This window comes from Gymnoscopelus microlampas (assembly GCF_963454915.1).
Source record: "Gymnoscopelus microlampas genome assembly, chromosome: 4".
Taxonomy (NCBI): domain Eukaryota; kingdom Metazoa; phylum Chordata; class Actinopteri; order Myctophiformes; family Myctophidae; genus Gymnoscopelus; species Gymnoscopelus microlampas.
This window is the reverse complement of record NC_139941.1, coordinates 33,542,301-33,686,479: the sequence shown is the minus strand read 5'-3', so window position 1 is coordinate 33,686,479 and position 144,179 is coordinate 33,542,301. Positions and strand designations below refer to the sequence as shown.

General features: G+C 40.3%; 9 protein-coding genes across 15 annotated transcripts in view; 4 read left to right on the top strand and 5 right to left on the bottom strand.

The window, feature by feature from the left end:
- The window catches only part of tm2d2 (TM2 domain containing 2), an 11,365-nt gene extending 6,195 nt beyond the window's left edge, over positions 1-5,170 (bottom strand). Inside the window, exons 1-3 of the mRNA XM_084055801.1 lie at positions 4,741-5,170; positions 4,022-4,109; positions 3,680-3,795 (exon numbers count right to left, since the gene is read on the bottom strand). Of these exons, the coding sequence (XP_083911927.1) occupies positions 3,680-3,795; positions 4,022-4,109; positions 4,741-5,057 (521 nt within the window). The 5' untranslated portion in view covers positions 5,058-5,170. The remainder of the gene's footprint in view (positions 1-3,679; positions 3,796-4,021; positions 4,110-4,740) is intronic.
- Positions 5,171-10,702: 5,532 nt separating this feature from the next.
- Positions 10,703-13,197, bottom strand: tbx3b (T-box transcription factor 3b; the record flags this gene model as incomplete). The annotated part of the gene is made up of 5 exons (XM_084054149.1): positions 13,102-13,197; positions 12,562-12,913; positions 11,579-11,846; positions 11,167-11,313; positions 10,703-10,783 (listed from the first exon to the last, which is right to left on the bottom strand). The coding sequence occupies exons 2-5, from the start codon at positions 12,855-12,857 to the stop codon at positions 10,703-10,705; spliced, it is 792 nt and encodes a 263-aa protein (XP_083910275.1). The 5' UTR covers positions 12,858-12,913; positions 13,102-13,197.
- An 11,970-nt stretch (positions 13,198-25,167) lies between these two features.
- Positions 25,168-35,838, top strand: lman2lb (lectin, mannose-binding 2-like b; the record flags this gene model as incomplete). Its single annotated transcript, XM_084054833.1, has 8 exons — positions 25,168-25,378; positions 26,424-26,542; positions 28,110-28,227; positions 28,912-28,994; positions 29,498-29,659; positions 31,579-31,693; positions 32,535-32,651; positions 33,342-35,838. The coding sequence occupies 8 exons, from the start codon at positions 25,168-25,170 to the stop codon at positions 33,482-33,484; spliced, it is 1,068 nt and encodes a 355-aa protein (XP_083910959.1). The 3' UTR covers positions 33,485-35,838.
- Positions 35,839-38,195: 2,357 nt separating this feature from the next.
- On the top strand, positions 38,196-47,963 carry LOC311043715 (leukocyte surface antigen CD53-like). The gene is made up of 8 exons (XM_084055066.1): positions 38,196-38,342; positions 40,252-40,347; positions 41,007-41,195; positions 42,497-42,571; positions 43,042-43,152; positions 44,374-44,484; positions 46,690-46,773; positions 46,873-47,963. Exons 2-8 carry the CDS (start codon positions 40,285-40,287, stop codon positions 46,939-46,941), a joined length of 702 nt encoding a protein of 233 aa, XP_083911192.1. The 5' UTR covers positions 38,196-38,342; positions 40,252-40,284; the 3' UTR covers positions 46,942-47,963.
- Positions 47,964-49,990: 2,027 nt separating this feature from the next.
- LOC311043377 (leukocyte surface antigen CD53-like) lies at positions 49,991-57,195 on the top strand. The gene is made up of 8 exons (XM_084054601.1): positions 49,991-50,125; positions 50,945-51,029; positions 52,052-52,240; positions 52,883-52,957; positions 53,148-53,258; positions 54,968-55,075; positions 55,813-55,896; positions 56,271-57,195. The coding sequence occupies exons 2-8, from the start codon at positions 50,967-50,969 to the stop codon at positions 56,340-56,342; spliced, it is 702 nt and encodes a 233-aa protein (XP_083910727.1). The 5' UTR covers positions 49,991-50,125; positions 50,945-50,966; the 3' UTR covers positions 56,343-57,195.
- Positions 57,196-63,024: 5,829 nt separating this feature from the next.
- araf (A-Raf proto-oncogene, serine/threonine kinase) lies at positions 63,025-82,598 on the bottom strand. Of its 4 annotated transcripts, XR_014600555.1 has the most exons (17): positions 82,560-82,598; positions 80,273-80,486; positions 78,538-78,641; positions 77,087-77,189; positions 75,442-75,605; positions 73,956-74,054; positions 73,548-73,692; positions 73,382-73,409; positions 73,127-73,257; positions 72,698-72,900; positions 71,594-71,770; positions 70,889-70,935; positions 70,452-70,570; positions 69,547-69,678; positions 68,672-68,806; positions 67,806-68,334; positions 63,025-67,757 (listed from the first exon to the last, which is right to left on the bottom strand). XR_014600555.1 is itself a non-coding variant. In XM_084054004.1 (16 exons), exons 2-16 carry the CDS (start codon positions 80,381-80,383, stop codon positions 68,194-68,196), a joined length of 1,839 nt encoding a protein of 612 aa, XP_083910130.1. In that variant the 5' UTR covers positions 80,384-80,486; positions 82,560-82,598; the 3' UTR covers positions 63,025-68,193. The 4 variants fall into 4 exon arrangements, 3 of the variants coding, with proteins under 3 accessions (XP_083910130.1, XP_083910131.1, XP_083910132.1); XM_084054004.1 differs by having other exon boundaries at positions 63,025-68,334; XM_084054005.1 differs by having other exon boundaries at positions 63,025-68,334; positions 73,130-73,257.
- A 660-nt stretch (positions 82,599-83,258) lies between these two features.
- On the bottom strand, positions 83,259-88,662 carry imp4 (IMP U3 small nucleolar ribonucleoprotein 4). The gene is made up of 9 exons (XM_084054869.1): positions 88,607-88,662; positions 86,770-86,878; positions 86,563-86,646; positions 86,257-86,366; positions 85,359-85,491; positions 84,998-85,152; positions 84,806-84,900; positions 84,648-84,721; positions 83,259-83,571 (listed from the first exon to the last, which is right to left on the bottom strand). The coding sequence occupies exons 1-9, from the start codon at positions 88,607-88,609 to the stop codon at positions 83,459-83,461; spliced, it is 876 nt and encodes a 291-aa protein (XP_083910995.1). The 5' UTR covers positions 88,610-88,662; the 3' UTR covers positions 83,259-83,458.
- Positions 88,663-91,040: 2,378 nt separating this feature from the next.
- Positions 91,041-106,219, bottom strand: rabl6b (RAB, member RAS oncogene family-like 6b). 3 transcript variants are annotated; one of them, XM_084053915.1, is made up of 17 exons: positions 106,067-106,219; positions 104,984-105,541; positions 104,565-104,699; positions 104,070-104,117; positions 103,268-103,297; positions 102,816-102,868; positions 102,336-102,424; positions 101,915-102,055; positions 101,151-101,256; positions 100,233-100,336; positions 99,493-99,890; positions 97,944-98,094; positions 96,412-96,624; positions 95,993-96,257; positions 95,189-95,378; positions 94,953-95,011; positions 91,041-94,735 (listed from the first exon to the last, which is right to left on the bottom strand). In XM_084053915.1, exons 2-17 carry the CDS (start codon positions 105,111-105,113, stop codon positions 94,535-94,537), a joined length of 2,313 nt encoding a protein of 770 aa, XP_083910041.1. In that variant the 5' UTR covers positions 105,114-105,541; positions 106,067-106,219; the 3' UTR covers positions 91,041-94,534. The 3 variants fall into 3 exon arrangements, with proteins under 3 accessions (XP_083910041.1, XP_083910042.1, XP_083910043.1); XM_084053916.1 differs by having other exon boundaries at positions 97,944-98,091; XM_084053917.1 differs by lacking the exon at positions 103,268-103,297 and having other exon boundaries at positions 106,067-106,218.
- Positions 106,220-107,027: 808 nt separating this feature from the next.
- traf2a (Tnf receptor-associated factor 2a) lies at positions 107,028-119,160 on the top strand. Of its 2 annotated transcripts, XM_084055788.1 has the most exons (10): positions 107,028-107,497; positions 108,104-108,182; positions 108,576-108,674; positions 109,564-109,725; positions 110,990-111,064; positions 111,214-111,288; positions 111,912-112,451; positions 113,704-113,881; positions 114,714-114,862; positions 115,924-119,160. In XM_084055788.1, exons 1-10 carry the CDS (start codon positions 107,307-107,309, stop codon positions 116,140-116,142), a joined length of 1,767 nt encoding a protein of 588 aa, XP_083911914.1. In that variant the 5' UTR covers positions 107,028-107,306; the 3' UTR covers positions 116,143-119,160. The 2 variants fall into 2 exon arrangements, with proteins under 2 accessions (XP_083911914.1, XP_083911915.1); XM_084055789.1 differs by lacking the exon at positions 111,214-111,288.
- The last annotated feature ends 25,019 nt before the right edge of the window (positions 119,161-144,179 follow it).

The following is a 144,179-nucleotide window of genomic DNA, read 5'->3' as shown; positions in this document are numbered from 1 at the left end:
TTGTTGCGTATAGTGCCTATAACCCTCTCTACATGGATCCTGAGGTGTGCTATCTTGCGTGTTTCTTCCACGTCTTTTTCTGTCATCTGGGCTGTCAGACAAGCACGCCATGCATCGTCTCTTTGTTACGTCGGGAGACCTGGCTGGCTTCCATTGGAATGCGGTGAAAAGTTAGTCCGTTGTCCAAAGTTAGTCCATTGTCCATTTTATCCCCTTTATTCTCAACTCGTCGATGGTGAGAAGCCGTGGAACAGTTTTCATACAACAATTCATTCCCATTTGGCGAAACACTGCTGAAAGAGCACCAACTAGCAGGCTACTACTAGTGAACCTCCGAGTGAAGGGAGATGTCGACCCCACCGACCGGGGGCGGGGCTAGCCGCAGCTGCTGAGTGATGTCAGCCTTGCCTGCCCTAACTGTGCAGTCACAGTTACCAGCAGCAGTTATTCTTTTGATGGCGCTGTGGTTATTATGCACTAAGAGCGTGTTTGGTAAACACCCATAACTTAACTCATTGAGTGCCCAAATTATTATTATCTATTTCTGGCCATTACAATTTTTTTTTTCAAAGTAAAAAAAAAGTGCTTAGGAAGCGAGATACAGCCTTTTTAAGTTATAAGTTAAACAAGGAGTGGATGGAGCTGAAAATCTTCAGATGATGATATCTTGGGGTTTTTTCAATTTTTTTCAAAAACACGTGAAACACGTTAATGGCACTCAACACCATAGCGCTAAAACACATGAAACACGTTAATGGCTCTCAATTAGTTAAGGCAGGCTTCTTGGGGGAGCCTTCCGACCCTTCTAAACCCCCTAAGACGTTCCTTATTGAGAAACGCGGCCATCATCTGTCACCAGAACCAAGGACGTGTATTTTCAATGGGTCTAACATGGTTAATATGGAGTTTAACAGTTTTTTTATTGGTTTTGTTTTAAAGATACAAATCTGTAACAAGACATGTAAAATATATATATACTGTTGAAATAATAATAATAATGTCTCAAAAATGTGTTGAACAAAAGAAAGAAAGAGAAAAGAAAGGAGAGAGGGAAGGGAAGGAGGGAAAGGGGAACCCTGCTGTCTCGCCTAGTGCTCGATCCACTTAGGCCTCCTCGTTAAGAGGTGCCTGTAAGCTCTCGTAATAGTCAAGGAAGGGGGTCCAAATCTTACAGACGCTTTAAGTGTATTTTATTTTCTCTAGTTTCAAGAAATACATCTTGTCTCTTTAATCCATCTGGTAAAGTGGAGAGTGTTGCTTCCATGAAAGTCTCCTGGTGAGCAACGATGTTAAAATGGAGTTTAAAGTTACAATGGGTTTGTATAGGAAGGGGGCGTGTCTGATAAAATGAATATCAAATAGCTAAATACTGAATCAAGCAACTTTAAAACTGTCTGGGGTGCTCACAAAAGCATGTAGGTTAATCGAATAATCGAGAAGCAAGTTTCGCTTTCTTATACTGTATTCAGCGCTACTCAACCCGCGGCCCGCGGGCCGCATGCGGCCCCAACGCAGCGTCTTGGCGGCCCCTCATGGTCAAACCATTTTTTTTTTAAATTTGCACAGGATAAAAATATGCATTTCCGTTCAAATAAACTGCTCAAAAAAAGTTCGGAAACTTAACTTCGGTCAATTATATCTCCACTTTAATAAAACCAATTGGTGTTGTGTTTTATATCATTTTTATTGTTGATTAGTCACCTTTACAAGGAGGTACAGCTTGTAAGGATTGTGCATTCTTGGAATGAGCAACACAGCTAAACGTGTGGGTAACGCCTCCAAAAAATGTGCCAAAATCACCCAATATGCTTCTGTTGGTAATCGCTCTTGTTTTGAGCAACCTGCCAGCACACACCTGCTGAGAGGTGTGTGCCAGTGGTCACAGGTGTGTGACTGCCTCACAGGTGAGTGACTGGCACCTGAACATGGGTTTTGCAACTTTGTTAAGTTGGAGTGTGTATGCTCCAAGCAGAAACACTGCCCCCATGGAAAGATGCCACGTTTGTCCCTTCAGGATGAGGCCTGTGCAATAGGGCAAGTGAATCAGAGTGACAGCATTATTTGGTGTCAGCCCAGGTACCATTTGCAAACTTAGGACCAAGTTCTGTGAGACTGGTGAAGTCAACAAGGAAGACAACAACCCAAGGTGCCAGTCACACCTGTGACTGGCACACACCTGCCTGCAAATGGTACCAGGGCTGACATCAAATAATGCGTAATCTGCGTAACAGAACATCAGCTTCACTTGCCCTATTGCACGGGCCTTATCCTGAAGGGACAAACGTGGCATCTTTCCATGGGGGCAGTGTTGCTGCTTGGAGCATACACACTCCAACTCAACAAAGTTGCAGAACCCATGTTCAGGTGCCAGTCACTCACCTGTGAGGCAGTCACACACCTGTGACTACGGGCACACACCTCTCAGCAGGTGTGTGCTGGCAGGTTGCTCAAAACAAGAGCGATTACCAACAGAAGCATATTGGGTGATTTTGGCACATTTTTTGGAGGCGCTACCCACACGTTTAGCTGTGTTGCTCATTCCACGAATGCCCGATCCTTACAAGCTGTACCTCCTTGTAAAGGTGACTAATCAACGATAAAAATGATATAAAACACAATACCAATTGGTATTATTAAAGGGGAGATATAATTGGCCGAAGTTAAGTTTCCGAACTTTTTTTGAGCAGTTTATATGGGTTGCTACATTTTTTTTCAAAAACAAACAGACAGACATACATACATACAGGTGCGTCAATTGTTACAGGTATAATGCATAGTTTTCTATGCATTTCGTTTTTTTGGGGGGGTTTGACCCCCAATTTTTGCCGCGCGCCCAGGATAGGTGTCCCTTATTTCAATCTCTGGGAGTTGGCAACCCTAACCTTGTCCTACCTTAGCTTTTGCTGAACTGATGCCACTGGACATACACACAAAATAAACAGGTACAGTGAAAAGATGTCAAAATGTACATTTTATTATCAATAACAATGTGTAGTGTGTGTTACAAAATCGAAAAATCCAAAATAGGACCGTCATTTTTTTGCTTGCGGCCCCTTGGACTTTTGGTATTTTGCTGAGTGGCCCCTGAGCCATCTTAAGTTGACTAGCCCTGCTGTATATCAACGAATTGACACAAAATGTCCTTTTTTATTATCGACCAAATTGATTTGTTTAAGTAACCACTTAATCCTGTATTATACATCGTGCTTTATAAAATTTGTAAAAACAGCAGATCTACAAGCGATGAGACGTGTTGTGAGCTTGCAGATCGACTATTTTCAAAAACATTTGTATAACTTTTCATTAAACGTAATATCGAGGCAAAAGTTTGAAAGAATTATGATATTGATATGAAGTAATATCACCCAGCCCTACTTTAACCCATTAAGACCTGGTCACTTTAGATTTCTTTGGGCTATTCAAAAATAGCAGATATACAAGCTCATAGCGCGGCACCGAGTGCCGCGCTATGAACTTGTAGATCTGCTATTTTTGAAAAATCGTGAAAATTATTTTTTTATATTTTTTTCCGAAAAATTGTTTGGATTTAGATTTTTTTTAGACGCTGCCTCAGGTCTTAATGGGTTAATGCTAGACTAGTATTCTCATAACACCCCCATTCAGCATTGCACACCATCATACATGAAGCCCTTTGTGTACCCAGCATGATGTCACTTACTTGATGCAGGGCACATTCCCTCTGAGGAACTCTCTGGGTCCAGCGCACTCAATGTTATCCAGGGCAGTGCAGATAACTGGTGTGTGGTTCACTTCTTTCTGAGTTTGACCTCCCCACTAAACACAGTGACAAGAGGTGACATGTGTAATGAATGACGACTTTCAAGGTGGTTTTGAGTACACTGTTAATTTACAGTAACATTCTATACGATGGAAAATACATTGCACTCTAAAACATGACTCGTTCCCCATAAAATCGTCTCAGACATGGGGAAAATTCATTCTACTATTACTACTATTACTATAACGTTTATAACTTATAAATAATGATTAAATGATTTACCCCAACACAGCCGTGGCCCAGCTCCAGATAGGCGCTGTTGTTGCCTGCATGATCCACGGGGTCTTGGCAGAGAACAAACTCCTCAGGTCTTCAGAAGACACCATCGATTGATCATAGATGAAGAAATTTGAATTACTGAATGTTTTATACATAGTAGTTAGATACATAGCAGCCAGGTAGCAGTGGTTCTCAACCTAGGGGGGGGGGGTCCCCAGATGACAGTGAAGTGACAATTTAAGGACTTTTCAGAAATAAAGAAAGAAAAAGACCATTACTGCATCAAAAAATAATCAACAAACTATACTATGAAAACTGGTAAAACATTGTCCAAAATGTCAAATAATATAACGGGCAAATATTTTGAAAATAGACAATCTACAGCTCACAACACCTCGCAACGCGAGGTGTTGTGACCTTGTAGATCTGCTACTTTAAAAATGTTTATCTATGGAACAGAGTCAAAATAAATGCCTTCTTATGTTTATTAACTCTATGAATGCCTTTAGCTCTGGTCCATAGCGTTAGAGACCCCCTTCCCTAACGCTATGGTCCAAGTTCGTATCACTGGTGATCATCCTGATAACTTATCAGGATGGGGGGGGTCCCCAGATCAAATATGATTATTTGGGGGGGGGGGGGTCGTGGCCTGAAAAGGTTGAGAACCACTGAGGTATAGCAGGGCTAACTGATAATGCTAACACACAAGGTTTAATACTTACAAATAACTGCAGAGGACGACAGGAGACGGGGGTCTGTATTCATACTGCTCGCTGACGTTATCATCGTGTCCTCCATCGTTGTTGTTGTTGTTGCTGCCGTGATACAACGTGATGTTGTCCTGTCCAGGCTGCTCGCTGAACGGGACCACCGTCCCTGTCTGTCCAGAGGCAGCAGGCTGCGGGGGGGCTGGCGGTGGGTCCGATGTTGTGCTTGAGTTCTGAGAGTGGATTCCCTCCAGACATTGTAGAAGCAGCACCGTCAGCAGCAGCAGCAGCTGTCCGCACAGTAGAATGTAGTTGACGGAGATCATCGCCATCCTCGATAGCGCTACATGAACCGTAGAGACCGCATTGGACAGTGATATGATATATCTAGGTCTAGACACGAACGTCTATCAGAGATTTCGCTTTATTTTTCCGTGGGGATATGTTTTTGTCCCATGAATATGACGTCATTGACGATAGTGTTGCCAGGTTTTGTGAGAGGAATAAGGAACCATGTCTAGGAAAACAAGCCCAAAAGAAGCGACTACAGGCCGCCAGGCCACATGAATACTTTTAAACGGCGGCTCTTTGAAAATAGCCGATCTACAAGCTCTTGTAGATCGGCTATTTTCAAAAACTCTTGCAATAAAATGTGGAATATTTGGAATATTTTTTTTAAACATTCTAACAATAAAAATGCTCCCCCCTGGGCACAAAACATTTTCATGAAAATATTTGAGAACCACTGGTTTGAATAATGATTAAAACATTTGGAAGCAAGCCAAATAAGCAACTAAACTTTAGAGAAACAAGCCCCAAAAACCGCAACCCGCAACTACCAATTTGTACAAGCAAGTTTACAGAAAAAGAAGCCCAAAGTCGCTTATAATAAGCCGACACGGCAACACTGATTGACGTTTGTGCAATGACTATGGTGCCATCTAGCGGATAGACTTAGAAATGTATTCATGGCATTTTATATTATCAAAAAGTTGGTCAGGCCCCAGTGGTGAAAGAAGTACTCACATGTTGTACTTAAGTAAAAGTAGCAATACCACAATCTATAAATACAAGTTAAAGTATCAGTATTCAAAATGTACTTGAGTAAAAGTACAAAAGTATTGGCATCTAAATACACTTAACTTAATACTAAAAGTAAAAGTATAGCAGCCTACTCATTATGCACTATGTTTCCAAATAAAATTCTTTGAAAATACCAGATCTACAAGCTAACAAGGCGTAGCAAAGCGTAAAGTAAAATTCTTGAAAACTGGACATACTCCAGTAAAGTAAAAAAAATACCTCACATTTGTACTTAAGTAGCCTACGGGATTACATATACTTAGTTACTTTCCACCACAGTTCAATAACGTAAAAGTAGCCTACAGACTCTAGACCATTCTCTGGTTCTCAAAGTTTTGTGCATGGCATGATGGCAATTTCTCCGGATTTCTTACATAGGCCTAATCAGTTGTTGGGTCTGGCAGCTTGCAGCCCGCACTGAAAATAGCCTACTGTAAAGCTGCACGATTTCCTTTTGATTATGGTTTGAAAATGTTACTACACTAATCATAAAGGTAGCCGAAATAATACGTTAAACTTAACCAGTGGCAGTGACTAAAACTTGGCAACTAAACTCACGCAATGTCTACGTTACCAAGCCTATATCCTATCGTGTGCATTCATTGAAATAAACTTTAGGCCTACATACACAAAATATACACAAAAGAAGAAGAAAGAAAAGAAGATTGCTAAATTAAGTTTTAATAAGAATACAGAACAATTAATTTAACAAAACATAGATTCTCAATTAATGCTGCAGTTTAACTTAATTCAGTAATTCACAATTGTTCATTTCGTTTGAGAAAAATGCATTGTCATGGCAAATAATAAGAATAAAATGTTTATACAAGTAAAATACAGCAGGCTATAATAAAACATGTAAGGCAAAATATTTTTCTTTAAAGGATAGGCTATTTGAAATTGGCACGCAATTATTATTATTATGCCTATTATTTCATTATTATTATTTATTTTGTGTAGGCCTACTGATAATAAATGTACGTAGACTTAAAACATGTGTGCGTTAAATGTTAAATTAAGAAACCGTTAACAGTTTCAGAGAGATCAAAATATACAGTAGGTTACTTCACAGAATTGGGAATAATACAGTGCCATTTCATGATGGCTGCAGTGCATGTGCATCAATGAAGTGGAGCAGGACAGATTAATCTACATGACTTGTATATGAATTGTATTGTATGTATATGGACGTAATAATAGCCAATACACTTGTTTTCTCATGAGACAGTGTTTCTCAACCTTTTCAGGCCGTGACCCCCCAAAATAATCGTGACCCCCCACCCTGATAAGCACTTGGAATTGCAGGAGTTGAGGCATTACATTTAGTTTGACTCGGTTCCACAGATAAATATGATGAAAATAGCCGATCTGCAAGCGCCTCGCCTTGCGCGGTGTGTGAGCTATAATTTGACAATTTGGCCAATGTTTGACCAGTTTTTATAGTAGGCCTATAGTTTTTGGATGACTTTTGAGACAGTAATGGTCTTTGGTCTTTGTCTTTTCTTTCTTTTCTTTTTTTAGGTATATTAAAAAGGTCTAAAAATTGTCACTTTACTGTCACTTTACAATGAGTCTTTCTTGGTTGGGGTCCGTTAACATGTTGCATGACTCCGGGTTTATAGCCTACATCACGGCCTGTTTTTTGGCATTAGCAAATCCACAGGCACCGGTTCATTGACATCTGCATCGGAGCATAATTTCACGAATGGTGAAAAGCCCTGACATGATGATGATGATGTGATCCCATTATTATTATTATTATCATCACCACCATCACTGCAGCTTGTTGTCGTTGGAGTAAAAGATGCCGCCGGCGACGTCAGACGGCTGTCTCTGTCTGGGACCTGGGCTGCATATGGAGTGAAATGTGGACGAGCTCTGACCGGGACATACTGAGGTAGGAGTGGTGAGAAAGAGTATGGATAGAAGAACAATCCTCCGCAATGAGAGACACCAATGAGGTCCTGTAACAGAAAAGGAAGAGACATTTTTATTTATTTGATTTATTAATTAATTAAGAGACTTCCACATTTAAAGCAATTATAGCCTAACGTTCATATTTAAAGCAGTGATGGAAGAAGTAGCCTATATACTCACATGTTTTACTTAAGTAAAGTATCAATACTGCAAAGCACATTTACAAGCTCACAATGCATGGCATGGCATTGTGAGCTTGTAGATCGGCTATGTTTTAAAGGGCTAAAGTGGTTCGTGTATGTTTTGTAATAATAATCAAAATCTACAAAGTAACTAGTAACTAAAGTTTTCATATAATTGTAGTGGAGTAAAAGTAGGCTGCAATATTTTCCTCTGAGATAGTAGAAGTTTTAAAAAAAAAGTATTGAAAATTGTAAATACTGTAGAAAGTAAAAAAGGTGCTTATTAAGTACAATTTTGAGATATTTTTACTTTCTTCATTATTCACAATTTTCAATACTTCTACCCCACTACATATCAGAGGAAAATATAGTAGGCTACTTTTACAGTAGGCTTCTTGAGTACATGTAGGCCTTAGTTACTTTACACCACTGATTTCAAGCCGTCCAATGCTAGAATGCACGCCACTGCATCGGCAATAGACCATATTCACACGGCGGCCATATTGCCATTAAGTCAATGAAATGCCACCCCAGTTGCCACAGTAACGCAATGTTAAATTCCAAAATGGCCGCCGTGTGAATATGGACTATTGCGCTTTTGGGCACTTTTACGCTTCTTCACGCACCTGTACCAGCGCATGGTGCTGATGAAGGCCCACTGGGGGAAAACCTGGCGTTCCTAAACTTCTTGCAAGAGTTGGGATGCCTGCCTCCATGGCGCTCACACCAGCTGGCAATGCCCTGCTGTCTATCATGGCAGCGCTGTAACTATACAACGCCGTTCCGATGTTGACCTGAGCAGGGTGGAAAAGATGGTTGGCGAGGCTGAGGTGGTTGAGATGTCTGGTTAAATCTGGTGGATAAAAATGGCTGTGTGAAAACGCTCTCTCCATGATGTCTCCTTCCTTGGGCTCTGGGTCTGGTGTATGGGGCCGTGCTGAGTCAGTTCTATCGATTACACAGTCTTGTTCAATGTCTCTCTCTTTCTCTCTCTCTGCCCCATGGTGTGTCCAGTCTGGGTCGTAATTAATGGTGACATTTAGTTCAGTTTTAATGTCCACTTGACTGGCAGTTTTACGCATGTCTTGTACAGGGTTGTCCTCCTCCTCGTCGTCGTCTTGATCGCTGTCACTTTCGTGAGCATCTTAAACGAAGAAATAAATTATAATGTTAATATTTGTGTTTGGATAACGTGAAGTGAACCAATCTACCACCGCAAGGCCAATATTCTAAAAACGAAAGTTGTTGCACCTGGTGAGGATTTGGAGTTTTCAGAGTATTCTATTGACGATTCCTTCACTGGTTCCGATGTCATGTCATTCATCCGCATCTCTTTGGACGTTTGTGATGATTGTTGTAGTTTTCTAACACCAAGAATATAAGAAAGAAAGAAAATTAGCTATCCTATATAATTTCACAGTGAGTAGCTTGCTTGATTGGTCGATTGATTGATTGATTGGTCGATTGTGGTGACAAAACATAAAATAAAATAGTAAGGGAAAATAAGAACCTGTAGCCATACTGATAACACAAATATTTGTCATAATTTTGTCAACTAAAGATTAAACCATTTTTTAAAATATATTTTGGATTGATTCTCATAATGAGTATGGGTTTACTATGGTAGGCCTAAACGTCTGGCTTGGCTCTCTCGTGGCTGAAACGATGCAGATCTATACGTCCAGTTTCCCTGGACTGTTTAAGAATAGTGACCAGATTAAAGAGACAGACATGTTCCTTTGCTGTTTGGCAGGTGCATGTGTTGGGGTAACATGATTGTTCAGGTTATCTAATCTTATCCTTTAGAATAGTCAGCAGTCTTATACAACTTCTGGGTGCCAGCATGGATTCTTAAAAGAAACACAGAATTAAGCTTGGATTCATACTGTATTTCTGTTTGGGGAAACCAGGTGTTCGTTGCATGTCAGCTGTGAATGTGATAAGTCACAGGAAATGCTCTGTGTCATTGGTGAAGTCAGAGACGTCACTGGAGTTTTGTTTAGCATGCGGAAAGTGGAAGGACATCAGTCTTGACGCAATATCCAACCCATGTACAAAGTTTACTGTGACCATATCTGACATGATGACGATATAGCCTACATTGTTTGGCTTTCTTCAAATAATCAAACATATTCCATAAGTGGAATATGACAACTAAATATATATCTGGTATTGCACAGACTCGCTAATCATGATGTTGAATTCTCTTTTCTGTCACCACGACAAGTATGTGTTGTTGTCGTGAAGGATTAAGTGAGAGAATTATAGCATGGTAGGCCTAATAGCTCATGGGGAAACTTTTTAAGTTAGCAAATTATTAAGCATATGTGACTATAGCACAAATAAAATAATGGGCTACAAACATAGGATATATAGGCCTAAACTGTATAGCACCCCGACCCCTATAGTGACAATCTAGCCTAGGGCTATAATTATGGTAATTAAAACAAACATTTGAAAGTTCTCTAGTCGATAACCAATTGGAATGTGGAGAGCAGCGTACCTATATTGTGAAAATATCTTGCTAGGCCTTGTGAGCTTGTAGATCTGCTATTTGCCTCTTTCTTATATTATTTGACAATTTGGTGTTTTATAGTATAGGCTATAGTTTGTTGATTACTTTTGATGCAGTAATGATATTTTTCTTTTCTTTTTCGGTATTATAAAGGTCTTAAAAGTCCTTAAATTGTCACTTCACTATCATCTGGGGACCCCCCTGGGGGTCCCGACCCACAGGTTGAGAATCACTGGTCTCAAGGATTGTTCACTTCTGTTTAGTGCAGGATCGGCCAACTTTACCTTTTTTCTCTTCTCCCGTTCCCTGTATCTCGGAACCCCTTGGCAAACGGATTGTTGTCAATTTTCAACTGTGTGATCTGAAATTAATAAAAGAAAGACTTTTCCCACTAATGACGCAACGCAGATGAATTATTCATTAATATTCTCAGTAGGCTGTTTAAGTTCAGAATACTTATATTACAAAAAAACTGAGTGGAATAGAAGAATGCTTGTAGAATAAATACATGAAAAACTATTTAATTGTAAGGAATTATTCAGTGTGCAAGACTATATTTTCTTTGACACTTTATTGTTGTTGACACAGAATAGATTAGGCCAATGGTTAAATTAGGAAATATTCATGCCTGGTTCATAATACGTTTTAGTCTACATGACATGTATATATAATCGGTTGTTAATAATCACAAAATTAGGTCATTGAAAATAAACTGTTAATAAAACACTCAAAGGCTACTCTTACCTTGTCATTCTGGTACGCAGTTACAGCAATGAATGCTGTCTCAGAGAAAACATATGTCCTAAATATACTGTATGGCAGCTTGAGGATGTCATTCGCCTTTACTACATGAAATCTCGGCTGGTATTTGTGCATCGAGTTGAGAATTGTCTGCCAACAAAACGAAAAATGTATTATAATTTATGTTTCATTGTAACACCAGAAGACGAGAGAAATTATGATTCAACCAGAATCTATAATTAAATTAAACACAATGTGGTTAATTCAGTGTGGTCTCAACTCTATACCATCAGAAATAGCCTATTCGAAATAAAGCCAGGGTGTTGCCAAAACCAAAAGCATAGTGAGATAAAACGATAGCCTAAATCTGAATCGACACACATTTAGATAAAATAAACAGAGAGTTGACACTTACAAATCCATGTTTGTCAGATATGTTGTTTGTTAGTTTCAGTTTGTGGAAGTTGACTACTTTGGACATCCACTGCTCGCCCGTGGCGGGGCTGTCTGGGTGGATGTACATTCGTTTGGGCATCTCGGGATCGGCCTTCCCTGCCACCATCCACCGAGAGTTATGGAATTTATATCTGCAGTCATCCGCCGCCACAATGTCAATCAATAAGATATACTTGGATTTCTTGTCTAAGCCAGCACACCTGGCTTTAAACGGCGGAAACATGCGTCTGCAAAAGGAAGAGAGACGATTTCACGTTAGAATAGAAAAAGGCCAGTGGACTGGTGGAAAAAGTACAACTAATTTTTACCTGAGTAAAAGTATCAATACTACAATATAGAAATACTCTGTTAAAAGTAAAAGTCCGGAATTAAAAATTTAGGCCTACTTGACTAAAAGTACAAAAGTATTGGCATCAAAATATAAGTACCAAAAGTAAAACTAGACTACTCATTATGCAGAATGACCCATTACAAGTTTTCAAATGTATAAAAAGCATTGCAATGCATTGTGAGCTTGATCGGCTATTTTCAAATGGCCGAAATGTAGGATATAGGTCTGAAGTGGTTAATGTATGTTTTGTAATAATAATCAAAATCTACAAAGTAACTAGTAACTAAAGTTTTCAAATAATTGTATTTGGAGTAAAAGTCGTCCGCCGTTAGTGAGTGAAGTAAAAGTACAATATTTGCCTCTGAGATGTAGTGGAGTAGAAGTAAAAGTATTAGAAATTGGAAGTAGCCTACTCAAGTAAAGTACGAATACCTCAAAATTGTACTTAAATACAGTACTTGAGTACATGTACTTAGTTACTTTCCACCACTGAAATAGGCTAAAGTTAAGTACATTAAAAATTGATGGTAGGCTATAGGCATTACAAATTGTAAAACGAATTAAATCAAATTATTACTGTGTAAAACGCAAATGTTTGAATTGAGCCATACCTTCCGGATTTTGTAATCACCATTTCGGTGCCCAGTTGATGGAAGTGTCTCCACAGATCCCTTGCTTCCAGATGAACTTTCGGGTCGTCCTCTGACGTCTCATCAGTCTCCAGTGTTTTGGGAGGAGGTCTGCTGGGGTTTGCGCTCTCCGTTGCCACTCGTTGTTGTAGCAGAGACATATGGATAACTGGTTTAGGACTGGAATCCAAACAGGAATTCCGTCGGGAAATAGACAGTGGCAGAGAACGAGATCCACTAACAGCTGATGGGAACAGAGATGGTCCTGCTGAGAGCATTGTTGTCCCACCAAGAAGTGCGACCTCCGCTGGAAAAGGGCTGTGCTATACCTCGCCTGATGATGGGACGCAAGAATCAGAGAAGCTGTGCATCTTCAAATTGTTACCATTTTAAACACACACACGCATATTCTGGACACACATGATGATAGCCTGGCGTGTGTCAGTTTGGAACGTGCATAACAAAAAGTTTCTGCATGTTGTTGGAAAGTTCGCTGCCTGTATTGAAAGTAATGCTCATTACCGGTGCTACTGCGTCTCTGCGGTGGAGTTCCCCGACCCCCTTGTGCTTGCTGCTGAATCTCCGTGTGGTTAAAGGCTCTACTCCAGAACAGACGCGCACAGCGCGCCTGCTTGCCGTTCGTGGTTGTCCGAGGTGATGTGCACATTGACACGTTTGTGTTTTGTATGTGACACCTAGCGGTGGGTGGGGTTTCCCTGGTGTTGCACGTCTGGCAGATCATCAGATGGACCTGATTCAGGCTCTCTCTCTCTCTGGTGCTGAGTTCTCTCATTAAAAGCAGTATAGGCCTATCATAAGAAGACTGAGCAAAATATGATGCTTACAGACCACAGTCATGGCACTTAGTGCCATGACTGTGGTCTGTAGTATCATATTATGTAATAATAATACTTGCACAGTATTATCATTTGTTTTAATAGCAGTAGGAAGAAGAAGACTGAGCAAAAGATGATGCTTACAGACCTGCAACATCTGCAACATCATATTTTGTAATAATAATACTTGCGCAGTATTATTATTTTTGTTTTTTTTTACAGTAGGCTGTCATTATTAGGCTTTGGGCCAGAAGGACTGAGATTAATAATTCAACCTCTTTTTACTTACCTCCCATTATACTGTGACACGCTCCCCACAACTCAGATGTTCATCTGTCAGTTCTCTCCATGGACATTGTAATAAAGACCTTTAACAATGTTGTCAATGAAATATGAGTGATAACACAGCCCCCTAAAGATTGGCACGCACATTCTCTTGAGTCTCAGTGTTCCCACATCATTCCAACACCCCATGGGTGCTGCATGCCCCCGGCACGGTTGCGGCCCTATGACATGAGAACATTGCTGTGGATGGGGTCTGCTGTGGGGATTCTGCTCTGCCTCCGCCAAAAGGTCTGCCAACGATTGTCCGGGCTGGATTAAGGCTGTGGATTTGGTTACAGGCTTTTTATTACTCAATGGTGCATGGCAGCCCAGGAACGTCCTAGTGAAACCTCATGAGTGAGGGCGGCAGGTTCAGGATATGTGGCCACCGCCACCCTTGATGTATGTACACTGTTGTGTTGTGTGGAATATGTTGTATATGAGCTCACTTGATATGTCAATTTAGGGAAGTGGTATTCTAAAGGCTTCATTTAGGTCTTTATTGTTACGTCTCGCAGGTATAGTAAAACATATTGTTGTCTTGCACGAGGCCATTGCTTTACTGACAAGAATTTATCATTTGATTTAATGTCATTATAGGCTTAATACCATAATATACCCTACCTTAATACCTTTAGTATGCTGAAAACAAGGTGGAGTGAAAAACGTCCATTGACGTCTGCATGACTCTCATATGCCTCAGAACATTCTTGCATTCTTTGAATGTTTTGGACAGACTCCAGTGCTACTATATTATGGCAAATACTGTATATCATTCTCATTGAAGAAATTAGGACTTAACCATTTAATCCATACTACGTTGACCGGAGTTCCCCTGGGGTCTACACTTGGTCCCCTATTTTTTTTTACTCAATACCATATGTCTTTGCTGAACATAACCAATCTACAAGCTCACAACGTGAGGCACGTGTTGTGACTAATTGTGAGCTTGCAGACTTGCTATTTTCGAAGAATGTTTGCCTATTATGAGCAGAATATTGAAGCTAGACTTCATGTGGATTATTGGTACACAGACATTTCAAATATCTGTTTTCAATATGATATTCCAAAACGAGATAAAAAAAACTTGGATGGATTGCAATGGCACCGAGGGCCAATAGCTGTGAAATCAGGAAATCCCTTAGTGTCGGCCACCATTTACAGCTCTCCCGCAGGGCCTCTGATCAAACCCCCAAGGATAAACACACTTCTCATCGAGGGGTTACACTTGAATATGCAGTGGGTGTCAGTGCTGCTGATGACCCAATCTTTTTCTGGCAGAGGACTGGGGGAAAACCCTGCAGCCCTGTCAGTCACCCAGACATCAAAGAACCCGGTGGGTAATCTGAAACAGGCCAGAGAATGGATGGCAAACAAGACGCCTGGCTGTTATTTGTGGGGTTTGGCCCGCAAGCTGCGTGTGAAACCTGTCACAGCAGATAAACCCTGCAGATCTTCACTGGGTTACTGCCCATACCATCCCTTTCCTCCTCCTAGGGTGGAAGTGCATGGTGGCTGAAGATGAATCCCCAAATTCAGCCATAATGTATGCCCTTGATGAAGACACTCCAACCCCCCCACTCATATACATAATGTTTCTCTGAATTATAGAACATCAGCTAAGTAGCTAAAATGTTCAAATGTAAATGTCTATACAATCAACACGTCTCTGGATATCATATCACCTTTTGAAACACTGAGTTCATGGGGATGAATGAAACCTCAAGCCATTATTGATTGACATGATATCTAAACTAGTGATTGCTGCTGCCCTGGTGTAGTTATTAAGAGCCTCACTTCCTGAACCACATGTACCCCTGCTGGCCTAAGCCAGCAAGCCTTCTGTCATAGGGTTATCTGACACATTGAAAAATAGTTTTTGTTTAGAATAAGGGCAGTGTGATTCTGAACGCAACTTGCTAAGCCTGATTTTTTTTGCTTCTGTGACAAAGTGTTTTGATGTGTCACTCAACACTTTGTCACTGAAGCATGAATAAAAATAAGCATAAACGAGCATAAATCAGGCTTTAGTAGTGAGTAAAGTGAGGAGGTGTGAAAGGCACATTTCAATGAGTGATCCAATATCATAGTTTATGTCACTATGCAGAGATGCCATATGCGGCGCCGGCGTGGAAGCTGCCAGTAAATAAAAAAATCAAGCAGTAAGACAATCTGACAACACAGATGGCACTTTTTTTTTTGGGGGGGGGGCATTTATTATTATTGTGTATTGTTGAAGTATGTTGAGTAATCCTCTGGTCTGGCATGTTTATCCCTTTGACTAAAGTAAAAAAACTAAAAAAGTATAGTCACATACTCCAGAAAGTGACGATGGCGTTACTATGGCTAAGCCATCTTCATCAGGGTATTGAGCCAATTGATTATGACGACTCACAGTATACTTGACATTACTGACACCATTTCCTAAAGCATAGCAGGGCAGCGGTGACTCAGGAGGTAGCGTGGCAACCTTACAATATTGACTGTACAAAATCGGAATATTATAGAATCAAGATACCATGGCACACAGGCCAGGTCAGTACTTGACCACGAACATTTAATATGCTTCTCCTGTGTGCCTCCCAAGTGTCTCTGACTCCATTTGCCGTAATATCCTGATTGATCCAGAATTCCTTGACAGATGTATACATTCCAAGGAAGTGTAAAGTTGTCAGAAGACTGGAAAAGAGTATACAAATGTAAGACCATTTACCATGTTTTTTCCATTCATTTCAGTACGGTATGGACATTTCTGTTATCTTTTGTGAAAAAGGGCTGTATGTTTTGGAAAATGGTCAGCTTGTAGTGTCAAGTATACTGTGAGTTAGAGTCAATGGGCTAAACATATGATGCCCGACCGCTCATTTGGTCCTTCAAAGAATAAGACCGATGTGATTGTGGGGTACCATGGTGGCTCAGCCAGTTAGTGCACTGATCTGTGATTCACTCCTTGAGTCGCGAGGACCTGAGTTGGAGTCCCAATTCCATTATGTCTTGAATGTCTCCCTTCTTTCTTCCTTAGGTTTCCTGTCTCTCTCTACACTTTCTTATTTAAATAAAGCATTTTGCCGCAAATGCATTTCTTCTACAAGTATTGTACTTCTAGCCAACACCAGATATAGCTAAACTCGAGAATTCATAGATGATTTCTCGATATGAGCTATATAGAAGACAAGTCCAAGAACAAGCTGTCCAAAGCAGCAGTACAGCTCTGTGGCTTATATTTTAATATATCCTGCTTATTAATTGAGTTATATGACTTCCGGATGTTAGCAATATGGTGTTGGCTAGAAGAACCATTTGTATTTTTGTAGGCTATGCTGACAATAAGAAGAAAAAGTTACATTAAACTGGCTTTAAATAACTTATACTGTCACAGTCGGGATCATCTATATTTTCACGGCTGATTTTCAAGTCATTTTCTTTTTTTCTTTCATAGTGCAAAAAAACAAATAAAGCTAGACATGGTTTGACTTGACTCACCAACTTGACTCACTTTCCAGTAGCATCCCAGTGTCACAGACAACAACTGATCATGTTTTTCACATTCAGCCTGTGTTGGTTTCACAGCAGACTGCATGTCTTCAGGGATTGGAATCCTTCGCCGCGGCCAGGGTCACTGGAAACACTCCAAATCACTCTCTGGTCCTGCTGTCTCCCTAACACCTCAGATGTTTGGACAGTTCAATGTTGATGAATGGTCTAATGGTAACAGGGATGTGCGACTGAACATATTTGGGCTTCAGAGGTGGGAGGAATGTAGTTAAACAGCAGAGCTGAGGTGCTAAAAGACACCGTCCCAGGAGCTGATATCAAATACACACAAGCACACATGTGCACTTGTGTGCGCACACACGCACACACACACACACACACACACACACACAGATTTGTCCAAAACTTCAGAGGGAAATCTATAAATCACAACTGAGAAACTAACATAGGCCTACAGTAAAAGCTTATGATATTAGCTAAATGACATCATAAGTAAGTCATACTATCTCACAGGTTTTAACGTGTGTGTCGTGTGATTGTGAAGCAAGGCATTGCTGAAAAAGAGCCTTCATGATCAGCAAACGTTCCCATGATAAACTAGAAAAAGTGCTCCTCGGAGCACAGGTCTTCGCCAGGTCAGGTAGGTTAGTGTGGGCCCGCAATGTTCTGAATGCAGGATGGAATATGAAAAATTGGACGAATCCGTCTTGTTGGTCATGTGACTTTAGAGATCATGTGTACCGATTTGTGTAAAATTTTGATATAATCTGAAGGAGTAATAGAGATCGGTGCAGTTATAGGTAAAAACACGAATCGGTGGCCTAGTGAGAATGTGCGTGCAACATTTCACAGAAATCTCGCACTGTGGTCATGATTTGAGGCATTTTGTTCAAAACGGAGCACTCCTGCAAACTTTGGAAGCCAATCTTAGCCAATCAGGATGGAATATGAGAAATCTGTCATTAATCTATAGTCATTAAAAAATGTAATGACTATAGAGATACTATGTACCGATTTGCGTGATGTTTGGACAAAATCTGTACGAGTAATGTCAAACAATATGTTTTGCAAAAAGTGGCCTCCTGGTGGCGCTATAACGGGCCCATGTGAAAGATCTGGCATCCAGAGTGTGTGCACAGTTTCGTGCCAACGGTGCCAGAGATTAGCTGATCACAGACAGAGGGGGCGACAGACACATGGACGGATCTACTACTTTTGCAGAATGTTAGCCCTAGAAAAGGATGCTACGGTTCAAGTGGTGCTATACTATATGTATACTATATATACTGTATGAAGAGAAGGTCACAGAAGATAACCTTTGGCCTGAAAAGCTCAGTGGGTGCTGTGAGGGACATTATTCACAAGAGGATGCAAAGCATTCCTCACATTTCCCATATCCTCAGGTCCCTCTCTGGAAGACATGGTAAATTCAGACACTGAATTTTTATTTTCACATTCAGAAATAAGTATAGAGAAGTACACGGATGATTGCTGATATTAACATTGAATTTTGTCCATCAGTTACTGGAATGTATTAAAATATTTTTTTTATCTAGTTTAGGGTAATTACAGATGTCCAATGGAGCAGATAAAGGTGACCACTGTAAACTTCAATGTCATGGACAGTGCTTGACAGAGAAGAGATGCCATTTGTTTATACTTCGCAGCTTCTAGTTAGAAAATCTAAATGAATGCTCAACACCTATGACAGCATGATATTTTACCTTCTCCATTGGTCAGAGCATAATTTTGGAAAGTTTTAAGATGAATCACTGGGTCATTTGAACATTATATCATTTTAGTTTACGCACTGAGATTTGGCAGTGAATAGATGTTTGTACCACTGATTGTTTAATCAGCAATTACAAACAGTGCACTGAATTATGGGAAAGGATTGGCAAAGGGAGGATCTCACGATGACTACAATGTAATGGCAGTTTTGACCCATGGCATTTTCAATTCATCAGTTAGTAGTAATAAGGTGGGCAAATGTATGCATATTTTGTATCTATTTTTGCCTTTTAGGGTGCGTGGTGCAAGAAGAATGTCAAAATATTTAATGCCACTTAAGATGACCTGTAAATGTAAGACTATGATAAACAGAGCTATGCTCTTTATTCTGAAGTACGGCAGCCAATCTCCAAGCTCCTTACTGAAATGTGCTATTCAGCAAACACAATGTCCCTGGATTTCAAATTTTACTTATAAAACAAAGGTTTAAGGTTGAGAAAAAAGAATCAATACCGTTTTTCAACACCAACAAGATTATAAATCACATTTAAGCCAGGGTGTATACAGAAAGTGAATGAAAAAAGGGTTGGGGGAAAGAGGAAGCAGCAGGTCTCTAGAAATCAATTTTCACACATTAGAACTATTAGCTTATTGAAAGGCGAAAGACAGATTGAAGGCCTGCCATTAAAAAGAGCAGTAAGTGTAAAAGAGCTTCTCCACTGATGGCTTTTCTCTGGTGCAATGCTTTGTGACTTGCTGTGCCTGGATGTCTCTCTGTTGAAAATCACTTTCGGTGTGATTTTGTCAAGAAAATAATAAAGATATAATCAAAACGTTTTGTGTTTTTTTTAATTTTTTATCTCTCACTTTTTAAAACTCTATATCATCAGTATCACTCAGCCCAATTGCAATAGCCTCAACAGCCACTAGCCACTAACCAGCCAGTAACTTATGAGAGGCATGGATATTTTGATAGACAACTCTGCTGCAAGGATCTGTCTGGCTGGATAGATTTTGAATTTTAGTGCACACACACACACACTCCAGACTTTTTCTCATCCATTGATGAGTAGATATAGGGGATCGGGGCTAAGGGTACACACTGCTGAGTTTGAATGTTTGGTTTTGTGCTTGTTAAATCATTATAGTTCTGTTACTGATTATTTGTATCCTGTTCTTTTTCCCCGCTCCACACTTAATCAAAATAAGTTTCCGCCAGGAATAATAAAGTCAATATCAAGCCTTAAAACGTCTCCTGATATGCAAAGGTACTGCACAGTGGAGAAACAAATTCACCTGCTATAACTCATATAAAATAATCAGTTCATTACGCTCAAGATAATAAGCAGTTATCTACTATAGTGTTATCACATCAAAACTGCTGATGGATAAAACACAAGACTTCATTTGACACCTTTATTTATCTATCTGTCTTTACTGGGAATTCTGGACACTGTTGCAATTTTCATTATACTTTACCAAATCTGGCAGACATTGGCTAATTTACTGGAGTAGCTTTTCACTGCATAAGGATGGCAATATTTTAAGCAGAAGTGTCCTGTACTGTAACAAATTTGCTGAAGCCTCCCAAATAATTTCCCACCCTGTCTTACACAGCAGGTCAGTGGGGGGACGAAATTGTATAACTCTATTGTTTACTAGTCACACATAGTACAATAATGCCAGCGTTAGGCAATTTTAGGGCATCTAATCGAGAATATAGTAGACAGAGACTTGGCATACGCATACTAGGTCCCACGACTCTGACACACACACATCTGTTAACAGAACTCATGTTAAATACACCATGGAAACAATAATACCTTTCAACTGAATATTATTTTTGATATTACAGAACTATATGAAAACAGTGCAAGAATACAATCTTACATGATTACAAATGTATACATTTATACATGATTTGGCATCTTTACCAGTAGCATTTATGAGACCACCACCAGTGGTGAAATATTGACTTTGAAAGTGCCAGTGTAACACATCCTTAATAGAGAATAGTTAGGAAATGAGCTCTTCAATTAAGAAGATGTGCTTTTCTTTTTGTCAGCACAAACAGCAGGGGGAAGGAACAGAACATAAAAGAGAACCAGACACTGTGGGTGGGGAGGGCACCACCATATTTCACCCCGTTGACTGGCCTGACGATATTCTATCGAGGCTGTTGATTTGAATAGTGTGAATATTTATGTCCAGAGGTGTTTGCCTGAGCTTAATGTCTGCTGTCTTAAAGGAGATAAAGAGGACAGTTAGTGTGTCTTATAAGTGGCTGTAGATTAACTGAGGCTTGTGCTGCCAGAGGAAGCATTAGGATCTCTTCATTATGCAATCATTCTCAAAGTAAAACACTGCAGCATCCGTCAGTGGTGTTGTGGTTAAGATGCTCACATCCGGCGCCATACACGCGCACACACCCTTGCAGGCTGAGGGTCACATTCTGCCTGCAGTCTATATCGCAGCTTTGCTGCTATGTCTCAATCAAGGAAGAAATAGAAAGCACTAGTGGACCGCTCTGCCTCCTTTCAAAAAACAAAAGAGGAAGCTAAATGTGCTGATACATTAACATTAACATCATTGGCCTTACACCCGTGTAATCTATGGATTAATATATACCGTAGCAAACTACTACCGCAAGTGCGTATGAATGCAAAATGTCCTACACAGTCGACTTACACGTGTATCAAAGTGTATCATCAAGTGCAACCTGCTTGTAAAGTTTTCACTTATGGCCCTGGTGCATTATGTACAATAATCTTTTTTTTTTTCTTCATAATTTATCACAATATATTGGAACACGGTCATTGTTAGGTGTCCCATGGTGAATATGAAAGCCATTCATGACATGGTGAAGGAATAAGTTAAAGTGGTTTCATACTGGGAACCACTTTGCTATAATAAAAATTGCAAGATGTTTGTATTGTACTTTTGTTAGTTTTTTCACTTAAACCCTATATGTCATTGACTGGAGCCCCCCAGGGGTCTATACTAGGCCCCCTCCTTTTTCCCTCTACCCCAAATATCTTTACAGAAAATAACCAATTTACAAGCTCACGACACATTGCAACGCAATGCATTATGAGCTTGTAGTAGATACGCCATTTCTGCTGAATGTTCACCCCAGAATAGGGACGCTAGGGTTCATGAAGTTAATTCACATTTGATAAGTGTAGCTTTCTCCATTATGAAAACATAGCATATAAAACATGTGTGATGCAGTGAGTAAGGATCACAAAACATATCACTATGCACTAACGCCTAGAGTTTCTGGTCATGTACTGTAAAACCGACGCCCGTCATTCCCATAGGCAACATTCGATCCCAGTTGTTTACACAGGAACAGGTGTAGCCCAGTTCAATAAAGTTGTGATTTTAGAAAGCCGAGTCTGTGACCGGAGTCTGGAGATATCACAATATCTCCTGACCTTGCGAATATGGATTACTGTGCAAGACTAGCACAAGCTGCACAGCAGGAGCAGAAAGCACATAATGTGCTCTGCAATCCTGGACACTCATAAGCAGACCTACGATTTATGACAGGCAGACAGCCACTAAGCTGTATGCATTGGTCTCAAAGGTGGATTAAGGGCAAACACAAATGGTGATATGTGGGTGTCGAGAGATGGGCGACGGCACTGTTTCGAGTTTCAGGTCCAGCTGGAATTTTTGTTGGTCTTTTGGACGTATTTGACAAACATTCCCATGGGAGGCTTAGAGGAAATACTTAAAGTCACTCGAGTCACTGCTGGACCATAAACATACGATCTATGGCAGTCTTAGCACCTTCCAGGTTTGCTCTCTTATTTCCGCTGTCGCTCTCTGCTTCTTGTCTCTGAGGAGCCATAACGTCTCTGAGAAGACTGCATTAGTGTAATTCCTCTCGGGATGTTGACACAATGACACAAGCCTGGCGGCGCCAATTAGTTGTCAATATTTGGCTTTGTCCATTAATCGAACGTCCCAGCATTCTTTATTTATGTGACATGACAAGGATGCGAAAGAGAGCACAGAAGCCAAGTCAAATGTAGTTTAGGTCCGTCACTATACTACATCTAGCCTACTTATGTACTTGCTTGCTTATTTACTTACTCACAAACGTACTTAGGTGTGTCACCTGCATTTAAGGCTTTACTGCGTTTAAATTAATAGGCCTACACAGTTTTAAAATGTATAGGCCTAGCCCAAACCATAACCCTTTCAAAATGTAGGTGTAGTCATTATTATTTGATAGGTCTTTAACAGTAATCAATCCACTCTTCAGTAGGTTATTCTTTCAGCATTCGTATTCTGCGGAAGACTTTTGCAGAAAATAGCAGATCTACAAGCTCACAATGTGTCACATTGCAACATTGTGAACTTGTAGATGGCCTACTTTCAGTAGAGCGAAAACACACTAGTATAAAGCCCTGAGGGGCTCCGGTCAACCATACAGAGTTAAAGTGGTTAACACCGAACAAATATGATATCACATCTGATCTATATAACCTTAAGTTGTAACTACACATTACTGGATGTATGATAGGCCTAACTGCCCCTCAGACACATAAATCACTGTATCAGGAGCATAATAAACTTGGCAAAAACATGATTTTGGCTAGCTTATTCACTAGTATATAGAACTGGGCACTATTTGCGGAGAAACTGGTGCCATTTTTACATTTTCTGAGAAATAAAGGCGTAAAAGGATTTTGACATGGATTTTCACATTTTCTCAGCTTAATATAGGCCTACATATTTGTACGAAGTAAGTCATACTCATTTTCATTTAGTTAGCCTACTCCTTAACCAAACAAATGAATGTGAACCAAAATGTATCATAAATAAAATTATGAAAATAAATCACATAATCACACTAGCTCTCAAACATGTAGGCCTACTCTCCCTTGGACTTAAATATTCTGACAATACTTCACCAAAAAAACAATCGTATGCTATTTTGGCTAATGTGCCCCCAGAATCAGTGGTGGAAAAAGTACTCACACATTTTACTTAAGTAGTGGTATCAATAGCCTACTCCCTACTGCAATGTAGAAATACTCTGTTACAAGTAAAAGTACAAAGTTAAAAGTACAAAAGTATTGGTGCAGAAGTCATTTCACTGTTTTTGTTTATTACCATTATTATCATGATTGTTGTCATTATTTGGCATTATTAGTTGTATTAGTTTTGATAGATTATTGGTTTATTAGATTTTTTTTTGTAATGGCATTTTGTCGTCTCCAAAAATTCCACAAAACCCACTGATACACCTTGAGACTTCAGTTGTGTGCAATTAAAATAACACACAGCTTCATTTTAAGTTTGCATATTTACTTAACTTGTCTTGACCCACAAATGTGCATTACAAACAGCTTCTCAGATCTCATGGCATTGTTTTCTGGCACTGTGGCTCTGGCTCTGTTAAAACCATCTGTCCACCCAGGTGCATGCCCTTCCCCAATCACCTAGGCCCTGGAGAGGCGTGCCCTTTAGTGCCCACAAATAATCTAATAAACCAATAATCTATCAAAACTAATACAACTAATAATGCCAGATAATAACAACAACAATCATGATAAGTGTAATAATAATAATAATAATAATAATAATAATAATGATGATAATAAACAAAAACAGTGAAATGGCTTCTACAATTGGTATCAAAATGTACTTAAAGTACCAAAAGTAGAAAGTGCTCATTATGTCCCATTTCACAAGTTGTCAAATAAATAAAATGTATAATAATGGTGCGACGTGTTGTGAGCTTGTTGTAGAACTGCTATTTTCAATCAGAGCTGAAGTGGTTAATGTATGTTTGTAATAATAATCTAAATATATAAAGTAACTAGTAACTAGTTGTCAAATAATTGCAGTGGAGCAAAGGTATCATATTTGCCTCTGAGATGAAGTGGATTAGAAGGAAAATCTCAGAAAATTGGAAATACTCAGTAAAGTAAAACATATCTCAAAATTGTAGGCCTACAGTAGGCTACTTGAGTAAATGCACTTGGCTACTTTACACCACGTACTGCCCAGATTATGGATGATGCTGCCGTGCTGGGATTCAAGTGGTTAACTCCACAACCAACCACAGAAATCAGGTCGCTGATGATGATTCATATGAGAAACAGGCAAACCAATAGCAACGGGACACAATGACAAGTTCATAACACTGGTGGGCGTGGGGACGCTTCAAAGTGGGAGGGCTAAAATGGCTGCCACCATGATCAAGTCTAAACCGTGTCGGAGGAGAAGAAGTTTGCTGATATCAGATTCAATGTTCCATTTTAGAAGCATTCGTGAATTAACATGTTTGTGTGTCATCGCCTGTGTCACGCTCAGCCAGTCGTCGTTGGCGGACGATGGATACGAGACCGAGGACTTTCTGAAGAGGGAGTATTCGCTGACAAAGCCATACCAAGGTAACTGACGTTAGCCACCGAAGCTAAGGGTAACTGGAAGGCTCGCCCCAAAACATGCTCGCCCCCATTTCTTTTCGTGGTTCTTGTAATCTTGTATTTGTTTTACTGAGGATAAGGTTAGAAATAAGTTTAGGGTTAGGCATAGTTTTACTGAGGATAAAGTCAGGAATAAGGTTAGGGTTTGGCACCGTTTTACTGAGGTTACGTCTAGGAATTAGGTTAGGTTTTAGGCATGGTTTACTGAGGTTACGTTTAGCAATACCAGGTGAATACCGCCGAATTTGCCCCGGGGCGACTGTGTTTTGGGGCGAGCGTTTTGGTATTCTAGCTAAGCGTCATAATGTCATTAAAGTTGACTTAACATTAAGCTGACATGCAGTGTGTTTAAGCAACAAGGTTCATGCTTTTCAGAACGGAGCCATTCATAATAACACTGTGGTCTTGTCTTGTCCTAAATGGTAACTTGGTCAATATTTGATCTGATGAGGCACAGGGCAGGATTTGGTAGACTTTAGGCAGAGATTGCACAATAATGTCTACTTACCGTTAATACCACGGTACTACGGCAGGGTTCATCGCCATGGCTTGTTGCCATGGACATACATATATAGACCAGAAACAGAGCACGGCCTAAATCAGTGGTTCTTAAACTTTTAAATGTCAATGTCTCCCCTAACTCTTGACAGTATACAATAACGGGGCCATTTGGTTCCATTTGTTGCTTGAAGGTGGAGTGTACAAATGTCCATTTGTACACTCTCAGAGTTATTGGGGTCCTTGGAAATGAAAAAGTTTGAGAACCACAGTGTCATAGTAAATCAGTGTCATACATATTCTGAAGAAAACCTGGAGACTGCTGACTGACATTCAGTAATTGCGTCTTATGATAAAAATAAGAACATTATAATGTCATGCATTGTGATTCAGTGACAGAAAGAGCTATCTAACTCAGGAGCTGCTTTTCATGGGATATGACCCTCTATTCTCTAACTGACTATTGATTGCTTTAAGTGTAACAGCACTGTTCTGTTCTGTTTTATTGTAGGAGTGGGCTTCTCCAGTTCTGCTCATTGGGACTTGTTGGGCACTGCCATGATCAGCCCTGAACATGTGAGACTGACCCCAGACCTACAGAGTAGGCAAGGAGCAGTGTGGAGCCGCTTTGTAAGTTTAAACACATACACCATTACAACCTAGTCCATCCAGAATTAGGTTTATTGCTATTAAATAATACATTTGAATGTACAAGGGACTTGACTGGATCACAACCATTCTCCAACCTGGTCTACAGTCTATATAACCAACATCCAGGGCTGCACAGTCAATCATGTGTACTTGGGTTGAGATTTTAGTTTCCACCATCAATAAGCAAGCCAATAAGAATATATTGGCACATTAGCAAAAAGTCATTGGAAACACCTGCTGACTGTTGAAACATGCATACACTCGCATGGAATTTTGTCCCCCAAATCAGCGGTTTAATTACCATCAACACTAAATCAAGCTAAATAACTGACAGTACTATTTTCACAGTAATTATTATGCAACCCTTCTCATACCTGGCTGTCACCCAAGTTCTTACCAGAAAGACCAGCTGGTCTTCTAAGCTCATCCATGAGGTACAGTAGGATAGGCTGTAGGGTAGGTGGTTGGGAACAAAATGCAGTTTATCTTGAACAGTCCTGCTCTGAAGTGATTACTACAGTAGGTCAGACGGTGACCGCTGTGTAAAAGAGATTAGCTAGACTAGCTGTGTTTACTGTTTAGGAAGGATAACCTTTTATCCTTTTAAATTACTCCTTTGTAGTGATGTGCATTACAGTAGCATTACATACAGTAGGTAGATAAAGGGAAGAGTAAAGAATAAGTTGATGACATGAGATATTGACATCTGAGCCACATTAATGCCGGATTATAAGGTATCCAAATTTTAACTCACTATACCAGAGTGCTCCAAGCATTCCTTTTTCATTTTACATTTAATTTATTGTGTTCTTTATTTATTTTCTTAATTTTTGATTTACCCTTTCCTGGTCCCACCTTTTATGGCTGTTAGCAGTGTGCCTCACATGAGATGAACAGGAGTCCCGACCCACTAGTTTCGAAACACAACTCCATTGAACCCTGTTGTTCACAAGAAACACTTACTGATAATTAGAAGATGTTGTTTTTAAAGATATATATATATATATATATATTAGACTTAAAGGTATGGTAAGTGATATTGTCTGATAGTACTCATTGGTATAGAGTATTTGCTCAGTAACAGGGGTCCCCCCACCCCTCCAGCTCTTTATTTAAACAGAAAGGGCATTTTCAGGTCGGGATACACATTTTATCCAATCAGGAGGGAGACGTCACCTTGCACAGTACACAGGATATTAACAAGTGCATTTGGAAGTGATGACTCAAATAAATGAGCAGACAAAATTGGAATGGAACACTATAAAATTGAAGCTGATTTCTCCTGATTGGCTGAAGATTTGCCACCCACCTGTAAAAAAAATCTGTTTATTTAAGAGCTGGAGAGACGCAGAGACCCATGCTACTGAACAAACATTCTATAGCAATGATTGCTATCACAATTTTGTGCTTTAACCTTTTTGTTGTAACCAAAAAAATGTCACTACCTTTTTTAATGTTTTTTAATAGCATTTTGGAAAATGCATGTATAGCAATATCCAGACACTGGAAACTAAATCCATCTTGTCTTCAATCACTGTGTTTCTAGCCTTGTTACATCAGGGACTGGGAGCTGCAGATGCACTTTAAAATCCATGGGCAAGGGAAGAAAAACCTGAATGGAGATGGCATGGCTTTTTGGTTCACCAAAGAGCGCATGAACGTAGGTAGGTCTTTTTTGGAGATTGTTTTGATGCAAGATATTTTTCGTAAGCCTTGCGTTGTTGTGTTGTTGGGTTTTTTTTTTTTGGGGGGGGGGGGGGTAATTTCATGATGGCAAATGGATTCATTGAACAGAAAGGATAACACAGAAATGTAACATGCATTTAAAATAGTTTACTGACGCAGATGTTTCAGCTATTTAGTTTTTTTTTTTTTTTTTAAGATTTTTTTTGTGGCTTTTTATAGCTTTATTGGGAGAGGGATAGTGAAAGTAGGCTGACAGGAAATGGGGAGAGAGATGGGGGAAGACACGCAGCAAAGGCCGTCGGGAACGGGACGCGGCACGCTGTCTGTTAAGGGATTTCAACCAGGGTGCCTGGACCGCGACGCCACGGCCCAGGCCAGCTATTTAGTTTTACAGTTGAATCTTGTTTAGCATTGTGTTTATGAATGTGTTTTAAAAAAAGGGGACACAAACTGAAAGGTATGTGGGAAAACAGTGTTTCCCCCCCAAAAAAACGTATTAATTCAACTATGGACAGTATTTCCAGGAAGCATTGCAGTGGAGAGATATACAAATATGTAGGTTTAAGACAGCCTTCAGTCAAAATAGCTTTGCTTTCTACAGCAAGGCTATTCTGCTAATTCTGATCTTTCTATCAGTTTATATAAGGTTGTGTCTTTTGCAGGTCCTGTGTTTGGCAACATGAACCAGTTTACTGGTCTTGGGATTTTTGTGGACACCTACCAAAACCAAGACAAGGATCATGAGGTGACACTCTCTTCACCTATTACACGCTCACGCACACGTGAAAGTACCTCCCTCCCCAGTTAGCAAATTTGGTCATCTTCATTTTGAGAACTAAGTATCATTGTTTCCTATTTGTGTTTTCTTTGCAAACCTACTGGATATGCAGAAGAGGTACACTGGACCGCAGGTAGCATCAGTGCCATATTAACCCATTTTGAGGAATATTTGCCTCTTCAACCAACGTCATTACATAGAAGTAATTACATTGTCGACTGTTTAATATCAATTAATTAATTAATCAATGTATTAATTAATCAATGTATTAATTAATCAATTTATTAATTAATAATGTAAAAATGAAAAATCCTAAAATAAAGCTTCCAATACTATGGCAATTTTAACATTCCTCCCTAATTTTTATATTTCTCTCACTCCCCCATCCCTCTCCTTTACACTTCATAAATCCTTTTTTCTGCCTCTGTTTTCATTCTCACTCATTCTGCCTGTCTCTCTGTCTCTCACAGAGGGGTTTTCCATATATATCGGTGATGCTGGGGAACGGAACGCTGCTGTATGACCACAACCGGGACGGACGGACCACTGAGCTTGGCGGGTGCACAGCTCTAGTGCGCAACGTCAACCACGACACCTTCCTCCTCCTCCGATACTACAGAAACCGCCTGACGGTGGGATTCTTTTAGCTGTTCAACCACCATGTTGTCGTGTTCATTTAGATTCCATAAGCCATGGCATGATCATCTTAGCAGCTGAGACTGGTAGGCTGGCACCTGATGTACCTGTGTATGGAAAAGATCCACTCCAGCCATTCATGACTGTGATGTCTCTCCATCATACTTAGGGTTGGGTACCGAAATGCGGTTCCAAGCAGGAACCGATAAAGAAATTGTCGGTACCGGGTACCCATAAACAATATGTAATTTCGGTTCTGCATATCGGTTCCCAGACGCGCTAAAAGCCGTTAAAACAAAGGCAGCACAAAATCACAAATCCGGTAAAACACCGCTGTATGGAGAAGTATAGATCAGTTGCGGAGCTGCTGCTTCTCCCTGAGCCACATTCCTCCCCGCACACGCCCCCCCCTCTCCACTCCCCGCTCCCCTCTCCCCCTCAGTGACACCACCATGTCCGTCTCAACTGAAGTAGTGAGGAAGGAATAGGAATTAGCCTGCCCTGCAAACTTTGTAACCAAACCAGCGCTAGTTAAGAGCCTCAGCCTGCGCAGAGCAAAACAATAACACCAGCTGTAAACGCTTCTCCTTGATTGTGTGTGTGTGTGTGTGTGTGTGTGTGTGTCTGTCTGTCTGTCTGTCTGTCTGTCTGTCTGTCTGTCTGTCTGTCTGTCTGTCTGTCTGAAATGAAGCTTAAGTGACTTCTCCAAAAGGAAGGAATGGCCTAATATTATTAATGCATTTTGGCTGTGTGCAATAATGCAACTGCAGACATTACAGTATATTGCCTTTTGTTAGGCTATTCAATGTTTTGAGACATTGTATTTTATTACTACACAATAGTAAATAAATAATTCTACACAATAAATACATATGTTTTAAGTAACTGATCTCAATATGGACCTATTATAGTTATGATATGAGGGTTTTGCCATAATCATGTAGCTCTACAAGAGAGGCATAGCCATGACAGCAATGGTACAACAAAATGTTTTAAAAAATGCATATATATTTTTTTTAAATAATACTTTAAGGCCATTTGGTATTCGGCCGTCGGCCAAGTGTTTCCTATATTCGTTTTTGGGCAAGTATTTTCCATTCGGTGCATCCCAATTAAATAGACATTTGACCTCTTATTTTTTTTACCATTTTGGAACCGAAATATGGAACCGTTAAGAACCGTAACCGATAAGCAGAACCGGAACCGGAACCGGACTCGTAAAAATCCTAACGATACCCATCCCTAATCATACTGTATCTACTATCATTCAGTGCCAATGACGTGTTTGATGTGGGTTTTCCCAAAGGCCCAGAGTGCCACTGACGTCTTTGACGCGTTTTGGTGTTTTCAGTGTTTTTCCACTAGATGGCGCTGTTCGCTAACACATGAGTGACCATTTCATGCTCAGACACACAGATCCAGGAGATCACGTGATCCCAAGATTTCCTCTTCCATTCTTCCATTATTTCTGTCACTCAATGAGTATTAACATAAACAACTTTCTGACACTACCTTTTCTGTGTACCATGTAGGGCTGGGCAATATATATTCATCTTGTATCCATATCATGATATGAGACTAGATATCGTCTGGGATTTTGGATATTAAAATATCGTGAAATTACATAAGGATTATTTTCCTGGTTTTAATCACTTAAGCCTTATTATATATTTTTAAAAATGGTCCAAAACGTAAAAAAATAAATAGCTAAGATAGCTGATCTACATGCTCACAATGCGTCACAAGCTTGTAGATGTGCTATTTTTCTTTTTTTTTTAATGGATTATTGTCACAATATATTGTCACAATATTGATATTGAGGTTCTTGACCCAAAATGTTGTGACATTTGATTTTGTCCAGCCTTAGTTCTACCATGTACATGCGTTTAATGCTGTTCTGTCCTCTGTCCTCCAGTTAATGATGGACATCGATGGCAAGCGGGAATGGAAGGATTGTGTTGATGTCTCAGGCCTGCGCTTGCCTCTTGGTTACCATTTTGGTGCCTCCTCTGTCACAGGAGACCTGACAGGTATAGAAGGAGTCTATTGTTTTTTGTAATTAGAGTTTTCATATCATGATCACCTTTTCAACTGACGTCTCTTGAATAAAGCCATGCTAAAACAAAAGAGGTGGCAGGTGGATCACTGGCTTCAAATGCTATCAATGCATTGAATGGGAGATGATCACGTTTTATCAGACCATTGAATGGGCGAGTTGGCGACATACTGACCTACCCATGATTTATCAGACCATTCATTGGGCGTAATCAGGAGCTACTGACCTACTCGGAGGCAGAGCAGTCCCCACAACATGATTTACCATTCTGTGCCTATCGGTACATAACTCGAATGGCACTGAGTAGGCTCAAGCGAACATCGCAACGTTCGGGAAGGCAACTTGCTCGGTGGTCCCTCACGTGGCTCCAGTTCACTTGAGACTGCGTGCCTCTGTCATGGTCCGAAACCGAAACTGAACTTTTTAAGTCATCTCCATCGGTAGGTCAGTATGTCTTGATAACACCCAATGAATGGTCTGATAAATCGTGGGTAGGTCAGTATGTCGCCTACTTAGCCCATTCAATGGTCTGATAAAACGTGATCATCTCCTATTCAATGCATTGATAGCATCCGAATGGGGTGGGTGGATAGTACAAATACATTACTTATCATATACCCAGTAATCCTCAGGGAATATTATGTTATAGTAATATACTACTATGTACTTTTTCTTAAAAGAAATGGTCAATCCGAGAAGGAGACAGCATATTGGGGTGAAGGGGCTCTACTGGTAACATCATTCAGTGTTACAGTAGGTCAGCAGGGGTGAGCACCATGATCATGTGGCCTGAAGAATGATGTGTTTCCCCATAGATAACCATGACCTCATCTCCATGAAACTATACCAGATGACAGCGGAGAGGACTCCAGAGGAGGAGGAAGAGGAGGATGTCACTATCCCCATGGTTGAAAACATGACACCATTCCAAGGTACAAAGACACATGTTTGTGAGTCAGCAGTGTTGTTTGATATTTCAAGACGCTCAAAAAGGTGTGACTCAAGAGAACACCAATGGTTAATATCAAGTGTTAGGCAAGCGTTGGTGTACTCCTACTTTGTGTTAGTACTGTCAAGTGTCAAGCAAAATGTTGCACAACACTTTTCTGCCAAAGCATTAACTGAGATTAAATGACACACTGGGAGCGTGGCGAATAAACAATGCAAAAATGCGTCGCAAATATTTCACGTCAAACTATTAATTTGGTGATGCCTCATTCATACAGGTTGATTATTTTATTCTCAGTTAAAAATCGACCTCATCTTTTTTTTTGAACAAAGACGTTTATTTGCTTATCTGCAGAGACATTTCAGTGTATACCTTTTTTTTTTCAGCAAATCGGTTGTACAGTGTATCTTGAAAAATCACTGCGCGGCCTTGTTATATTCACATTCTGTGTAGATGACACAACAGAAGTTTGAATTAATGCAAATTAATCGCACAAAATAAACGCTCCCGGTGTGTTAACTGTTGTTATAATTAGACTTTTTTTTTTCTTTTGCAACGTGCTGAAATGTTTGGGACATTTATGTTTGGGAGGATAACTTACTCTTCTTTACGCATTTTAAACGGGCCTGTATTCCAACATAACATTTCTGATTTTATTATTTTTGCCTTGCAGTAGAGGTTGAGGAGGAAGAGACGAATGGAGTGCAGGTCTTCTTCACCTTCTTCTTCTCCATCATTGGCCTGTGTGTCTTGGGAGCCATAGCCCTGGTGGTGTACAACCGCTGGAAGGAGAACAGCCGCAAGCGCTTCTATTGAGCAGAGATAGACCGAACGGTCTACACAACACAGGCGGAGCGAGAGTTCTCAGTGCGTGTTTGTTTTTTTGTTTTTCTCACGGACAGGTTCAATACTAAGCCTACTGTAGCTTTAACCCAGACACATTTCATGGACAGTCAAGTGTATGCAGGTATTCATTTCAACCAAATACCAACAGTTCAACAGCTCAACTTCCCCACTCTTTGATTGGTTGTGTGTTAATTTGTGAAACAAGCTGGTGTAGTGTTTGATTTGAAATGGAAGCCTTTATACAATCGGCTCTCCGCTGCTTTAACTGAACAAAGTTGAGCATCTCGGTCAAAAGAACTGCACATGTGATGCATCTGTGGGGAAATGGTGGACTTATCCACTAGGATTTAATAGGTTTTTTTACTTTTTAAAAAGTAAGGTAGAAAACGGTATGTAGTTGCTGCTGGGCACACGGACAATGATCTGTGAATCTCTGAGCCATTCATGGGCAGATCTCTTGTTGCACTGATACAGTACAAAGCACCCATAAGATGATTTTTATTTTATTATTGAACTATTTTCTTTAAAAGTACATTTGGGAGAACGATGTGCTCCGTTTTGTACTTTTAAAGAGTGTGTGCTTGAGTTGCTAATGCTATCCAAACTAAGTGCCTAGCTAGGACCAATAAAGACTACGCAAGTCTTACTTTATACATGTTCTGTCCTAGTCTTGAGGTTTGGGCTACACTTGCCTTTTGTATTTGACATCTCATTGCTCTCACACATTTTTATATTGAAGTTACTGTTATTGTGAATATTGAGAATCATTTCTAGAATCCATTTTTAACTGTTGCGTGTGAAAAACTGTTTTTGTACTACATCATCTAGAACAAGCTGAACTCAAACTAATTTTTCTCTTTTTGCCACAAAATTTCATTGAACCTGTGAAAAAGAAACATTTATTTAGATGAATTTGATCAACATCGATGCACCGTTTTCACTTAGTCATTACATGACGCATCAGCAGTCACATTTGCCAGTGATCAATTGTTAGTCGTATGAAAGCAAATACAGTACATGTTTTTTACTATGTTATTAAGTCGCATGTATTTTGAGTTTGTGTATGAACAGGGGTTCAACCGTTAAACCTGTGACATAATTTGGTTACCTGGGATGCACAATATTGTCAAAGAAAAAAAAGTAATTGGGACATCTTAAAAGAATATGTGGATGCAGTTCCCATGTGAGCAAAAAAATATAAAAAGTACATCTCTGCATTTGGAAATTGCAGTAGTCAATATTGTGATTGACTTTTCTTTTGCAATTAAATTGTGCAGCCTTAGTTACCAAGACAACATTGCTGGCCTTCTAATGATGTACATGCTGGTGCCTTACTCGCACATCTAAGACCAGAAACTGTATTCAGTAAGGGGCAAGTGTCCTGAACTGACGGTTTAATATTTCATGTGACCTGCATTGAGTAAAGGGGGTTCAGTGTATTGCAGACACAAGGCTGCATTGTGGTACAATATGTCAATTGGATTTCCATTACAGCCACTCTTAAACCACTACTAGGCCATCTACCTTAGCTTCTAAAGATAAAGAAATATGTAATTCTCGAATGTGATCAAATTACATTGTTTGAAAGAGAACCATATTTATAAGCATGTTAAGATCTAACCATAGCCAAGTGGTGCAGTCTTTCAGCAATCTCAGGCAATTCAGTGATGTCAAGATACATTTAAATGCGACTCAACTCAAAATGGCAGTGTTCTGAAGCTGCACGTGTATTTCACCAATATGCAATACACTGCAAATTTGGAGATATACTAATGTCTCTGAACATCGAACATCAGACATGACAAAATTGCTCAGCCATTGTTCTTATAGATATTTGTATAATTATTAAATATATAGATGCATCATTATGAATAAGAACAAATATTGTGAAATAGTAATTATAATAGGGATACTTGTATTGATATCCGAGATTATAGATAAACTTATCTAAAGTTATCTGGTTAACTGAGAAATACAGTTTTTGGTGATAACCCAAAGGGAGGAGGAGGAACATGTTGCTGTCATTCTATTAGTTTACAACAGATCTCTAGTATTCTTCTAAAAGTGATGTGAGTGAATACGTTTTGTAGGTGTATTTGTGGTATGCCAGACATAGCGAAGATGATTTATTCTTGAAGAAACAATAGTTATACAGTAGAGTATTTAATTTAGGCTGTGAAAATGTGAATACTTTAATCAAAGCTCTGAAATTTCTATTTTAAATCGTTTTGCTGTAATCTGTTCATTGTTGATGTAAGTGGATAATATGCACTTTTTGTGCTATATCGTGTCAGATCATTTTCAATAAAAATGTCTTTAGTGTTCTTGAATGTCCTCTATTGCCTCTTTTTTCATGCATTGGATCAAGAAACTGTTTGGCAAACAATGGAAATTATACTGTCAATATTCTCTCTTGACTGTCTAAGCTCCATAATATGGGGTTATGTCATGATGTGCTGTACACCTTGTTTGCCTGATTTAGCTTTGATCATATGCCAAATTATATGCAGCAGTGTGTAATCTCTCATAATGTGCAGCAGTGTACTGTTGCAAATCTTGTGTGAATTTGGTCTGTCATTGATTGAATGTTTGCGATTGGTGTATTAGATATATGTTGTGTTCTGTTGAGTTTCTCAGAACTGTGAAGTTGAAATAGATAGTCCTATATCTTTCCCTTCAGTAGCTAGTGTGAAAAACTGATACTTAATCTGATGCGTCAGATTATTGTACTCACAGTTTTATGCCACTATAGACTGCTTTCAGAGTAGACAAACCTAACGGATTATATTTGTCAAAATGTTTTGGTGCTTATCTCTTAAACTGGCATCATGGAATTAAGATGCATTTACAGGGATTCTGTTTCTGACATATCTTCGAGTCAAGACAGGTGCATTGTGAATGCTGTTTGGATCAGAAACCTGGAAGACCACGCTAACATCATCGAGCTGCAGTCATTCCTGGAAATCTACTGGCCACATGCAATCAACAACACCAACCTGTTGGAATGCACTGAACACGAAACAATAGAAGTAAAGCTGAAAAGGAGAAAGAGGAGATGGAGCGGTCAAACCCTAAAGACAGTGGTTTTGAATGTGGGTCACGGCCCTGCCAAGAGGGACAATTGGAAATGAGAGGAAAATTAAAGAAAATGAATCATTAAAGATTTTTACATGCATAGATAGATAGATCTACAAGCTCACGATGGATTCCAGCCATTTTTTCTCTAATTTCAGGTTATTTTCAAAGCCACTTTGCAATGGGTGGAGGGTGACATCCCTGTCCCACAGTGCTGTGAGCGGGGCCTGATGTGACAAGGCCTGACATCCATGTCCCACAGTGCTGTGAGAGGGGCCTGATGTGACAGGGCCTGACATCCCTGTACCACAGTGCTGTGAGAGGGGCCTGATGTGACAGGGCCTGACATCCCTGTGACAGGGCAGTCACAGGGCCTGTCACAGCCCTGACACAGGGCTGTGACAGGCCCTGTCAGTATCATGGTCAGTATCATGGTCAGTATCATGTATGTAAGTAAGTACATTTTATTTACATGGCACTTCTCACAGAGAGAACTCACAAAGTGCTTTACATACAGTGAGATCATGGTCAGTATCATATCTGTATCATGGTATGTCAGTTTTATGTCAATATCACGGTTATAATGTCACATGATGCTGCTGACATGATACTGATCATGATACTAACATGATACTGACCATGATATGGAGACACAGAACAGTACCGTATAGCAGTGGTTCTCAAACCTTTTTGGCTCAGGTCACCCCTGTAAATAACTTTTTCATCCACGGCACCCCTGAATTACATTGTTACTTACTTACTTATAGCACCCTCCATTTATGTAATATTACGGTACTTAATTTTTTATATATTTCCGCCTAAGATACAGCATGTCATGAGGAAAACTTGAGAGAGTATCAATTTCCATTAGGGCAGGTTGAAAATAATTCTATACTTGACGTTTAACCACTCACACTTTAACGTTCGTCAAAAATAGCAGATCTACAAGCTCACAACGTATCGCGTTGCGATGCGTTGTGAGCTTGTAGATCTGCTATTTTTGACAAAGAGATTTGGTGTAGGTCCAAAAGTGATATGGATCAATTCCAAATATTATCAAAACATTCTGAGGCACCCCTGGCCGGGTGTCACGGCACCCTAGGGTGCCACGGCACCCACTTTGAGAAACCCTGCCTTATAGACACAATGACCAGTACCATGGAAACACAATGACCAGTACCATGGAGAAACTGACTAGTACCATGACATCCCCGTCACACAGTGCTGTGAGAGGAGCCTGATGTGATGGGACCAATCTTCCATCATCCTAATAAAAAACGTGCAACTACACATTAACTCTGCCTCATTTGACTGCAGAGTTAATGAAAACAACTTCTCAAACTTCTAACCCGAACTTCTCTGTGCGCGCCCCCTCGGGGGCTGCACCACCCCCGTTGAGAAACACTACACCAAATCTCTTTGTCAAAAATAGCAGATCTGCAAGCTCTCTAGATCTCTAGGCTTGTAGAGGCTATTATGACATGCCCAGAATAGGGATGCTAGGGTTCATGTTGTTAAGTAATGTGGATGCCCCTCCCACACTCTCCTTATTGTCAGTTGTGTAAATAAACAAATAGAAATGTCTCTACAGACTACAGTATTTTGAGACAGATCCTGTTGTTGCCACTGTCCCTTCCTGTTATGCCTTTTCCTGCTTGTAGCTAACCTGGAGTATTCATAGTGTACTATAGCTACTAGCCACCATATAACTTATCACCTGGGGAGTTAATATTACTGCGGACTTGTTGATAAGGTAAGTCTTATACTGAGATAGTTATCAAGGATAGTTTGTAAAATAAATCAGAATTCTGATATTCAGCTATTATACTGAATTGTTTATATACCTAAAAATCATTAACTATCCATGAAATGAAATAAAAACAAGAGTATTTACATTGTGGTATGGGTAATAGATTGGGTAGTTTTTCCAGAAAGAAAAAAGTTGCTCATGACCTGAAGTTAAACTATGCATCTTTGGGATAAATAGCATAGGATATGCAAAATAATAAATAGCAATATGGTTAGAAGTTACCAAAAGAAAGTTATGAGAAGAAAAAAAACTTTAAAAAATCATATGACTTCAAATATTTACTATAAGCTCTGTCACGTACTATGTGTTTGCTGTGTTGCATCTATTCTGCTTTTTGAAGTCTGGCTGCTACCATGAAACCTAAAGATAAAGTTTCATGAAGACAATAACCTTACATTTGAATACATGCTGAGAAGCTTTATTTTCTTGTGAAAATCCAGCTTCTCAGAAAATATATGTCATTATCTTTAACAAGCTTTAAATGTGAAGCATGATCTTCAATTCTATTCCAATGATAAGGAATAACAGACATGTATAAATGTCAAGGGGCTACAGTACATTATGACAGCAGACGCAGGCTCAGGCAGCGGGTTCAGTGTTGTCACACCAAACAGTGTTGTCGTGTAAACACCATCCCTAACAGGGCTGGATTAAGGAGCAGGCCAATAGGGCCAGTGCCCAGGGGCCCCTGACCTCCAGGGGCCGCAGCTCCAGCCATTCCCAGTGAGTGTGAGGCCTTTGGTCGTCTGGGAAATCTGGTTGTCTGGGCAAACTTGTGATATTTGCCCAGTTCTCAGGAGCCATTGACTAGGTTGGCCGAGGGCGAGACTCCTGGATGCCAGAGGCCCCTGAGCAGCAGGGATTTACAACAAACGAATCGATTGGATTTTTGGGCTAATTATAGTAGTGAAAGGCTGATACTACAGTGGGGTACTCTTTAGATAGGCCTACAGTATGGCGCACATGCATAATATGACCTTTGGGTGAGTCTAACTGTCAATTTCTAGAAAATGTTACAATAAAAAGTTTGGATGTCATGTCAGAACAGTTTTTGATGCCCTGAATATTAGGAATCTGTTGCATTTGTCAATAAACTATTGAAGCAGTGTTTTTTTTAATGGCCAAAATAGATAATTCTGTCAGTGTCAAGAATGAAAATCTCCAAAATGCTACAGCAAAATTCCTTCAGATTTGGTTCAGTCAGAAACACTCACGTCAAAGTAGATTTAACCATTTATTGCAACAAATGAAATACAGTTAAACTTGGCGTTAAAAGCTCCACTCTTGGAGATATTCCCTGAATTTTGTCCAAGCAGCACGCTAAGCAAAATAAGGGAATGTTAAGCAAAAAAAAACATAGGAATACAATATCAAACAATAAGCAATACATTGACAAATTAGCTTGAATTAGCAGATATAATATCACAAGTATTTAAGCCTATGCCAGACTCAGATCAAAAGGTGGAGGCTGGGGTGGAGGAGGCAGCAAGACAAGGGTGAATTACTCCTTTAAAGGAACCTCTTTAAGGCGTGAGCTCTGATTGGAGTATGTGTGACCGAAAGGTCCAGCAGAGCTGTGAATGGGGAATAGGAGGCTAGGCTGATGTCCACATCAGCTGACTGACCGCCAATTACAGCTGAGGCATGCAACACTTCCGTGTCCTGCATGAACTAACACTATGCTTCATTTATAGTTTGAGACATTTCTAAGAAGTATTTGTTGGATTTCTGAATTGGCAGTGAAATGCTACTGCAGTTGTCTTCAGACATAGCTTTTCGCCATCATGTTGTCATCTGCATTCTGAGTGTTTTGTTGAATTGGAAACCATCCCTTCTGATTTCAATTTTATAGGTCTTAACGGAGGAAGATCATCATTAAGGAAGGATGAATCGCTCCTGTGTAAACTGCTGGAAGAGCATGATGGTTCTCCTCAACTTCATTTGCTGGGTGACTAAGCCTTAATTCATGTTGTCGTAAAACCGTGGCTCTAAGAAGAGTGGATGGCTTTCAGAATCTGTAAGGTCCTGTACAACCATGCAGTAGATAGGATCAGTCATGGTCATGGACATAAGGCTGCTTGTTCCAGGGTGAAGGATTTTGGGGGGGGGAATCCATTTAAGACCTGGAACGCATCTGTGTCATTTTTTGATTTGAGCAAAAAAAGCATTATTTTACACTTTGGCTATTCAAAAATAGCAGATATACAAGCTCATAGCGCGGTGCCGAGTGCCGCGCTACGAGCTTGTAGATCTGTTATTTTTTTTAAATCGTGAAAATGTGTGCAAAACTTTGAATATATATTGTTTAAATCAAAAAAATTTAACTCTATTCTTTGCTTCTTGGGGTCCCTGGAACTAAACATTTTGAGATGGGGGTCCGCGGCCAAATACATATCATTTTGGGGGTCCTTGACATGAAAAAGTTTGAGCAGCACTGATATAAAACACTTTTTTTCCCAGAAAACTGTTGGGATTTAGAAGACATTTGTAGAATCGGCTTCAGGTCTTAATGGGTTAAGATTTTAAGGTTTATTTCTTTCCTTCTCCATTGAAATACTTAATTTGCCATGTGATGAATGTTCTCTCTTACCTCCCCTGTGTGTGTAGTTGTGTGGTGCATTCGTAGTGGCGTTTGGAGAGTTCCAGATGATGCACTCTAACTATGGCGCTCTGATCACCTCCTTCTGGCCGATCTACCCCGCCAACACCCTGGTGGTCACAGGGACCATCGTCACCTGTGTCTGTTACCTGGGAGTCCTGGGAGCACTGAAGGAGAACCGCTGCATGCTCATCACCGTAGGTTTATTAACCCAATAAGACCTGAGAAAAAAAAAGTTTTCTAAATCCTAACGCTTTAAAAAATATATATATATTCAAAGATTTGCACAAATTTTCACGATTTTACAAAAATAGCAGATCTACAAGCTCGTAGCGCGGCACTTTGGCCCCAGAGTCTAGAGCAGTGTTTCTCAACCTTTTTTGGGCCAGTGCCCCCTATCCAATATACAGGTCCCTTACCGCCCCCACATCCAATTAAAAAGTAAGCTGTAGTTTGATTGTGTATCATGTCAGTATCATAAGAAAGAAAAACTGGTGCGCTTCCTCTGGATGCCTTCTTAGTTTAGGCAGTGGGTGCTCAGCTATGTATACAATTCAAATCAAAAACCACCTAAGTGGAAAGAGAGGCACTCCAAATAATCTCGCAATAAAGGGAGAAACTGAGCCACTGTCTTGCACCATGTCAGTATCATGTCAGTATCATTGTCAGTATCATGCCAGTATCATGTCAGTATCATGGTCAGTATCATGGTCAGTCTCATGGTCAGTATCATGTCAGTATCATGTCAGTATCATGGTCAGTCTCATGGTCAGTCTCATGGTCAGTATCATGTCAGTATCATGTCAGTATCATGGTCAGTCTCATGGTCAGTCTCATGGTCAGTATCATGTCAGTATCATGTCAGTATCATCGTCTAGAGCACACTAGTCTAGAGCCTAGATTATTCTGGCCTGCACATGCCAGATGGGCAGCATGTGCACCAAATAAATCTCCTGTGATTAACATCTTGTGGAGTTAATCACGGCAAAGCCAATTTAAAACCAAGGGTCCCAGCCGGGGCTTATCCCAACACCACCGCCCTCTCATTTACAGTAACAGGTTTCATATCACACCTTGTCTTTGTGTTGTATTTCCCTATTAAGTAAAAACACCTTGCTATGTACAGTAATGTACAATGTAGACTACAGCATGATATGAACGGTATACAAAAGGTGCTATATAAATTAAGTTTATTAGTAAGGCAAGGCAAGTTTATGCATAGTACATTTCACACAAATATAGTTTGAAAAGGTATACATAAGGTATAACAAGGAATTTAAAAGCATACAAAATGCAGAATTAAATTATTCTGATGTTATACCAAGCTCTCGGAACTCTTCTTCTTCTTCTTCTCTTCCCCTTCTCCTTCTCCTTCTTCTAATATCAACAACAATAACAACATTGATCCAGATTTGTTCATTTACAATAGTCTAATTTTGTAAATAATGCCAGAACATCCAGTCTTGTGCATAAAGTGTATGGTTTTGTGTGATTACAGTTCTTTGCGCTGTTGTTCATTCTGATGCTAGTGGAGTTGGCCATGGGTTGTGTATTCCTGGTGTATGACAGAGAGGTACAGTATATATCATGGATCCATGCATTTTTTTCCTTTCTCTAATTCATCAAAACATATTTAAAACCCCAATGTATCACCAAACAGTGAGTGTACAGTGTACAATGCTAAAACATACATTTGGTAAATATGTTGATTTCAAAGTGCCAGTGAAAAGTATGATAGAAAATATGAGCTACATAGCTATCAACACCCTCTGTAAATAAAACCTTTTATTTTATTAGTGAGCATGTCATGAACATGAAACAGTACATCAGTATGGTGCCCCCTATTGGCCCACTTTAGCTTTCTATACCATGCAATAGTAGACACAAAATTGATATACAGTTTAAAAAGGTCAAAGATGTTCTTATATTTGTACACACTAGATTAAAATAGTCTTGGTGAGTACCCTGTTTTCAGTTCATAATACTGTAGTGGATTTGTAATGGCAGTTGTATTGATGTTGCCTTTGCTCTTATGTGGTACAGATTGACACATTCTTTGAGAAAGACCTGATGCGAAGCCTGCAGACCTACAAGCACTCCACTCCAGATGGCAACATGACCGTCAAAGATGATTTTGATGCTGTTCAATACTTTGTAAGTCTTCAGCAAGACTACCTTTTTGGCTTATCACCAGTGGTGGAAAATTTGTACTTAATTAAAAGTATCAATACTGCTATGTAGAAAGTAAATCATGTTACTCTGTTACAAGTAAAAGTCCAAAAATGTACTTGAGTAAAAGTACAAAAGTATTGCATTGGTATCAAAATATACTTAAAAGTCCAAAAGTAAAAGTACTCATTATGCAGAATGTCCCATTTCACAAGTTTTCAAATGTATACAAATATTTGAAAATAGCAGATCTACAAGCTCACAATATGTCACATTGCGACACATTGTGAGCTTGTAGATCGGCTATTTTCAAATGGCCGAACTGTATATAGGGCTGAAGTGGGTAATGTACTGTATGATTTTTAATAATAATCCAAATCTACAAGGTAACTAGTAAAAGAGGTACAGTACTCTGGTAAATGTACTTAGTTACTTTACACTACTGCTTACAGTATCACCCATAAAGTGCACTCTGGTCTGTTGGTAATAATACTGACCGTATGTTGTGAGATACGGTCTGAGTCAGGGCAGAATGTAGGACCCAAGTGCAGGAGAGACAGAGGCTGAACAGGTCGGTTTAAAGGGTTTAATAACTCAAAAGGTAGGAATACAAACAAGGACCTGAACTCATGATCAAACTACACGCAACATAACACAATGAATAAGTAAGCAACACAGGGGTTAAATAGGCAGGGAACTAATAAGACACAGGTGAACTCAAGAGACAATCAACACTGGGATAGGCTGGGGGACTAAGAGGACACAGGAGGAGGACAACTAGTAATCAACAGGGAGGTGAGACAAGACAGGTAACAGTAACTAAGCAGAACAGGAAACAATACTACAAAATAAAGGAACACAAAAGCAGGGCAAAGGCAACAACAGAGTAACAGAACACAATAGGAACGATACAACATAAGTCCTAATAAGTCCGTGACCTTATAAGGGCAGAAAGGTCCAAATAACAAAGACAAAGTCCAAGGCCCGAGGAGCGGACTGTGGCAACTGTGAATGTTACTGCTACTACTACTTATTTTTCTACTTATAGCTATTCTTTATTTATTTAGCTGACCCTGCATTCCTGTTCAATTTCAATGTGTGGGTTTCCTCACAGTATCTCCTCACAGGGTCTCCTCACAGGGTCTGGAGTTTCTGAATATTGTTGTATACTACAGTTTAGTTGAATCAGCGTTGTCATATTTACAGTTTCAGTGCTGTGGAGTCCATGGTGTGACTGATTGGGACGATGGGAAGGTCCCAATATCCTGCTGTACTGAAGACCCATGTACAATTTTAAACCACACCAACTGGCAAGAGGTACGTTATATTGATATAAGTTATGTTCTTAGGCAAGGAAAGGCAATTTTATTTGTATAGCACAATTCCACAACATGGCTATTCAGTGCTTTTCACAAAACATTAAGACGTTAAGACACAGAGATAAGAATAACACTATAGACATTTTAATACAAAAAATAAGTTATAATAAAATATAGATAAGAGAATAGTAATCTTAAGACATAATGTGTTTATTTCTTTACCGAATGGATTCCCAGATAGAGAGTATAATTACAGTGCATAAAACAAACAAACAAACCAACAGAAACAGTGGGAAACAGAAAGGTAGTTTGCATTGATTTAAAATAACTAAGAGTTTTTGCAGACCTGCAGTTTTATGTGAGTTTGTTCCTGAAATATGGTGCATAAAAACTGAACACTGCATTTAGTTATGATTCTGGGTTCAGAAAGCAGACCTGTCCCAGGTAGTATTCTGAATCAGCTGCAGCTGAGACCTGTAAAGACACCATAACAGTAGTTGAGTCTACTGAAGATGAATGCATGGACAAGATTTTCCAAATGCTGATAAGACACGTGTCCTTTATTCCTTGATATATTCTTAAAGGTGTAGTGAAATGAAAAATATGTTTTTCACACTTTTAGAGCATATCCGTGGTCATCATATGGGCATACCTAACAATAGATGCCAAAAAAAATGAAAAAAAAACATTTTTGTGTATTTTTACATCTAAAGTCCCTAAAAAGCCAATATTAATTACTTCCTGTAAACGAAAACGTGCTGCGTGATGACATAACTCGACCTTCGTGAATATAAATGAATCTTGATTACATGCACCTGTTTGATTCCCATAGCTGCACGTTCTTCAAACACAGCTGATTTTAATTACAGAGATACTCCGTTTTGAATCTCATTGAAGATGAGTGTATTACTCATTTTAAACTTCATCTGCACACTAAAATATGTATCTGAAAACATTATAGGTTAGAAATAAGCCAGGTAGTAGCAAACGCGCTTCACTGGCCGTCTCTCTCTCACTTGTAAACAAACACTAGCCGTGTTGCCCACGGCTGAAGTGATTGAGATCCAACGTCCCATAGCCTGAAGGGATGGGACCTTCTGATTGGATTAGAGTCGTTGAGCTGACGTTTCAGGCTGAACCTTCAAAATAAAATGACGGAAAATGTCACTTCAGTGCGTCTTTAAGGTGGGTGCTTGGGTGGCGCAGGGGTAAAGTTCTGCCTACCCCGGCAGACTCTAGGGGTTCGAATCCACTGCGGTGCACCGTGAATCCAGCTTGTTTGGGTAGAGAAGCCGAGTGGGGAGGGTGTCACTGTATGTACTCCTTTGCCAGGGGCGGCAACTGTCAGTGCAAATGGGGAATGTTGAGCGGGAGGAGTACGGGGGCGAATTCTTCATGCCTTCATGCCTTAAAACCTTATAAAGTCAATGCAAGCTTCCATGGAGCAAAAAAGCGAAAAAGCGTCTTTTAATTATTCGGAACGAGTCCGAATTTTGCGGATATTCGCACAATCGCCGGTGTGTAATGACCTTATGACTCTTCACTGGCAGGTGAGCCAGTAGGGTACAACAGCAGTCACAAGCAGTGAGAGGAATTGATTTGGTATAATGATTAATTAAAAGGGATACAACATTATTCAACTATTATTTTCCTATTACTATACTTAAAGGGGAATTTTGGTCCACGGTTTTCTTACCTTTTCTATGATGTTATGATATCTTAGGATGAATGGTACTATAGAAAAATGTCATAACTCCATCCCGGGGGGGTCCGCCACAGCTTAAAACGTGCGCCAATAGGCCTTGCGTTGGATCACATATTTTAATAGCTTTTTTTTTTTTTTTTTTTTTTTTAGATCTGACGTTCATAGTGACTGTGCAAAAAAAAAAGAAAACGGAAGTCTTGCTAGACGAGATTGAAATCTCGAGATTGAAATCAGCAAGTTTTTTTTTCTTTTCTTTTTTCTCGGTTGCATAGTGTTCTGTCACTATGAACGTCAGATCTCACCAAAAGCTATTAACACGCAAGGCCTATTGGCGCACGTTTTAAGCTGTGGCGGACCCGGGATGGAGTTATGAAATGTTTCTACTGTACCATTCATCCTAAGATATCATAACATCATAGAAAAGGTAAGAAAATCGTGGTCCAAAATTCCCCTTTAAGTATTTACCATTTGAAGAGTTATGATTTTTTTTTGTTTCAGGGATGTCATCTCAAACTTAGGAACTGGTTTGCCAGAAACTTCCTTAGCACCGGTGCAGGTGTTGTCTCACTGTTTGCCTTGCAGGTACATACACCCCTTTCTTTGCATTAAACCTTATTTGCATACATTTGTTATTAGTTCTATGAAATATTTGATAAATGTCCTCTTTGTCTTTATTCACAGTTCATTTGTGTGTGTATCACCGTCCCCGTGTTTTGCCACTTTAGTCGAAATGGACTTGGCTACCAGTGAAAAACACCATGTGGTCTGAAAGAATTCTCTCACATCTCTGAATCTCCTTGAGTCAGCTCTGCTAATCTGTGGTGACTTGACACATTTTGGGGGATATAACTAAACCTTTCCTTTTCTACTCAAAATGATTTTAACTTTGGGTAACTATTTCAGAAAAAGTGAATGAAACCCCACTTCATTTAAAGGTAAAATTTCATTTAACAACTCTAATCTTGGCAAAATGTTTTATGTGCACGCACGCATGCACCCACCCACACACACACACACACACACACACACACACACACACACACACACACACACACACACACACACACACACACACACACACACACACACACACACACACACACACACACACACACACACCATGCTGCTTGAATGCACAACGTAACTGAATGCTGAATGAATACATATGGAGTAATATGTGTGCCCCAGCCCCCATTATATGTCTTGCACTGTCCCTTTGCAATGGATAGAGGTCAGTCCATACTGTAAGCCAGTGGTTCTCGACCCCCCAAAATAATCATATTTAACTGGGGACCCCCAACCCTGATAAGCACTTGGAATGTAGGAGTTGGTGCATTCAATATTGTGAAAATAGCAGATCACAGCTAATTTCACAAATGTAACCTCTTTCTTATATTATTTGACACTTTGGCCAATGTTTCACCTGTTTTATAGTATAGTTTGTTTATTATGTTTGATGCAGAGATGGTATTTTTCTTTACTTTTTCTTTTTTTACGTATTCAAAAGGTCATAAAAGTCCTTAAATTGTCACTTCACTGTCATCTGGGGACCACCCCCCAAAAAAATAATTTGGGGACCCACAGGTTGAGAACCACTGCTCTAAGCTATATCTCATGTATGCTAGTAGTGTGTCTGCAGCAGTACCACTAAGTCAAATATCTGTTCTTTTGCTGTACTGGGGAAATTAAGTGATGAAGAGTCATATTGTAAATTGTTTCTTAAATATTATATCATATTATTTTAATTGTTTTAAATAAACGCATGCAACAGGTTTTCTCTCATTACTCTGTTTTTGCCTGCTTGGCTATCATTTCCTGCAATAGTGTGGTGGTCATCGCTCTACTCATTGTGGCCATCCCACTGTTCACACCCCAGTCAGAAAATCAGAATCTGGTATTTTCTGTTGTGTTCAAAAAGTACCTCCTGTTTAAGGAGATCCCCACCCATGTTTCCTTTTCAACCTACTCTCACTCATAGTTATTTATAACTGCTGTATGTTCTCACCACAAATCTAATTCTTCTGCCTCAAGTATTGCGTTACTCGTATACTTCTCTATTATTTTAACTCTGCGACTACAGAGTAATTTTCTAAAGAGCTGACGTAAGTCGTATTACTGGTTGTTTGTAGTGTGGATGATGTATGAACTGAAGCTTATTCTGTTGTTGCATTTGTTGGAAGTCACTCTGGAATACATGGAATGGGAGAATATAAGATTTCACACTCACCCTCATTTTATATGCTATGCTAAAAGACTGGAGATGATGTTTTCACCCTTCCCTGTGTTTTTGTGTGTTTGTTTGTGAGTCTGCGCCTGCGGTTAATCTCGTAATCTACAACATTGATCAGCATGAAGTGTCTTGTGTATACACTGCCAGTAGGCCAAAGAAGTCAATCCCAGAATATATTTCAAATCAGCGTCATAGTGGCGCTGTAACAGCCCACTTTGTATTTCAGCCTATCTGGAACCTTAGGTCGTAACCCCCTGTGCATTCCTTGGTTTATGATGCAACTCCCCATACAATGCCTTTCTGCCTACAGATTTTTTTATTTTCTGCAAACTTTGCCAATCCTACATATTTTGTCCAAAACTCACCAAAATGATGCACGTGATCTCTGGAGGCATGTTATTAAAACATGATTTATTATATTCTATTTATATTCCATGATTGGCTATAATTGGCGATGGGGCCTATTTTCCAAAAAATGCTAAAACTCATGACTGATTGCCCCAAAATTTGAATCACTTATTGTAGAGCTTAAACAACGCAAGTACAACTCCAAAACCACATTCACTTGACCATAGGCGCTACAAATGTGAATCATTGAACCTCTTCTTCCCACGGATTCCTCGGGTTTCAGTAGCTGCAACCCATGACTTGCGTCAGGGCAACCACACTTTTTGAATTACGTTCAGAGACTGACTCAGCTGGTTGCCATGCTTTTATCACACTGGGGAAGGCTCCAGCCGAAACGTCCACATTGCTGCTGCTGGGTCATGAAATAAATGAGAGAGCCTAAAAGGACTTTAAGAGAGTGCTGGTGTTTTTTGTTTCACTGCCACGCTGTCTGCTTTAACTACAATCGAATACTGTCAATTTGGACAGATGGGGCCACTGCCGTTTACCATTTGTGTTCCTAGTAGCCTATGGCCCTGTTCAAACTTAATTGACACAACATATTAACGATCAGCATCTGTTTTCATCTGTTATCCACCTTGCCCTGTGCCTTTTCATACAGAAACACAATGCCAAAACAATGTCATCATCATGCACCACACATATACAAGGATGGAGGAGGGTGTGCTTCCTGGCAGAGATTTGAGCTCCACTGAGCACACCTTTGTAGTATTTTATTCTATTTTTATTTGACCAATATCCACACTGTTGAGGAAGCCTAAAGTACAAGAATTCCACTGCCTTTAATGCTGATACAGCTGTATATAGTATATATATATATATATATATATATATATATATATATATATATATATATATATATATATATATATATATATGATATTATGTGTATGTATGACAATAAAACACCTCAAACCTTTGTTTTCTCAATGTGGTTGTGTTTTGGTGGTATAGGCTATTGGGTTGTGTGATTCTCACATTTTCCACTGTACTGTGTTTGCACACAGTACATTTACATATTGTCTAAATATAAAAGCAGCTTGTCACACATGACATGATTCTTGTTCTTCTTTTTTTTTGACAGGGGTGTTATTTTTGTTTGTTGCGCAGTACACTTTCGTGGTCATAGATGTTCTGAAATAAGGAAGTGAAAAGGGTGAATAAAGCCCCAGCCTTTTTTTAGGCTATGCAGCACCATGAGGACGTAAAGAACAGACAACACCAAGGTCGACTCTAGAGTACAAGTGGTCTTAATTTCTTGAGAAATAGAGGGTAGCCTATAATTCAACCAACCAGGTGAGACAGCAAACTTTAATATCCAAGTCGTCTTTATTGTAGTGTTTATAAATGGAAATAGTATAAAGACAACTGGCTCTATAGAAAAATAATACAATTGTGATTTAGAAGTATTTTGAAAAGAGGAACTTCATGTTGCTCAGTGCTCACACAAGGGATTGAATTGCCATAGAATGTTGATTGTTGTGTAAATAGTTGTTAACAGTCCTTGTTTTCCCTACTATTGTATCATTGCTGTTGTTATCATTCTGTGTGTGGCTGAAATGAATTTTCCTTAAGGGGGATTAATTCTCCCCAATGTTAAGTCAATCCAACGTAAAAATTCAGACAAAAGCATTAAACACAATGATTATTGTTTTGATATAACATTCAATTTGATAATAAGTTAATAATAGCTAGACTGCTGTATATAAATGGTAAAGTGAGAGGATTTTCACCCCCAAAACGTATTTTTATATTTTCTAGAGCAATTTCGAATATATATCAAGTAATTGTTTGAATTGATATTTGCAATATCCCTTTAATAATTAAAAAAATGATCACAACTGCACTCATTTAAGTAACTCATCTTATCCTGAAATAGTTTAAATGCAGAGGAAACACAACGTACAGTATCACACAGGAAATGAGACACAGCAGCATGCACTTCACTTCCTTGTTGTGAGACAGGGACATTCTGCCTCATGTTTCACAAACAGAACACCGCCCCAGATGGAGGGGAAATCCAAAGTCTGACTCAAATTTTCTGACCAGGACATTTTTGGTGTATCCTTCCATATCTTTAATAACATTGTTTAATGTTTCCCCCCACCCCCCCAGGTTTGATAAGAGGATTTGAACAATGGCTCAGAATTGTCTCAAGTGCCTGAAGTACACCATGTGTGTGGTCAACTTCCTGTGTTTTGTACGTACCACCTTCTGTTATCCAGCTCACATTTCGTGTTCTCTGATCTACATATAGCCTATGGAATGGATGTATGAACGTGACGTAGTCAGTTTTCATGTTATAGCCCAGAAGTTAGAACATGTTTGTAGTCAGCACACACTCTATTTTATGGCTATATGTTGTACGCTTTGATGTTCATAAAGAAGACCTATTCATTAAACTTGTTAAATCCTAAATTGAAGACCCAAATAATTTGTGACACACCCTATAGCAACCTAACCATTTATTTTCTCAAACTATAGATAAATCCCATCATTACAACAAGTTAGTACTAGGCCGATGCTTGTTAGGAACTCATGGCGCTACGGTTATGCCATACCCATTGTACCCATTATCAGGGTACCCATTGTACCTGTTGTCAGTGTGCTTAGTGCAGTCTGGAGGACAGTCTATGACGCCACTACTAAGACGTTATGTTGATGACATCAGAGATATCTCCATATATTGGCATAAAGGGGACACGGAAAGACAGACGGACAGATTTGCATGTTATAGATAAATGTGGACGACCACAGAAGGCGCCGATCCGACTGACTTCCCACTTGGCATGGCGCTCCCTTGGGTTCTCGGCGGACGGTTCTCGAGATACGTAGAAATAGAAAAGAAACGATCCAATCAACTTGAGATACACATACAGGTGTTTGGGGCGTGACAAGAAGTTTTTTTTTTCCTATCCTAGCACAAAGCTATGTTTAAAGTAGTGTAGTTCAGGCACCTGCAACATGGAAAATCAAGATGGGTCATCCAAATATTCGTGCGCCTTTGTTTGCACCTCCAACTCAGACACGTGACTTCACTGTGGTTAAAATAATTATTTCAAATTGTCTGTTGTCTTAAGCCTAAATCAAATGTTGTCATACAATCTATAGCTCACCTGAAAATTCAGTTGAAAGTCAGTTATTGTCAACCACAAGCTACCTGGTCATTCAACAAAGTATAAATGAGTCATTATAAAACAGGTGTGTCTTTTGTTTTCACAGATGTGTGGCACAGCAGTGCTGGGATTCGGTGTGTACATGTTGATGCAGTTAAATACAACCGCTCTGCTCCCCACCCTGGCTCATCTCAGTGTACCCAACATGTTGATCATCAGCGGCATCATCATCACCTGTGTGTCCTTCCTGGGTTTCCTGGGAGCCCTGAAAGAAAACCGCTGCCTCCTCCTGACGGTATGTTACAACATATATGAAAGAACACGTTGATAACACATTTATTTATTTCTATGGCTAGAATAAAGATGCAGAGGATAGGATCAGTGTTGCGGAAACCTTGATATGTTTTTTATGTGTTTTTTTTATAATGTTTTATTTATTTAGAGTAGCCAATTATTTTTTACCGCTTTTTCTCCCCAATTTGGTCGTTATGCCAATGAATTCCTCCCCACACACATTTCTGTGTTGTCGCTCTTGTTGTATCCTACTGACTCACCCGCCAGTGAGGAGCCCCCACCGGGAGGACATAGAGCCTTCGTCCTACTCCTCCCGCCCAACACTCCCCGCTGACAGGTGCCGTCCCAGCCTGTAGGAGTACATGCAATGACCAATATCACCCTCCCCCGAACACGGGCCAATTCTACACGACAAAGCCGCATGCACCACGGTGGATTCGAACCTACAACCTCCGTGGTGGAGGGCAGGGACTTTACCACTGCGCCACCCGAACGCTGTTGATATGTTTTTTCTAGACACTATACAGATTCAGATTGTAATCACATCCTACATGGCTATCCTAACAGTATCCTAATTACAAAATGTTAGAAATGGATCATATCAAATGATACTGACTGAGTGATATGGAATCTCTATTCCCAGTTTTTCCTCCTGCTGTTTATTCTGATGGTAGTGGAGCTGATTGCAGCCTGCCTCCTCCTAATCTACGAAGCTGAGGTAAGACACGAATCACACAATGTATACAAATTATTATAACATTATAATAACAAAATTGTTGATAATGCAAATTAAAAAAAGGTTGTGATTGTTTTTAAAGGATGGTACATAGTTTTAACTCAATACGTCTAGTTATAATGTATTAAGAAGTCACTGAGGAAACAAATATAAAAATAATGTCATTGTTTAGATTGGTGCAATGGTGGAAAAAGACCTGGAAGAAGGCTTGGTAAAAACCAAAGCTGATGCCAAGAAGAATTCGACAGCTGCTTTCAATGACTGGGATGCGGTTCAGAAATTAGTGAGTGAATATGAATCCCTTTATTATCTATCTATGTGCATTTACATTTCGCAATTTATACTAGCAGTGTCACTCAACACCACAGAAACTACCTACTGACTTCTACTCTCCCTCTCCCTCATACATCCTGACACACCCAATAACAACCATATATATATATGTATGTATGTATGTATGTATGTATGTATGTATGTATGTATGTATGCATGTATGCATGTATGCATGTATGCATGTATGCATGTATGCATGTATGCATGTATGTATGCATGTATGTATGTATGTATGTATGTATGTATGTATGTATGTATGTATATATGTATGTATGTATGTATGTATGTATATATGTATGTATGTATATATGTATGTATGTATGTATGTATGTATGTATGTATGTATGTATGTATGTATGTATGTATGTATGTATGTATGCATGTATGTATGCATGTATGTGCATGCATGCATGCATGCATGCATGCATGCATGCATGCATGTATGTATGTATGTATGTATGTATGTATGTATGTATGCATGCCTACATAATTTCTCTCATGTATACATATCTCTCTTGACAAACCTTCAATCTCTTCAAAAAAAACTAAACAAAAAAAAACGCTTCAATACAAAGGTTAGGTTTGTTTTCCCTCAGGGTTTAGCAAGAACATATGGTACTCAAGGAACTGGTACTGTCGTCTTATGATGGATCAGAGTCAGACCCACAAGGCATTAAAATAGCAAATTAAGCACTCGCAAATAAGTTACACTTTTAAATAACGCAAAGATAGCAGAAGAAAACAACCCCTAGGCCTTCCTCAGCATTTCTGAGAAATGTGTGGGTATGAAGTCTTTAAGACATGGTTATAGATTAATCTGCATTTTTATGCTTTTGCACCACGATCAGCACCTCTGCACTATTGGTGTCCCCCCTTCCTGCTTGTTTGTTTATCTCATGCTCCTCACACACAAAACTGTTAACTTGCTAGGCTCTGTTGATAGGCTTTTTTTAATGGGTTGATTGATTGGTCACACTTATTAGGCCTTAAATATGAAAATCATTATTATCCATATTTTTTTACTATTAAGTATATATTAAACTTTCAAGTCTATTTAATTTATTCTTCTCTCTTTATTCTTTCTCTCTCTCTACATCCACAGTTTACTTTCTCCTTTTTCCTGGGGCCTCATAGCTCTCGCACACTAACTAATATTATTATAACTACCATTACCGTCCAACTATTATAATACATTTAGTTGCAATCTGGTCCATGTTAAGGGCAGGACATGTTGTGGACTGTAGCTGCACACAAGTTACAAAATGGTTGTCATTCAGTAAAAGGCTATTTTATTTTTTTGATGGTCACTATTTTGGTTAATTGGTATATTTTTAGGATGAAATTGCCTATAGCTTATTAAATTAAATAAAAATTGGTCAAAAGTCGAGGTTGCAATCAAGTCAAAATTGAGAATGGATAAATAGATGTTTAATATTGGTGAGAATGATCAGCAGGCAGCCCTGAACAGACTTCTGAGTCGAAAAGGTCAAATTACAAGGTCACCGTCGAGGGCAAAGTCTAAATGACATAATCTGTCACAGTGGAGGTGGAATGGCATATAATGACAATTGCTTAGCCCTGGCAGGCTATGCACTCTACTGAGTCTGAGTGCAATCTTTCTTGTTTTAAAATTATGTTCCCAACCATTCTGTGTTACAGTTTGACTGCTGTGGAGTCCATAACGTAACTGACTGGGGTGACGAAGTGCCTCCTTCCTGCTGCATTATAAGTGGAAAATGTGAACAACCCCCCAGATACAAGGAAAAGGTACAAATATTACACTGGTACCATAACTTCCATTTAGAATAGCTCTGAAATATTGAGTGCTATTTCATGTCACTATACAGTATAAAGTGGATAAATACAGTTGTGAGTGCACTCAATTCCAAATCAACACATCTTAGGACCTGATGTCTCAGGTCACTTTTATAGATGCTCTGGGAGCCATATTATGATACATCATGTCAACATACAAAGTTTAGTGTGGACCTGTCCACATTAAGGATTGCCTTGGTAGTGATAGCAACATATCTTTGCCAGCCATTGTTCTGTGAATACCAAGTAGTCTACAACACAGCACAGGCATTTTGCGTTTAAATTTATTGTTTCATGTGTATGAACAACTTGTTTCGTTGTGCTTCCTCCGGTCTGCTCTGGACCTAAGCATAAACGTTCCACGTAAACATTCAGTTGTCACATCATCATCATCGTGTGGTGGATCTTTTCACTAGATATTTCTATGGGCAGTTTAATGTTCCTGAGAGAATGACTTCACCTTGTGTTGTACTGTTTGGTTAAATGGATATACAGTATATATGGACACAAAACACCAGGTCTGAACACTGGCCAATGTCATTTCATATACTGTACCCTGATTAATGGCCAATGTAAAATGTGGGTCCCAATTTGACACCAACTCAGAACCAATGTTCTACACAAACCCCAGAATGTCCATTTAATATTAATAAATTCAAACATTAATGAATGTATGCTCTCTATTAAAGGGTTGTTTGTATACAATGAAGAACTGGTTTGAGGAGAACTTCCTCTATACTGGGGTTTCCGTGATTGTCCTCTGCATCATCGAGGTATGCTTACTTACCACTGCAGTTTAAACATATGAATTCTTCTTAGATGTATAAGTATGTGTTGTTTGCATTTATTTATATTTATATATTTTTTACATATGTAATGAGTTAAAATGAACGCTAATGTTTTTGTCAGATATCACAAACTGGAGAAAATAATGACATGGAAATTCAGAATTGATCTAAAATGAGATAATCCTAACCCATCTTCTTCATTCATCAACATTGCTTGTATGAAAGTAGAAGCAATTGTTATTGTTATCATGTAATGTTTGTGTCACATCTTTAAAAAGGAAGTAAAAGGCCCTCTTGAGCCCTTTACTGCAACAACCATGTTAGAACATTTTATCATATCTTCCTCTCTCTTTTGACAGGTCTTGGGAATGTGTTTCGCTATGACTCTGTTCTGCCACATCAGCAGTCCTGGACTTGGCTATAAGTTATAGAAGAAACACTCTTGAATCACATCTCCTTTACTCTTATGTTAGAGTGAATCCTATTGCCTGCAGGTTTTGTACATATTCTATAAAAAGAATATAGATTTGACCTTACTTTTCCTCGTGTAGTTCCAAACTTGATTCCAGATCTTAAAATTGGAGAAGCTGAAGGAACTTTTGCTATTAATTTGTTGTTTTGTTTGGCTTTGTAGAATACCTCATGCTGATTGTGAAAAGTCACAACATTTTATATCATATATATTCAAATAACATCAAATGACAAAAAGTATACTTACATATGGTCATACAGTATAAATATTGCAGCAGGACATTTTAATTTATTTCCTTTCTGTATAATTCTCAAGCTTTTCAAGGCCTGGAAATGGTCAAATTTTCTGTAAATAGACATATACTATTAGAACCTTATACTAATACTTATACTTATACAGTACATACTGCTGTTCACATAGACATTGACATTTTGAGAAATCAGGCTGTGTAAATGCTATTCTGTCATGAATTAATAGCCATTGTGAAATACATATGCACCAATGTCTTAGCATTTTAGTGTTTCACTTTCAATTTGCTTACATAGGTTTATTTTCATTGGTTATTGGTTGTAAATTTAGTCCAAGTAAATGTCTGAAGCTTGTGATTGTTCGGGTGGAATATTGTAACCATCTCAGGCAATACCAAGGACCTCAATGGAAGCAAGACCGCAAGGACGTTTTTGGACAGACCTTTTAGACAAAATGTTATTAACTGTACTTGTGCTGTTTTTACATTTCTGACTAATAAAATATTCCATCAAATCAATCAATATAGAATGGTATTATCGTGCACTGATCTATTTTTAATGACACCTTTGAAAACACATGAATAGTCCTTGGGCCAAACCCCAAAATCTCACATATCGCTACCACCTGGGATGGCAAATTCTAGTTGGGATTTTTTTATTCCTATACATCCCTAGATATTATTTTTGTATGATAGACCTTCCTGAGGCCCAGCTAAATTGGGGTTATCAGCTGCTAAAGTTACCACCCCCCATTGAAAAATGGCATTTTAGACACATGTGCATATCTTGGTATTGGCTCACGTTCAGGGCATATTACAATGTTTTATATTTTATGTTTGGTATCATTTTTAAGGGGACACTTTGAGCTTTCATTCGAGCCCTTTGGTGACTATGTATGATAAGTACAGTGGTCACTGGAGCTCTTCAAACCTTTAATAACCTTTTTTTTCTCACAATTTCCGCCTAAACCATATATTTTCTTTTAGTTCTGTGGCATCAAGAAACATCAGAGACACAAAACACAACAACTGGAATACTGACATGACCCTAAGGATTCAGGAAATGTATAATTTACCCATAGTATTTCATTCTGGGGTGGTCATTTTCAGCCTTATCTTAAACAAGCACTTTTTATGAGAAATAGACCGGTCAATAGGCATATAAGAAAGAGTACCACTAAACCTCCCTAAACATTGATACAAAAGGGTTTTCAATAGATTCTGGTACCTTTAGGCATGCTTGAGAACATCCCAAATATCCAGGAAAATATACTTAGCAGAAAGGCATAATTTTCAAGATGCCATCCAAGATGGTCATGCAGTTCTGGGCAAGAACCATGCAGTGTTTTGCATTCAGTACAAATATGTAATTTCTGCCTATTGTAAAAAGGAGACCACTTCTAGGAGAGGAGACTGCATCTATAGCTGTATGAGACCACTGTACTGTATCTAGAAACCACTGTACTGTACTGAATATATTGGAAGTGGTCTGTAGACCACTCTACTGCATCTGTAGACCTCAGTAGTGCATCTGTAGACCACTCTACTGCATCTGTAGACCACTCTACTGCATCTGTAGACCACTCTACTGCATCTGTAGACCACTGTAGTGCATATGTAGACCACTCTACTGCATCTGTAGACCACTCTACTGCATCTGTAGACCACTCTACTGCATCTGTAGACCACTCTACTGCATCTGTAGATCACTCTACTGCATCTGTAGACCACTCTAGTGCATCTGTAGACCACTGTAGTGCATCTGTAGACCACTCTAGTGCATCTGTAGACCACTCTAGTGCATCTGTAGACCACTCTACTGCATCTGTAGACCACTGTAGTGCATCTGTAGACCCCTCTACTGCATCTGTAGACCACTCTACTGCATCTGTAGACCACTGTAGTGCATCTGTAGACCCCTCTACTGCATCTGTAGATCACTCTACTGCATCTGTAGACCACTCTACTGCATCTGTAGACCACTCTACTGCATCTGTAGACCACTGTAGTGCATCTGTAGACCCCTCTACTGCATCTGTAGACCACTCTACTGCATCTGTAGACCACTCTACTGCATCTGTAGACCACTCTACTGCATCTGTAGACCACTGTAGTGCATCTGTAGACCCCTCTACTGCATCTGTAGACCCCTCTACTGCATCTGTAGACCACTGTAGTGCATCTGTAGACCCCTCTACTGCATCTGTAGATCACTCTAGTGCAGACCACCACACTGTATCTATTGCTATCTGAGACCACTTTACTGTATCTAGAGACCACTGTATTGTGTATATACATGTATACCACTGTACTGCATCTATAGCTATATGAGACCACTGTATTGCATCTAGACCACTGTGCTGCATCTATATCCCACTGTACTGAATCTATAAACCACTGTACTGCATATATAGACCATTGTACTGCATCTAAAGACCACTTTACTGCATCTATAGACTAGCTACTGTATCTATAGACTGCTGTACTGTATCGATAGACCACTGTAGTGCATCTGTGTAGACCATGTAGTGCATCTGTAGACCCCTGTCGTGATCTGTAGACCCCTCTAGTGTGTCTGTAGACCCCTCTAGTATGTCTGTAGACTACTGTCTTGATCTGTAGACATCTCTGGACACTGATACTGCATCTGTAGACCCCTCTACTGCATCTGTAGACCCCTCTACTGCATCTGTAGACCACTCTAGTGCATCTGTAGACCACTCTACTGCATCTGTAGACCACTATACTGCATCTGTAGACCACTCTACTGCATCTGTAGACCACTATACTGCATCTGTAGACCACTCTACTGCATCTGTAGACCCCTCTACTGCATCTGTAGACCCCTCTACTGCATCTGTAGACCCCTATACTGCATCTGTAGACCCCTATACTGCATCTGTAGACCACTGTAGTGCATCTGTAGACCACTCTACTGCATCTGTAGACCCCTCTACTGCATCTGTAGACCCCTCTACTGCATCTGTAGACCACTGTAGTGCATCTGTAGACCACTCTACTGCATCTGTAGACCACTCTACTGCATCTGTAGACCCCTATACTGCATCTGTAGACCACTGTAGTGCATCTGTAGACCACTCTACTGCATCTGTAGACCCCTCTACTGCATCTGTAGACCACTCTACTGCATCTGTAGACCACTCTAGTGCATCTGTAGACCACTCTACTGCATCTGTAGACCACTCTACTGCATCTGTAGACCACTCTACTGCATCTGTAGACCACTGTAGTGCATCTGTAGACCCCTCTAGTGCATCTGTAGACCACTCTAGTGCATCTGTAGACCCCTTTACTGCATCTGTAGACCACTCTACTGCATCTGTAGACCACTGTAGTGCATCTGTAGACCACTCTACTGCATCTGTAGATCACTCTACTGCATCTGTAGATCACTCTACTGCATCTGTAGACCCCTCTACTGCATCTGTAGACCCCTCTACTGCATCTGTAGACCACTCTACTGCATCTGTAGATCACTCTACTGCATCTGTAGATCACTCTAGTGCATCTGTAGACCACTGTACTGCATCTACCGAGCCTTTGTGGCGACATAGTCATGTTAAATGTGCTTTATATATACATGTTTAAAGCTGTGTTGAGTTGAGATGCAGTATAGTGGTCTATAGATACAGTACAGTGGTCAATGTATGTGGTCTATAAATGCAGTACAATGGTCTATACATGCAGTACAGTAGTTTATAGATTCAGTACAGTGGGATTGGATGCAGCACAGTGGTTTATAGATTCAGTACAGTGGGATATAGATGCAGCACAGTGGTCTAGATGCAATACAGTGGTCTCATATATGCAGTACAGTGGTCTCATGTAGCAATAGATGCAGTACAGTGGTATATATACAATACAGTGGTCTCTAGATACAGTAAAGTGGTCTCATATAGCAATAGATACGGTGCGGTGGTATATATACAATACAGTGGTCTCTAGATACATTAAAGTGGTCTCATATAGCAATAGATACAGTGGGGTGGTCTAGATACAGTACAGTGGTCTCATACAGCTATAGATGCAGTCTCCTCTCCTAGAAGTGGTCTACTTTTTACAATAGGCAGAAATTACATATTTGTACTGCATGCAAAACACTGCATGGTTCTTGCCCAGAACTGCATGAGATAGGCATACATTTGGCATGTCTGTACAGGAGAGGCTTGTAGGTATCCATGTAACCCATTTTCATTCACATATATTGAGGTGACAGCTCAAGGGACCATTTGGAAAATGGTGATGGTCGTTTTTCCCTCGCCAAAATGTTGTCTTAACTTTGAATCATTAGGTATTTAGCCCCCTTCCCGACAAGGTAGCATGACAAGGTTGGTCCCATTGGAAACCTGAGGTTGTACGTCTAAATTTGAGTGTTCCACAGTCTCCGAAAGACAGTCTCGCCGGCGTTCCAGCCAGCCATCCCGCAGGTCTCATAGGGTTAATAAAACATTGAAAAAAACACACTTGGGACCACTTTTTTTCTTGGGATCATCAAAATCCCAATATTAGAGGTCCTATGGATGCCAAAAATCAAAACTAGAAAAAAAAATAAGCAGTCGCGCGTGGACCCCTCCTAGGGCCTCTACTACTTCAGCTTTGATTCCTGAAAAAGCTGCTCCACCACCAAATAGGCCACACCCACTTCATCAACTACTTTAATTGGACACAGGTTTGTTTAATTTATAAAAAAAAGGAGCAGTGTGATGTCCAAAAAGTGTGTTATATAACTTTTAATATGTTGTTGGCTATGAATGAAAATCCGCCTATAGAGAAAAATAACAACATGTCAAAAAATATAAAAAGCTGCTCCTATGGAAAGTCTATCATATTTTTATTTACTTATATTGGCCCAAAAAACAATTTAGTATAGGTAAGGTTTTGCCAACTTTTTGGTAGTGATATCTCGTCTGGCCCAAGGACTAGAACCCTAGCATCCCCATTCTGGGGCAAACATTGGGTAAAAATAGCCAATCTACAAGCTCATAACGCGAGGTTGTAGATCGGCTATTTTCGGCAAAGATATTTGGTGTAGAGGGAAAAGGAGGGGGCCTAATGTAGCATAGAGCCCTGGGGGACTCCAGTCAACGAAGTTTAACTATAGGGTTTAAGTTGTTACATACATAAATAAAATATTTGCATATGTGTGATCCCTTGGGGAGGCATGCGTTAATCCGACAGACCTTTTCTCCGTCTCACTTTGTGGTAGTGATGATGATAGGGACAGTAATGTACATCAGCCTTTCTTGGTTGTCATTTCCTGTCACTAACTCTTTTCGACTACAAGAGTTTGGTGAACCGTGCCGGGCAATGTTATTTCCTGACGTGGTGTAAAGTAACTAAGTACATTTACTCTTTATTTGACAGCTTTAGTTACTAGTTACTTTGTACATTTTTATTATTACAAAACATACGGCCATTTGAAAATAGCTGATCTACAAGCTCACAATGCCTTGCATTGCACCCATAAAGATTTGTATACATTTTAGACATTTGAAAACTTGTGCAATGGGACTTTCTACATATTGAGTACTTTTACTTTTGGTACTTTAAGTATATTTTGATGCCAATACTTTTGTACTTTTACCCAAATAGATTTTGATTACCGGACTTTTACTTGCAACAGTAAAAGTAAAAAGTAAAACATGAGAGTGCTTTTCCCACTACACCACTGATGCTTAGTTTGAAGCTCCGTTTCAGATAAGGTTCTCAGGACCTACAGTCCTGCTCAGGACGTGGTACTAACCTTGAGTTCTAGGAACCCAGAACTACTTTCAAACGTTTTCCAAAAAAATAGCAGATCTATGCTTGTCGATCAATTATAGTTGTGTGTTGTTTTTTAACGACATACGTACCTACCCAGGGGTGGTTCTACTTACAATGGAAACCCATCACAGATTCTGGAAAGTTTCCAGTCATGGATGGTTGTTGTGGGTTACCCTCTGTTGTCAGAGTCATAATATAACCTGTGGTAGTAGACATTTCCTGTTTTACACCTACTTCCCCGCTCATGTGTGACTATGCTAATAGCACGAAGTCTGACGGTCAGGTTCATGGGTCAAAATAGCCACTCAAGTCTTCTCTGAACATTTTTTATATACGTACCCTTCAATATTTCAGTTTTCTGTTGTCTATACATGTTGGCAAAAATAACTAAATAAAGAAACTGGACGTATTTCATAAGTAATCCACGGTTTTATTTATAGAATAAAATCCTGCATCAATATTTTAAGACAAAAAAAAAAAAAAAAACTAAAAAAATACTAAGATTTCCTTTACATTTTAAAATAATTTTGTTCTTTTTTTAAACCGTCACACAAAAAAATAGAAACAAGTACAATTTTTGTCATTTAAAAAAAAATGTAACTGTACACAGCAGAATATACCATTTATTGCAAACTTTAACACCCCTGATACCTCGGAAAACTATAAACACAATTATTGCAATTCACCTAGAGAGATATGCCAAAAAGGGAAAAAAAGACAAAGGAAAAAAAAACACCCTTCTCCGATACAGCTCTCTCGCTTTCATTTTCCTCTCTGAAATAGCTGTAACTCTGTTTTTAACACCCCCATAATGTCCGCTGAAAGCACCCAGAGACAGCAGCAGTGTAAAGCTTAATGTATACTTCGATACAGAATGGTGTTGCTAGCAACAGTCATGTGATGAAGCATAAATTAGGCTTCAGTGGTCATTTCTCTGTGACATAATGTCATTATTGCCGTCTGTCCCAGAAGGACATCTCCATCCCTACAAGGTGATCCCAGTAAGCATGACACTTATCCCACTCCTCTTCCTGTTATTAAGACACCAGATAAAAATGTCCTCTTTGGGGGATACAGAGGTAACGTATTCAACTGTGCTGTAGTCTAGACAGCTGTACACGATCAAAAAAATAAATAAAGCAGGGAAATTATCAGCTATGGTGAATCTCCTTCAGATCTTGCACTCAGTGAGATCATGAGAAAACCCAAAGTCTAGCGTAAAGTTTTAAAATACAGCTAATCTTGCAACATGGATTTTAGATTTTTAAATTACATTCTGCCAATTGTAATGAGTCATTACAAAGATTTTTTTTTTTTGCTACTCAGATACTTCTCATCTACCCTTATACATCATTAGAACAGACTAAGTTTTACTTTCTTGCATTGCATTTTGAACTGCGCAGTACAAAGCCACTGTAGCGAAATGCTGAGCTTAACTACCACACTGAAACTAAGTTTAATATCTAGTACTTAGTGCCCAAGATGATGTTGAACGAAGCAAAACCAAATGCCTCTGCGAGACAGGAAGAAAATCATTAAGAGGTGCAAGACTGAGCCAGTACCATGCCTCAGAGAATATTCTTGTAAGAGTGAGAGCCCAAACCATTACTTTAATGCTGCAAAGAGTGTGAACTCTCTCGGTAAACGTTTAGTCTGCCTCAAAAGATCCACGATTACAGACAAAGACGATCTGGGGGGGAAAGAAGTATACATCAATAAATAAGAATGAACAGAGTCACTAACCCAATGCTTCTCCACAAACAAACACCCAGCGGGGCAGGAAGTTAACGCTCCCCAATCCTCCGGGCCACGGCGGCATATGGGATCCACGAAGTCCCCAGCCATTCTAACTAGTTTGGTAGCAAAACATTATTAGAACCCCAAACATAACTGCTGGTTAGCTGCAAAAGTGGCTGACCAAGTAGAAAACAAAGCCATAACCAGCCAGTCTAAATGTAGAATCTGGTTGGTGGCTTGTGTTAATTACCCACCCCGCATTCAAGCCATACCCAAAATCCATAACCCACTGACAAAACTGGAATGAGTAAAACAATGAGGGTACCCAGCCCCTATATTCAAAAACATTAAAAACATCTAGGTTAAAACACCTGGATCTGCTGCGTAGACAGAAGCTGTCAGTTCTATTTTGTTCAGTAACCACTGACCCTTGATTAGGTTCTGCACCAGTTAATCATCAAATCGCATCAATTACAGTATAAACAAGAAAAAAAGATAGCGCCCTCTAATGTCGAGCCGCAGCCCCGGTGCACACACCATCAAGCATACAGTACAACCTTCACAGTCACTGTTCAATTCACAAACGCCCAAATCCTGTCCTAATAAATGTGTGCCTTTTTGACTGGATTGCAAGTCAAAACAGCCAAACTTGTTCCCAAGACTGATACTTTAAGGAGAACATGTAAAAGGAGAATAGGTGATTTTGTGTGCATCTAGTGTAAAGACGGATCCATTTTGTAAGCTAAAACCATTTTGCCGCTAAAATTAGGGCCTCATTCAAATTCTGTCTTCAGCAATGTGGGAACCAAAATCGTTGCTCACTCTCCTCTCAGTAACTGCCACCTGTACTGGGCAGTTCTTGTGTCACTCAGTACAAAACCAGGACGAACGGACTGGGTGAGAGAAGTTTAAAAAAATAATACAAACATATGGCTTGTATTTGTTTTCAACAGTCTTGATGAGTCCTTGATTTCCGTCAAGCACACCGTAACCATACACAAAAACTTCCATACCGTTTGGAAGTTCACACATTAAACTGAGAACATGGACATTCAACTACAGGGTATGGTCAAAACAAAGAAAACCAAACGACTGTTAATGTTGCTTTTCCATGACATCGAGCCATCCAACAGTGCAGAAAAAAGTTATGCATTACAAAGTATTGCATCAAACTAGACTGTGGATCCCATATTAACCCCCCCCCCCCCATTTAAAAATAAAATAAAAATCACAATCAACAACCCTTATTTACATGCATTTGGCTGGGGATCATTTCACACACTGGCATTAATCCATTACAGGGACAATTTGAATAACTAATGATTCAATATGATCACTAAAATTCCATCATTTCAATTTTAGAAAAAGACTACATGCCTCCACACAACTTAAGACGTCTTGAATTACAAACTTCAGATAATGATATTTACCTGGATTTTTAATGATTCTATTTCTTCCTAATAGGGATAGTCTTCCTAGGATCTAGGAATCTAGTCATCATCTAGGACCTAGAAGATAACGCCCCTAATGTCAAGGCATAGGTTGTTAGTCATCCAGTTGTTTGAGGACTACAGTGGCCTCTGCAATGTCTGTGTCATTGCACGTCAGCAGTCAACTATTGCAATAACCCTGCCTTATGACTGTCAAACTGGGCCAGAGTATGGCCATTTTCCACACCAGTGTCTCTTGGTTCCCTTTATTCTGACCACATCCTGTAGTTGAGTAAGGCAGCGCGTCATCAACTTCTAGTAAAACCTCACACATTGTCTGTGTCAAAATGGTTTACATGCATTGCACACTGCTCATTGCATCAGAATATAGTATACACCTGAGCACTGCACATTGCCCGTGGTAATGAGATCGATCATGTCGAGTGTCTTAATGACATTGCTCCTGATCTTGTAAATATCGGAATGACAAAAAAAAATCTGTGTGTGTGAACTGATGTCTCTTCCTCGAGACAATAATCTAACCTCCGTGAGTGTCAATAGACAAAACAGTAGCTTCTGATATGTGTTAACATTTAAGCCAAACACCACTTTCAACAGTGAAAAGAGGGAGTATTTAAACAGTATGGGCCTGTGACTGGAAGGTTGAATTCACAACTGGAAGGTTGAATTCACAACTGGCGTGGGTTAACCTGGATGGGAAGGCGAAACACACCTCCCTCAACAACCTAAGGTTGAGGCGCCATTGGGCAAGGCACTACATCTCTAACTGCTGCAGTGGAGCTACTCAGTGGCCCAACAGGTGGCTGTGATGGGCAGCTCCCAGGTATGAATGTTATGCAACTGAATGTGAAGCATGGCATTGATAAAAAAAAACATCAGACGGCAGAATCAATCTTCTTCCCGGAATAAGGGGAGTGAGGAGGGGGGGGGGTCTATGCATGTAGATGTGATAGCTTGTCCATGGCGTAATGGTAGAAGAAAGTTGTGTGTGTGAGCACTGAGAATATTCTATTAAGACTTAGGGGCCACAGACTTTCATGAGACGACCTGTAATTAAATATGTGTGTGTGTGTGTGTGTGTGTGTGTGTGTGTGTGAGAGGGGGGGGTTAAAAAAACCCACTGCAGTGAAGTTCCACTGTGCAGGTGTCCGAGGCATACAAAAAGAAAGGGGAAAATAAATCACCGTTGTATAGCAGCAATACAACTAAATGTTTTGATTCAAAGACTGCATCTTACTACAGTTTAAGTCCTCATGATGTTAAATGACAATAACTTAAAAAAGAAAAGAAAAAAAAAAGAGGAAAAAAATGCGAGCAAAAGTCTCTTGTCAGCATTTCTTGTCAATCTTGAAGCTCGCGGTAACATTCTATAAAGAGTAACCTGTGGAAAGAAGCCTTGAGAAATCCATTGCCAGGTATCTGTTGGAATGTGGGGCACCTCTGAGCATGAGCAGGATGTAGAGCATTATGGGTGCCAAGGTGTAAGCGGTTCGGATGGGTCCAGAGAGTGAGAACAGTAGGGTTTCTGTACAGTTTGTATGTTAATTACGCATTACAACTCCAACTACTACAGTGGAGCAAAAGATATAATGTTCACGAGTGATTTAGTTTCGCTTCAGTCTTGAAACTCTTAGAACAAGCAAAAAGCATAATCTGCCAATCGGGTGAGATCATTTCATTTGAACCCCTAAGCAACTTTTTAACTATTGTAATGAGGCTGTGTGTATGTATGTCATTCTGTCCACAATGACTCAATACCTTTTATCATAATCAAGTTAGATCACGCCACAGCCACAAATCTTCATATGTTACACCTCTAAGTATCTGACATTTGGTGCAATTTGGTGGTCAAAGATCAAGGTCGGCGATGTGCCACACATCTCAAATAGGCCCACGTCTAGATTTCACTCGTTTTATTTATTCCAATGTAGGTGACCTGTTTCTGTAGTTTAACAATATCTGCTATGAGGGCAGTTTATATCCACTTGTCTCCACGTTGTTTCACTCAATTCAAAACGTCTTAAAAGAAATGTGGAACTAACTGGACTTTGATGTCTTTAAACAAGGCAACCGATGGGTGTGAAGTTGAGCCACAGTTTTGGCATTTTCAGCACCCTCTGGTGGGCAAATGTGCAGATAGTGACATGTATACATACTGTATACACTTAGAGGGTCATTACAATAGTTTCACCTTTGTTGCCACCCCCCAAAATAATGAATTAAAAAATGAAAATAAATCAAGACTGAATGCAAGACTAAAAAACCTTGTTAAAACGGGGCAATTCTGCATGTGTGCATGTTTTTTTTTTTGTGCTCCATCAGACAGCAGTGTTTTCTGCTGGAGTGCTCCAGCAACCGCACAAGGGCTTTGTCTGCAGGAGTGGTGGGATGGGAATGAGCAAGTCAGCTAGACCGCTAGGACAGTCCCATTGCTCTCTGTCTGTGTGCCGGGGGGGGGCATACTGCAGCACTGGGCATGGGCGGCGGGGGGAGCTCAGAGGGTTATCAGCCTGGTGGTGGAGAGGGGTGCTCAGAGGGGCATCGACGTGGTGGGTGGTATATATGCATGGTTGGCAGGTGGAGGTTGGAGCTCAGAGGGGCATGAGTCGGGTGGTGTGAAACAGGAGAGGGTTGAGGTCCTCTGCGTGGACGGCCCGGTGCAGGGAGGGCTCCGAGGCACTCCGTTCGATTTTTGGCAACAGGTCCTGGACCTGTTCAATGGCTACCAAGATCTAGAGAGAGAATGATTGAGGCAAACATTTTTTTATATCGATGAAAGGCTCAGCGTGAAGGATTTGCTTCATGCAGTACTTTGTTTAGGAGTTTATTTCATAACCCATTTCTACAAATACACCAATGTACTGAAAATTGGGACCAGGTGAAGGCTAGAATCTTTAATTAATTATGTATTAGTTCATTTCACATAATAATGGACGACATACTTTAGATCAAAATGAGGAGAGTTTGAAGGACATTTTTGTACGGTATATTGACTACTGCAACACATTGACAAGTATACCACATTTGTTGTGGGTATGCCTTCGGTTTCTGCATTAGTGCCACCCTCACCTGTGGAAACAGGGGTCTCTCGTCACGTTTGAACTTCAGGCAGTCGATGATGAGCCTTTTCATCGATTTGGGTGAGGTACTATACAGCTTACTAAGATCTGGAGACAAGTAGCCCCGGCCAACCATGAAGATGATCTGAAATTAAACGTGTGTCCAACATACAGTACAAGAGTGGATACAGTTGCAGTATATGATCATTTCTATGGGTAGTGCCAATGACAATCATTCCCATTCCAACTCCTTCTTAGCAACCCTCTTCTGCCTCAGTGCCTCGACAACTCATCAATAATTCAACAGCTTGTCTAATGTTCAACCTTCCTAAATTCTCCCGTGCACCCTTCTCTGACAAATAACATCAAATTCAAATCCCTGGTACTTCTATATAAAGGTATAAAGACTTTTTGGGGCTGAAAGTTCTACTAGCGTGGACCAATTCTACTATAGTTTGGCCTATTAGGGATGGGGCAGGTACAGGTTTATACATATATATTCTCCTCAAATCAATGGGATTTAGGTTCAAAATCTCTGCAAATATATATAAGGATAAATAAATCTGCCCTTTAAACAAAATAAACTGGCAATGTGGCATAGTCAACCTGTTCTACTTTGAAGCTGAAAAGAGAAAAACACTGCCATCAAACACTACTAGAGAGTGAGACGTGCTACTTCAAGATAGATTGAAGCGCAAAAATGTCAGTATGTTCTTTTTTTTGGCTTTTGGCTGACAGAGGGAATGACACAGTAAACTGGCTGGCCAGCCGGGAGCCGAACTCAGTCACATTGACTATAATAGCTCCTCTCCCCCCATTAGCATACATGATAAAGGCTCCTTTGGAATTTGAGTTCTGTTATGTAACCTTGATCAACTTTCTGACCTGGTCTCTGTTGTTGATGTTGGAGTAAGGCAGGGTCCCAGACATCAGCTCAAACAGCACTACTCCATAGCCATACACATCAGACTGAAAAGTATAGGGGTTAGTATCCTGCATCCGGATCACCTCGGGAGCCTGAAATGCACAAATACCATCAAATCAGTTGACAAGCTTTTACATGAGAATTTTTGTCCAGACAAAAAAAGAATTCTTCACCCCCAAAATGACATTTATTTCCTTTAAACACTTGAACCCCAGCATCCATATTCTGGGGGGAACATTTGTCAAAAGTAGCAGATCTACAAGCTCACCATGCTTTGCATGGCGACGGGTTGTGAGCTTGTAGAGCGGCTATATTCGGCGGAGAGATTTGGGGTAGATCAAAAAAAGAGCGCATCAAGTACAGTGCAACTCCGGTTTGTGTGGTTTTCAACCCTTTTCACGTCAAGGACCCCCCCAAATTGACACATATTAGCCCACGGACCCCCATTTGAAAAGATATGCCAGGGACTCAACCATTTTGATTTCTTGGGGGTCCAAATCTACACTGTATCATCATCATTAGTGTTCATTTAACTCTGAGAGTGTACAAATGGAACCAAATGGACCCGTTAGTGCACTCTCAGAGTTACAGACACATAAGAGTCAATTTGGTTCCTAACTATTACTTTGGCTGGGGACCCCCTGGAACCCCCTCAAGGACCACTGGTGGCCCCCGGACCACTGGTTGAGAACCACTGCTATAGATGGTCTAAGGGGTTAAAGTGAGTGCAACAGTAGAATAAGTTTCAATTGCCTTATTAACAACTGAGTTGACATTAGGCAACCTATAATGAAGAGTGCAGGTTTTCCTAAAAAGGTGATGGTCAATATATCTCACATTGGTATCAAAGATTTTAAACTCTCACCATCCAGAGAATAGATCCACTTGGCTGTTCTACTTGCTGTGAGCCACTCCATCGAGATTTTACAGTAGCCAAACCAAAGTCACCTATCTTCACCGTCCAGCCCTCATGGAGAAAGATGTCTAGCAGCAGTGCTAAGGAAATGTATTCTCCAGAAATTTCCAATAAAAGTTAATGACAATAAAAAGCATTCTTACAGGAAGCTAATGCATATTTTATCAAATATAAGTGATGGCACGACTAACAGACTTGAGCAGGATTTTATTATATAAAAAAGATAAGGGAACTGCAAAAAGGGGCGGGGGGGGGGGGAAGAAAAAGACTAAACACTCCCAATGTCTCCAAAAATGTAGCTACTGTACTTATGCTTATACAAATGTAGGTACTGTACTAATTTATTAAGGTCAATGTTAACAAATTAATTCTGGAAAAAAGGATACTGTTCGATTTCAGATCTCGATGAATTATGTTCTTGGCATGAAGATAGCTGTAAGGGAAACAAATGGAGCCACAGCGACAGATTAGATGAACAAAATTATGAAGTTAAAAGTGAAATGCTGCTAGTCTTAAACCTTGTTACATCACTTGCATTTGCTTACGTGACTAGCTGGAATTGGTACTGGCATTAAGATAGGTCTGACTGAGTATTCTTAATTTCTGTATGTGAACCTGAGCTGATTAAACTAGGGATGTTAACAATTAATCGATTAATCGAATTAATCGATTAAGAAATTATCCGATTAAATCAAACAATTAACAATTAATTGAAAAAATAAAAAAAAATATATATATTTTTTTTTAAATGTTCAGAACCCAAGATATGATGATTTGAAGATTTTCTGATCCATTCACTTCTTGTTTAACTTACTGAAAAAGGCTGTATCTCGGCTCCTAAGCACTTTTTTTTAGGTTTTTTTTTTCAATCTGAAATTAAGATTCTCAGATTTAAAAAAAACGCCTCTTATCAGTTAACCGGTTAATCGGTTGATAAGGTTATCAATTATCAATTAATTAATTGATCGATAATTTGCATCCCTAGATTAAACAGCACCTCAGTTTTACCAAAGTGACAATTAAAATGTATAGTGCATGTTTAGTATTCTTGTGAACTGAAACCGCATCTTAAAGTGTAGTGTAGGACTTACTCCATGCCTTGTGCCGTCTGGCGGGCCACATCAATACGGCGCATGGTTTCAAACTTGGTCTCGCTGACGTGCAGATGGCGGTACAGGCTACTGCCCTCGCACCACTGGGTGATGATGGCAAAGTTGGGCTTTGTCATGAAGCCCATGAACAGCAGAATGTTGACATGGCGCGTCTTCCTGTGGCGGAGGGTTGTGAGTGGTTTGAGTTGGGTTTGTGGAAAGAGGGTTATTTGCAATGTTAGTAACATTGCAAGTAATAATAATCCCATTGCTGAAAATACTTGGAAAATGCACCTGAGGGGGCTGTTAAATAACATACAGTTTCTAAAACAAAGAATACAGTTCTCGAGAGAAATAACTGATATATTGGCTTGCATCTAACCCTCCTGCGCGTGAGTGTGTGCGGCCGCACGCATGCACACACACACACACACACATATGGAGAGAGAGAAATAGAAGTGCGCTATGTGGCGCACACACAGACATGCGTGAAACGCCACACTCGCCACTGCACCGGCCGATCGAAAGAATGTCCACAGTGCATGGTTTTCACCTTGTTAAAAAGTTAAGCTGAGCGCGTGTTTGAACAACATTCATTCGTCGTTCAAACCTCTTCCCCAACTGCGCCATGGTATTACTATTTACTTCGGGTTACCATATATTCAGCCCCTCAAACCGGGACCCTAAAATAAAGGTGCACGCTCGTCGTGCATGTGCACGCCCATTAATGCACGTCCATGCACATGTAAACGCACCATAGGTGTTAAGGACTGATTGACAAACATTAGCCTCAGTGTTGAATTCAGACACACAATGCATTTGTTTTCTGATTGGTTAGGTGAGTTTCTTTACATGAAAAGAACATGATAAACGTCTATGCAACCACTGAAAACAACAATTATTTTTGGCAAAAACGGGACATATTAGTGTTTTAGAAGTATTTGTCGAGACTCTGCCCCCAGTTTCAAAACGGCACATATTCGCCAAAAAGCAGCACATTCGCATGCCTGCTGCATAACAATTCAGAATCAGAAGATATAGCCGGCAGGCAGAGTTTACAATAATATTAAGATAGTGGGGGCAAAAAGGCAGCGGGCAACTCACCGTAAGACCTGCATTTCATTTTTGAAGGCTTGCAGCTGCTCGGGTGTGGGGTCAGTCACCTTGAGGATCTTGATGGCCACATCTCCATGCCACTTGCCTTTGAAGACGGTTCCAAAGGAGCCAGCGCCTATCCTCTTCTGAATGGTGACCTCTCGCGAGTGGACCTCCCAGTAGTAGCTTGAGTCTCTGTAACCACCGCGGTGCTGTAACGCAGACACACACCTATGTTGATCGTCACTCTCAAATCATCTATTCTGTTTGGGCAAGGTGAGAGGCCCTTTATTTTGGCCACAACATCTTTCTTTTTTCCTCTTTATTTTACTATGATTTGTTAGTTTTTTTTTCTCTTTGTAAAGCACTTTTAACACATGTCTTATTATTAGATTTTATTATTAGTATAATCAATGGCAAGCTTGTCCTACGACGTACCACCTTCTTTTTGTCGTCAGATGAGGAGGATTTCCGTTCCTTGTGTTCTGAGGGGGATTTAGGTGGTCTCCTGCCTGGGGAGCCTAGGGAGGATGGAGGGCTGGTGGAGGGTTTCGGTGAGGGCTCTGGACCTGTGGGAGTAAAAGGTAGTGGAACAAAATGAGAAAATAATAATATGTGTATATTACAAGCATTTCAAAAGGAGCACTATGAGAGAAGGATGCATTGTAGGATTTAAGTTAAATGATTGCATACCTATCGTATTGTTGAGTTTTAGTGCTTCCTGGGGGTAGAAAAGAAATGCAGAGAAAAATACTTTTAAGTTTTGCTGGACTTCCACTGTGCTTGCATCATACATTTAAGCAATTTAAGCAAAGTTACGTTGATAAAGTGCAGTCATGTTATGTTTTTGCCAACAGACCTCTATGATGCTAACACCAGCAGGGCCCACAGTGCTGATCATATGAACGTTAGGCGTGGAGGTCGAGCGATGCCTCTGTAGGGACTGGCACTCTCCGCCTGGCATGGGGAAACGGAAGGCTGAGGTCGGGGACAGGAGTCCCATCCTGAGGGTACACAAGACTCAATTAGATCAAAGTGATTTTCTGTGCATCTTATCCTGCACCACGAGGGCCAGGTTTTCAATCCAACCGAACATGACATACACTGGCTGATTTTCACAAATGTGCACGTCTTCATCCACAAGGGGAGGGAGAAGCTTGATTTTAACATAATTGGTGCATTTCAAAGTCAACCTCAAAGAGACTAGGAGTATGCTGCTGTCTTATAGAATATGAATCACATAGTTCAGTGTTGAACAGGAGCTTACCCAGCAGGATCTGGGGTTAAGGCTATGTCACTCTGCATGGGATTATCTTGCAATTGAATGGATATCTGGGGGTACTCATCTTGACAGGCGAGGGCCATCCTGATCACAACACACATACGACACACATATGAGAAGGGAAAGGTGGACAATGTGACACAAGTACATGGCATGACAGACCTGATAAGACAAGGGTCAAATGAGGATGGGAAGTGGCCCCCAGCCCCCGGACCAATGAAAGGAATTTTTAGACTGACCGTTTTGTCTGCTATACCAGCCACTTTTTTCAGAGTTTCTGGTACACTGAAATTGTGATCTACGATTATTAGGGATATCTAGAACAGTGTTTGTATGCATGTCCCCAAATGTTTCTGTGTCCATTGGTAATTGTGTTCATCCATCTACCCATGGCTAATCTCGTAAACAAAATACACAGATCAGCGCCAAATGTCTTGTGCACGGAAGTCAATACCATAATATAATATTTTTATTTTGTTAGTATTTTTTTTGTTTGGATCTTTCACATTTTGTGAATTCATAAACTCAGATCCACCGTCGCTCCATATTTTGGCAAGACTGACATCATCAATAGAACAGAGAACCACACGAAAAACTCTTAAGACTCTTGTTGTGGAAATATGTACACTTGGGAGTGTTAGTTATCAGCTGCGTGACAAGTGACAACGTATTTATACAAATTTTACATTGCAGTGCACATGCCCTGCTTTGTACACACAACTGCATCATAGCTGTAGCACAACAAACGCCAGTTGTGAACAAAGCCAAATGTTTTATTACAGAATCCAAATAATAAAAAATCTGCCTTTCTAGAATGTTTTTCCACTGCCTTGTTGGGGTGGCACTGGCTCAGGAGGTAGAGTTGGCAATCTTGGAATCTGAAGGTTCCTGGTTCAATGCCCAGCTCCTTCTGGCTTGGTGTCAAAGTATCCTTGAGAAAGACACCGAACCCCTAACTGTATACCCCTGTACCTTGTATAAAAGGTGCAAATACACCATTTACCATTTTTGTCTCTTCATCAGCTACAGTTTGAGGAAAGTCTTTTAGTTTTTTGGTTAAAAGCAAAAGTGAAACTAAACTGGGGTTCAGAATAACTTGACTGGGGACCTTAACGTGCTTGTTATTATAATAAGACAGACTTTGTGGGGGCTAGCAGCATTCGATACATACGTTGGATAAATCCAACAGGATAAGGTTAACGTTAATATCACTGGACGGAGTAGGGTGGTTTTGCTGTTCTAGGAGGACTACAAATGGGGTGGCCGTAGCCAAATGGGTAGAGGCCGCCTGGGAATTAGAGGCCGCCTGGGAATCAGAATGTCCCCGGTTCACGTCCCAGCCCCGGTGTCCCTGAGCAAGACACTTAACCCCTACTGATGGTTTAAATGCAGATACCACATTTCACTGTATATGCAAACATGATTAATTTGATTAGCAGACTCAATAGAGTGAATTACAGCACAAACTCACTGTTTATGATATTTTGTCATGGTGTCCATGTCTACGCAGACAGTGGGCACCTTGCTGCTGCAGTGCTGGTGAAACTTGTAGCCACATGTCTGACATCTGAAGCCGTTAAACAGGAACTTGTGGCAGAAGTCACAGTAGGCCAGTTTGAAGAAGGTTTTCCGTACCTGTGCAGATGAATAAGGTCACTATGTACCCTTGTTGAACTAAAACATTTACTATAACAATAATGATATGCTGTACTGCCGCCGTTACTGTATTTTGCAACTGACCCTTTTCACAGCAAACATTTTCCCAGAAAACACTGGTGAAGTTAATATTAATTGTGGGACTTTTACTTAGGTATCAAGAGCCCCTCTCCGAGTGATTATAAACACAACCCGTCTCAAGAAATGGCAAAACCTCCATGAAATTGGCCTTAGTGCATTGGAGGGAGATCCGGGTGGTAAAACCACTGCTTCCAGCACTGCACACTACAGTGGCTTGAGCGAGGGAGCTAGGCTAGGTAGATTACTGAGTGGGCGGGTCTAGTGTTCAGAATTGTGTCTTTGTTTGGCGTTGGCAGGTCTTGCAGACGCCAAGTTCTTAAGGAACAATTTTCTTTTCGTTTTGTTCGTTTGGAGTATGCTGCGGCCTTTACCGTGTCAACATGGACAGATAAAGGTAATTTCTTGCTGCCGCACAAAACACTTGAATGAAACACACCCACAATTAATGTTATTACCTTCAGTTGCATTTACGCATCAAATGTCTGCTGTAAAAATAGTTTATTGTGGAAACTTCACATCATTAGTCATTCACAAGCTCACTATAATAAAGTAAACATAAATTAATAATCATAGAAACCAACTTGATTTTTATTTTCTAAATTCCTGGAAACACACATTGTCGAGGAACAGCAATTTCAATTTTCCAGTGAGGCAATTGTGAATGATCAATTATGATGCATCAGATTACACAATTTGCTAAATGGACATAGAGGGTTGCATAATTCTTGATCAAATGAATTAAGATCACTGCTTTCTTACACAATTGTTTGTTTTTTCAATAAAAAACATTTATTGCACTTTTAGATGTGAGTAACAAATAAGATACCTGCTCTCTAGACACGGTTTTAAACTGATAACATAACTCAAAGGGCTTGACTTAACACAGTTTAGCTTAAATTTCTTTTCCTCTTATTGTATAGCAATGATTCACTTAAATGCTGCTGAGCATGAAAAAACAAAAAATCAAGAAGAATTCAAAGTTACAATATTTGAAATAAACATGGCAGGTTTCTTATCCAAGAAACACCAGCCTATCGTCATTTTGAGAATTAAGCCTTGATTTATGTTTAATTGTACTACTTGTCGCACGCAAGAAATAGCAGATCTACAAGCTCACAATGCGCTGCCTGCAACACATTGTGAACTTGTTGATCTGCTCATTTAGGCATCCGGCACCGCCATATGACCGTTTTGCACTAACATGAGATGTGCACATTTTTAACCAATATATGGGTGGATTTGTAATTATGATATTATTAAATGAGGCATTCACATATTCAGCTAATCAAAATGCAACTATTTGTATAATTGTTTTTGGATCATTTGTAAAGTTGGCTTAAAATCTTCACAATGGAAACAGAGCTTTTGGTGCTACTTACAAAATTATGCATAGTGAGAGGGACATCATCCAGGATCTCAACCAGAAGCTCTTCTCCTACAAAAGGGGTGATGTCAGTATTCCAATCCGTCAGTCTCTTCCGACTGTGAACAAAACAAAAGCCACCAAAAAGTGAGCACAGGTGTCCCATAAGAGTTAGAAATTAACCCATTCAAACCGGGAACGCATCTAGTGTAACCACTTAAACCATTGTTTTATACTTTGGCCATTCAAAAATAGCAGATATACAAGCTCATATAGTGCCGTGCTATGAGCTTGTAGATCTGCTAATGTTTTTTTTATGAGCTTGTAGATCTATTTTTTTCTGTTAGGATTTAGAAGACATTTGTAGAATCCCCAGAAGCAAAGATTTGAGTTACAAATGATTTTTCAAAAAATAGCAGATCTACAAGCTTGTAGCGCGGCACAGAGAGTGCACAGACAGAGACAGCCGCTCTACCTCCTGAGCCACTGTCCATTGATTATTTGTTGTGGACTTAATTTAACCTTCAGTGCTTGTATGTGCAGTATAGTGCAGAAAGTCTAAATATAAAGTGAGCACTATATATTGTATGCATAATGTAGCAAAACATCAAAAATAAATTAACAAAATGTACGGCAAGCACTATTAAAGAATTACAACTAGAACAGCCAACATACATATTTGCTCATGTCTTTACATTCTTTTTAGTCTAATAATACAGCATAACAACACCAATACATTGCTTTAATTAAGTTTCTTGGCCAGAAACACAAGCAAATTTACTTGGTCTGGTTTTGGCCAGTGATAATATCTCCACCAGTAAAAGAAAAAGACTGTCTCACTAGCCGAGCTATGGGTACTGTATGACTGACATCATGAGTCACTCACTACGTAAAAATGTAGGGCATCGAGACAAATAGTAAAAGGGGTGTTTAATTATTATTTCATGCTACAACACACAGTAGGTGACTCAATCTCCTATAATTTTACTTTCTCTACTGGCTGGCCAGTTCAATCACTGTGATTGTATAGAATGACCTGTGTGTGCGTGTGCGTGTGTGTGTGTGTGTGTGTGTGTGTGTGTGTGTGTGTGTGTGTGTGTGTGTGTGTGTGTGTGTGTGTGCGTGTGTGTGTGTGTGTGTGTGTGTGCGTGTGTGTGTGTGCGTGTGTGTATGTGTGTGTGCATGTATTTGGGGGGCCACATATACCACTAGGCCTGAAAGAAATTGTAGGGGAAACACAAACACACAAAGGCTGCGCACCACATTTTCTGTAGTCAACTCAATGAACTGTATTGTATGATATTTAGAAAGAAGCTCAGATGAATACCCAGCCAAGTGACTCAACACAATTGCTTGCAGCATCCAATCTAACTTCAATGTAGGCGATGTGGAATGCAACCTACTGCCCCTATATGCAGTGGGAGAGCATTCAAATGACAATGATGCAAACTCATCAGCAAGTCTTACCCGTCTAGGAGGCGATACACAGCACAGCAGTCCTGATTTAGGCCTCTCACTTTTAGAGCTTTATCGAGACTCTCATACACAGTCTGTCCTGCGCGAACATTCAGCTGGGGAATGGAGAGACAATATTTGAACAACTGTGACTTTGAGACAACATTTGGTGGCTAACTACATGAAGATAGGAGAAAGTAGTGCATGCATTAAGAATTCTGATTAATAGGCGCTTGGTACAAAACATACAAGACAATATGATCTTAACGTGGGGGTGGCAACCAAAATTCCAAGTAGGAACTGAATCCAAAATAGTATCTGGGGGTTGGTCACAATTATTACATAATCGCAATTATTTGAAATAATCACACTTATTTGTATAAGCGTCACAATCATTTCCATGTTGATTTTTAAAAATATATTTTCTAACATTTTCAAAAATAGTGGAAATAGCAGATTTACAAGCTTAAAACATGTTGCGTTTTGAAAGTATAAAGTTTTTAAATATAGTATAATGTAAAACGTTCTGTCAGACAGAACCCTTGTATCTCCATATTTCAACTTTTTAAATGTTTCCATAAATGAATGCCCTGCTTCATCATATAAGAGTGTCTCACGAAAGTAGTGAAAATAGCAGATCTACAAGCTCGCGTTGTGAGCTCCTGTGTAGCATGCATGGCTTTTCACTACAAATGCAGTTATTGATCTGTAGCACTCTTCGGTTTTCGCTTTGGTCAGCTTTCCCTTTATTACCAACTAGAAAGCCGTATCATGACTAGACCCAACAATATGTTGCCCTCTCTTAGACTGCATCACATTAACTGCACACTCTTTCAGATCGACTCACTCATTATTCTAACCACCATTCATGGTCTTGAAAGGTGCAGTCACCACTAAGAGCTAAAACAATTTTCCCTTAAATTGGCACCGGGTGAAAAAAATGGGTTACAAAAATTGTGGGATAAAAAAAAAAAAAAAAAAAAAAATTTCCCTTATCCTGCTATAAATGACTATGGTGCGCATACATACAAGTATGTGTGAGCAATTATTGATGTAACATTAGTTTACAAGGACAATTGTGTTGTTTGGTTAATATATTTATGTACCATATTGGAAAATAAATAGTGGCTCAATAAGAGCCGAAATCGATGAAATCCTAACAATACAATACCAATCTCTACTTATGAACAACACAGAATTCACGAACACAATAGATCACTGTTGGGTTGGCGGCTAACAGTTCAATATCAACTGACCTTCATGAGGCGCAACAGAATAAGAGCTATTTGTAAAGAGTGCAAAAGTGCTACATCATGGCTCAGTTTAACTGAAAATGAAAGCTGCATAATTAATGGAATGATGAAAACAGACACCATCTGGGAAGCACATCACCAACTGCATATTTTGCTTTTAGACACTGCTGAGCTGCGAGTTATAGCCAGTTAGAACAATGACATTTACTATGTCTAAGTAAATATATACTAAGTGTTAGTAAAAATTAAGGTGATAAGAACAGCAAACCTAGTGCATTCACATTTACTACTCAAGATGCCTATAATAACGAACATAACAGCCAAAAAGATTGAGCAGGCAAAAATATTCTCCACATTGCTCCATTACTTCTACCTTTATACAAATATATGTTAGAGATCTTTGGTTGTTAACCAAACAGTAAGATAATTCCAGTAGACGAATAAACCTGATCCTGATCAAAATCCAACTTTGCAAAGCCTAGCCAGACCCTTACCACAGTCTTCTGTTTGTTAGGGAGGTAGGCTCGGATGGTGCCCCCACCTCTGGGCACATCCTCTGGACTGGTCTCTCCCGAGGAGGAGCACGAAGAGGAGGTGGAGGACATGTTGAGGGCAGGAGGCGATGAGGGGGAAGGCAGCACTAAGACGTCAACCGCAGAAGATCTTCATGCACCAGGGCCTTAAGAGAAATAGTCCTTTACCTAGAACCTAACAGCACAGAGTTCAGTTGGATGTTAGATGGTTTGGAAATGTATCATAAGCTGACTGGTGCTACACTTAAAAACAAAAAGGTTCTGAACTCTGGTCCTCAGAACCCAGGACACAGCATCGTATGATTATCGTTTGATTTTTTTAATCTTAAACCATATTAAATGTATACACTTAATGAAAATGAAAACATGGGAATGTTTTACTATGCACATGGCAATACAAATAATTTGTTTGTTATGTTATTTTAACTTTTTGTTTTGCAACAGTAACTTTTACCTTTATAACAGCCTACCTGTATAGTATCAGGGTGGAACTATCACAATTTAAAAAATAAAATTAAAAAAGAATTGTTTTAAGTCCAAGCTTTATCAGTCAGAGTATAGTTTTCAAATAGTCCTATAGTCCTTCAAATATAAGTACATTTACTTGACGTAAAACACTGACAGTTAATCAAACATCAACTGATGCACATGATCGTATCAAAGAGTCGGTGCATCTGTATGAGTAACGATGTAGCTGGCATGTACACGTCGAATAGTTGCACTTCTTGAGCAAACAAAACAAACACTGGCACACAAATCAAAAGTACTGCCAGGCGGCAATTAATGTTAGAATTCAATTCAGCCCTTTGAAAAAAAAAAAGTGTAATATGCAAACTAACTCGTATGCTGCTTGCGCTGGTTAGCTGTAGCTTAGCATGGGATTTGACTGCTTAGCAATATGACATTTCGAAATTTTGGAGGCCATGTTTGAGTATTCCAGTGAGAAGACTTCTGCTAATAGTTACACAGATAGTTTAATGGAGTGCCACTGTGCCACCAGGTTGGCTACGGTGCACTGTTATTATCATAAAGTGTTGCAATTACTGTCTGGCGTTTGTCAAACTCTATAATGAAGATGTTGCTCGCTGGGTAACATGTATGCAGAGTACAGTAGGGGATTAACTAGCTAGCTCTGTGGCTAGCTGGCTAGCCAGAGCTTGAAAGCTAAAGCCCTAGAATAAACATACGGAGGATAGACCAGTGACGTCAAAAACAATCGTAAAACGTGTGTGAAGCACTGTTGCCATGTCCGCTTATTATTAAGCGACGTTGTGCTCGTTTTTGTGGTAATAAGTAAGTTGCATGTTAAATGTTGGTGGTATTGCGGTTTAATGGGCTTGTTCCTAATATAAAGTGTAGTTGCTTATTTGGGCTTGTTTCCTAAAGTTCCCAATCTGGGAACCCATCGCCAAATACAAAGGAAAAACAGCGCCCTCTGTTTTTTACTCTTAGAATCTGTTCTTGAGAAATTAGTGGTTCTCAAACATTTTCATGGCAAGGACTCTCAGATTGATGTATTTGTTCGAAGACACCCCCCCCCCCTCTTCTTAACATATGTTGTGCCAGCGACCCCCTTACCAGATTTGAGTTATGTTTCAAAAACATTCCCAAATTACTAGATTATTTTTTCTTTTATAGGAAAATAGCAGATGTACAAGCTCGTTGTGAGCTTGTAGATCGGCGTTTAAAAGAAATTAGCCATAGCCTGATCGCTTCTTTAGGGCTTGTTTTCATATACCTAGTTGCTTATTTCGCTCGCAAAATTTGGCAACACTGGTGTAGCCTTTAGCTTCATGACGTGCCGATATTTACATTAATGTTTAAAGTAAACTTTATAACATAGCCCCATCAACAAGCATGACGAAAACAAAACATATTCTAAAAATAAAACTTTTTCAGGACAAATGTGTAATTTTCTTTCCTTATTGTTACTGCGACGGGCTCCATTCATTTTAAAGACTTCCGGCTTAATGCTTAGTTGTGACGTCATTGACGAATCCTTGGAAACTTCGTCCTATGCTAATGCTACGCTAGTAGCCAGCTCTCATTAGCCAACTTGAGGGGTTGACCAATGCGTCAGTTTGTTTGCCACTTGTAATGTCTGTTGTTTACAGTCGCAATAATGACTTGGCTAGAATGGGAAAAAACACTACAGCAAATCGGACAATACCGATTACAAATACATGATGCAAAACCAACCACCAATGAGCTTTTTAACAGTGTTTATCTATTAAGATAAAGCCCTTACCTGGAGCAGCCATCTTGAATTCTCTCAATCTGAAGTCAGATCTGTCAAGAATTTCTGGGAAAGCGGAAAAGCTCAGTGATGCACGTCCCTCATTGGATTATTTCCACGGCTAGAGCCTCTCATTGGTCGACACAAGCTATGAATGTTTTATCAGGGGTGGGAGTTAAAAACACTTCTGTAAATTAACCACTTAAACTCCATATGGGTAACCGGAGTCCCTCAGGGCTCTATGCTAGTGTATTTTCTGTTTTCCGTTACTGTGGGGAAGGCTTTCACTGTAAATAGCAGATCGACAAGCTTACAACGCGTCGCTTGTCGATCTGCTATTTTCTACAAAACTCTTCCCCACAATAAGGATGCTGGGGTTTAAGTGGTTAAAGGAATATGTTACATTGTAGCCAAGCATACATTTTCCTCGAGTCATGGACATGGCTGCGTTCCCTGCTGTATTCATTATATACTGATGTGAAACAAGTGACAGAATGCACTTTCAACTTGATATGGGGTTCTTTAAAAACACAAGCCTTTGCAAGCCCAATTTGAGATAAAACCAAGCACGTTAATTTCAAATTGTGCCTGACAATGAGACTACACTGATATTTCAGTATACATTTGTTAGTGTGAAAATATTAAACTTATGAGATCATTGGAGATTGTATTACAAAACACTATACAAAAGTACACAAGTTACAAAATACATATTGTTATGTCAAATTCCTTTAATTAACCCACAACGCTGCCGAGTTTCATCACAATTACGAAAAAAAAATAAAAAAATCTACAGTTCTTTAAGTAACTAAATGAAACACTGTTCCAAGATTACAAATAACTGTTCAACATCAATAAGATTACAAAATGAAAGTATTATTTTGTGTTTTGTTGTGTCACACAGTTGCATCCTATTCCACACTGAGAAACTTCCTTTTCTTTGCTGTGTGTGTAAATGGATGGGCTCGCCACTCGACGTCTGCAGTCTTCTCATTCTCCAGGGTACCAAGTTTAATCATATACACTAAAAGAGGGGGGAAAAAGATTAAGCACCATGTTTAAATAGAGAGCAACATAACTGCAAAGGAGAGAAGCTGAAACGTTTCACCAGGACTGTTGGTAATAGTAACATTTTCTTTTCAATAGATTCCAAAAAGACATTAAGAGAAAATAAGGCAAAAATGCATGTTTTACTAATGCACTCAACTAGTGCAGCAGTTCTCACTATGGATCTATGAATCGCGGCCCAAAGTGGGGTCGTGGGAAGGCGCCGCTGGGGTCGCACATTGGCAACTGATGTGTTTTATTCTTATAAAGTTCTTGAATTGAGTTTACCTCTCATAAACAATTTAGCCTAGTTATTAAGCAGGAATTATGTTCGGCTGGCTCCTAAAAGAGACGTTTGGGATGTTTTGTTACTCTGAGAGAGGATAAAATGCATGGAACTATACTGACCCATTTGGTTCCATTTGTACCCTCTCCGAGTTAAATTAACACAGATAAATTGGCGCTGGAGGGGTCCCTGTGTAAATTGTATCTGTTGTATGTGCCAGCAGAGAAAATAAGCCCAAAATCTGCATTTTGGTCAATAAACTGCGTTCAATATGGATCGTGACGTGACATTGCCGTGACACAGGGAGGTCCTGCTCACAGACAACCCGGCCGCGATGGAGATGTGGCCAAACCGGCCTCAAAGATACATTTGAGAGCTGGATTAAGAAACTCTGGTGGTTCTGGCAACATATTTTGGCTAAATATGCACGTAATCCTAACTAAAATAAATCAAACTATAAATAAATATTTCATAATGCTGGTCAGAGTGTGTCTGTGCGCATCGGCGCGTGTACATGTGGTGTCATTTAAAATAACGTTTAATAGGCTAATACAACAATAATCCATTTCTATCAGTGGCTTCCTGTATTTTCTTGTTTTACTTGGTTATGGACATCAACTTTTGAGCACGCAGTAGGTGTCATTTAGCTGGGGAGGAGGGGCCTATATTGAATGCTGTGCTTACAAACAGCAACTGACAAATCCTACTCGTTATACATTTAAGAGGATATTGAAATTTAAGTACTAGCACAAGAGACCTATACTTACATTTCATTTCAAATCTTGGCCCTACTTCTGTTAGCTCAACGTTCTTGTGGTCCGTTTTCTTGTAGGTGTGATGTCTGCAATAGCAACAAGTTGATGTTAACCTTTTAATGTGAAACAGCACAATGTCTGTGATACATTTATCCAACTGACAAACTAACCTGAATGAGATGAAATCCTCTTGGTTGGAAAAAGTAATTACACGTCTACTATCTTCTTTAGGTACTGGAAACAGATATTTAAGGATACTGGACACCTGTTTGAAGCAGTATTCATTAGTTATATCCATAATCAGTCACGTACAAGGAGAGGAGAATATTTGCATAAAGTGGAATATTAACTCATTTTCTCACCCTCCGGCCAAGTCGTGAACTGAAGTTGTGAAAAATGAGGTGGGGATAGGCTTCAGACATGGTGCCTATGTCTGGAACATCATGTCTCATCACCACATTGTAAAGGGTGAAGTAGGCTGTGGGTCCAAATGGTAAGTGGCACACTACCAAACCATCTGAGAATACAGATAGAGGAGTCAGATACACAGTATGAGAATACATGGTAGTTCATGCCAAAAGTATTGATAAATAGCTTACTTTGAAACAATGTATTACTGGCATTATTACAATATATCATTGTAACATTTCTTAATAACTAGCTGTGCAAGTATCAAAGCCGCATTGCCCAGTAACTAAAAAGAACACACCAACACAATCTTACCTGGCTTCCCTCTAGTTTCATGCACAATGACGAGGTCTGTAACATTATTTGCTTTGCAAGCCTGTACCAGTGAGTCAACCTCATGGTTTCCTCTGTTCATCCGCTGGGCTCCAGGGAACATCAGCTTTGTCTCCTGTTTGAGCACAAGTTACAAGTTAGAATAGAAATAGCAATCTATATGGTTGAGAACACTTTTGAGTCAGCTGACAAAATAAATGTTATTTATTACTGCTAAATATAGACGGCTGTGCAAAATTATACGCAAGGATTTGGGGAAGTACTTATGTTGTCTCTTCCGCTTGTTCCCTTAGCTTAACAAAATGTCTGAAAAAATAGTTTACTGTTTGCATTCCTCTGTGATAGGTGAGCGAGTGGCCTGTGTAGGCTGCCTCACCAATTATGCAAATAATTTGAGTTACTTTTAAGACAGCAGACACCTTACTGTTTTTCCTTGACAGTAATCATTGTACAAGATAACTTGGCCAATGTCAAATCCAGTTTTAGGCTATGGGATAGAGAACCAAATTCTATTACATTAATTATTTTCCGATTGAATATCCTGCATTATCCTGCTTTATTTAAGAATTTGTGGGCAGAGCTTTGATATTCTACAATGCTAGTCACTCACACACCTCAGGCATTTCATCAGAGCAGGTAGGACTTTATTTGCATTTAGTTAACCATGGACACTTTGTCGATGAACTTAACTAGAGCACTGCTGTTGAACCCAGCCACCCTCCAGATACCATTACAAAGCTGTAATATGTTCTTCTCTGTAGCGACTCTGCAAAAGTATTTTCTAATTTGCCTGTTACCCAGGCTGCACCCATCAGTCAACCTGTCATTCCAAGTAAAGTGAGTAGCTACCTACAAACAGTCACAGTTAAATATATCTGACCTTGGCGAACATTTTGAGCCGGGAGCTGGGATCTCTTGATGTGGTGATCATGACTTTAGGATCTTCCACTCCGGCCCATTTGTACTCATCATCCATGTGAGAGCTAACACCTGCATATGGAACAATAATTTAATAATCTGTCTATACATTCAAGGAATCTATGTATGCATGTCCATGGGTACATTTTCTGAACGGTGTTCATTCCCCGAACAGGCTGGTTAATAAGATCGATCACACACACACACACACACACACACACACACACACACAGACGTTACTAATTTAGTAAAAACTTAAGGCACTAGCCTTCTGCCCCCTCATCATCATATTCCAGCAGTTTCTGTAACTCCACCGCATCTCTACGAACTTCAGTTGGTATGAGGCGATTTTCTGCAGAAAAATGTAGAAAAAAACAAAAACACAATTTTGCTCAGAAATCATCTTCCAAAAGCATTCGTTTAAGCAACATTTTTGGCTATAATCAAATAAGGAGTAAACTTGCAAATGCCATACCATCAAGAGCAGACTTGAGCTTCTGTTTTTTATCCTCTATCGTCCTGACTCTGTCCTCTTGGGCCTTCCTGTACAGGTACTCCCGTCTCAGTCTCACCTCTCGACGAAGCTACACCATTGGCCAAGGGAAAGAGACAAACAACCTGAGCTGTTGAAGTATGCGAGTAGAAGTATACTTACAAACTGTTCTCATTTACAACGTTACGTTATTATGGTTTAATGCATAGGTTTTCAACAGGGGGTCCGGGACTCCAAGGGGGTCCTCAACACCTACGGTGAAAACATTTACAAGACGATTTTCAAGCTTAAAAAGGTTCATCTGCAACACAATTTTATACAATATAGACCATACCCGTCAGGGGATATGAGTACCACGTGCGCGTCATGGTCCGCTTGTTTCACGGATGTGACAACAACAGCGCTTGTTTGACGTACATGATTTGGCATCCTGGGAGCCAGCGAACACAAAAACGCTAATAAACTACTGACATTTGGGGAAAGCGAAAAACGGGCTTCGGTGTTCCGTGCACATGGTAATGGTCAATGGCTGTGTGCAAATGCAGATCAATTGCTCCAGCCACTGAGGAGAACCAGGCAGAAGAGATTTTGGGCACAGACAGACTACAGTGCTACAGATACACAGATGTAGTGGGGGTCCCTGCTTCATCTCTCTCAGCTAAGGGGTCCCTACCCTGGTCTAAAGAAAACATGAAGACCCCTGGTATGAGTTAACCACATAGTTGTTGTGAAATTGACAACTGGTTGGTTTAAATTAAACCATAGACAGTTGATGTTACGATTGATTTGGACCCGAGATGTCAGCATACCGCTCCACATTGTTACTGTACATAAAATAATAAAAGATTACATTTTACGCAACCTATATGACTGGTGTACTTACAAACAAATTTGGTCTGCAGCTGTACTGAACTGGGGTTTGGCTTTTTACACAGTCTACTGTACTTAAGTATAATTTTGGTATTTGTAATTTAATGGAGTATTTCTAATTTTCAGTACTTTTACTTCAATTCCACTACCTCTCAGAGGCAAGTATTATACTTTTACTCCACTACAATTATTTGAAAACTTTATCAAGTTAAAGGTATGGTAAGTGATGATGCGTAAGTGACGCATTTTCTGTTTAATAAAGAGCTGGAGAGAGATAGACTCCTTTTACTGAACAAACACTCTAATAGCAATGAGTACTATCAGAATATAGAGCTATTTAACACTTATTTTAGAAAAAGTAAATCACTTACCCTACCTTTAAGTTACCAGTTACTTTGTAGATTTGGATTATTATTACAAAATATGCATTACCCACTTCAGTCCTATATACATTTCAGCCATTTGAAAATAGCCGATCTACAAGCTCACAAGATCTGCTATTTTCAAAAGATTTTTTACACATTTGAAAACTTTGAAATGGGATATTCTGCATAATGAGTACTTTATACTTTTGTACTTTAAGTACATTTTGATACCAATACTTTTGTACTTTTACTCTATAACAATTAAAAGTCCGGCATTCAAAACGTCTACATTGCAGTATGAGTATTGATACTTTTACTTACGTAAAGAAAACAGTAATTCAGTACTTTTTCCACTACTCCTTTTACTTTAACCGACTCTCTTCAAAATGTGTGCTAACTGCTAATGCTAACATTGATTAGCTGGACACGGTTAATAACTGTATATCAACCAAGTACGAGTTCCAATAGGACTTATCATTTGTTTAGGTAACTAGCCTAACTACCCCAGACCACCACTATGAAATGCCATTGCATGAGGGAAATAAATAGCCCAATGCGATACGTTTATTTAACTTTAAACTTACCATGTTGTTCCTTTGCAGTCACTCACACGTGTGGCTGTGTTGGCCAGGAAGGAGTGTTGCCAGATTATGCAAGAGAAATAAGCAACCAGGTCTATGAAAACAAGGCCAAAAGAAGCCACATGTGCACTCTAACACTAATTTGAAATTGAAAATAGCCGATATAGGTATCGGCTACTTTATACAAGAAAAAAAAAGATATACAAGAAAAAGCTTGGAAAAAAGTGAAAATGTTGGAATATATTTCCATAAAATATTGTCTGGCACACAAAATATTTTCAGAAGGTTGGGTCTACAAATACATATTAATTTGGGGGTCCTAGCTTGACTTGAAAGCACTGATTTAAACAACACGCTACAACACTTTAGAAAAAAAAACGTAACCCACAACCTACCAATATTTACAAGCAACTTCACAGAGAAACAAGCCCAAAGTAGCCTATAATAAGCAGACATGGCAACGCTGGCCAGTCGGATCACGTACAAGCGTCAATTTCATTGGTTAAAAGAAGAACAGCCAATAGCAAGTCTGGATACTGATAAATTGTCCTAAATAAAATGCGTTTGGTCACATGCCATAGTTATGATTGTGAAGCGAGATTTCTCCAATTTAGTGCAGTGAAATGTTACCATATGTTTACCAGTGTTATAATATGACATTCTCACATGGTTTGAAAAGAAAAAGTGAACTGACCTACTGAGACATTTGTTTGGTGAAAGGTCAAAGTTCATAGTTAACGTATTTGTGTTAATTATGTTTTTAATCATCACCAGCACCTTTTACTCTATAAATGTTACGCATCCCCTTAAAGCAGCTTGCACAGTGGGGGTCTCAGAACTTAGGCCAATTTTCTAAATAGCCCCCCTGACCTTTAGGCTCCTGCAGGGCCTGCATGCTAATTCAGGATTCCAGCACTGAACTATTTCAGTATGGGTTGCAAGTAAATATCCCCCTTTTTTTTCGTTAAAAGTTTCATCAATTAAAAACAATTCCAACATTTTCCAAAAGTATTTCACAAATAAAACCAACAAATCAAAAAATTCTATAAATAAATGTAATTTCTTTTTAAGAAGTAGTGAAAATAGCAAATCTACAAGCTCGCAATGTGGTGGGAAGCGACGCGTTGTGAGCTTGTAGATCGGCTAATTTCACTAGTTTGGGTCCCAAGCAAATGTCTAATTTTCTTTGGGTCTTCAGCTAAAAGGTTTGGGAAACACACTGCTGTAGTGGGTTGGTTTAGCAGTGTAGGTAGATACATATATATTTATTAATTATTGCACTTGTAGAATGTAAATCTGAGTGTACAAATAGTTGGTTGGTTCCATTTGTACACTTAACTCTCAGAGTTAAATAAACAAATTTGGTGTAGATTAGGGTCCCAGAGATTAAAAAACAAAAACGAGCAAAGGATCAAATGAGGGTGTGTGGCTTAAATCATATCGAACTGGTGGTTCTTGAAATGCAAAAGGTTGAGAATCACTGGCTTATGTTTTGTAAGTACTGTAACATCCACACTGTTGTCATCTGTAATGTTACCTGTGGCTTGTGCCGATGTCATAACCATAGGCTTACCTTACTACTCTCTTTCTGGTTCTGCTTCAGACAGGATGATTGTATCGGTTGTATACGTCTGTATACTTCATTACACCAGGTGGGATGATTATAGGTTAGATACGACCGAAAGACCAAGAGGCTTCCTCCCCCAAGCACTGTAATACCTGAAGGCCAGCGCTGCCAATCACATAACTCAAAGTGCGGTCTGGGGACCCCCAAAGGACCTTGAGGCGGTTCTGGGGGGTCAACATCAAATACATTTTAACCACTTTAACCCTAGATACTGTATATACATTGGCTATTTGAAAATTGCTAACAACTCTCTTTTGAGATGAAATGTTTAAAAAAGCCTAAATTGAATTCACACCTTTGTTCACCTTTTATAATTTTGCTTCTCTGAAAATAATGAATGTCAACTAAACCTAGCCACATTGAAACAATTCAAAAGCGAATTGTCGCTGTTAGGCAGAAACCTTGCATCTCCATATTTCAACTTATGTTTTTTTTTCCATTAATGCCCTACTTCATCATACTACAAGCTGTTCTGATAATTGTGTGTTGTTGTTTTTTTGTAAGTAAAAGTGGTTAAGCGTATTATAAATACTATTAAAAATAGCTTGTGACTTAATATCCACATTGGAATACAGGTTCTTTTTTATTTCCTGAAAAGTAGCAGTTTTGGGCATAGGCCTACAAGCGTAGTTTGATTCAAGTTTGTTGAACTCTCTGTGATGTTCTTCTGCACCCTGGTGGCAAGTCAAATGTTGACTCCTTTCTAAATTCTTACAAGAATGCAAGGAATTGTAGTAATGATTAATTCAGGACTCTCTTACATAGGGGGAGTGGAGGCCCCTGTCTCGTCATTAAAATAAATCATGCCAATTATGAAGAAATAAGTTTGCATTTATTGACCAACCAAACATCGGCAAACTCACACACAGTGTAAAGATGGAAACATGTCATGAGGTGAAAAATAAATGAAGTGTTTAATTCCAAAATGCTATCCATCCATTTTGAAAGCACTTATCTTAAATTTAGTACTAAATAACAAAACAGGTCAGCACATCAGAGATGTTAACTATTCGGTAAGCCAATGTCTTTAGGCAGCCAATAACTTTGATAATCTATGATGAGCTTTGCTTTCGTTTCAGTGATAATTTTCTACTATTTTAATGTAAAAATGTGTATATCCAATGGAGAACATCTCATTTTGGAACAAACCTCTTCCAATATATACATATCAATGTACCACTTTATACATTCGTTTCTTGCTATACACATAAGTCTCATGCTTCACTTGAAACTGCTTTCAGCATTTATCCTCATCATGTGACAATAGACAAAATAGTGGAGCATAACAGTATTTAGGATCAATGCTGCATAGTTTCAATTTCTGAAATATTCAACAGACCTTTACCAGAGTAAACAAACAAAATGGAACCGTAAGTGGAAGAGAACATATTTAAATCTGCCAGCTGTCAAAACATACACCATATTAAGTGGTAACCGCATATATTCCTCAACATCCAAAAGATGATCAAACTGGCTTGATTTTATCAACAGCAAAGCATTTTTTCTAATCAGCATGATTAGAAAATGGTTACAACTATTGTAACCGAACTTGGTTTGAGGCATCTGACCAAAGGAAAAAACCCACATGCATGATAGTAATGTTGTCAGCAGTTTACAACTGCATTTCCTTATCAGAGAGGGAAAAGGGTATTTTATGTAAACCATGGGTGATGAGTTCATAGAAAACAAGTCAGAACAGTGAAGAGCCCATGACAGTTTTAAAGTCCACAGCAAGCTGCATGAAACGTCTGTGTGAATGTGAGAAAAATCCAAACCGTTAGGAACAATTTTCAGGAACATGATCTGCATGTTTTTCCATAAAATAAAAAGAGACAGCAATAAATACAGGGATAAAGAAACAAGATAAGGCTCTGTGTCCACCAAGATGTTTTTTCCTGAGCGCAGACAACTAGAGCACTGTTTTAACCGTTTGTAATTGGGAGCGCCATGTTTTTGGAAACCCCAGCAACGTGGCGTGGCACTGGGCATTCACCTTGCGCTCGCATGTACGGCGAGTTAAAATATTTTCAACTCGGGCGCCTGGAAGCACTCCCATGCGAGCGCCGTGGCATTTTCAGCTGGGAAAAAAAGCCTTGGTGGACACGGCGCCTAAACATTTGAAAAATAGTTGCACAGAGAAAAATAGTTGCAAAGAGAAAAATAGTTGCACAGAGAAAAATAGTTGCACATACAGAGAATAACATCTTTCTTTAATACTCTTAAAATGGTAGTGTGTGCTTTTACGCCCAAAGAAAAACAAACAAACAAACAAACAAGCAGAATCCCACAACCAAACACGTATTGGTACACTGCAATTTAACACATTAGGCCTCATGGAAGATGCCGTGCAGTGCGCAATAATTCTCAACAATAAAAATGACCAAAGCCATTTCTGAACTCGTCTGAAATTAGTAATCCAATTAATCTGACTTGGTTTACAGTAAGAACACTTAAAATGGTTTGTGAGGATAGCGGCACGTCACTCCATTGTAAGAACCTCGTTTAAGGCATCTGCACAAAATGTAAATATATAACCTACATGGTTGGAGCTGAGGGAGGGCAGAAAATACAGGATTCCATGTCACTTTAGTTTAACCCTTTAAGACCTGAGGCGATTATTTAAAATGTTTTCTAAATCCTAACATTTTTTTGAAAAAAATCTTGGAAAAAAGAAATCGCGATTTTTCAAAAATAGCAGATATACAAGCTCTTGTATATCTGCTATTTTTGAATAGCCAAAGAAATCTAAAGTGACACAGATGCGTTCCAGGTCTTAAAGGGTTAAAGGATTTTCAGTCATACAGTATACCATATCCAGGCCAGGGGTATGCATGTGCATCCCCCCCCCCCCCCCCCCAACTAAAAACCTTCTGATAAATTAATAATATTGACATATCACCTGATGTAGTGGGAGGTTGTAATGAAAACCTGCAAACTCTTGGCCCTCAGTGACACATGAGGCTGAGGTTGATGTCCACTTTAGCCATTTTAAGGTTAACAACATGAACCCTGGGGGCCCTGTTTGGGGACAGTTATCATAGGCAACCATTTTCTAAATGTCTGAATTTTCCAAAATGTTTTAAACTTTTAAAAAGGCTCCCAATGTCACACCGTGATGCATTGTGAGCTTGTAGATAAAGTATAAAATAAAAAATAGGACTTAAGTGGTTAAGTAGGTTTGAAATGATAAAATTATAGTAATTGGTAGGAAGTCTGGAGACTAAGGAAGCTTAGTGAAGCAAACATTTTGGTCTCAGATACAAATCTATTTACTGTATATGTATGCACTCACTAACATGATCACAATGTGTGCTGCACTAATCAGAATGTCATGATATTTCTCACTGGTTTTCATAGTGTGGGTTTCCTACAAATTAGTATAGTGGGCAAAATCTTTCATTCAATTACAGCAATTCTATTATTTTTTTGCATTTAATAAAGACAGACAAGACTAGAGCTGAACACATTTCTGCCATTAACTGCCACATCACTTGAGTAAGAAAAAATAGACACAAAAATAGAACACCTAATCTTGCCCATGGAGTCATTCATCACTTTGAGCATGCTCTCAATTACTACACCAAACACACAGACATTCAGACATAATGACAACCCTATCTACAGTAGCTGGAATGGAGTGGTCCCAAAAGAAAGGATGTATCGACAAAAAAGCAAACATGAAGTAAATATATTCAATCATATTAGTAATAAGGGACAATTCCTGGTAGCTCCAACAATGGTCAATGTTTATATAGTGCTGGGCAATATATTAAGTTCTTCTGATAGAATAGATACAGTATATTTTAACAATATTAACATTTCTATCGTATTATTTATATGTCCCTGCGACTCTTCCCCCATAACTTTGAGCCTCACGCTAGTGGGGGTCCAGCATGGGTGGAAGGAGAGTGCTGAATTGTTTAATTAAGGTAGAAGACATGGCAATATTGTGACCTAGATGTTTGGGCCATAAATAATTGTCATATTGCCCAGCACTATCTTTATATCGCAAGAGCACTCAGGTCTTACCATTCTTCAGTCTTATTGGTCAGAATGAAAGTGACAGCAGTAGTGCAGATGAGGGACAGACCAATGAAAAGCATCATACAAGTATCACCGTCCTGGGGTGTTTGACAGGGTTGTCGTTGGTTACCTCTGCTGTATGGCTTGCAGCTGCTGCTTATGCACAAACAAGTCACAAGAGTTTATTCAGAGCGACCGCTAAGGTCGCCACTGATGTTCCACGGCTCGAGGTTTTAAAATGAGAGCATGTTTTCACTTCTCCATTTTTAAACAGATCTCTTTTAGAGTTCTTCATAATCACCGCCCTCTATTTTGGTTGCACCCACCGCTCCACCCAGGAAGTCCTCCAGCTCGTCCACATCAGATTTCTTGGTCCGGGACGATTTCTTCTTCTTTTTCTCCTTCTCCTTGTCATCTGCGGCCACCAGCTCATCTTTTTCCTTTTTCTTATGTTTATGTTTCTTCTTGCTCTTCTCCTCCTCCTGAGGGAAGAATGGAATGGTTTTATATTGCATTGAGGAACAGCTGATCAAATATGGTCAGTTGCAGTAATATAATCATATTCATAGCGCTTTTCAAAAAACTAATTCCAACTGCATTGTAATCACTAAAGGCAAAGGCAAAAGCAAAAAGAAAGTCAAATGAACAAAGCAGCTTCTCACATTTATGGAATATAATCAGATGCTACAATCACATTACCTCTTTAGTCTTCTTCTTCTTTTTCTTCTTCTCTTTCAAGGAGGGTTTGCTTTCTTTCTCTAAAAGAAAACAAAGAATGTTCAAGTTAAATTACACATAAAGATCATCTAAAATTAGAGACAGTGACCTACAAGTTTTCTTCTTCTTTTTTTGAGACACATAAAGAGAAAGACGGACAGAGCAATAGAAAACCATACAGATGGAGTGACAGACAGTGATAGAGGTGCATTTCTTGCCTTCCTGCTCGTCACTGCTGTCTTTGATGGCTGCAAGAGGCTCTTCCTGGATTCCAAGGCCAAACAGGTCTGTTTCGTTCTTGTGTTTGAAGGAAATGCCCATTGGCTTCAGAGGCTCAGTGACCGTGGCCGGTTGAGGTTCATCGTCAGTTAGGTCAGACAGCAACTCGTCTCTGAGTGGGAATGTATCCTGTAGGGGTGTGCAGGGGACAGGGGTAGCATCTTTCAAGCACTACCAATCAAGCAAATGCTTGATATGTATATAAGGCAGAAGAGGAAATGGCCATGGTTTGCAGTGGAGGCAACTATTAACAGTTTTGATTAACTGCACTTACTGCCACGGTACAATATTTAATATATACACACACACACACACACACACACACACACACACACACACACACACACAGCTGACTGCCTAAGAACAGATCCTGTTAGACAAGCCTTCCTCTATCTCACCTCAACCCTACACTGTCAAAGATTTCCTATCATGTCAATCTACCCACAGGCATAAGACTCTACAACACCAAAATCCATTACCCATACCTTCACACACGCAATCATTATTGCATTGTTCTCCTTACCACCATTACGTCTGCAGCTACAAATGTTTGTACAAGCATTTCATTGCCTGACAATGACTGCTCTTGGCTGAGTATGTGACAAATAAAGCTAAATACATTTTGATGCCCTGTATTTTACAATAAATATATAAAGATCTTCAGTAAAGGAGTTTACCTCTGAAAAACATCAACATGGAATCTTAAAATGAAGCACCTCAATGAACACCGTTACTCCTTTTACCTTTGTTATTTTTGGTGAATCCGATGCTTCGGAATCAAAGTCGGGGTCGTCCATGACGAAGGAGAGCATCTGCTGGGCAACAGGTGCCTCTACGTCAGTGTCCGAGTCCTCGGCTTTGGGTGTCCCTGCCTTCTTCTTCCCCTGGTGTCGGACTGATGGCTCAGCTGCTGCTGCGGTCAGGGTGAATGGCGAGATGGTCTGGGTAGCAGCTTTGGGCTCTGGAGCTTTGGATGCCCCCTTTGGTTTTGTTATATTGATCACAGGCCTGAAACAGTGTGAAAAGGAACTTCAACTTCATGGAAATGATATGAGGTAAGAGAAGTATTATGCTGGTTAACTTGAGTTTGTTAAGTTTGTCAACTCTGTTGAACACCTGGCAGATGAAAAAGAGAGGTAGGTGATCCCGAGATCAAACTTACTTTTTCAGTTCTGGTTCACTTTCCAGGTCCAGGTCTAGGGCTTGATTGATGGTGGGGGCCTGTAACTCTGCCTCCTCCTCATCACTGGTTAGGTTGATGTGTTTACTGGGCGGGTCCACAGTCTTGGTTTGGGTCTTGACGGGCTTTGAATCATCTGGGTCCAGCTCGTCTTGGAAGCCTGACACCATGGGGTTACCTCTACCCTCGCCATCACTACAATAGAGACACGGCAGAACAGAGAGATGTTTAAGTGCAATAGCAGAGGAAAGAAGTAGGGCTACAGCTATTTATTTTCTTGGGGATTATAGAATATCTGAATAATCGAGAAGCACATTTGTATAAATATATGGCTTTTTTATACACATCAACGGAAAATTAGATTTATGTAAATAATCGACTAAATCGATACGTTTGATTAAACGTGCCCTATTATATATTTCATCATACAACGGTGTCACACAAAAATACAAAAAATATCTACTAGCTTGACGCGCTGTGAACTTGTAAAGCTGATATTTTCTATATTTTAGAACATGTTTGAAAACCTTTGGGGGAAGAGAAGACATGGATAAATAATACACCCCAGTATGAAGGCAGTAGAGGCCTACCTGTACCTGGCCATGAGATAAAAGTGTTTTGGGGAGCTCACTAGAAATAAAATAGGAATAACACATATTCATTTTACAGTATATGTGGATGAAGAATGTCAGCCAAGTAGCTATACAACTCAAGACGGTTCTAACAAAGTTCAACATCAGTTGAAAAATAAATAATTTCAATCTGGAGAGAGAACTCATACAGGATACACGAGTGAAATTGGAAATGAGCAGAAACAAGACAAAACAAATGAACAGACAAATTTGGAACAAAAAAATGTAAGCTGAATAATTATATTTGTAGAGTTCTCACTTCTGATTGGAATTCCTTGCAATATGTCTTTACAACCATGTCTTTACAATTGACCGGTCGATCTAGAGTTCTAGAAATACTTTTCTGGTCGATTTGACAATCAACACAAAAACATTGATTCGTATTGCCGGCCTCCACAAACACACTCAGGTTTGCTGGTTTAAAGTCAATCCAACGAATCATATCAGGGGAGTGGAACGCATATTAACAGAGGAACGGCCATGGCAGCATAGCATTGGACCAGGTGCGTTACCCATTTAGTACTCCGATCCTACTACTTTTAACCAGAGCTAATGAGATGAGACAACAGCATTGAATGAATTCAGGGAGATGTGCCAAAAGACACGATTGGTTTGGCTTAACCCATTGATACCTGGAACGCATCTGTGTCACTTTAGATGTCTTTGGCTATTCAAAAATAGCAGATATACAAGCTCATAGCGCGGCACCGAGTGCCGCGCTATGAGCTTGTAGATCTGCTATTTTTGAAAAATCGTGAAAAATATATTTTTATATTTTTTTCCGAGAAATTGTTAGGATTTTGAATTTTTTTAGACGCTGCCTCAGGTCTTAATGGGTTAAATATCTAAACTACCTCAAATAAAAACAATAAAGAATCTTACCTGTCACTGTCCATAGTATGGGCTGCTGCAGGCCGGGACCCTTTATTCTTGGGCAGGCTGTCGTCCAGGAAGCTCTTGTCCAGTCTCTCGTCAGGGACAAAGTCATCCACACTGTGAACGTTGGTAGGACACACAGGCCCCGACGACTCTTCTGAGGAAGACAGAATGACACATTGAATCTTTGACACAAAATGGGTTTAAATCTTCACCCTGACCATAACAAAATGGGTTTAAATCTTCACCCCGACCATAACAAAATGGGTTTAAATCTTCACCCCGACCATAACAAAATGGGTTTAAATCTTCACCCTGACCATAACAAAATGGGTTTAAATCTTCACCCTGACCATAACAAAATGGGTTTAAATCTTCACCCCGACCATAACAAAATGGGTTTAAATCTTCACCCTGACCATAACAAAATGGGTTTAAATCTTCACCCTGACCATAACAAAATGGGTTTAAATCTTCACCCCGACCATAACAAAATGGGTTTAAATCTTCACCCTGACCATAACAAAATGGGTTTAAATCTTCACCCTGACCATAACAAAATGGGTTTAAATCTTCACCCTGACCATGCAGATATCTGTACTATGCATGTCTTGTAGGAAACCAAGACAGAGAGAATAAAAAATTACTATTAGTACTGAAGCAAAACAGACAATGAAGGAGGCCCTTTACAATGACTACCACACTGTATGTAGTGAATAACCAAATACAAATCTAATTGGCTAAACTGACCTAATCTTATTTAAAGTAAATAGTTATTTTTGGGGGTTTGAGTTGAGCATAAGTGTCCCATTGTGCCATTTCTAGTACGATTCATAGGACGAAAAAGTGAAATCACATGAAATTCCAATACCAGCCGGTGACTCAATCCTTTTCAAAGCTCTGCATTTCTCAACTCATGAGGCTGGAGTCTTGTGACTACTTTTTATGGAATCAATCAGTTCCAATTCCGGTCAGACAGTACAAAAAGGATCAGAATGACTTAGGCTAAGTAAAAGTTTCAAAAAAGGCTGCAACTTATTAATAAGTTGCAGTTCATATCACTATTGCAATAGTTTATTTTGCAAAACCCATTAAGACCTGAGGCCGATTCTACAAATGCCTTCTAAATCAGTAGTTCTCAAACTGTTTTTTTTTTCATTTTTTTTTTTTCACAGAAGCACAGTGAAACCCTCTGTGATTAGCAATCAGGGGATCGATCATACTGGAGATAAATATTCTGTGGTTCTTGAAAGATTAGTCAGAATGCTAAAAAATGCTGGCAGAAGCTACAGCCTGTTTTAGAAAACCCCTGGCAATGAATGTGTTTTCTGAAAAACTTGCTATATATATATATATATTTAAATATAGCTAAAATCTAAAATGATACAGATCACTATCTGCATAATTGTAGCCTCTTCCAAAATAAGATAAGATAAACCTTTATTGATCCCCGGAGAGACATCCAGGTTTCATAACAGCATGGATATTGGATGGATGGATATTGTAATAGCCAATATTACAACTTGCATATAATATACATATATTAACCACTAACCGGATGCAGTGGCAGGAGCATCCGTGGCAGGGGAGGAGCCGAACCAGCGGGACATAAAGCCACGTTTCTGAGTTGCAGAGGCAGACCCTGGAGTTCCAGGTGCCACCAAGGACTGGGAGGCATGCTCTGGGGACTGGGCCGAGGGCTGGGAGTCAGGGGTAGCCTCCGTGGCTACAGGAGCTTGAGTCCCCGGGGGAGAGGAGGCAGGCAGAGGATGGGCCTGCATCAGGATCTGGGTGGGGGGCATGGGGGGTTGAGGGGTGCTGGGGCTGGAGCTGCCAGTCGAAGCCCCGCTGGGAGGGACAATGGGGGACTGGGAGCCCGAGGAAGGACTTTGTCCGTTGGCTGGGCCTGGAGAAGCAAACGCTTTACTGCGTGTTTCCAGGTTCTCCAGGAAGCTGTGGAATCCAAAACAACCATTAGTGTGAACGGTGAGGAAGAATAGAATGGGAAAAATAATTCTTCATGATCATTTTACACAGGGCAACTGTGTACAAACGTACAAACGTACAAACACACACACACACACACACACACACACACACACACACACACACACACACACACACACACACACACACACACACACACACACACACACACACACACACACACACACACACACACACACACACACACACACACACACACACACACTTCAGGGATTATACTCACAATAATGTAGCAATAACTTCAACTCTAATGACACATTGAGAAAACAGAGCACTACAAAATCATACATCTCGTAGTTCTGATCTTCAGTCTCCTGCTGCACACACAGTTCCTCCAGGGTGGCGTCCATGTCCAGCTGGTTGGTCTCCAGCTGCCTCAGAAGGGTCTCTCTCTGTATGGCACAGATATGTACAGTACAGACAGACACACACAACCCAAAGTAAGGACAAATACACAAACAGCACAGTAGATACAGTAAAAACTGTTATACAAAACTAACAGCAAATGTTAACAAAAGTATGGACAAACGGCAAACTACGCATGAAAAGATTACAGTCACAGCACAGAGAACACACAATAAACGTATGTAATGGTGGAATTGAATCAGTTGCCAGCTTCAGAGATTAGCATCTATTTTTATGCTGCGCAAAGTGCGCAGGGGGAGTGGGTCACTCAAGCAAGCGACAAAAAGCACTATTTAGAGCAATATTTCTGCTGACAATTAAGAAAAAAAGAGATCATCAGCATTTATTGTTTAGCCTTGTACAGTATGTTGCCCAATACTTTTTCTTACAATAGGCAGAAGAGTGCTCTGGTAGTGTGGTATGGATGCACAGCATCCTCAACGGCAACAGCTGCATGGTGCAAATGTGTATATCATAGGACAATGTGTGTTCTGTCCGTGACATCAGCTTTGGTGATATCGGTCTCCGTGCACTGACCAAGATGTCAGTCTCGGATGACCCTTAGACCGTGTCAAGCCTGCTCCTTGTATAGGGATCTCGGACGGTCCCATATATGAGTATTTTCTATGTGGTCTTTGTTCAACGGTTAGGTTGAACCCTCTCCAACACATACTTGCTTCTTGTATCAACATATTGGCTAGTGAAATGAACTGATTTGACCAGTTCAATAAAGTATATTCAATATATATTCATATATATTCATTTAGTATTAGTAACTCTAACCAAACAAAAACTACTAACCTGAAGTTGCAAGAAAGGAATGTTGAAAAACCTATGGAGGTATTTCAGGCCAAATCCATTCTTCATGGAGGATTCAGCGTAATGAATGTAAGATGCCCCCATTGGCCTGAAAAATGTCACAAGTCAAAAAGGTCAAATGTAAGTAAACTGAAACGTTATGGGTTTAGAGTGTTGAATAATTGCTATGTGGTTAACGCATCTTTAAATCAATTTTGTGGACGTATTTTCCATTTCAGTGTTCGTCAATTTGAATGTCCCACTGTCCTTGTGTTGTTTTCAGTAATTATACCCATGCCATGACGTGGGATTTGGGTAATCTGGAAATGTGTTTTTGGTGTTCATTATTTTTCTATAAGTGCCTATAACCGATCAGCAGCCGAGACTGATATTTCTCCCTCATCAGAAACATCCATGGGGCAAACTAATGTGAAAACCTATATGCAAGTGTGAAGCAAATTGCGACATACATAAGGAAAGCTTTTGATTAATGGAATGTTAAAACTTAAATTTATTTCAATATGAATGTGATTGAACATTATTCATTAACTTCACTTCTATGTCAGGAGTTCTGCAAAGTACCACAATACCTTGTCTAAATAAAAAGACCATCTAGTAGGCTTTTTCCTGTAATAAAAAACAAACCCTACAGACTTCAGATTTGGAAATTACAGTATTCAGTCTGATTTGATTTTTCTGGGCAATCAGCTTTGCAGCCCCATATTTCCCGATTGTCATAATGATGATGGGATCCTGGCTATTGTTACCTGTTGAGCCCGGCGATTAAATCTCTGATGTCATCAGGGAGGATGACGCGATGCTCGCCCATGTCCCTGTGGTTGCCCAGGACGCACACTGGTACGTGAGTGGGCACTTTGGGCAGCTCTCTCATAATGTAGCTGAAAGTCCTGTTGAATTAAAAAAAAACATGGCAGAAGGCAAATATGTGTTATAAACAATCATCCCTAAGTGTGGCATAACAATGGCTGCACAAATGTTTGTTTTAAATCAAAGAGGTCTCAGTGTTTATCTTGTTTGAGACTGCAGCATCCTCTGCTCAGTCGGCCACTAAGAAGTCTGGGTTTTGCAGGCTGACTGTGATCAAATAGGGTTGTGTTTGTATGCTACAGTAGCACTCAGTGTTCATTGAGAAATGTGCCAGAACGCAACAGAGCAGATAATTCTCACCACTGCTTTGTGATGTCGAACATCATGATGACGCCGTTACAGTTCTTGTAGACATCCAGAAACTCTGCATCCAGGGCCACCTCATCAGACTTAATAAAAATAAATCCCCAATTATGTCATATGATCCTACATTAACACATAAAACACTGAAGATGACAACATTCATTCATTTGTTTATTCTGTAAGGAGAATGGTCAGTTAGAGTTAGTAGTAGGGCAGTATTTTTCTTTACTGAGATTAGATAGCAGGAAAGCTGAGAGGGAAACACAATAGTGGAGGCTCAGGAGAGAAGCCTCTGGCGGTACACAATCCTGTGCCAAAAGGGGTACACTAGCACTGGGGGTCTTCACCTCCACACCACCACTGGGCATGACTTGTATATATAATTTACAGCCTCCAAGACTCTCTGAAGCCGACACCATCACTGACCCACATTAAGGGATGAATTGTAAAAACACATGATGGTCATGTGATAATCACCTCTTGTGGCTCATTCTCCAGTTTCAAATTCTCTCCTCGCTTTTTTCCTTTGCCTGCAACAAGAAGACAGCAGAAATGTGTTTAGTTGAACTCTAATAGTCTCACTTGAGACGGTTATCTTCAACTCTTTAGTTTAGATAATCACAGGACAAGCAATTATAGCAGCAATGCCCTTTTGTCCTTATTGAAAAGCATCTTTCAGTCTAATTTTAACAGCCTCGATGACATTATCACTTACCCAGCTCCAGCGTACTTCAGTACATAGCTTAATATAGCCTTAAACAATCCAAGCACTCAGGCTTTATTTGACTTACACTAAGCAAACCAGCCAAACCACACTGCAAACTTGGCAACAACCAACCGTGAGAATATTTGCATTCAGATAACAGGGAAAGACAATCCCTATGCACAGCAAGCAAGTCCATGTCTACATACTATACAGTGGTGCTCACCTGCACCTTCAGGTAGAGGATATTTTTGGCCTGAGACATGTGCAAGAGAGGTGCAAAGAAAAACATCATGAATACTTAAGACATTAAATTAAGTTCTAAACACAAACAAACCATGTATGTTGTTATCCATAATGTTAGTAATCCAGGGTGGGAAATGAACACTTGCAACCAGCCAACCACTGCCAACTTTTAACCCATTAAGACCGGGGACGCGTCTGTGTCATTTTAGATTTCTTTGGCTATTCAAAAATAGCAGATATACAAGCTCATAGCGCGGCACCGAGTGCCGCGCTATGAGCTTGTAGATCTGCTATTTTTGAAAAAAATTGAAAAAAAAAAATGTTCGATTTTTTTCCAAAAACTGTTTAAAAAAAAAAAGGATTTAAATGTTTTGTAAGAATCGCCTCAGGTCTTAATGGGTTAAGTGTGGCTGGCACATGTGTCTACTACACTATCAGTGTAGTAGACAGTACTATAACAGAATTTCAAACAGCCAGATGGAAAGTAATGGCAGGTTGTTTTGGACTTGTGGATTGGACCTTTAAAGTGGTAAATTAATGTTGTAATCGACCACCCACTCAGGCGCCAGTGGACACTGGACAGAGAAAGTTATCTCTGGCTCAGCAGCAATGTGAAATATTTGGGAGGGAGTCTATGCCCAGAATCAGATCTGACCATTTCCCCCCCTGCTTGACACCACCTATCCATGTGTAGCTACAGCAAGTTCCATTGATAAGAACCACATATCACCATGTGTAGCTACAGCAAGTTCCTTTTAAAAGAACATTTTGTCAACACTCACCTTTATCCACCACATCCCACACCTCCACCTTGACCACGTCGTCAGTAGCTGAGAGACAAGCACAGTTATTTCCTTTCACACTGAGGCAATTTTATTCGTTTCTCTCTTACGGAAAGCTCTAAAGCTCTAAAACTACTCTAATATGGATGTAATTATTATGAATACCGTGACCAATTCTATTCAGTTGCTATGACAGCAATAAGCACAAGGTTTGAAGGGGGCGACGGGGGACAGGGAGGGACGGGGGGGTGACTTACTCGCTATGGAACTACTCCAGTACTAAAAACAAATGGCATAATACAGGTTAGCCGCCACCAATTCTAAATTGCTGGTCTACAAGTTTACCTTGATATGGGGCCACTGAAATAAACCAAGCCAAGGAAGATAAATATATATATCAAAACGAGCTTACAAAATAGAAATCAACCAGGTAATAGCAAATGACTAGTAGTAATAATAATAATAATCTTGTGACATAGAAGTCTTGACTCTCACTTTTGTAATTCCAGTGGATGCTCGTAGCCTGGATCTCCTGCGTGGGTATGTACTCATCCAGGAATTTCTTGCCTTGCAGTCGATGCCACAGAGTACTCTTGCCAGTATTTCTATCTCCTCTGATGACTATTTTCACTTGGAGAAAAGGATAAATGTTAATTCAATTAGTCATAATAGTAAACCAACAACTGGTAGCTAAACGAGTAAGAAATGTCATATGACACCTGGAGTACACAATTTCCATCTCACAATTCCCTATTTATCCCTGGGACGAACTTAAGGAAGGTATATTTCCACTTGTCTTACAGACCTGGTAATGATTCATTTCCATACTTTCCCATAACAGGAAACTGAAAACAATTTCCCACTCATAAAGCAGGATGTAACATACAAATGATATCAGTAGTTTGAATACTTACTGTTATATTGGACCCCCTTCGCGAAGCGTCTCTGTAAACTTTGGTTCATGGATTGCAGGCCAGCGGGAATGTTCTTGTCCCTGAACTGTCCTGGCTCGGAGCCCACTAGCTTCTTCAAAGCCGAAAACATCTTGAAGAGGCTTATACTAACTCAATCAATATAGACAAATGTGATGTTACAAGCCCCCAAAATGGCTCAACACACAACACAACAACTAATGGGAAGTTTAACAGATTACAGAACCACTAATATCAATATAAATTAAGGGTCCATATTTAAAATCAGAATGCAATGCACTTCAGAGCATGCCAGGTTTCAGTTACTGTTTTAGCAGCAGCTTTGCAACAGTTCCTCTATATACAGAATACAGTTATCTTCTGTTCTGTTTAGTCATCCAACTCATCAGATTCTCCTTAGCAGCAGCTTTGCAATAGTTCCTCTAGTCTATACGGACAGTGTTATCTTCTGTTCTGTTTAGTCATCTAACTCATCAGATGCTCTTTTTTTGCCATTCAGTACAGTAGTGGAGGTTGCTATCATGCTGTGTCGAGCATCATCTGTAAAACAAAAACAAAAACAAACACCACTGTTGGGGATTGACATTGCCATTTCCAGTAACATATAGTTACTGAAATGTAGTCAGTCTGATTACATTTCAGAAACTCAAACACAGGATCTCTAGTTACATCCAAGCTCGCATCATATCATATCTTAAGACTTACAATTGAGCAGACTGCTTACTATTTATCTACCTAGCGTTAGCCAACATATGCTGTTAGCTACAGCCGCTACGTTTTTGCAATGCCAAGGAATGTTTTTAAGCAGAAATGTTCACGTGACAGGCGTAAAAAAGTCACTAAAAAGACAGAGGAAAAACACACACACGAGAGAGAGAACCTCGGGTGACTTGTTACCCATCTTAAGGTAACGTTATCCGTCCCCACAGCTCTGTTTCTGCTAGCTAACCAACATTAGCCTAGCCTTTAACCACTGTTATGCTCAATGACATGATCTCTATCTAATAGGCTAGGATTCTTTCCCGACGTGATGAACGGATAGACACGAGCCATACAAATACTCACGGCTTTAGTCAACTAAATGAGTGACTACTGTTGCTGTCGTGGCATAATTGTCCCCAAACATCCGACTGTTCATCATCATCCAGCCGGCGGTGGAAACGTAGCAGCAACATTCCATCGCAAAGCTAGAAAGCAGCAGCTCCACTGACTGGTTTGATGCGAGCCTGATGCTTCCCGAAAGCTTGCTGTCTGCACCTTGACGCCCCCTGTCGGCAGCCTTGACGTGCACACTCCGCCGTACGGCGGTGTGGCTTGCCAAAGATAACTGATCTACAAACTGAAACGTGTCGCGATTCGACGCGTTGGTTAGCTTGTAGGTCAGTTATTTTTTTGGCAGACGACACATTAAAGGCACAATCCGGATTTTAAGTACATATTCATATTGATATACACAGTAAGCTTGACTATAGATGGAAGACATCATTTGGATCGTTCTAATCAAATCATAAATGTAAAATATATATATATGTTTTACCACATTGTTTACACACAACGTAAATAAACTTCCCCCAAATACAGTTTAAATACATAATGTATCTATTGTGTGTATTGTATGCTATTTAGTCCTATAAATAATTTTATATGGTTAATTTCCTATAGAATAAAATACAGTGCTATTTTATTTATGTATTTATTTTTGGTGGTGGGGCGACCCAGAGCCTTGGGGCGACTCTTTTGTTTACGTCTGTATGGTAAGAAGACTCGCCCCAAAATACGCTCGCCCCCGTTATTTTGGCGGACCGCTCGCCCCCCAGCGGTTCTCTTGTATTTGTTTTACTGAGGATAAGCCACATACGTTTAAGTTTAGGCATAGTTTTACTGAGGTTAAGTTTAGGAATAAGGTTGGGTTTCGGCACCGTTTTACTGAGGTTACGGTTAGGTATACCGTTCCGAGGTGGCCGGGTTTGCCCCGGGGCGAATGTGTTTTGGGGCGAGCGTTTCGGGATTCGTTTGTATAGCTGATTGGGCCTTTAACCTACAATCGTCCAGACAGCTTCACATCATCACATTGAAATTTCACACAGCTGCCTGTTGTCCACCGTGTGTACAGTAATGTCACCAGCCTTTGCTAAGCTTACAATATCAATCCGTAGAACATTTGAATTGCAGCCCATATCAGATCAATGCTGTTGAATCATTGCAGCTAAATAAATGTTGCCAAACCGAACGAGCTGTGCTTGCTGTCTTGAACACACACCGCTGGGTTACTGGGACCCCGCTATATCGTGCAGCGCGGCGAATAATGGCTGCACAACAAGAGCCCTCTCCACCATCTTCACTGGAGGGCAACAAACCAGGGTTCCCCAAGAACATCTTAGCCAACAACCTTGAAGACAAGCATCTGTGTAATTCGTGCCAGAAGATACTGAGGAGGCCATTGCAAGCCCAGTGTGGTCACCGCTTCTGTTCGTTCTGTTTCAACAAGATAGTGGGGTGAGTGTCATGGTTGTTGCTATAGCTAGCATTAAGCTGCAATGTCTGTGTCTCTTCTCTTTCATCACTTTCCCTTCTTATGTGAACTACTTTAGTGGTATTCACTCCTGATGCTATCTTCAAACTAGTATACTGACTGTCTGTCTGTCTGTATGTCCCAAAGTTAAATGCTTTTCTAGTGAGGTGTCTTGTTGGATCATTACTAATTTAACCTAGTGTGTCTGTGTGTGTGTGTGTGTGTGTGTGTGTGTGTACGAATGTGTATGGCAAACATTAATGTCACTGTTAACTTGATTATCTGACATCAAGTTAATGTGTCTCATTAATGCACAACCATTTTCAGGGTACTAGGCTAAATCTGTGTTTTAGTCAACCTGATATGGCTGATATATTCAAAAATACGCCTGTACCTTTTATGTTTATTTTGCACAAGAGGTTTCTAGAACCTCCAAATGATGGTTTGTTAACTGCTAAATCAGCCTGTACAATAGAAAAGCTTACCAGTTAGCTGTCATGGCCAATATTTGCCAGTGTCTTCCCACTCTACTGACAGAATAGATGACAGCTGACTATATGATTTTGATATAACATATTTTTACCTTCAAGCTCTGGACCACAGAAGTGCAGTGCATGCATAAAGGAAGACTTGTTTGAGGAGCCCACGTCCATTCTCAAGCAAGGTGGTGTAAGTGCATTGTTTGCTTCAGATCAATGTTGCCTTTAAGCTGATGCTCTCATGCAGTGTGGGTTGCAACAGTAGAATGAGCTTAAAATTCCAAGCCTGTAAACATTGTGTGCAGCCAATAGTAAACAAGTGCAAGGCTCCAAGCCACAGAGGCCAGACAAGTGATGCAACAAATATTCCTGTGTCCCCATTGAATAACCAACCATATAAGAATATTAGAGAAGAGCTCGGTAAAGACATAAGAGCAAGGGGAAAGGTTGAAGCACACTGGTCCTAAGTAAACTGATGCATAGCAAGACCACACTGTTTGTAACATTAGCCGCTTCTGTGTGTAACCAAAGACACGAGCCAGACTGCCAGTGGCTTAAATGCAACCTTTTTTTTTCCATTCAGGCGTTCCCAGACAATGCAGCCCGACGAGAAGTTGAAGCCTTGCCAGCCGTGTGTCCGAATGAAGGATGCACATGGACAGGCACTATCAAAGAATATGAGGTGTGCAATGCTAAATGACATTGTAGAGGATATTATCACTAGCCACCATCCAGATGCTGGTACATTTTGACTACGGCTAGACTAGTATATATGCATTATCTATGAACGTGTAACAAGATGCCAGCCAACATGCCTTAGCACTATGTTAACCCATTCAATCCGGGAATGCATCCGTGTCATTTTATATTGTAGCTATAACCATTATTTTATACTTTGGGCTATTCAAAAATAGCAGATCTACAAGCTCATACTGTGGTACGAGTGCCGCGCTACGAGCTTGTAGATCTGCTATATTTTTTGGAAAATCTTGAAAATCTGTGCAAATCTTGGAATATTATGTTATTTTTTCAAGCGGACATCTTTAACTCAAATCTTTGTTTCTGGGGATTCTACAAATGTCTTCTAAAGCCTAACAGTTTTTTGGTTTTTTTTAAACTTATGTTGCTATGATATCAGTGGTTCTCAAACTTTTTTCATGTCAAGGACCACCCAAAATGATATGTATTTGTCCGTGGAGGCGTATCTGAACATATTTTGTTCCAAGAACCCTCAGAAGCAAAGATTTGAGTTAAAATGTATATATATTCAAAGATTTGAGTGAAAATGTATATATATTCAAAGATATCATATATTTTCACGATTACTTTTCTAAAATAGCAGATCTACAAGCTCATTGTAAATTGGTGCTGCGCTATGAGCTTGTATCTGCTATTTTTTTAATAGCCAAATAGCCAAAGAATGACACCGATGCGTTACAGGATTGAATGGGTTAAGGCCTGTTGATGTTTCTTTCTGATTTGGCTGGTTAGGTCAGGTCAGGTTAGGTCGAGCTTTATTTGCCTGAAATATACTTACATGATAAAATCGTGCACATTTCAATCGCCCACAGGCCAACCATGAGGGCAACTGTGACTTCATGATCATTCTGTGTCCCTCCTGCAAAGAGCTGATGAGGGCCAATGAGCAGGAGCGCCACAATGAGCGTGAATGTCCTGAGAGAACTCTCAACTGTAAATACTGCAAAGAGCCCTTCCATTTCAAAAACATCAAGGTCAGTAGTCATCATCTCATCAGAAAATAAGCATGTACCTTTAACATACAAGTATTTGTCTGTTGATGAAATTGGTGCAGCCAGGACATATGGATGACTAAAGTATAATTATAACATAAGTAGGTACAGTGGCAAGGGGACTGAGAGTTAAGGCCGGTGCGCACTACACAACGTTTTATTGTCTTTCACGACGTACCATGTCAGACTATGCGATTATAGTGGAATAAATCCTTGGCGTTTCTTTGTCGGGAGACTGGCAGCACTACAAGATCAATCATCTCCATGACGTTGTGCAAGATCGGGGAAGCGGGTCAGAAATATCGTGCATCATAGTGCATAATATGCATATCATAGAATCATTCAAAAGCACACTGCTGCTGATGAATTACTTATTTATTTTGCGCTCCGTAGCCAGCTACCCAACTGGGTTTCCATCAACCAGTAGTCTAGGCTATGCGCATTTTGGATTTTGCGCATAACTGAATGGAAACACTTTGTAAATGAAAAAAAATCTCCACACTTCACCAAAAAAACGTTTTATGCCTGGACCATAGCCTACTGTAACAAGAACATCTATCCACCGTTCCATCCACTGTCCCAGGGCTGTTCAGAGCAGCCGTCGTAGAGAGCAGAGCCAGCCAGCTATAGTGTTAATGGTCTGTCTCACTGTAACCACGCTAGTCAGAGGTCACACACACACACACACACACACACACACACACACACACACACACACACACACACACACACAGATAGCCTACTGGAAGGTTGGCCACTCTTCCGAGGTGCCCAGATATCCCTATAGTGCCCACAATGTTTTGGTGCCCACGTACCAAAAAGAAACACTGTGTGTGTGTGTGTCACTCACTTGGATGTCTCGGTATAATGAAGTCAATCCAAACGAGGTCCACATGGAAAACGGTGTTGTGGGCATCGCAGAGGCCGAATATTGGTCTTTTGATATGTCACACTACAAGATGAAAAGACCCACGTTATTTTGTCAGGAGTTCATAATCGGGCCCGACACGAGAATTTTGTCAGGGGTGACAAATCGGGATAAAAATCGTGTAGTGCGTACGTACATGCCTTAAGAGGCAATATGTATATGTATGACTACTACACATAATGTATTATTCCCCATGTATAAATTCTGCATTTTATGTTTGAGCTTCTGCATTCAAAATCTTAGATTGTGTCAATTAGTCTTTTGTGGAATCCTTATTCTTTTCTTGCTGTCTGTCTTTCTTTCTTTCTTTCTTTTTAGGCTCATGATGAAATTTGCCCCAAGTACCCAATGATTTGTGAAGGCTGTGCAAAGAAAAAAATACCCAGAGAAAAGGTATACACACAAGAAGAAAAGTGTTAAAAGCATTTCTGTATGGTACTATCATGGATTTACCTTGTCCATCACCCACTAACTTGAGATCAAATACTGTTAGTATTTGATTATGGCTCATTAGCTTTCCTCTTTTTTTATTTATTTTTCAGTATGTGGACCACATTAAGTTTTGCAGTAAATTTAAAGCCCCGTGCAGATTTCATGTCGTTGGCTGCGATATGTCTGTAAGTTGACTTCATTTTTCACCTGTGGAGTTTGTTAACTAATTAGATAATGCCATCCTTTATGTTCTTAGTAGTTTTTTGCTTGTGTGTGGTGGTGTTGTGTGCACTTTGTGTGCTCTTGTACATCTACCGTATTCTCGTGTGGGCCAAATTACCTCCATGAAAAAAGGTAACTTTCTTATTTGTTAAAGGAGGAGTTCACCCAAAAAATGACTTATTTTCTATCAATTGCACACCATATGAAGCCTTGAATCCATGGATCCTTTTTTGTTTTTGTCGCATTCCTAAGCTAATAATTTGATTCCGTCTCCTACCGGCTAATGTATCCGGTAGGAGACACAAAGTAGATTATTTGTGTCTCCTACCGGAAATACACACGGTCATCAAATTATTGTCTTAGGAATGCCACAAAAACAAAAATAAATCCATGAAATCAAGGCTTCATGGGGTGTGTAATTGATAGAAAATAAGTCATTTTTTGGGTGAACTCCTCCTTTAAGGTTGGGTTGTGTTTGACTCATGGGGGGTAATAGTGCTGAGAGTTATTGCTAAGTGAAATCAGTGGCTGGGCCTTCTCAAGTACAGTAATACAAACCTGTTTTTGTGTCCGTATCCATCGCTAGGTAGAAAAAGAGAAGATCCATGACCATGAGCGGGCGTGCTCTTACGAGCACCTGAACCTTCTCCTGCACTTCATAATGGGCATCAAGGTGAGCCTGGAGAGCCTGCAGCCGCAGAGCCTGGAGGTGGCCAGCCATAAGCTGCACGAGCTCCATCAGTCCCTCCGGGACCTGGAGCAGAAGCTCAGCCAGCTGGGCAGCGGTGGTACGGGCGGTGCTGTTGGGTGTAGTAGCAGTGGCGGGGGAGCCCCCGTGCAGGGAGCGTGCGCCCCTGCCCCTGCCCCTGCCCCTGCCCTCGCCACCACCTCGTTCACCCCGTTGCCAAGCGCGGTGGGAGCGGCCCTAGAGCTCCAGCTGCACAGCGAGAAGACCAAAGTGGCCGAGCTGAGCCGACGCTGCCAGGAGCTGGAGCTGAAGGTGAGCACGTTCGAGAACATCGTGTGCGTTCTGAACCGCGAGATGGAGCGCTCCTGCACCACCATGGAGGCCTACAATCGCCAGCATCGCCTGGATCAAGACAAGATCGAGATACTCAACAACAAGGTGAGTAGGTGAGAGACTGATATAGCACCCTACCCTGCAGAGTAAATGCAGGGTAGGGTGCTTTACTGCAGTGGTTCTCAAACTTATTCATGTCAAGGACCCCCAAATTGACACTTATTAGCCCGCGGACCCCCATTTCAAAAAATATACCAGAGACCCCCATAAGAAAAGATGTTTTACGGCTCTAGCAGTGATTCTCAACCATTTTAATTTCAAGGACCCCCTGTTTGACATGCATTAAGGCTACGGACCCCATTTAATGGCATTTTTATCTCTGGGACCCCAATTTATATTGTAAAATCAATGTTAATTTAACTCTGAGAGTGTACAAATGGAACCAAACGGACCTGTTAGGGTCCGTTTGGTTCCATTTGTACACTCTCAGAGTTACAGACCCATAGGGGTCCATTTGGTTCCTATAAATATCCATCATTTAGCTGGGGACCCCCTGGAACTCCCCCAAGGACCCCTGGGGGTCCCCGGACCCCACTTTGAGAACCAACGCTTTACTGGACACACAAGGACAAACACAGATACTGTATAAAGATAAGAGAGGAAACAGCAGAACAATATTGCCCCTTTACCAGATTTTCTGTAGTTGTTTGAATTAATACATTTATTAAGTACAATTGCAGGATTTCTTATTTTTGGCACTGGCATTCACTCTTTGGCTAAACTTGGCACACCTCTTCATTGCCTTGTTTATGCAAACTGAATTTAACATCACTGTCAATGAGGAGTAGCTCTGCTCTGAAACTGTTGTCTTGCTGGGATTTCCCGACAGTGTAGGGAGGGAGTTGGCTGAGAACATGGCTGGTGCTGCTCACTCATGTTCGGACAAAGCTATTCAGTGAACCGTTGAAGACCGCTAACATTTTGCTCTTTGGATTACCGTGCTTTTGTACCTGAATAAACTCAGTAGGCCATATCTTCCGTCCCGGTGCAAGGCGACAGAAAAGGGCAGCACTTGCCTTGCACCCATGTTGTTTGAATAACAAATGATTTTGCGCCCATGAGCGTGTGAGATGTAGAAATATTGTTTGTTTGAACTACGGCCATTGTGAAGTAGTTGTAGCTTCCCAGGCTACGCTTACAAAGTAGCTTCCCCAACAATGACAGAAAGATACCATGATCAATACCTGCTGTAGCCTCTTCTGTCAAAATGAGCAGGACACTGTACACCCTACATGCCTACTACTCAAGGCAGACTTATCAGTTAAAGTCTGACTAAATGATTATGACTGTGCTATAGGTACGCCAGCTAGAGAGGACTGTGGGGCTGAGGGATCTGTCCATCGTGGAGATGGAGGGGAAGATGCGAGAGATGTCTGCGGCCACATTCGATGGCATCTTTGTCTGGAAGATCTCCGACTTCACCAAGAAGAGGCAGGATGCCGTGGCTGGGAGGGCCCCTGCTATGTTCTCACCTGGTAACAAATACATATGAAATCTAATGGCTGAGTTAGGTGGCATGGTGGTAGAGTAAAAATACTACTACTTTTACTGACTAGTATTCAAGCAAGCACTACTTCCCTTTTAACCTAATAATGGAGTGGCATCTTTCCATGGCTGACTCTGGGCAAATAACTTTCCCCAGGGTGATCAATACAGTTTCAAAAAAGGTATAGGTTTCCATGGCTGCATTATTAAGATCTCTAATCTTATAGCATATAGTTAACCCATTAAGACCTGGAACTGTGTCATTTTTAGATTTGAGCTAACAAGCATTATTTTACACTTCGGGCTATTCAAAAATAGCAGATATACAAGTTCATAGCACGGCACCGAGTGCCGCGCTACGAGCTTGTAGATCTGCTATTTTTGAAAAATCGTGAAAATGTGTGCAAATCTTTGAATATATATATTTTTAAAGCAAACATTTTTAACTCAAATCGTTGCTTCTGGGGGGTCCCTGGAACAAAATATTTTGATCGGGGTCCGCGGCCAAATACATATAATTGTGGGGGTCCTTGACATGAAAAAGATTGAGCACCACTGATATAGAAACATACGTTTTTCAGAATACTGTTGAGATTTAGGAGACATGTAGAATCGGCTTCAGGTCTCAATGGGTTAAGAAAGTTATCTTTTATTTTACCCAGTGTCAAGTATAGTAACTTATTTTAATTTTGTGCTCAATGTAGTAGAGTGAAATACATGTCTGATGTATTAAGTCTTTGCATATCTACTGACAATAATCCACATTGGCATGGTTGAGTGATTATGTCATTTAAATGAATGCTGATATTGTTTATTTGGCAGCCTTTTACACCAGCAAATATGGCTACAAAATGTGCTTGCGGATCTACCTGAACGGAGATGGGACGGGGCGTGGCACTCACCTATCTCTGTTCTTTGTGGTGATGAGAGGACACAGCGATGCGCTCCTCAAGTGGCCATTCAACCAGAAGGTAAAAAATCAATTATCATAATTAAGATATTTGGTAACAGGGATAGACAGATACATTAACAAATAGTCTGTGTGGCTGGTAAGGCAATCTGGTAACCGAAAATGTATTTCTAGTGGCCAAATTCATAGAGCAGCAGGTTCTGAAGAAGGGCTTCATAGCTCAAATTATCTTGGTGTCCAGGGGAGCTCTTCAATATACAGTATATACTTATCGTTTTCACGTGTTTTGAGTCTTAAATCTTGTTGCAAGTACTTGTACCCCATGTATTTAGAATTGTGTTTCTATGCATTCTTTAAAAAAATGTATTATATCTTAAGGTAGCGAGTCAAATTCCTTTAGCCACTCTAAAACCTACCAAAACAATCTCTTCTTTTCATGTTCTGTCTGTCGCATGCAGAACTTGTGGCTCTCCTTGACTGTTTGTGGTGTGCATTTACACTTGAATAAACACCCTTAATCATCATCATAGATCTGTAACTTTTACGTCCTACTCGACGTTCGAACCAGGGTGCCCTGCGCAACTGCTGACATTTTTACCACTGAGTATGCCTGCACACTCAGGGGAGAAATTGAATTTTGACCTTCAGGCAGTACCACTTGTCAACCAGTAGTGGTCCTACAACCTGGTTGTGGTCCCGACCACATGATCTAAAGTAATACAGTACAGCCACTGCAGTAGTGTTAGTTATATTGTATTAACATACAGAGTGGTCAAAATAACATTTTATTCACAAAAAAAGTTACACAGTGTAGCTTTAATACAGCTTCATTTGCATTCTTGCACACCTGAAGTTGTCGCTAAATGTTAATAGATGTCACAGTCCGTCACCCATGTTGCACATACAGTATGAGAGGGACTCAAACAAAATATTCCTGCATAATTTTTAGTTTTAAGCCCAAAATATAAGAAATTACATGCAGTACTGTAGGTGCAATTTTCATTTGTACTGGGACAACATTACATGGATAAACAAAACAAGGAAGCAGGGACATTTTAAATAAAATGATCTATTACCCATCAGATGCAATGTAAAGTCTAGATATTATAATCTGATGCCCAGGTCACCCTCATGCTGCTGGACCAGAACAACCGGGAACACATCATCGATGCGTTCCGCCCAGACATCTCCTCTTCATCCTTTCAGAGGCCCGTCAGTGATATGAACATCGCTAGCGGCTGCCCACTCTTCTGTCCCCTCTCCAAACTGGACTCTAAAAACTCCTATATCCGCGATGACACCATCTTCATCAAGGCAATTGTAGACCTCACCGGGCTATAGACTGACCACCATTTGTAAAGGTGGCACCTATAACCCTGACCTCGGTTGCTACTACTAACCTGTTTTGTTGACAGGCTTTGTTTTTGTGTCAATAGTAATTGGCATTGCTGTTTTGGGTCTGCCTAGCTCTTTCGGGTTTGAGGTTGCCAGACAGATACCCCCCCCCCCCCACCGGCAACAGTGGTAGGTGGATGAAAAAGAAATGAACAGTCACTTTCATTTTTCTTTCTCTCTCTTTTGTTTTTACACTAACCTTGCTTACCACAGTGTCCAGAATGGCACAATCACCTGTCACAGTCAGAGTTTACCAGCATGTAGCTAATGGTTGTCTGGTGTTCATTTCTCACCATGCTACACCCAGTCTAAAGTGTAGCATTTAGAATGACATACAGAAAGCCTTCCCAATATATAGAATATCACAAACTGTTGTGAGAGGTATTTAAAAAATTCTGATTTAAAGAACTAGATTGTTTTCCAGTGCTCATGCTATGACAACTTGTGCCATGGGTCACTGACACTGTAGCTATCTAGATGTAATAGTCTACTAACAAAGCGATAGATAAGGCTGCGCTAGATGCTTGTTTTCATTGTCAGTGTGCCGTGCTTGACATTTGATTAAACATCAATAACCTTTTCAATTTTGCAGTCCGACGTGAAGTTCCGATAATGGCAGCGTGACACATATAGCCTTCAGACTTAACCAGTGTGCTTTGCACATGCAGTTTGCAGTAGGAATATTGAAGTTGTGTGCTGTTTTCCTGAAAATCCAGGGCTCCAAGCTCAAGTCCTATGTTGATAATTGTTTGTAGTGGTGGACATTGCTTGAATTCCATGAATTCAGAGTACAGTATTTAAGTTGTGAATGTTGTCGCGCATGTGTGAGTGTGTACCGTTGTGTTACTTCGCTCTTAGTTGCAGTGTTTTTGCATGTTGGATCTGTGGAAGATACACCGTAGCTCACAACAGCTTCTAGGTTGTTGCCCTAGAAAACAGCAGTGGCAGTAGTGCTGATATACCCATATGGAAATGTAATGACATATTTTGTCAAGAAAACATTTGTGCATACATGTTCAAATATCCTCCCAACCAGACACAACGTCTAATAATGGCATGGCTTCCCTGTGCAACTGAAAAGGCTTTGAGAAAGTTGGCTAAATTAATTAGCAGATGTGGCTAACTGGCTTGAATCCTCCTACTTATAATGGCCTACATATAAAAATATCATGCAGTCGAAGAATTGCTTTCCTTCATTCTTTTACATTGTGACTACAGTGATTTCCATATCACACACAATGCCTACACATCACCAGTAATTTGCTAATGTGAGCTTTGTGTGCCAATGTTGAAAATGTTTCCTACAGAGCTTGGCAGCGCCAGCTGAGCTGTGTGGTTCGCTATATGCAAGTGGCAGCTGAGCTGAGCTGAGATTGGCATAGAAGCATCAGCGGAGTGCTAAAGTTGCTGAACTGTGGTTGTTGTAGCAGTGTCAGCTGAGCTGTCTGGTGCTCTGCATGCACATGCCAGCGTGAGCTGTGCTGTGATTTGTCAACTTTTGTGGGGAATGGATAGAGATCGAAATAGATAGAGACATATCTTTTCTAGACAGTTGGCTCCTTCGGTGCCACACTGTACTAATACATTAGCAAGAACCACATTCATTTTTACATTCAAATATTTTTGGCATATGCATATTATCATCTATATTGGTTTAGTTACTACATTTAAGCATAGTTTGTTTGACCAAAACTTACTGTTAAACTGTTGATTGTTTAAATAAATCTCTAAATATATTTTTGTTATATATTCTAACATGTACACAGACATTCTGTCTCTACATATGTGATATTTCTGTATGGGTGTGAGCCCTGGCCTGACTGAGAGTCGGAGTTTGTGATGGAATGGCCCAGGATGAGAGTCTAGTTGAGGTATTAAAAAGGGTAATGGTCAATGTTATTGTAACATTTTCCAATTTTGGCTTTACTTTTTTTTTTTTTTTACAGAAAATGAAGTGCCTGTATTAGTTATGTTTCAATTATATTACATTAACTCATTTAACTGTGGGTGTGCTTTCCAGTGAATATGATGGATCCAAATGTGAAACATTTAAATATTATTATTGTGTTTTTTACCTTTTCTAGTCCCCCTGTGTGGACTAATTGAGGTGTTGAAATGGCCAGTGATGTAAAATACTATGTTTTCACTGCCACTTTATATTGGGATAGTCAACCGATGAATGTTATACAATATAGCCCTGTTTCAATATAAATTCGATGTGGTCAAAGCTACCCAACTATTGGCTTTACATCAACATCCAAGCAAAACCGGCATGCTTTTTAAACTAGTCTCAACCGATGTTGAAACATCTCTGTGCATGAGATGTTTCAATAGGAACAAAATAAATATAAGCCCTGGTTTATACTGTAAAGCAGCATTTTATTTTTGTATTATTTCCTTATCAATATATACATTATATGAATGTATAACTGTGGTGTATAACTTTGTTTCGGTGTAGAGCTTTGATGGTGTGCTCAAGTTTTGATGAGGTGTGTTTGCCACAGGAGGGTTAATTAAACATATCTGAATAATATATACATTTTAATGTACTTAAAAGCAAATGTTCGTCTATATGTTGAGCCGGTTTAAAAACATGCTTGGTTTTAGTTTGGAAAGAAAAGATTCACTGATGCAGTCTTTTCAGGGTACACAACCTGACCTCAATTGGTTGTAGTTCATGTGCCTCAGCTTGGCTATTTCCGTTTAAATGATTTGTCATGATTTTTCTTCTTTCTTTTTTTTGTACATAAATATATTCACTTTATTTTATTTTCCTGTCTTCAAAATATATTGTTGTCACTGTTGCACATTATGCAGACCACATTTTGCATGAACGACTAAAAGAGCTGCTAATCTTTGCTTGGCCTGTGTGCTGGTTATCACTCAGAGACGTGACATTGTATGGATGGGCGTATTTTTGTTATGCTCTGTGTAGTTTAAAAAAGGTAAAAAGAAAAGAAAAAAGCCGGGGGGGGGGGGACACGTGACATTGTATGGATGGGCGTATTTTTGTTATGCTCTGTGTAGTTTAAAAAAGGTAAAAAGAAAAGAAAAAAGGCGGGGGAGGGGGGGACAACTATGGAAGTGGTTTGGGAATTTCAATGCCCTCCATGATTCTGCTTTGTCATAAAAATACTGTATGTGAAATGAGAGTGATAACTTAAAATTAAAAAGAAAAAAGGTCTTTTCATTTTCTTCTGCTCACCATTATAGGTGTGGGTTTGTCTGTTCAGCTTACTGTCTATTGACCTGTTGCCTTGTTTGACAGGGCCTCCAGAAACCTCCATTTAACGAGAACTACGAGGTCAGAACCTCATTGCTTCCCACTGAGACATTGACAGTCAATTAGAATGCTTTATACTGCCTTACTGATGTGCCAACAGTATAAGCCAAACAATACGTCAACTTTATTGTATTATTTCAAACGACTTGTGATTTAAATGCATAACAAGGCATACTTCTCCAACAGGTCCTTTCAGTAACTTTTGTTTTTAATTTGTTTTGCCGTTCTCAAAAGTCCATGGGGAGATTTATGAAGAGCTTGCATCTGTAGACGTTGTCAGCAAAATCTACAGTCTGATGTGTTTTCAGTTTGCATTATGTGGATTGTAAAATAGTAAACTCTTTGTACCCCAGGCTATTTGTTCCACATTTGTATTTATTTGTTTTAATAAAGGTCTTGTTGTCTATGCAACACAGTGGACTATTTGGGGGTCCAAGTAGCAAAGCTGCTGGAACCCTATTTTATTTAATATTTATTTATGTATTTCTTCCCATTAAGACCTGAGGCCGCTTCTAAACATTTTCTAAATCCTAACAGTTTTTCGGAAAAAAATATTAAAAACAAATTTTCACGATTTTTCAAAAATAGCAGATCTACAAGCTCATAGCGCGGCACTCGGTGCCGCGCTATGAGCTTGTATATCTGCTATTTTTGAATAGCCAAAGACATTTTAAGTGACACAGATGCGTTCCAGGTCTTAATGGTTTAAAGTAACAGTCTCAGAAACTGTACTGGCTGCATTTCCCAAACTTGCAAGATAGGTTGGAAATCTCACTCACTTCAGACAATCAATTTCCAGATGGTGGATGACAACAAAATGTCTCACAAACCATGTCATTATTTTTTACCCCTGCATTCTGTGGGTCCAGACTAATCTATCCATATATAGCCTAAGCCATGGCCACTGTGTCTAGATAGAATTTGCACCATTTCATATTTTTTTCACAAACTTTTTTCACTGCTCACTACACGAATGTTGAGCAATTTACTTAAAAAAAGAAATAATTGACATTCCATATAGCTAATGGTATATTTTTCTATTTATACTGCATGCACATTTTTGCCCAGTGTTGGATCAAACATCTAGAGAGTATGCACATGCATCACTTTTCCACCAGGACACACCCCCCTCATCTAGACTGAGTGTCAAAACATTGAGCAGCATGGACCGTTGGAGTTTGGAAGCGCTCGTTGGAAATCACTCAACGGTCCTGCGTACCCACCTGTTTCTAAATTGCACATAATGCAGGAGGCTGCAGGACGTCGCGTTAAAGAAAACGAGTGCTTCCAAACTCGGACACTTAGAAAAATAATCACCTGCACGGAATTTCTTGACAGAAAGTAGCTCATAATAACTCTACGCTGGATTTTTATGAAACAAAAACTTTGCAGATAGATAGAAAGAGGATAATTCATGCTTTCCGTACAGCTGCAATGTTGGTGAGTTTAACGTTGTTTCAACAATCAGACAGGACCTTTCTGTTCGGATGTATGGGCTAGAAGGCCAGAAAGTTGTTTTGCCACTGAGTAGCGTTCCCGCTTAACTTCTGGGTACTATGATGTCACGCGCATGAAACCAGCGGAATGATGTTATTGTTTTAATTTTTTGACTGTTAAGTTTAAACAGGCAAAAACACAAAACATGTTATTGCCTCATCTTATAATGGTGCAGTCATTCACATTCTTTGGGGATACAAAGGTGGTTGTTCAAGTCCCAGTGTGTCCCATTCAATCTTACCAACCATGTTAGTCCTTGGGCCAAACCCCAAAATCTCACATATCGCTACCACCTGGGATGGCAAATTCTAGTTGGGATTTTTTTATTCCTATACATCCCTAGATATTATTTTTGTATGATAGACCTTCCTGAGGCCCAGCTAAATTGGGGTTATCAGCTGCTAAAGTTACCACCCCCCATTGAAAAATGGCATTTTAGACACATGTGCATATCTTGGTATTGGCTCACGTTCAGGGCATATTACAATGTTTTATATTTTATGTTTGGTATCATTTTTAAGGGGACACTTTGAGCTTTCATTCGAGCCCTTTGGTGACTATGTATGATAAGTACAGTGGTCACTGGAGCTCTTCAAACCTTTAATAACCTTTTTTTTCTCACAATTTCCGCCTAAACCATATATTTTCTTTTAGTTCTGTGGCATCAAGAAACATCAGAGACACAAAACACAACAACTGGAATACTGACATGACCCTAAGGATTCAGGAAATGTATAATTTACCCATAGTATTTCATTCTGGGGTGGTAATTTTCAGCCTTATCTTAAACGAGCACTTTTTATGAGAAATAGACCGGTCAATAGGCATATAAGAAAGAGTACCACTAAACCTCCCTAAACATTGATACAAAAGGGTTTTCAATAGATTCTGGTACCTTTAGGCATGCTTGAGAACATCCCAAATATCCAGGAAAATATACTTAGCAGAAAGGCATAATTTTCAAGATGCCATCCAAGATGGTCATGCAGTTCTGGGCAAGAACCATGCAGTGTTTTGCATTCAGTACAAATATGTAATTTCTGCCTATTGTAAAAAGGAGACCACTTCTAGGAGAGGAGACTGCATCTATAGCTGTATGAGACCACTGTACTGTATCTAGAAACCACTGTACTGTACTGAATATATTGGAAGTGGTCTGTAGACCACTCTACTGCATCTGTAGACCACTCTACTGCATCTGTAGACCACTCTAGTGCATCTGTAGACCACTGTAGTGCATCTGTAGACCACTCTAGTGCATCTGTAGACCACTCTAGTGCATCTGTAGACCACTCTACTGCATCTGTAGACCCCTCTACTGCATCTGTAGACCACTCTACTGCATCTGTAGACCACTGTAGTGCATCTGTAGACCCCTCTACTGCATCTGTAGACCACTCTACTGCATCTGTAGACCACTGTAGTGCATCTGTAGACCCCTCTACTGCATCTGTAGATCACTCTAGTGCAGACCACCACACTGTATCTATTGCTATCTGAGACCACTTTACTGTATCTAGAGACCACTGTATTGTGTATATATACCACTGTACTGCATCTATAGCTATATGAGACCACTGTATTGCATCTAGACCACTGTGCTGCATCTATATCCCACTGTACTGAATCTATAAACCACTGTACTGCATATATAGACCATTGTACTGCATCTAAAGACCACTGTACTGCATCTATAGACTAGCTACTGTATCTATAGACTGCTGTACTGTATCGATAGACCACTGTAGTGCATCTGTGTAGACCATGTAGTGCATCTGTAGACCCCTGTCGTGATCTGTAGACCCCTCTAGTGTGTCTGTAGACCCCTCTAGTATGTCTGTAGACTACTGTCTTGATCTGTAGACATCTCTGGACACTGATACTGCATCTGTAGACCCCTCTACTGCATCTGTAGACCACTCTAGTGCATCTGTAGACCACGCTAGTGCATCTGTAGACCACTCTACTGCATCTGTAGACCACTATACTGCATCTGTAGACCCCTCTACTGCATCTGTAGACCCCTCTACTGCATCTGTAGACCCCTATACTGCATCTGTAGACCCCTATACTGCATCTGTAGACCACTGTAGTGCATCTGTAGACCACTCTACTGCATCTGTAGACCCCTCTACTGCATCTGTAGACCACTCTACTGCATCTGTAGACCCCTCTACTGCATCTGTAGACCACTCTACTGCATCTGTAGACCACTGTAGTGCATCTGTAGACCACTCTACTGCATCTGTAGACCCCTCTACTGCATCTGTAGACCACTCTACTGCATCTGTAGACCACTGTAGTGCATCTGTAGACCCCTCTACTGCATCTGTAGACCACTCTAGTGCATCTGTAGACCCCTTTACTGCATCTGTAGACCACTCTACTGCATCTGTAGACCCCTCTACTGCATCTGTAGACCACTCTACTGCATCTGTAGACCACTGTAGTGCATCTGTAGACCACTCTACTGCATCTGTAGATCACTCTACTGCATCTGTAGATCACTCTACTGCATCTGTAGATCACTGTACTGCATCTACCGAGCCTTTGTGGCGACATAGTCATGTTAAATGTGCTTTATATATACATGTTTAAAGCTGTGTTGAGTTGAGATGCAGTATAGTGGTCTATAGATACAGTACAGTGGTCAATGTATGTGGTCTATAAATGCAGTACAATGGTCTATACATGCAGTACAGTAGTTTATAGATTCAGTACAGTGGGATTGGATGCAGCACAGTGGTTTATAGATTCAGTACAGTGGGATATAGATGCAGCACAGTGGTCTAGATGCAATACAGTGGTCTCATATATGCAGTACAGTGGTCTCATGTAGCAATAGATGCAGTACAGTGGTATATATACAATACAGTGGTCTCTAGATACAGTAAAGTGGTCTCATATAGCAATAGATACGGTGCGGTGGTATATATACAATACAGTGGTCTCTAGATACATTAAAGTGGTCTCATATAGCAATAGATACAGTGGGGTGGTCTAGATACAGTACAGTGGTCTCATACAGCTATAGATGCAGTCTCCTCTCCTAGAAGTGGTCTACCTTTTACAATAGGCAGAAATTACATATTTGTACTGCATGCAAAACACTGCATGGTTCTTGCCCAGAACTGCATGAGATAGGCATACATTTGGCATGTCTGTACAGGAGAGGCTTGTAGGTATCCATGTAACCCATTTTCATTCACATATATTGAGGTGACAGCTCAAGGGACCATTTGGAAAATGGTGATGGTCGTTTTTCCCTCGCCAAAATGTTGTCTTAACTTTGAATCATTAGGTATTTAGCCCCCTTCCCGACAAGGTAGCATGACAAGGTTGGCCCCATTGGAAACCTGAGGTTGTACGTCTAAATTTGAGTGTTCCACAGTCTCCGAAAGACAGTCTCGCCGGCGTTCCAGCCAGCCATCCCGCAGGTCTCATAGGGTTAATAAAACATTGAAAAAAACACACTTGGGACCACTTTTTTTCTTGGGATCATCAAAATCCCAATATTAGAGGTCCTATGGATGCCAAAAATCAAAACTAGAAAAAAGAATAAGCAGTCGCGCGTGGACCCCTCCTAGGGCCTCTACTACTTCAGCTTTGATTCCTGAAAAAACTGCTCCACCACCAAATAGGCCACACCCACTTCATCAACTACTTTAATTGGACACAGGTTTGTTTAATTTATAAAAAAAAGGAGCAGTGTGATGTCCAAAAAGTGTGTTATATAACTTTTAATATGTTGTTGGCTATGAATGAAAATCCGCCTATAGAGAAAAATAACAACATGTCAAAAAATATAAAAAGCTGCTCCTATGGAAAGTCTATCATATTTTTATTTACTTATATTGGCCCAAAAAACAATTTAGTATAGGTAAGGTTTTGCCAACTTTGTGGTAGCGATATCTCGTCTGGCCCAAGGACTATGTGGAAATGTATGCATGTAGCATGTAGCATCATTGAACTCACTTGACCTTCGTAGATTACCATTGTGTTTAAACCAGTGGATAAGGATTTGGCCTTTCTTAGCAATTTGCTGGACCTCTCCTAATGTGTAGAGAGTATATTATTTAATATGATATACCCTTATTAGAGCATAGAACTCCTAAATGCTCCTGATGTACAAACTGGTGCCTTGCCTTCAAACTTGGCTCAAATTAGATCAATGGGGCTATCCTGCAGATTATGGTACATATTTTATTAAAGCCCTCGAAAGCCACATTGTTTTAAGGCTTCTGTCAATTATTATTTAGTGGCAAAAGATATTCATGCATAATGATTGAATAAATCATTATGTGATAAATGCAAATCCAATTTCAGGGGACAACCAGTATCTTGTTTTCTCATCTGAAAGTAATATCTTTCTTTCCATTGTGCATAGATGGCGCCTGCTAAACCTAGTTTTGCCACATGAGGGCACACAATACACATTCTGATATTGAGCATACACACACTTCACACAAATCACCAAGAGCTAGAGGCAAATGTGATGGACCATTTTACACAAGATGGGGTCTAAGAACACCATGGCTTCCCTGATGTCATGTGACCAGTCTATGATGTCAGTCATCTATGACATCGGTACTATGACGTCAGTCATCTCCATATTTGGGCAACGTTTCAGCCCAATCTGACGGCCTTTGACTACCAGACAAGTGTAACTTGTAGTAAAACAAATATTCACAATAAGTGAACAAATATTCTGGGATTTACTTCCTTTGCCTACTGGCAGTATGCACAAGAAAATTGGAGTTGATCTGTCCAGTTAATCTTTTTGTTGAGATTAGCTGTGGACAGAGTACACACATGCATTCTTCTTGGTACCATGCCTTAAAAATAAATAAATATTCCATATGCAAAAGAACGCAATTTCTATTTATATTATGTTCTCATTCTTGCCATTTTGACAGTCAGTTCTGGTCATAGCTCATGTCTTTTAGCTTCAGCTGTCACATAAGAGGAAGTCTAGGGCGTGGGAGGAGGGACACTGATGTCTTAAGCAGAGAGCAGCACAACTATATTGTGCTTGCACTCTTTCTGGGTCCTCTCCCAGCACACTGTCAAAATCCTTAGTCACTTCCACTCTTGTTGGTCCATTTTCACACTCTGACTTAAATTAATATTCAGGATTTGACAGTGCATGACCACGTGTGTGACACCATTTGCGACATAATGTGCCTAATCCTGTGAACAGTAGGCCTACCCACTGACGTATTGTGAACCCAGTGGTTCAAATGTCTGCATATATAGACACATGTCGGGTTCAATTCTCACTGCAGACATTGAACCTGTACTGGTTCAACCACCCTGGATAAGGATGTGTGAGCTAAAAGCCAGAAGAAGAGGTGCTTGTTGATCTCATCCCAGATGACATAAGACTATAGTAAATGGCTCTCTCCATCCTTAATGTGATGTACATACTGTACGTACACCACTGACTCCTCATTACCCGCTAGCAGTAGAAATAATCCCTGGAAAGTCTTAATCTTCATGTGGTAAATGGATCTACTGTGGCCTTGTTGCTGGACCTCTGTCCCCAGTCTGCGCACATGATTTAAGACATCGCTCTACTGTATAATTTTGCACCGGGGATTGGGATGTCATATTAATGATGTGTTGACACGCTGATGATGATATAAGTTGAAAACTGTTAACTGCTGTCAGATGAGCGGTTTCTGTTCCCTACAAGGAGATATTAGACTGGGCGTCTAATATCTACACACAATAAAAAACATAAACCGCGGAATGTGGGGCCTACGTCAACCCTGGGACCTTTGAGTTCTCCTAACCTTTCACTTATACTTGCCCGACTTCAGTCTCTTATTTACCATACACGGCCATGGTGGGAGTTATTGATGAGACAAGTTATTGATGAGACAGGAGCGACGTTCTATGATTGATAATGCTAACGTTGCTTCTGTTATGAATGAATGATACAAGCAGAGCATTTACCACGGCTTGCTTCCTTTGGTCTCTTTCCCTGGGCAGGTCACACACGGTGGATTGAGGAGATAGGTTCAAAGACAGAGCTCATGCTGAGAGGCAGCACCGTCGGGCGGCGAGGAAATGACCGGTGACAGGTACTCAAGAATAATGTCAGGTTCAACTTAAGGATCAGGAAACATTACCTCACTTGAGTATGAATGAGCCCATGGTTTGTTCCTCACAGGCCGATCTTTGTTGAGATGCGGTGCTGCTATTGTACTCTGATCCAGGTGCTTCAGAAGGGTGAAGAAACACAGGATAGGAAGGATATCTTTGCTGTCGGGCAGAAACCTTGTATCTCCATATTTTAGCTGTTTTTCCGTAGATTCATGCCCTACGTCCGCATATTACAGTGTCACACAAAAAAATGGCAGATCCACAAGCTCAAAAAGTGTCGCATCACAATGTAGATCTGCTGTTCTTGCTATTTTTTTATTTGAATCCTGAAAAGTAACAGTTTTGGACATAATGAGGTTTCCACTCGACAGCAACGATATGGAGAGAGGCTTCAGGCCAGTTATTTTTTTTTTTACAAGAATTAGGGTCAGCTGTATGGACATGGAATAAGCCTCTTTCGGTAATTATGAGGGGGGAAAGTATCACTGAAGGTCAGTGTATGGCTATTTAATATTGTTGCATTAACATAACTGACAATATACGGTATGCACCAAGGTTTTTATAGTGAAACTAATCTAGAAACAAAAACTAGGTGAAAAAAAATATTTTTGTTAACTGAAATAAAAATAGCCTACTGTATGTACATATTATGTTATGGTACGCTTTGCAATGAAAGAGTTACCGTGTGTTGTCCCTTTACCACGTGTACCAATATACTTATGTCACTATATGAATTGTCAATACAGTGTGTACTTGCACCAGTGTCCTTGATAGGAGTTTCTGTAGACATAATGTTGTATTTGGAAAATTACCAACATGCATGTAAATGGCATGTTCTGTTTAATAGTACAGGACTAGGTTAAATCCATGCCCATGCCACCAAGTCAGGAGTACTCAGTAGAGCACACATCTCTTCCAGGAGGCATGTCCACCCTCCATGTTTTTGTCTGTCTGACACAATATGGGGCAAAGTATAGGAAACAGTGCTTTTACAAATGAGCAAAGTTGGAAATTGATCAAGACCACATTGAAACCTGTTCAAAACTAGACTATGGAAAGGCAAAGGACTGTACACGCACACGCGCACGCGCGCGGGTGTGCGCACACACACACACACACACACACACACACACACACACACACACACACACTCTGCCAGGTAGAGATAATAAAAAAATATCAGTATATAAATTATCATGGTTGGCTGTCTGCACGTTATCTGTTGTGTATGATTGTGATCTGTTCGTTGGGGGCATATTGGTTCAAATTTCTTGTCTCTGAAACCACCTGGATTAATAGACTCCACTGAACTCTGTCTCTCTCTGCATTGTCTCAGCTTTCCTTCTACTGTATATCAAAATACAAAGGAGAGTGGACTGCCCACTCTCTTGTTATTTTTTATTTAATTTTCCAGCGTAGACACATTTTTTTTAGACAAAGATTGGCATCTTGACAATGTTCTCTGCATCCATTGAGTTTAGCTAGAAGATATAGTCCAAATACGTGGATTAGCACAAGGAATACAAATCCTGAAGCAGGATTTTCCTCCCACATCCACTAATGGTGTGTGAGATATTTGGAATGAGGGTGGGATTTGACACACTTACACATGCTTAACTGTAGGCTAAATCCTAATGCTGATCAGAGGACCCCATACTATTATTGTGACAAGTGTATGATAAGCCGTTTGAAAAATGGATCATTATAGTTTTAACTAGTTCAAATGATATATTCACCAGTCAAAAGGTAACTTTAACTGGTAAGTTAAAGGTACCTTTTGAACTTTAACTGGTAAGTTAAAGGTCTGCAGACTGGTGATGCTGAAAAAGCTATTTTCTGGTATACTGTGTGTATCCATGGACAGCATGGTTCAGGTGCGATTCAAGAGACTACTATCAAATGTTCTACTGTGGAAAATGGAGATGAGATCTAATGCCTGCGATGTGTCCTGCCCTGCGGAGGGTAGGCATTGTAATCCTGGAAGAAACTAACATCTAGATCTAGAATTCCCTCACCTTAGAAGCAATTACTCAGAATGATGACATTTGAATTTATTTTCATTATCATCTCAGGGAATTAGGAAAACCTACTTTGCTAGCACAAATGTACATCACAGACTCAACAGAGCTTCTTTGGAAATTCCCTGCATGTACTGAATAATGTCTTGGGGACAGACACTGTATGTTTCCTGTGTTTCTGTAGAGGGCAGGCTTGTTTCGGTTTTCGCTGCAGCCCAACAGCAAATACAGGGCGATTTTACTGTACAGCACCATTATTGTATTTTATAAAACACACCACCTACATCCTGCCACCCATATGATAATCAAATGGAAGTGTTTCATTTCATTCTTCTTTCGCTGTGGCATTTTATTATTATATGATTTTTTTGTTTACAGAAATTGAAACACCCCCATGCTTCAATACTGTCTGACATACATTTGCCCCATCCATCCATCCATCCATCCATCCATCCATCCATCCATCCTGTCATGGGCTCTGGGCTTGTCATCAAGCCCATGTGTCTTGATGAGGCATTGTGCAGCTCTCATTCTTTCTCGCCCTTTAATGATCTCAATTTCAACTCCTCTTCCTATTAAGTCTATAGTTTCCGCAAGCCTTGGATTGCCTTCATAGTCCACCTCGTGGTAATTGGGCTGACGAGGAATCTTCTTCCTAATTTATGCTCCATTGCACCACGGTGTCCCTTGCCAAAAATAACCGATTTTCACGCTAACGATGCAGAGTATAAATTTGGTCTTCAGCGAGAAGAAGGGGTTCTCAAGTTTCCTCTGAAGGGCACGCAAACAACACTCTCCATCTCAAAAAGTAAACAGTGGGTGGCCTCTGAAAACCTTCCCCACTGAGTTGATTTACACGAGAGGCCAGGGATGTGACTTCATGTGCCATTGATGCCCCCCCCCCCCCCACTTTCGTAGAGGGGAGACATTTAGTTGACTTAAAAAACAACTTCGCACCCAGAAGACTTCATAAGATTATTGTCATAAGTAATAAAAAAGGAGGCACAGTACTCATTCGAGAGTCATCTATTCATTTAATTAATTATATGTTACGTTTTGACGGCATACTTGTTAATGGTGAATAGATAATAACAATTTATATTGAATTATTGGGACTAATAATTGGCTGTATTGTGGTTGAGTATGGGCGGCTAGGGTTGAGTGCTGGTAGGAAGGCACAGCCTGACCCTCATTAACCTTCTGCTACTGTTCTCCACCATTTCATTTTGTCCTGCAACTAGAAAAATGGTTGATTTCTATCATGTTGGCAGAGGTCCTCTGCCAACAGTTCTTATTAAAAACAGAACTTATCTAGAAGCTGTAAGAGATAACACATTCCCAAATGGAAGAGAGTGTCATACTGTGCAGACAAGAGATTTATGGAGGCTGCAACAATGATAAACAATAAATAACTAAGTGATCTTCAGTAAGAGTGCTATAGTACTTTCCTTTATGGAGAAGTTATATCATCCTCCCTCTGTTATCTAGTTTGACAGACGAATGCTGATGCTCTTCCTTCTCTTCATGTGTTTGCGTTGGATCTCACAGCGGCAGAGTATCAATTACTGCCAATGCTTTTAGAGGCACGCAAAAAAGATACCACAGTGTGTGTTCTCTTGCCTATTTGGCTCAGGGCATGCAGCGTTTTACTACACCGGGGAAACGGTGAGTCGCATTCACTGGATCCTGCGGGGCTCTTGGGGTCTACCCGCTGTGCTGTTCATCATTACTGTAAAAAGATGCCCTCTGGAAGACATGGCTGCCTCTGAATGCACCCCCTCAACCCATCCATCAGCTCCGTCTTTGAACTATAGGGCTTGACATGGCTGTGAACCAGTAGCTCATGTGTTTGTGTTCATTTTTTTTCTTTTCTCTCTGCCGCACTGGTGGAAAAAGTTGTGACTCCTCTAAAAATGAGCAAGTCTCCCTCTCAGCCCTGACTCACGAAAGTGAGGCTTGTGGTGATGATGTAGGACTTGCATCAGGCAGAACGGTGCCATACGTTTGGCTAGGTTTGACGTGCCCTGTAGGCACACATGTAGTCACTCTCGCACTAATGAGCTGGTCCTCGACTTCTTCCTTGCTGCAGGCATATCGGTTAATACGTAATATTCAACCGCATCGTTTCTTAAAATGTGTTCATTGGGAAGGTCTTGGGAGACCTGTACGGTAAGAGAGACAGTAGCTGAGTGGGCATGTTTCCTTGTGCGTCACTCACAGACGCTCTTCAACCCATGATTAACGCAGCGGCCCTGCGGCTGGAAAACTCCCACTGAGGGAGAAGCATTGATTCCTTGCGAAACCCAGAGAAGCCCCTTTCATGTGGTGCCTAACTGGTATGAGACACATACTGGGGGTCTTAGCTCACTTCCATCCTCCTCCTCATGTGGTTCTCGTTCATTTGCTGATGTGGTACACACTCTCCTAATGCCATTCATTAGCCTCACAAGCACAAAGTAACACATCGCACACACATAAATTCCACCACAGATAAAACACACGCATGCGCGCGCACTCACTCACACACACACACACACACACACACACACACACCTACACACACCTACACACACACACACACACACACACACACACACACACACACACACACACACACACCTACACGCGCACACGCACACGCACGCACACGCACACTGTCGGTGGTCTGTGGGAATGGAACAAACTGGTATCTTTCCACACCTTCAAAGCTTCTTAGCTTTGTATTCAGTGCCATGGCAACAACATCAGCGTTGTTCAGAAAGTGTCTCACTCTGCCTTTTTAAAATTAGGCTTTGGATGTATTTATTTTCTGCACGCACAAACGTGGAGAGGCCATCCTCCGACATCTGGATGTGGGAATGTTCAGAGGGAATGTTCAGATGCAAGCAGCGTGTATATATTTACGTCCTAGGATTTCCTCATATCTACGCAACACGATTACAATGTTTGTGGGGTACATACCCCACAAACATCTCTAAAGCAGTGGGTTTTCAACCTTTTTCATGCCAAGGACTCCTACATTGTATTTGTTTTGTGCCAGAAGCAGAGATTTGAGTTAAAAATTTTCTCTTTAGAAAATATACCGTATATAAATATTCAAATATTTTCAAGATATTTCAAAAATAGCAGATCTACAAGCTCATAGCGCGGCACTCGGTGCCGCGCTATGAGCTTGTATATCTGCTATTTTTGAATAGCCAAAGCTAAGTGGCAGGGACGTGGGAAGTACTTTAGAGCAAGGGGTGCTGGTAAACGGGACACATGCACGCGCGCGCGATTTTTTTCGGGTTTCCCGCGGATAAAGTTACTTTTTTTGTTACTTTATTTCGGTTTTAGGGTTAGGGTTGGATTAGGGTTATGTGATTTAATTATTTTGGGGGAGCCGCGCCCACCGGAGAAAATCTCTCACACACACACACACACGCACGCGTTCAGTTTTTTTTTTTTCCCTCACAACGGCAGGGGGTGCTGCAGCACCCTCAGCACCCCACTTCCCGCGTCCCTGCTAAGTGGTTAAAATGACTATGACGCTATGTTAACTAATTTAGCTGGGGACCCCCTGGTACCCCCTCAAGGACCACTGGTGGTCCCCGGACCACTGGTTGAAAACCACTGCTCTAAAGCGTAAAGCCTGATTTATACGTATACAGTGAACGTGTACGAAAATAGCCAATCTTGTAGATCTGCTATTTTCGTTAGGTGACGGGTGACAGCGGTGTACGACGGAGTACAGTAGATATTCCCTACCCATACTGTATGTAGATTTATAGGCAGAGTGTAGCAGAAGCACTACCTGTGTTTGGTATTGGATTCCCTCTGAGATCACCCAATGCTAAAAAGAGACATTTATTAGATCGTACTGTAAGGTACTTTGGACGAAAGGTGTTGACCTTGACCACATGGCATATGTTAATCACACATATCATGCTATGTCAGTCTGCTATCACCCCGACCACGGTGGTGGTGGGCCAGCCAGCCAGCCTGTTGGAGCCAGATGGTGGAATGTTATGCTAGGGTCAGTGCTAGTGGTTGACCTCAGTGGGCTCCAGCTTTGATCAGAGACAGTCATATATCTGTGATGGGGGGCCATGCAGGGAGTCCCCTGGAGAAGACCACTATCAAATGGCAGTCAGTCAGCCAAGGCCAGATCACTGTACAGAGAAAAAGCAATAAAAGTGAGGCCATAGGTTGTGCAAGGATTTTTTTTTTCCAGGAAAGCTCTATGCCTTTGATTTGCTAGGATGTTGTGGGTAGAAGGGCTTCGTGGCTTGGGATTTGATTAACCACATGAACCCCAGCATCCCCATTCTGGTACAAACATTCCGTGATTGTAATGGTCTAGACAGGACAAAGGGAGCAAACCGTATAGAACCCTGGGGGACTCTGGTCGACTAAGTATACTGTATAGTGTTTAGGTGGTTGAGGCTCGGGGTTGGCTAGAATTGAATCTGGGTTCCCCCAATCTGGGAACCATTCCGTTTTGAGAGATTAGGGTTCCCCAGACACTCTTGTAATCTGTGACGATGAAGCGGCTATGTGAAGACATTGGGTAGCATACATCCAATGATATGTATATTTCTAACAGGGAACATTTCCCAGTATTTGCATGCAGAATGTGTGCCTCTTATTTTGCATTAAATGTAACAGGATATTCCAGCATGGGATTTGTAATTAGGGCAGAATTAGAATGATTAGAGGAGGCAATAAGTCAAAGAAATCTACTATTATTTTGTACAGAAAAAGAGGTGAATGAAAGGATTGGAATGGTGCACTTGGTTATAGTGATTTACGAGTGTTCTTGGATTCCGCGAAACGGGCACAGGCCTTGGAAAGAGAATGCAGACATTCAACTGAAAATCATTTCAAGCTCACTGTCAGGCACTTGTGGCCTGTTTGGACCAGGATCCACTTTGACAGTCACAGTAAATTTAAAGTATAGTTGAGTCAAACGTTTTCCCCAGCTTGTATAGCATATTTTATACACTGGACGTAGCCTGCATACAAAATATGTGAGACAGCTTTTGAAGATGTCAAAATCTTCGACCCGTGTTTGAACTGGAGGAGTGCGTTTAGAATTTGGCACATTTGATGAAATATAAAAGTGACAAGCTGAAACTTTCTTATCATATGGTCTCTGTCAGTTGGCTTTTTTTATTCTGGCCTATGTAAATAGTAAATACTACAGAATATGGTCTGAGTATGGTCATATTATTATTATTTTGTTTTTCATTGTATGCTTTATTTCACAAAGGTCAATGTAGAGAAGCAGGAAACCAACGGCAGAGAGAGAGGAGATGTGGGGGTCGGATTCAAACCCAGGTCCTCACGCTTACTAGGAGCATATGGTCTGTGAACTGACCCCCTGAGAGATGTGTCTGCCTGTCAGAAACCAAACCAAATGTCTGTGTGTATAACCTGCTATTAAATAATGAATTACTAAGACCTAGAGGTCACCTTAGTTTATTTCTAGTTGTAAAACTCAACCTACCCTTTGTAGTGCATGTTGTAAATAATCCAATGGCCAAAGTCTCATTTAGACAATTTCGCTGAAGAATACACATAACGCCAACGATTAAAATAACTGGACTTGGCACTGATGGCAGCTAGATGCAGACTAATTGACCTTGTGACATTGTATTATTGGGAGTGGAACGCGAGTCAGGTGTGTTTTACAATTTAACTCTAAAATATGAATGGGTCATTTGTGAAGTTCTTTCTTTTTCCAGAGAGGAAATCCAGAATTTACAGTCCTGCAAAAAAGGCTATTCACCCTGAGCCTGCAGTGTGAAGTTCCGTGGGTACTAAATGAAACAAGATGCAGGGTGTCTCTTACATAACAGACCTTATAGAACTGTGTCTCACTGTTCCTTGACTGACATGGGTTGTAATGATGAAACCTGCGACGCTATCGTCTCGGTAATCAATTGAATAAATATTTATTTTCGTGTTCCACAATGTGATGATACGACTCATTTATTTTAAGATATTAGACGGTCTGTATTGATCTAAGATCTAATTCGCCTGTATGGTGAAAAAAGGTCATACCTCTGCAGTTTTCTGGAGACCTCACAATCAATAACACATATCAATTGCACTCAACAAAGGGTCCGTTTGTATTACGAGGGTAATGTGTGTGCGGTTGAAAAGACAGAGTCTTCACTCTGCAGGTATAGCTATACCATTCCACAGACAATCACATAATGTACATGCTCTGTGTTCTGGTGTAGTGATGTTCTCACAATGCCTCTTTTCTCTTGGTGGGTTTCATAACCATAAGAACATTCATCTCTTTCAGAGAGAGGCTTGCGGTCGACCGCGGTGAGGCCTTCGTGTCTGTGTCTCCGTCCTGGGGACTTGGACATGGCTTTTATTTTCATTCCTGGCTGCAGGGTTTCTATGAAGCACTGAAGGGCCTCTTGCGGGGGCCATGTTTTCCTTGTCATCGGTGCTACTGTTTTCTTTCGAGGGGGATTATGCTCTCAGTGATGGAGCGGTGGTGATGTGGGGCCGCCATATGCTAAATGACCCCCCACCCCTACACCGATGCACACACATGCACCCCCCTCTATGACACCACACCGAGCAGGGACACTCCCCCGCTGTATGGTTCTCATTATCACACATACTGTATTAAAAACACTCAATTTATGACCCACTCTCCCGGCTTTACCACCACATGGACTGCAGCTCCACACATGTTGGCATTTTGTTTGAATGGATGCCTGTTGCGTTGGTGGTGTGTAGTTTGAAAGGAGATCCTATTCCATGGCCTAAGCTGCCTAATAATTAGATGTCAGGGCCCTAATATGCGGCTGCCCTCCAGTGACACATCCAAGTGTTTTATATCTTTCAGATGTGGCGTGGTTGTGTCTTGTGTGCAGATTATTTCAAAATGAACACGCGTGTCCTCAAGGGGACAGGAAAATAATTAGGTCATTGGGGCACTTGTATTACTAATACATGCTACACCCCCCCTACAAACCCCTCACTATCACCACTGAGGCTGTGGCTTTGCCCCTTTTTCCCACCGTTTTGTGGTTTGGTTGCAAACATTTCTGGAGCGTGAGGATATGGGAAAAGGTGCAGTGAGTCATGTGATACGTGGGCGCTCCAGAGGTGAGTGTGGAGACGGGTATAGCCTTGGTCAGACTGAACGTATGTGATGGAACATAAGATTGGTGATAGCGGGAGAGTAGAGTCACAAGTCTGAGGAGGTTACACCACTTTCAGTAAATCACCATGTCTGGGTATTAACAGCTCCAGTAAAACATACCTAAACGAGCCTGGGCCGTCCCACTATTATATAGCACAGCCGTTAATATACCTGCCTGCACTGTATTGCACCACCACAGAGATAGCTTTTACTTTTCTATTTAATGGGTACCATTGGCAGTGAACCTGGAGACCATGCTACCGCTGTACAGTACAGTACAGTACAGTAAGTGGTCAGTCCTCGTGGTCTGTTTTGAATCCCACCTGTTTGACTTTGATCTTGTGTTTTTAAAAGGTTCCTGTGCTCTGAGCACCTGGATCTGCCTCATTCTTTACAAGGTGAAGCTATGTGGAAAAAATGATAATAATAGTGATTTCCATCTATATGTCTGTTTGAAAGGTGGGTGTTATCATGGAATGAAGACAACTGGGAATGACCATTAGCTTACATAACTTAGGACAAGGTCATGGGATGACTTAAGTCTGATTTATACTTTGTCGAACAATTGTGTCTTGCCCCAACTTACAGTAACCCATCTTTCTATAAGCTCACTACGAGTCGCAGATGTGACATTGTCGTATGAAATTAGCCATTATATGGCTGATGGCTTCAACATCCATCCATAGAACCTTTTTCTTTAAATTGGCATTTCATTCATTGCGGGATGCTCATCCAGAGCGACTTGAATCAGGGAGCAGATTGTAGATCAAGTCAGAAGACTGTTGATGGACACATTGGAGTTGCAACTATTGAACTTGTTATTTTCCACTTACACAGGCTTTCGATCTGCTTGGCCTCCATGCTGTCCACAGGCTATACATGTACTACCTGGCTGTCTTTGATAGACTAACATTTTCAAAGTCTGCCAGGAGAGATTACATGTTGCAATACTTCTTGGTCTCACTCTCTCTCAGCAGAAATTGATTTAGGAGTCCAGTGACTCTGGCAGCTCTCCAGTCTAAACAAATGGCACCACTTCCAGCAGTCAAAACGTCAGCGATGCTATCTTTGCTGAGCCCCTTCATCCTGTGCACCAATGATAAAACCGTACGACTTGGCAGCACTCTCTCAGCGTGTAGCGAGACTGATGGATTTGATGCTGTGTTCAGTGGCAAAGGCTGTGTGAGAAATGATTTGATCCCCATTGAGGGTCTTTCCATTTCTTTCCATATACTTTGTAACAGCGGTCTCTTTGGATATTTTGGGTACATACTAGGGGCATTTGTCAGTCTAGACAGGCAAGGTTAACCTTTTTATAGAAAATTGTTTCTCAAAAGGGGTTGCGAGGGAAAGTGGGTCACAGTGTTCTGAGGATAAAGACCAACTTAATGGAGGAATATTATATTTGGTACAGGGGGCAAAAATTCGGGTCCCTGTTCTGTTTGAAACCATTTGTGAACCACTGGTTCAATAGATTTGTCTGTCCAAGTTTTCCTTTATTGCTTGGTGCAAGATGAGTGCATTCCAATGAACACAATTAACAGTTCTTGTGTGGGTGGGAAGCTGGCGAGGGATCATCACTGCACTAGGGACCCCTGCTTTATTACAGCACATTACGTCATATTACGTCCTCACATTACATTACATCCTCCTCGTTATCTACATTATGTTGTGGACAGTGTTGTGGACAGTTTAACCTTGAATTTAGTGGGTAGAGCATCCAGACTGAGACGCATCTTTAGAAATCAGTTTTGAATCGCATTTCAAACCCCCTATGAATGTGGTTTAAATCTAATTCACAAAAATCAGTTTGCATTTATGTTTTTTTGCTGATCTGATTCCATTTTGGATATCCTATGTCAAAAATCTGATTCGGGGTACCAGTTTGAACTTAGCTGTTGACACAAATATTATATCAATATAATAAAATGTTCTACTGTAATGATTTCACATTGATGAGTGACTCTTTAGTACACAAAATGTAAGTAAAAAACAATGGGCCCGATTCACTAAGCTGTTTACACCCATGGTCTTAAATGGGGCGTGGAGCAGTGCAAAGGATCTTCCATAATGAACGCGCCTCTTACCTTCAGGCAAAAATGAGGAACTGTGATCCACACAGAACAGGGATTTACACACCCCTTTGTGAATTGCACGTCGGTTTTTGCTCAGAGAAAATACTTCCTCCTTTAGTCACTTTATTTACACTGATATTTACTCCCCCATGATTTTTTTTTCTCCACACATTTTAAAAACTAGCAAAAAACAAGCTCACACCACTTGGCGATACTGTGAATACAGGTGTGTCTTGACATTTGCCCATTGCCCATTGGTGTTCCTTAGGCACACAAAGTTTGAAAACCACTGCTCCGTACCCACAGAGTGAGTGGTGGCAACGGCATGGGTGCACTCACCTCATGTTCACACCCTCTGGTACACCACAGAATCCTGTGGTCAATGCTGGAGCTGGAGCACAAAGGCTCACTGTTCTCCGAGTTCCTCCATCCTCTCAGCCAGAAGTGACCTCTTTATAAGCCTGTATATGCTGACAGCTCCAAAGGGATCGTCTAACCCCAGTTGGAGTTGAGGGGTGAGGGGGGGTAGCGTGTCTTGGTATTTCACCCTTGCATCTACCACCCTGTCTCTCTTATGCAAGGCCGGCCGGCGGGAGACATCTTTTGTGAGGTGTGTTTGTTACTCTAGCCTGTAAACCGTGAACTGTGACATAACACACAGTGACCCTATGCCCCTAATCCCATGAGGGACGCTTCACCCTCCCGTGACAATGGGTCTTTTGAGATCCAGAGAGCAGAATCCAAGGGTCACTGACAGAAATTAAGTGTAATAATTAACTGGACAAAATATAACGCAGGAACACAACTCAGTGGGGAGGAATGAACACGTTCTGGTCATAAACAGATGGGTTTTTACGACGTGATTTTGATGTTGTAAACTTCTTCAGTGATTGTTTTTGCGTCAGTGGTGCTGTTCACTGGCCAACTGTGGTTGTACTGGGCAGCTTCCAGATGTGCATGTGGTAAAATGCAAAAAATATAAAACAAGGCATTGCTGAAAATTAACATGCTCAGCAAACCCATCCTTGGATAAACAAAGGCTAAAGAACCTGGTGGTGTTGACGTAGTTCATGTTGACCATGGAATGCTGACCTGATGGTGGTACCTATTTGAAAATCTGTTTGGCCAAATAAGGTTGTTTCTAAATTCTTAACAATGGAACGCTGACCCAATAGTGTTTCCTGAATCTGCTGCCAAATTATGTTGTTTCTTAGCAATGTAAATAATAGCATGGCAGCTAGTTGATGTCATCATATAACTATACACAGTTTAGAAGAAGTGGTCATGGTGAGCTCATTCATGAAGAGATGAATGGCCTTCTGTCATCCATCCAGCTAGTAATTTCCTATTTTTTCCTTTTGGTGGATCTATGTGAAGTGACCTGTGGCCTCCCCTAAGTCTGTTTTTCCATTCACTGTTGTCATTCCCCCCCAAACACAGAACAGCATGATTGATTACTATCTCTGTGGCACCTCCTCCTAACTTTAGTATTTTTTGCCATTACATCAAAAGTCTCTGGAGAGAGAGGGGTCAATTCTCTTTGGGGGAGAATATAACTTTTTCCTTTGAAGATGCATCTCCCTTCTGCTGTACTTCTTTAAATCCGAAAGTCAGGAATGTATACTCATACAGTACAATCCAGAGTGTAAAGTTAACTCAAAGACCCATATGATTCAATTTATTCTGCCGTGCAATACAAACAATGTAAATCGATGTTGTCCTCACTAAAATGTGAGTGATGATCTTTCATTGTATACCATTTAATTAGTTTTTATACCTAGGGCAGGCTATTCCTGTCAAATTATCTTGGATAAATAGAGTTCCAAGACAATGAAGACAACGTATTCTAATCATTATATATCACCGTCTCACAATTGGAAACACTAATTGGGGGGAGGTTTAAAGGCATGTCATGATGACCATTACAGCTGAATAGGGAGTTAACGGCTCTAAAACACTTGCTTTAGCCTTGTGGTGATTTATCTTATCAAATTAGGAGTGTTGAGGCAGGCACTGGGACCTGTTTCAAAGCCTCCCTCTACACTGTAAAACCAAAAGCTTGATGGATTCATTACACGTCCAGCTCCTTTTCATCTCTTTAATTGCGGCAATTAATCACAGTTAACCCCCTTCCCCGACCCACTTCCACACACACCCTCCACTCAAGGCTGAGCAGTCACCTCTGCGCTAATAAGCCAGAACTAACAGTTCTATTCCTAAAAGATGCTATGGCCTATAGGCCTATTGCTATTATTTAATGAATAGTATTAGTCATTTATTAGTCAGTATAATGTATTATCATGGGGTCCAGAATTCCAATCATCTTCCTAGTGCTACAATGGCAATTTTCACCTCCCTTGTTTTAACCACTTCAGCCCTACTTGAATACTTTGTTGTACGATGGAGTTGTATGAAAATAGCCAATCTACAATGTGACAATGTGCCGCATTGTGCCGCATTGTGAGCTTATACTGTAGATCTAAGATTTTTGCTAATTTAGCTTTGAAAATGTTTGAATACTTTGGAAATGTTTCACATAATGACATGTCCAAAATTGAAAGTGGTTGAGGTAGTCATATTACTGTCTCCAGTCTCAACCCTAGTCTACACTCACGTACATACAGTGACTTGGCAAAATATTGCTGCCATCAGAAAATATTTTCAGAAGTTCGGTGATGATCGGATAAATGTTGGAACGTGGCAGTGGCAGACAAAGCTCCATGTAGGATGATGTCATGTGTTTTCTCCGTGCTCTTGAGGTCAGAGAGCCTACAGGGAGGAAGGAGGTGGGGGTGTGTGGTGGGGTGGGGAGGGTTTGGTCTAGATATTCTCGAGGGGGGGGGGGGGGGGCTGGGTGTCCTGGAATCCAATCTGCCTGCCCTGCTGTCTCCTCTCTCCCCACGTCTGCAATTGTAGTTTAGACTCTTGTGAAATTGAGATGAATTTCTAGGCTATTTAAGCAGAGACCGGCTTCTCTCCTCAACTCTCCTGGGAGCAAAGAAACTCTTGAAAAGTAATAATAGTGAGGGCTGGGAATATGTTGTAATTGTTGGTCTTGGATCTTTTAAACTCGGTGTGCAAGGGACCTGACTAATACAGGATTTTTGGGACAAGACCTAGTGTTGAGTACTGGTGTTTGACACTATGTCTCAGAAAAATACTGATCTCTTTGGCAACTCCCCTTAAAATGTGGACCCAAAAGACCGCTTAAGGCCATGCAACCACAATAACTGATTGTTGACCTCGCAATAAACACATTCCGAAACATTCATGGATGCTGTTTTGTTGGATGGATGCGTTGAATTATTCTTATGTCATTTGGAATTTACCAGACCCGATAGTTTATCATACAAACACAGACAACCCCCTTCCCCCCAAAAGACCCCAACAAAAGACAATAAACAAAAATAACAATCCAAGAAGTAGAATAAACAAGAAGGGTACAAGAGCACAGTAAAGAAATACAAAAATAAAATAAAAAAGAACAATGAATATATGAAATACTCTGCTAAGGGTCTTCGATGTAACTCCATTTGATGTAATGGCACTTAACTTGTGCCGCCTTATTGTAGGAGTGGCGGGACTTGAGTCTGCTTGGAGGCGCTGCCTTAGTTTTAGTTTCATGCAGGATGTGCCAGTCAAGTTTCTGGGCTTTCCTTGGCCGGTTGTGGGTAGCAGCCTCTCATTGGAGTCCAGCCGGGGGAAATTCCCGCTAGGACTGGCAAGTAAGCCACAGGGGTGGGCTTCAGGCAACCAGTTATGATCGGGAGGGCAATGTTAATGGCAGAAGGCCCTTGATGTCACTTTGGCCCTCACTTCTTCTAGGTGTTGTTTGTAGACCAAAATGTAGTCGTTATGCTAATTTCTCCCACTGCTTGCCACTGCTGTTGTACCCTACTGGCTCACCGGCGAGTGGGCTCCACTGGGAAGATGTAGTGCATATGCCCTACTCCTCCCGTTTAACATTCCCGAATAAGAGGTGCGACCCAGCCCATAGGAATATAGATAGATTGGCCTTTATTGATCCTGTGAGGGGAAATCAGTCGCCATCAAGTATGTACTGTGAGAAAGATTTCCCTCCCCACCCGGCTTCTCAACATGGCCAATTTTGTTCATATAGACACTCGGCGAGCCAGATGCACCATGGTGGATCCAAACCTAGACTTTGCAGTAGTTGGAATCAACATTAATCTTGCGCCACCCAAGCATTCGTCTTTCTTTTCTTTTTAAAGGAAAGGCTTTTGTCCATAGCAAAGCGTATTGCTATGTGTGTGTGTGAAGGTGTGCCTTCAGGTTATCTAACCGACTGAAACTCTTGTCACAGTGTTTACAATAGAAAGGTTTTTCTCCAGTATGGATACGCTGGTGTGCCTTCAGATTACTTAACTGATTGAAAGTCTTGTAACACTGTTTACAGAGGAAAGGTTTTTCTCCAGTGTGGATACGCTGGTGTGTCTTCAGGTGATTTACATGACTGAAACTCGTGTCACACTCTTTACAATAGAAAGGTTTTTCTCCATTGTGGATACGTTGATGTGCCTTCAGATTACTTAACTGATTGAAAGTCTTGTAACACTGTTTACAGAGGAAAGGTTTTTCTCCAGTGTGGATACGCTGGTGTGCCTTCAGATTACTTAACTGATTGAAAGTCTTGTCACACTGTTTACAAATGAAAGGTTTTTCTCCAGTGTGGATTTGCTGGTGTGCCTTCAGGTTATCTGACCAACTGAAACTCTTGTCACACTCTTTACAGTAGAAAGGTTTTTCTCCAGTGTGGATACTCTGGTGTCTCTTCAGGTTATTTAACCGACTGAAACTCTTGTCACACTGTTTACAGTGGAAAGGTTTTTGTCCAGTGTGGATACTCTGGTGTCTCTTCAGGAGATGTAACACACGGAAACTCTTGTCACACTCTTTACAGTTGAAAGGTTTTTCTCCAGTGTGGATACTCTGGTGGTGTGTCTTCAGGTTACCTAACTGACTGAAACTCTTGTCACGTTGTTTACAGATGTGGGTTTCCTTTCCTGTCAGTTGATTGTATTTACTTCTCCTGGTGGTGTAACTAAGGCTGTAAACTGTTGATGACTGAAAGATCTGGGTTCATCTGTGTCTCCTTGTTTCTGGTTGGTTAAAGAGCTGGTTATTTGATGACAGGCTACTGAGGGAATGTGTCCGTTCCTCAGCATTTGGAAGTAGCGGCCATTGTGGCTCCTCTTCATGTGTTTATGGAGAAAGACCTGAGGCTGAGACATGAAGGAATATGGACACTCAGAACAGAAGACCTGAGTTTCGGAATACTGGGGCTCTCTCTCTATACCTCTATCACTGCCTCTTCTTCTCTATGTTTTGGCAGTAGGCTGCAGGGATGAAGTGGACGTGTAAAGACATCTTCACACTTTATATAGGCTGTTCAGAGTTCTGGTCTTACATGACACACACCACAAACTGCTGACAAGCGTGCCTAACAATGCCGATTGGTGCAGGCGCTGTAGCAGTTACTCCAATGCGTATTTCCTCTGCTGTATACTATTTTTCATTATAATAACAATGGAGATCATGGAGAAAAATAAATTCAGCCGTTTCAGATGGAGAGCAATTGGCGCGGGCATTCTCACTTGGATCAGCGGGTTCGCGGTGTGCCCCTCATGTCCAGACACAAAACACACACGCAGTGTGGAAAACTTAACTTTTGTTACTTGGAATGGCATGGGAAGTCAAGTTAAGAGGGATGTTTTTTTCACATTTAAAATCGTTTTAAAATGTCAAATCTACTGACGTATTTTTACAGGAGAAACACATTAGGCCCTCTAATCTAAGTAGACTCAGATCAAATTGGTTTTCAGAGGTAC

Bases quoted from the DNA above. Each gene is read 5' to 3' on its own strand.
- rabl6b (XM_084053915.1), bottom strand. From the start codon at position 105,113: ATGTTTTCGGCTTTGAAGAAGCTAGTGGGCTCCGAGCCAGGACAGTTC. The intron at 96,258-96,411 runs GTAAGTTTGATC...ACACTGTTTCAG, and splicing joins AGTGAACCAGAACTGAAAAA to GCCTGTGATCAATATAACAA. The intron at 94,736-94,952 runs GTAATGTGATTG...TTCTTCCCTCAG, and splicing joins AGAAGAAGAAGACTAAAGAG to GAGGAGGAGAAGAGCAAGAA.
- LOC311043377 (XM_084054601.1), top strand. From the start codon at position 50,967: ATGGCTCAGAATTGTCTCAAGTGCCTGAAGTACACCATGTGTGTGGTC. The intron at 52,958-53,147 runs GTAAGACACGAA...GTCATTGTTTAG, and splicing joins TCCTAATCTACGAAGCTGAG to ATTGGTGCAATGGTGGAAAA. The intron at 53,259-54,967 runs GTGAGTGAATAT...TCTGTGTTACAG, and splicing joins GGGATGCGGTTCAGAAATTA to TTTGACTGCTGTGGAGTCCA.
- imp4 (XM_084054869.1), bottom strand. The intron at 86,367-86,562 runs GCTAGTGCCTTA...TTCCATATGCAG, and splicing joins TGATGATGAGGGGGCAGAAG to GTGTTAGCTCTCACATGGAT. The intron at 85,492-86,256 runs GTCAGATATATT...GTGCTCAAACAG, and splicing joins GGCTCAAAATGTTCGCCAAG to GAGACAAAGCTGATGTTCCC.
- traf2a (XM_084055788.1), top strand. From the start codon at position 107,307: ATGGCTGCACAACAAGAGCCCTCTCCACCATCTTCACTGGAGGGCAAC. The intron at 107,498-108,103 runs GTGAGTGTCATG...TTTACCTTCAAG, and splicing joins TGTTTCAACAAGATAGTGGG to CTCTGGACCACAGAAGTGCA. The intron at 111,065-111,213 runs GTATACACACAA...TTTATTTTTCAG, and splicing joins AAAAAATACCCAGAGAAAAG to TATGTGGACCACATTAAGTT.
- LOC311043715 (XM_084055066.1), top strand. From the start codon at position 40,285: ATGAATCGCTCCTGTGTAAACTGCTGGAAGAGCATGATGGTTCTCCTC. The intron at 41,196-42,496 runs GTAGGTTTATTA...GTGTGATTACAG, and splicing joins ACCGCTGCATGCTCATCACC to TTCTTTGCGCTGTTGTTCAT. The intron at 44,485-46,689 runs GTACGTTATATT...TTTTTGTTTCAG, and splicing joins ACCACACCAACTGGCAAGAG to GGATGTCATCTCAAACTTAG.
- araf (XM_084054004.1), bottom strand. From the start codon at position 80,383: ATGTCCTCCACCTCCTCTTCGTGCTCCTCCTCGGGAGAGACCAGTCCA. The intron at 77,190-78,537 runs GTAAGACTTGCT...TTTTGTTCACAG, and splicing joins GTGTATCGCCTCCTAGACGG to TCGGAAGAGACTGACGGATT. The intron at 68,807-69,546 runs GTCAGAAAGTTG...GTTTAATTTCAG, and splicing joins ACATCAACAACAGAGACCAG to ATCATCTTCATGGTTGGCCG.